Below are 144,179 nucleotides of genomic sequence, written 5' to 3'. Positions count from 1 at the left end.
TTTCAGTTTGGTGTTGCTGTGTCACCGGCCTGTACTCTGTGGGGACACCTGTACTAGAGATGGGGCTGCACATGGCATTGATGATCTATAGCAGACATAAGAAGAACAAAGAGGGTCATCACATACCAGTCACTCTATGATTCTCCTATTAGCTGGACAACCATTAACTCCTTTATGACCGCCCAACACATATGTGGGGTGACAGAGGGATGTCACATGTATGTGTCGCTGGGCCGCCATTGTTTATGTTCTATGATTGTGTTCCCAGCACAAAGACCGCGCTATCCGATACAACGCTCAGTCCGGGCTAAAGATCAGGAGGCAGCGGGACCGAATCCCCATCATGTGACCGCTATGACAGTCCTCACATAAGAGCTGAGCATTTCAAACTGTTTTAGGCTACGGTCACGCATGTGCTGTTCATATGTTTTTCATGTGTATATATATTTTTTTGTTTTGTAGGAGGAGGTGACTGGTTGTTAACTGCTTCCCACCCAGCCTTATAGACGAATAACGAGCGAACTGGAGCTCCCCCATCCTGGGTGGAAATCCTATGACACCCTCCCAGTCACTAGCATCGCAGGCACCCTTTAAAGCCGAACACTTATTAATTACACAGCTTCTGGGGATTATTAAAGAGGAAATGAACCCTGATGGTTTTTACTTCCTCTTTATTCCCCTGCAAAGTAAAAGCATAATAGGCTAGTATTGCATCGCATACTAGCCCATTATGTTGCATTTACCTACAAACTAAGCCCTCGAGGTCCCTGCTGGTGGCCGTGTCCATCTTCTCACCCCTCTTCCTTCCAGGGCCGTGGACTCCGCGTGACGAAAGATCGTGCCCCTTCTTCAGTGCGCATGCGCCGATGACGTCGGTGCCAGCGTATATGGTAAATATCTCCTAAACAGTGCAGGTTTAGGAGATATTTCCAGTACCTACAGGTTAGCCCTATTATAGGCTTACCTGTAGGTAAAAGTGGTGTGTAAGGGTTTACAACCACTTTATGTAAACAGCGTTCAAACCACACATGTGAGGTTTCGCCGTAAGCGAGAGCAATAATTCTAGAAACTAGATCTCCTCTGTAACTCTAAACCTGTAAAAAAATGTAAAGTGTCGCCTATGGAGATTGTTAGGTACCAAAGTTTGGCACCATTCCATGAGTGTGCGCAATTTTAAAGCATGACATGTTGGGTATCTATTTACTTGGCGTAACATTATCTTTCACATTATACAAAAAAATTGGGCTAACTTTACTGTTTTATTTTTTTAATTCATGAAACTTTTTTTTTTTTTTAAAAAAGACGTTTGAAAAATTGTTGTGTAAATACCGTGCGACCATAAAAAGTTCCAAATAACATTTTATTCCCTAGGGTGTCTGCTAAAAAAAAAACATATATAATGTTTTGTGGTTCTGAGTAATTTTCTAGCAAAAAAAATGATGATTTTTACATGTAGGAGAGAAGTGTCTGAATAGGCTCGGTATGGAAGTGGTTAAAGGATTTCCAATAAACTACAATTTTTTATGCTGGTAGTGCCACCACTCTTCATTTAATTGTTCATTCATGCTCTGGCTGTGGACCGAGGCTGGCACCCGGCATTTATTAAGGCAGGAAAGGTCTCATTCTCCTCCTGGAGTGGTGCAATCTTTGATATACCTTGTACGACTACCGATTTTAGGCTGGGTTCACACTATGTGCGGCCGCGGGGCACAGCAGGGTGTCTGGTGCATCCCAGTTCACCGTTTTCAGGTCCAAATTTTTGGCTGGATCCACACCTGAAATGGAGCCAAAGATGCGCAGGACTCTCCTGCAGTATGCTCCACGGCCGCCCGGGACATGTATGAACTGGCTCCATTGAGAGCCGGTCACAGTCTCCTGTCAAATTGTAGGTGCTTTGCAGGTGCTTTTAATCCTTTTTTGGCCTCTGGGGGGGGTTAAAAGCACCCCACTAGCGGCCAAAAAGCGCTGCAAAAACGACGATAAACCACCGTTAAAAGTAGCGGAGCTTTACCGCCGACACCAGTGTGAAAGTGCCCTTATTGAATTAACTGTCTCAGTTCCACATTGACTTGTCAGTTTGTGCATGGTATGTGAATATAAATAGGGGAATATAGCACTAGTGAGATTTTCTTCATTGCCATGTGTGATGTGCAGAGCTTCCATCTGATATCCTCCATAGTATGCTGTGTTGTGACTCCTTGGCACCTAGTCTAGAGGAACCTTCCATAAATTTCGGAGGAATGATTAGGCTGCATGTGGTGGTGGTTGTGGTAGTTCTCTTCTTTGTTTATGATGCTGAAGACTAGACAAGTGTGTTCCATTGAACTGTAGCTCTACTAGAAATACATTAACATTTATGGCATTTTGTTAAATCTGTGTTTCAGAATACAAAGGCACTTTCTTCTCAGCTCAAGGACAGTATCCCAATTACTGAACTGTCAACCCAGTATGGGGGCTATGGACTCCAGGATACTCTCCGAACAGGGTGCGTTTCTTTTTCCTTTCTTTATATTTTAATGAATTTCATCATTTATTCACTGAAAGAAAAAGTAAGGCAGACTTTTTCCACTTGTGTGTTAATAATTAATACACAATAGTATTATGAAAGGCAGGTTGTAACAAAACGAATACAGCTATAACTAGGCCCAGCATAACACAGAAAATCATCTGAAAGGTAAGGAGCTAGAATGAAGATTAGTGTGGCACTAATGCCAACTGCTTATACCTATATTCTATGAATGATCTAATTTATTCCATAATTATTCATATTTGTTTTTAACACGTTGTTGCAGGTTTACAAGTGCACAGACTGAGCTCTTACCAAGCCATCCTTTAGAACTGTCAGAAAATAATGTAAGTATTCATCCTTCTGCTTTTAAAAGACCCCTAATTGGAAAATCATTCTTATAACTGCATAGGGATAATACATATAATTGTAGCACTAAAGGCTTTTTTTTTCCTTTCTAAATTCCAGCACCCCTATGAATCAATATACAATGAATGTACCTCTGTTGCAGAAAAAATAAAAGCTTTTTTTTAATTTTTACAACAAGGCCTTACCTTAGCCCCTGGTGTGTTCCATAGAAAAGTTGTTCACTTTGGTATATAGATTTAGGACATAAAAGCCAGTAATACACAGGAAGCAGTTCACTAGCTGACCCCCCCCAGCATGTGCACCTTGCACCCATCAATTATGTTTATACAGCATCCCTCCAGATGTGCGTTTGCCTGGCTTGTCAATGTAGGCTGCCACAGCTGCTATGTTTACATCGCATCCCCAGTGTCTCTCCAGGTCGGCTCAGACGACATGCTAAACTCTTTTGGGTTGCATGAGGCCCCTGGGTTTGGCACCCCTGATGTAGTGCAAGGGCCTGCCTGATTGGATACTGAGTGAATGGATAGATAGGTGGGTCCTCCTATTCCATAGTTTGGTAAATCTAAAGGAAATTGTACATTCTGATTGTATAATTTATGGCCACCTTTGTACATAGGGTGGAAACAGTCAGCTGCCAGGCCCCATTCACATCTCTGTACATTTTTTGGGAGGGCATTTTGGAGTGTTTCTGCTCATAGCACATAGGGCAGCCAATTTGAGTGATATGGCTGCCCTATGTGTGATGCCGTGCAAACATAGCAGCTGTGGCAGTCCACATTGACAAGCCAGACAAACCCATACCTGGAGGGATGCCGTGAAAACATAGTTGATGGGTGCAGGGTGTATGTGCTAATGAGGTCAGCTAGTGATCTGCTTCCTGTGTCATAATGGTTTCTATGTCCTAAATCTACATACCAGTAAGTCATGAAGTCTAAGGAACACACCAGGGGCTAAAGTAAGCCTTGTTCTAAAAATCAAAGAAAGCTTTTATTTTTCTGCAACAGATGTACATTAATGGTATATTGGTACATAGGGAAGCTGGAATTTAGGGGAGAAAAAAGGTGAACTTAGCCGTTAAAAATATATGGGTTCTAGGAAAAAATGATAGTGGTTCGAAAATGGATATCACTGCTGGGGGGTGCTTGAGAAGTTGTAGCCACAGATTTTTGTTAAAAAGACCTAAAATAAACCAGTGCTTTGCCTGTGTAGGGCATAAGAAACTGGCTCTCTTTAACGTCAGTCCATCAGCATCACATACTCCTCTTCCCTTATGTGCCGGTTCACACAGGGGCGACTTGTCAGGCGACTTAGTCGCCTGACAAGTCGCCTCCCGTTCTGTACAATGGAACTGTTCTAATAGGAGCGACGCAAGTCGCTCCGACTTAGAAAAAGGTTCCTGTACTTCTTTTGGGGCGACTTGTGACGACTTGCATAGACTTCTATACAGAAGTCGTTTTGCAAGTTGCCCTGGATGTCGTGTGCAGGTCGCCTCGGTGAGGTGACCTGCAAGTCGTGCCGCCCCTGTGTGAACCGGGGCTTGCTCCACTAGGCCACCAAGAGCAAAGAAAAATAACTAGTAGTTTTGAGTATCGGGAGCATCTGACTTGCTCCCCTTTCTCCAATGTGACAGCACTGGTTCTTGGTGATTGGCCACTTAAGCCCCATACACACTATTAGATTTTCTGCAGATTTTTGTCTTCAGATTTACCAAAACCATATAATATGAGGTAAAACCTTAAGAGTTTCAAAATGTATGCAATCAGGCAGGCCCTTGCACTACATGGTTTTGGTAAACCTGAAGACAAAAATCTGCAGAAAATCTAATAGTGTGTATGGGGTCTTAGGCACCCAGTGTTAGCACAGAGGAGAGAGAGCTGTCATTTAGAACTTCTTCCACAGGGTTTACTTTGTTTTTGGTGGCTGAACAGAGCAATGGAAAGCAAAGGGATGGTATTTAAAAACAGCTAGTGGGGCCACCATTACAGTGTTTTTTTTTTTTTTTCCCACTTAAACACCATTACAGTTTACTTTAAATCATATGAATTAAAGGTAAGCTCTTCTGACAATGGTTGTCCCAACCCCTTTCACCGTTGCTTTTTGCTGGTTAGCTTGGCCTACATGTAAATATGGAGAAAAAAATAAAAGGCATGTGCAGTGAAAAAAAAGAGGTATTCAGATTACAATACAGAATAAAATATTTTGCAACCGCATACCTTTTAAAGGATCACTGAAATTCTTACACTGGCTCCCTCATTGGAATTGTAAAATACACAATCATTTGGTTTGAGTTTATATTTGAAATTCAGACATGAGTTTACAGGTCTTAAAGCAGAACTAAAGTTCCTCTGTCACAAAATGCAATTAGGCAGGTTCTTTATTGCAGAAGAGACATGCAATGTCTCTTCTGAAATAAAATATACCTTCCTGGCAGCTCGCAGAGTTCTCTGGCATGTAAACTGGCTTATATTGCTGTGACGTCACCCCAAGCTGGCCAGTGAAGACGGCCGAAGACCAGCACCCAGAAGAAGATGCCAGTGAGGGATGGGGATCCTAGAAGAAAATATATATTTAGCTCCACTTTAGCTGTTCACTATATTTGGACAGAACTTGATGCTATATGTACTTTAGAACTAGTACTGTCACTGAATATTTCTAACTGTATGCTTATTCATTTGTCAGCTGTATTGAATATAAAGTGATGACACTTTTTGCATATTATCGGTTTTATTTATATATACATTCATTTTTCAGTTTCAGCTCAATCAGGAGAAAGTCAGCTTTTCAACTTTAAGAAACATTCAAGGCTTGCATGCTCCTCTGAAACTACAGATGGAGTTCCAGGCAGTGAAACAGGTGAGCTGTTTAGAATTATGGAATCATCAAAATCAGGGCTGTCAGACTTCTGTCCTTGAGGACCACATGCATTCATTCTGACATTTCTCACATACATGTAAATGTCTGCATTTTTTGCTAGAAAATCACTTAAAGTGCATCCGGAAAGTATTCACAGCACTTCACTTTTTCCACCATTTTGATATATTACAGCCTTATTCCAAAATGAATTAAATTCATTATTTTCCTCAATTCTACAAACAACACCCCATAATGACAAAGTGAATGATGTTTGTTTGAAATCTTTGCAAATTTATGTGTGTGAGCACGGGGGGACAGGGCCAATTTTAAATTTTATTTAAATTAAATTTTATACACTGTTTCTTCCTTCCTCCCTTTTTTTTTTTTTTTTTTTTTTTATTCAACTTTATTGCTATCACAAGGGATGAACAACATCCCTTTTGATTGCTAGGCAGTGACAGGTATTCCTTACTGTGAGATCTGGGGTCTATTAGACCCCTGATCTCTCCTGCCTTCATAAGCTTCACTAGCAGGTAATGGCTAGTAAACAAACAGGCGACACCAAAATGGATGAAATCCTCATCTCTTCCATTTTCTTACATTACGGAGGTGGAACAGAATTTTGATTGGGTGGCTGTAGGGCTACCCTGATCACTTTTAAAGGAAAGTTTCTTCACCTGCTCTAAAAAATGATGCCAGGATTATGGCTGCAGCCATGATCCTGATATAATCACTTCCACCCGACGATGGGTAAATCCTAAGGGGCTTGAAGTGATTCAAAAGGGGGCAGTGCAATATCACTTTTTCAATGTTATTTATTGTCTTGTGTTCAGATAACTTGAGTACAGCTTATCATTTTGAGATTATATTTGATATTTTTTGCACTTACACTCTGCACGGTAAAAAAAATAAAAAAAAATATACTGTATTTATTGGCGTATAACATGCACCCTAGTTTTAAGAGGGAAGTTTCAGGAAAAAAAACTTTCCACAGACCCCCTGCACTCCCAGGAGACCCCCAGTCTCCTGGGACAGCACTGCCTGCATACTTTAATGTTAAGAAAAAAAATCACTGCCAGTCCCTCTCTTATACACTGCCCTCCTGTGTCATTGTAAATCAAAGCTTCAAAATACCTCATTAACGTTGTTCTTTCATGCTACCCGGTAGCTACTTGGTGACTGCTCTCCTTATGGACGTCATGTGACAGCTGAACTTGCACGATTTCAACCCGGCAATGCAGTCTGACTTCGGGGACAATTTGACAGACATCTGTGTTCCTACACAGATGTCTATACAAATCACCCCCTGAAGTCACCAAAAGTAGTACAGGACCTACTGTATTTATTGGCGTATAACACACACTTTTTCACCCTGAAAATCGGGTGCAAATAGCGTATGCGTGTTATATGCCGATACTATAATTTTGGCTGCCTCGGAGGGGACAGTGCCCATTTGCAGCCTCAGCATTGCCATTAATGCAGCCTCACGACAGATTACTGCTGCCTCGGATGGGACAGAGAGAAGGGCGGAACGAGCGCCGTCAGATTACATACAGTGAGAATTTCCTGTTTACTCGGCGGCCTCTGTAATAGGAAGTCTCCTGGGCCGGCATTGAAGGTGTGTGTTATACGCTGATAAATACGGTGCTTTTGGGAATCGGTGCATCCCTGCGTCGATTTGGACGGTGCCATTGCCGACAATAGCCGCCGATTTGGCATGCGATTTGGCATGACTGCATCAAAAACATGCATGCAGAAAAGCATCTGGAACGCATCCGGACTGTGTTTCTATGGTGTGAACCGGCCCTGAGACAAAATTTGTCTGAACTAAAGCACAGTCATTCTAAGCTTTGTGAAAAAACAGATTAATTGCTTTGGGCAACAACACCAATTGTGATAGAACTTATTTCAAATTTACAGTTTAACTTTTTCTTAAATCCGCCCTATATCTTTTACTTTGCTCTTTAAAGCTGATGTTTCATGTTTCCTTTTAACTTTAAATAGTTTGTTTGGGCCAAGCTGGTCCAAACAAACGGTTTCCTTCTCTAAGTGCTGTACTGGCTCTAAGCACTCTATGTACTGCATGTGAATGAACACAAAGCTTCCTGTAATTGACCGGGTCAAAGATCGTGACGTCATCAGCCTTCCTCAGCCAATATATATATATATATATATATATATATATATATATATATATATATATATATATATATATATATATATATATATATATATATATATATATATATATATAGCAGGTAAAATAAATCCGTCACCATTTTTCTAGGTAAATATATTTCTGAAGGTGAAGAAAATGTTAAAAATATTAAAATGTTATTAGCACTTTTTCTTAGCTAATTATTGCTATTGAGGTTTATGCACAAGATCAAATATAATTATTTATATACACTTCATTCACATTAGGTGATTAGTGATCACGTTAGATTTTGCAGCATTTTCACTCCTCTTATTTTATTTATTGGTTTATTTTTCTAATAGCGCAGAGGTCCTTAATCTTAATTTACATATTTCTAAAGGTGCTATTGACACCACATGTCGGTAACAAGCCATGCAATCCATACATACAGACACACCAAAACAAACAAGTTCAAGAGTAAAGTTATGTGTAATAAAATGGAATGACACAGGGAAAATTGATTGAACACGCTAACTGAAATTTATCTAATACTTCGTACAAAATCCTTTGTTGGTAATGACCGCTTCAAGATGCCTTCTGTATGGAGAAACTAGTCACATGCATTGCTCAGGTGTGATTTTGGCCCATTCTTCCACACAAACAGTCTTCAAATCTTGAAGGTTCCGTGGGCCTCTTCTATGAACTCTGAACTTTAGTTCTTTCCATAGATTTTCTATTGGATTCAAGTCAGGTGATTTGCTGGGCCATGCTGATAAACAGCCCCATGCCATGATGTTCCCAACAGGAAACTTCACTTTTGCTATGGGGGTGTTTTTGGGGTGATGTGCAGTACCATTTGACCTCCAAACGTGTGTATTATGGCATCAAAAGAGGTCAATTTTGGTCTCATCTGACCAGACTATATTCTCCCAGTATTTCACAGGCTTTCTAAATGTTGTGCAGCAAACTTTAAATGAGCTTCAACATGCTTTTTCTTCAGCAATGGAGTCTTGCGTGGAGAGCGTGCATACATTCCATGCCGGTTGAGTGCATTACTTAGTGTTTTCTTTAAAACAATTGTACCTGCTAATTCCAGGTCTTTCTGAAGCTCTCCACACATGGTCCTTGGCTCTTGGACAACTCTTCTGATAATTCTTTTCACTCCTCTGTCAAAAATTTTGCGAGAAGCACCTGGTTGTGGCTGGTTTATGGTGAAATTATGAACCTTTCACTTCCGGATTATGGCCCCAATAGTACTCAGTTGGAACATTGAGGTTTAGAAAACCTTCTGTAACCAATGCCATCAGTATGTTTTGTAACAATAAGGTTGTGAAGGACTTGAGAGAGCTCTTTACCCATCATTAGATGTTTCTTGTGTGACACCTTGGTAATGAGACACCTTTTTGTAGGCCATCGGTTGAGACTGAACAAGTTGTTATTTATTTGCACTGACAAGGGGCAGGATTGCTTTCTAGTTAGTAATTACCGACAGATTTCAGCTGGTGTCTTGGCTTTCCATGCTTTTTTTTTTTTTTTGCACCTCCCTTTCTTCATGTGTTCAATAGCTTTTCCCTGTGTCATTCCATTTTATTACACATAACATCTAATTTCTGAGCTTATTTGTTTTTAGTTCTTTGTATGGATTGCATGGGTTGTTACCGACGTGGTGAAAATGTCATGTCAATAGCACCTTATAGAAATATATTTACCTAGAAAAATGGTGATGTGTTCAATTCATATTTTTACCCGCTGTGTGTGTGTGTATATATATGCTGAGGCTGATGACATTGCAATCTCTGTCTCAGCCAATCAGGCCAAAATCTACATTACTGTACCTGCTGGGTACTGCACTGTAGAGTAAGGCGGGGCAGGGTCCGGACTCAGGAATCCACCTCCACTGCTCTTCACTTTACTGTCCTCATCAAGCTCCCACTGTTCCAAAGTACAGTTGGGCAGAGGGGGAGCTTGTTTTTAATGTGAATGCCTCTCTTAACCGGGATGCCATGGAACCCCTAATTACCTCAGGCAGCACCTCAGTCGAGATAGTCTGGTCTAATATATATATATATATATATAAGTTTTGTTGCCAGCAGAGGCCAAATGCTGATCTTCCACCGCAGGTCAAAAATTGAATGCAAAATCTGATCTTTCTTCATCGTGTCTGATCCAAAGATTTTAAAAACTGCTCTGGTATTGTGTATTCTTATATGGGCAGCTCAGTGGTTAGTAGTAATGACTTGTAGCTGAAAGGTCCTAATGCCACCAAACTGTATTACATGTAAAGATTTTGTGGGTTAGGAAGTAGTATAAATGGTTCTATGTACCCTTTTTAGGCACTGAATCATTTTGGTACTAAAAAAAAAAAAAATGGTAGTACAAAATGCAGTAGTTTTTAGGCCTGGTTCACATCTATGTGGCTCTCTGTGCTCCATTTGCATGGGCATTGTAGCCCATTTATTTGAATCGGCTGCTGTGCCTGCGTTTCTTGCATCAAAAGTCCCTGTGCCTTTTTAAAAAACGCGGTCGCACGGACATTGCATGCTTTCGCACCAAGCCATTTCCATCTGTGGAAAACCACACCGTGTTTTTCAGTGCGTGCGCAAGTTTCCTCTGCAGCACCACATTTTGTATTGGGCTGCGGGAATGCGTGCGAATTACACACACTCCCACACCTGCATTTATGTGAACGTAGCCTTTTCCTGTTATTGAAATTTGTGGATACCTCCCTAAACTATGTACATCTGTCTCCTGCAGGTTCAGCGTCTTCCTTTTCTACAGAGCTCTAACATTTCTCTGGACACCTTGAGAGGGAATGATGAATGTATTGGCTTTGAAGATATCCTCAATGGTAAGAAGTTAGACCCTACCTCATTATATTTGGGTTTTCATCTGTTATTTTGTATGCACCTGTTTATGTATTTGGGTCCCATCCAGAACTTGCAGTAACATGCACATGAATGGCACTCCAGAGCGCCTAAGCATTGCACCACCAAACACGTATATTTTCAACGCACGAGTTAAGCAAATATGGGTTATCCAGTTGACATTCGATAATTCAGCTATGAGTAAGCATCAGTCGATGTGAAATGCGTTAGCTATTCTTCTCTGTTTCATCCACCCCTGATGTGACTGTATTTTGGATTTTATTTATTTTCATCAATAAAGATGCCTTTTTTCATTGAGTGCGGCTGTCCAGGATCCCTTTCCTTTTCTACACACCAGTGCAGAGCCAGCACCTAAGAGGTTGAGTAGGGCGGGAGCATCTATTCAGGTGTGGAAGTCCTGGGAGCGTGCATTTCCTTTTGGACTTAATCTAAGGCTCGATTCACATCTCTGCATATTGCTTATGAGCGTTTCTGCAGTGCTTTCTGAGTGCTTTCTGCGTTTTTGTAACCGTGTTTTTACCGCGATTTGCATGGGGTGTGTGGTTTTTATTTATTATTTTTTTTCTTACATTCACTGTATATAGCTGGTTGCTGAGGAGCGGGTCGGGAAGCCGGTCACTGGGTCCTTAGCAACCTAAGAGTCATCCGCTATCAGCGGGCTTCCCCGCTGACAGCTGAATGTAAAAAATAAAAATAAAATTGGTGGCTAAAAAAAAATCATGAAAAAGATGGCATGGGTTCCCCCCCCCCCCCCCCCCCGGAAGACCATACCAGACTTTTTTATGTTTTATTTTATTTTTTTACATTTCACTGTTTTTTTTGGTGAATGGGTAGGGGTACGATGTACCCGATACCCATGCAAATGGGGGGGGCAGGATCTGGGGGGTCCCCTTGTTAAAGGGGGCTTCTAGATTCTGACAAGCCCCACCCTGCCCACAGACCCTGAAAACCACCGGCCAGGGTTGTAGGGAAGAGGCCCTTGTCCCCATCAACATGGGGGCAAGGTGCTTTGGGGTGGGGGCAGAGCCCCCTGCCCCAAAGCACCCCCCTTATGTTGATGGCATGTGGCCTGGTATGGTTCGGGGTGGGGGGGTGCTCGCTTGTCCCTTCCTTTCCTGACCTACCGGGCTGCATGGTCAGATAAGGGTCTGGTATGGATTTTGGGGGGGACCCCACGCCATTTATTATTTTTTTAAATTTTGGTGTTGGGGTGTCTCCTCCTAATCCATACCAAACCGAAGGGTCTGTTATGGTCTTTGGGGGGGACCCCACGCCGTTTTTTTTTTTTGTGAATTTATTTTAGCTGGCAATTTTTTATTTATTTATTTTTTACATACAGCTGCCAGTGGGGAAGCCCGCTGACAGCTGATGACTCATCAGTTGTTAAGGACGTGGTGGCCGGCTTCCCGGGCCGTTCCTTAGCAACCAGCTATATACAGTGAAAGTAAAAAAAAAAATCAAATTGCAGAAAGAAAATCGCGGTAAAAATGCAGTACTTGCATTTGAATGTGGAACCATTTCCCTGCATTTCTGCAAAATGCAAAAAGAATTAACAAAAAAATGCATTAGTGTGAATGGAGCCTAAGGCCTGATTCACACCTATGCATTTTTAGTGCATTTTGCAGATTTGCATTACAGTCCATTTAACATGGTTTCCTATGGGTTTTATATTTAGTGTTGGTGCCATTGTTCACGTCTGTGTGATTTCTTTCTGAGCCCTACTATGGGCACAAACCTCAAATAATGCACACATATCGGGTATCCCTATGCACATCAGGAATAGTTGAATTTATTTTGGTGGTGGGTCATGGTAATTGCAAGAAATATACAGCTAAAGTTTAAAAATATTTTTTTTACTGTTATGAGACAGATTTTATTTTTTTTATTTATTTTCATAAGAAGGAAAAGTCCAGAGATATGCTTTAACATTTACAACCAAACGAAGGCCCATTTTGTCCTGAACAAAACATGATATAATTCACATGATACTACACAAAGTAGTTGCACAGTTATGTAAAGTTTTACTAGCACATACCAAAGTTACAAAACTGGGTTCAGGTTTGTTTTACCTTATGTCAATAAGGGGTTAAAGCGTTACTAAACCCACAACAGTAAAATCTGTCTGTATTTGAAGAATAGCATGCTTGTTATACTCACTGTGGAACTTAGGGGTTAATCCTCTGCATTGTGTAAAAAGGATGTTTGATCCTATTGCTGGAGAGATCATTTCCTTGTTGAGCTGTTCAGGTCACATGGTATGACATCACACATGTGGGAGTACATACAGCTCCTAAATGACAGCCCAGTCCCTCCCTCCCCCTCAATGCCCAGTAACTAAAAAAGAACATAGTGGGTGGGATGTCACATCTTGATTCATGGATGATCTGCCTCCTATAACAGCATGAGGCTGTAGTGGAAATCTCCTCCTACCTGAACACTTAGCACTCGGGCAAACCCTGCAGTTTATCACATGAGCGTGGTATACAGATCAGCCAAAAAGGTGCGTTTGTGTGTGTGAAATATATATATGTATGTGTGATATATATATATTATGCAGGTGGGCGGATGAACTATTTTCATATTACTAGGTTTAGTAGCACTTTAAGCAAGGCGGTTCTAGTGAAATACAGAGCACCCTCTAATGCCTGATCCAAAATTCTCTCTACTGAATTCAAAAACACAATTGGGAAGGAGCAAGCTTACAAGAAAATCAGTACCCTTCCGATATAAACACTGCTCCAGAACTACACCACACTTTCCCTCCAGACAAAGCAGTTGTAGTCTGTAGCAGTTGAAGAGTCATGATGTGCTGCTCACACATGTATATTTTATTTTTCAGATCCTTCTCTGAGTGAGGTGATGGGAGAGCCACACGCGATGATGGAATACAGGCTGGGCTTGTAATATATGATTACAGTTACTTAAATATAAAATATGAATAATTGTTTTGTAAAAATGTCTCAGGACGCCATGTGTGTTGGATCTGGTCATCAAGACATCAACCCTGTCAGACTTCTTCAGTAAAGCAGAACGAAGTGTAGCAGTGATGTGCCTCTAGTAAACCATAACCATTAGATTTTACCTTGCTGGAGTCAGTCAAAGATAAATTCTGATTGGTTACTGTGGTTTAGCTGCAACTAGCACTTTGTGCTTTTGCCTTATTGAATAAGCCTGTGCAGGTCTTTTCCTGTATACTGTAATAATACATAAAACCATGAAACATCAGTACAAGATTCAGGCAAATGTAATAGTTCTGCAAAAAACATGACATTTGACATTTGTAAAAGTCTCAGGACGCCATTTTGTTGGATCTGATCATCAAGACATCAACCCTGTCAGACTTCTTCAGTAAAGCAGAACAAAGTGTAGCAGTGATGTGCATCTAGTAAACCATAACCCTTAGATTTTACCTTGCTGGAGTCAGTCAAAGATAAACTCTGATTGGTTACTGTGGTTTAGCTGCAACTAGCACTTTGTGCTTTTGCCTTATTGCATAAGACTGTGCAGGTCTTTTCCTGTACACTGTAATAATACATAAAACCATGAAACATCAGTACAAGATTCAGGCAAATGTAATAGTTCTGCAAAAAATATGACATTTAATAAGTGACAATAAACAATTTTTTTTTAATAGTCTTTATTATTCTGTGTTAATTTTTTATTATTTACTATGTTTCGTCTGCTCACCACCATTGGAAGAAATATACTTGCAGTCTGTTATTGGCTACTTCCACATTAGTGTTCCATTTTAACACTTGTGTGTTATTTAAAGCACTCAGAATATCTAGGCCAGGGATATGCAATTAGCGGACCTCCAGCTGTTGCAAAACTACAAGTCCCATCATGCCTCTGTCTCTGGGTGTCATGCTTTTGGCTGTCAGTCTTGCTATGCCTCATGGGACTTGTAGTTCTGCAACAGCTGGAGGTCCGCTAATTGCATATCCCTGATCTAGGCTATATGAGCAAAGCTTTGTGGACAATTAAAGTAGTTGTAAACCTCAGACGTGAGATATGAACAAAGCATATCCCATAGTATATTCCTGTCTCACTTATGAGCACTAAGTGTCACTTTTGCCTGCAGCTTCGTTTCTCTGCTGTCAGCAGGAATCAATTCTGACAAGTTTTCCTGACACCAAGAGAAAAATGGTGATGGAAGGGATCTCCAGGTGATTGACAACCTCATCACTGTTGCTGTGTGAAAGGGATAGCTTTCCAATCAGCTCTGAGTTCTCCTTACTGAGCTCTGCAGAGTGTAATTTCGGCTCTCCGCCCCCCTTTTTCTAAACTCAGACAAGCTTTAACATTCAGCACTTTAAATTGATGTTAATAAGAGAAGACTGCAGATAAACAGGTATAAACTTGTGTAGGAGTATTTGTTTAATCTCTGTGTATCACCTGAGACCAGTCACTTCACTGGGTATATGTGAGGGTTTGCAACCACTTTAATAATTTGGAGGTACGATCACATAGGTGTTGCTGTATAGCCAAGTGTAGACATACATTCATATTATTAAGTTCAGGTGTTAACAGTGAAGAGAACAGTTAATTCTACAGCATACAAAGATATTTTAAACATTTGTGCTTCCAAACCTGTGGCAATATATTGCAACAATCACTTATCTGTTTCAGCATTAGAGCGGAGTTCCACCCAAAAGTGGAACTTCCACTAATTTGTTTCCTCCCACCTCTGTCTGGTACCACATTTGGCATCTTTTGGAGGGGGGGAGCGGATACCTGTCTTGGACAGGTATTCTGTCCCCACTTGCAGGAGTCTGGGCCATGGCGAATTACGTCGTCTGCTCGACTCCCTCCCTCCCTCCTTCCCCCGCTTCCGAGCCAGCAGGAGAGTGCAGCGGGGCCTCGCGCATATGCAGTAGGGACCCGGCGTGAAGCCATAATGCTGCACTGCCAGATTCCCTTACTGGCAATGGCAGCGGCAGCACCCGACAGCTGTGGAGCCGACATCGCTGGACTCCAGGACAGGTAGGTACCCTATTAAAAGTCAGCAGCTTCAGTATGTGTAGCTGCTGGCTTTAATTTTTGCAGGGTGGGCGTGCAGGGTGCCCTGTACACAAAAACCCAAACTCAAGTGCAGCACTCATAAAACAAAGCAAAACTCATATCAGTTCAACATATGTGTCTCTATATTAACATGTCCATGCACGTGTCTCTATATTAGAATGTGCACGCTCCACCATGAATTGTAAATTACATAATCTTCAAATAATGTAAAAAAAAACTCCTCCTTCAGGTAAAAAAAGAAAACATGAACACACGCTCTTACTGTGTAGAAACCTTTCCATATTTGGAGAGGAAATCTGTATTACAGATACAGTCAGGTCCATAAATATTGGGACATTGACACAATTCTAATCTTTTTGGCTCTATATACCACCACAATGGATTTGAAATGAAACGAACAAGATGTGCTTTAACTGCAGACTTTTAGCTTTAATTTGAGGGTATTTACATCCAAATCAGGTGAACGGTGTAGAAATTACAACAGTTTGTATATGTGCCTCCCACTTTTTAAGGGACCAAAAGTAATGGGACAATTGGCTGCTCAGCTGTTCCATGGCCAGGTGTGTGTTATTCCCTCATTATCCCATTTACAAGGAGCAGATAAAAGGTCCAGAGTTCATTTCAAGTGTGCTATTTGCATTTGGAATCTGTGGCTGTCAACTCTCAATATGAGATCCAAAGAGCTGTCACTATCAGTGAAGCATGCCATCATTAGGCTGAAAAAAACAAAACAAACCCATCAGAGAGATAAAGAAGAAAAGGGCTTTAAGGCATAGGGACTCAGTGTTGGATGTCATTGTTCAGGAATTTAATCCAGATTTAAGAGATTTAATTAAAAAAGAAATTTTATTATGACAATTTAAAAAAAAAAAAGCCTAATAGAGGCCACGTACAATACAGAGATTTCCAAAATTTTATAAAATACAGTAGCAATTCATGATACAGCTACCACTTATGCTCAACATGTAAAATATAAGCTATTTTACAAATTTACAGGGTATTACATAAAGACATGTGAATCTATATATGTATTTTAATTGTTCATATTGATTTATTATTTTATGTGTAAGCTAGACTGTAGCAAAAGAAATGAATCTTACCCAAACAAAATTTATTTCAAACAGTTACACTTGGAGCTGGGAATCACCAGATGATAGAAAGGTTAGTCCATGGAATAGCCCTCTCCCACTATAATCCTGCCTCATAGATAAACTTGCAGAGATAATACATATAGAATTGGTAGTGTCCTTACTGAAAAAGACAGGACAAAATGATTGAAAGAATATATTTGCGTGGTTAGTAATATATAGTTGAATTTTCTCAATAGAGAAAATCATTATGTTATGAGTATTTAGTTTTACCTTTGGTATACTTTAACCACTAAGCCACCGCCCACCGTCATATGACGGCTGGACGAGGCTTCTGTTATTCTGGGAGGACGTCATATGACGTCCTCGCCTTCCCGAGCCACTAGGGGGCGCGCGCGCGCGCCCGCCGTGTCACTCGGGACCCGGTGCGCGTGCCCGGCGGCCGCGATGTCCGCCGGGCACCCGCGATTGCCGGGTAACACAGCAGGAGCGTGGATCTGTGCATGTAAACACAGATCCACGTCCTGTCAGAGAGGAGAGGAGACCGATGGCGTGTCCCTTGTACATAGGGACAGCGATCGGTCACCTCCCCCAGTCAGTCCCCTCCCCCCACAGTTAGAATCACCTCCTTAGGTAATACATTAACCCCTCGAGCGCCCCCTAGTGTTAACCCCTTCCCTGCCAGTCACATTTACACAGTAATCAATGCAATTTTATAGCATTGATCGCTGTATAAATGTGAATGGTCCCAAAAATGTGTCAAAAGTGTCCGATGTGTCCGCCGCAATATCGCAGTCACAATAAAAATTGCAGATCGCCGCCATTACTAGTAAAAAATAAATAAATAATAAAAATGCTATAAATCTATCCCGTATCTTGTAGACGCTATAACTTTTGCGCAAACCAATCAATATACGCTTATCGCAATTTTTTTTTACCAAAAATATGTAGAAGAATACGTATCGGCCTAAACTGAGGAAAAAATTTGTTAAAAAAAAAAAAAAAATGGATATTTATTATAGCAAAAAGTAAAAAATATTGTGTTTTTTCAAAATTGTCCCTCTTCTTTTGTTTATAGCGCAAGAAATAAAAACCGCAGAGGTGATCAAATACCACCAAAAGAAAGCTCTATTTGTGGGAAAAAAATGATAAAAATTTAATTAAGGTGCAGTGTAACACGACCGCGCAATTGTCATTCAAAGTGCGACAGCGCTGAAAACTGAAAAATGGCTTGGGCAGGAAGGGGGTGTACGTGCCCTGTATTGAGGTGGTTAAATGGTAGAATCAATATTGGTCACTAAGGACATATTGAGTGTTGAATTGGATAGGAACACTGCCGTAGGATGTATAGAGTGGAAAAAAAACCTTCAATATAGCAGAAATGCTGGGGGAGATCTGGTGAGGGTGGGATCGGCGTCCGCCTACACCCAGACCAAACCCTAAACCGCAAAGGTAACCAAATAAGTTTAAATTAGATTACTTTGGCCAGTATAACAAAAAGGGGGTGGTAGGAAAAGTCAGGAAGCTACCATACAGAATGCACCTACCTTCAAAAAGTATGACCAAAGATTGGATGACCTGGGAAGGAAGAATCCTTTTTAAGGGACCAAAAGTAATGGGACAATTGGCTGCTCAGCTGTTCCATGGCCAGGTGTGTGTTATTCCCTCATTATCCCATTTACAAGGAGCAGATAAAAGGTCCAGAGTTCATTTCAAGTGTGCTATTTGCATTTGGAATCTGTGGCTGTCAACTCTCAATATGAGATCCAAAGAGCTGTCACTATCAGTGAAGCATGCCATCATTAGGCTGAAAAAAACAAAACAAACCCTCCTTACACTGTGGTGTCCAGCAGAGAAATGACGGGGAGCAGAGAAAAAAGCACCCCATTTAAGTATTAATCTCCGGAGCGGCGGTGTCTGACATTACCGCCACTCCGCGGACGTACAAAGGATGTCACTGCGCATGCGCCTGCATTAGGGCGGCAGGTGCCAGGAACTGCCTAGACGTGCAGTCACTGATCGCCATGTTTGAAATCACTTTCCCCTCACATGATGGGAGGAGGGCTGAAAAACACTCAGGAGGAAGTAAACCAGACCAATGAAAGCATCAGTCATGGCTACAGTCCTAGAGGTAGCCCAGATGGGCTGAAAAAAGCTTGGAAAATCTAAAGCAAAACGCAGGGACAGCGAAGGCATTTGAGGAGGGGATCCTTGATTAGGATACACATCAGACAAATGCCTGGATGTCCGTGCAAGTTAAAAAAAACGAACCAGGATAAAGAGAGGGCTACACATGGAGTAAAAGAAGAACCAGCATAGTAATGTTTTCAGTTCATAGAAATGTCAGCTAATGATGACATAAATCAACACTAAATGCAATAATATTAAAAAATATATTTGACCCAAGTGAACAATAAAAATTAAATTATATAGTATACTTAATATACATAATTATGGCAAGGTTAAAAAAAAAGGGGGGGTGGGGTTTAAAAGAAAAGGCTTATAACTCAGGGCATCATTTAGGCCCGGGTCTTTAAGAGCATCTAGATTTGAGATCCATTTGGCCTCACACTGTAAAAGGATCTGGTCATAATTACCTCCCCTTTCACCTGGGGGAACATGTTCTAAGGCTACAAAGTGCATCATGGTATCATCAAATTGATGAAAAAGGCCCATATGGCAGCTAATAGGTGTCTCCATCCTTTTTTTTGCATACAAGGGAGACATGATCTCTTATTCGGTGAAAAAATGGGCGTTTTGTTTTCCCCACATAAAAAGCGTTACATCCGCAAGTCATTAAATAGACAATCCCAACTGATTGACACGTAACTGAGAATTTGGGGGAGTATAAACGGCCATTAGGAAGAGCAGTGGTGCGTGTTGCATGAATATACCTACAGAAACCACATTTATTACATGGTCTTGTACCTCTATTGGCATTGGTGGTAATAAGTGATGGATCATAGTGGCTGTGAACAATTTTGGCCTTTATAGATCGTGATCGTCTGAAAGTTATTTCGGGATAATTCTTTAGGTGGATTAGGAGGTACCAGTATCTCTGCATTAGTTCTCGTATTTGTTTGTGTTGTCCTGAGAACGTTGTAATCATTCTCAGTTCAGAAGAGGATTTGGGAGTTGAAGGACCATGAATAAGGTCCGATCTACTATGTTTTTTAGCCCTGGCGTAAGCCTTTTTCAGGCTTTTGTTGCTGTATCCACGTATCTTGAAGCGATGTTGTAGGGCCTTGGCTTCATTTTCAAAATGATTATTAGTGCTGCAGTTTCTTCTGAGGCGAAGATATTGCCCATAAGGTATATTCATTTTTAATGATGGAGGATGAGAACTGGTAGCATGGAGAAGGGAGTTACCAGATGTAAACCATTGGTGAGCCTCAAAAACAGGAAGGCCAGATTAGAGTTTGCCAAACAACTAAAAAGCCTTCACAGTTCTGGAACAACATCCTATGGACACATGAGACCAAGATCAAGTTGTACCAGAGTGATGGGAAGAGAAGAGTATGGAGAAGGAAAGGAACAGCTCATGATCCAAAGCATACTACCTCATCAGTGAAGCATGGTGGTGGTAGTGTCATGGCGTGGGCATGTATGGCTGCCAATGGAACTGGTTCTCTTGTATTTATTGATGATGTGACTACTGATAAAAGCAGCAGGATTAATTCTGAAGTGTTTCAGGCAATATTATCTGCTCATATTCAGCAAAATGCTTCAGAACTTATTGGACAGCGCCTCACAGTGCAGATGGACAATGACCCAAAGCATGCTGCAAAAGCAACCAAAGAGTTTTTAAGGGAAAGAAGTAGAATGTTATGCAATGGCCAAGTCAATCACCTGACCTGAATCCGATTTGAGCATGCATTTCACTTGCTGAAGACAAAACTGAAGGGAAAATGCCATAAGAACAAACATGAACTGAAGACAGTTGCAATAGAGGCCTGGCAGAGCATCACCAGGGATGAAACCCAGCGTCTGGTGATGTCTATGCGTTCCAGACTTCAGGCTGTAATAGACTGCAAAGGATTTGCAACAAAGTATTAAAATGTGAAAGTTTGATGGATGATTGTTAATCTGTCCCATTACTTTTGGTCCCTTAAAAAGTGGGAGGCACATATACAAACTGTTGTAATTCCTACACCGTTCACCTGATTTCGATGTAAATACCCTCTGATTAAAGCTGAAAGTCTGCAGTTAAAGCACATCTTGTTTGTTTCATTTCAAATCCATTGTGGTGGTGTATAGAGCCAAAAAGATTAGAATTGTGTCCATGTCCCAATATTTATGGACCTGACTGTATAAAGAGTGCCCCCTTGTCCTCTGTGATGACCTTAAAGTGAATAACTCAAGACCAAGTTCACTATGTGGACCACTTATATTCGTACATGTTGATCATATCCCCCTTAACCTTCTTTTCTCAAGAGAATAAATTCAGTTCCTCTAATCTTTCCTCATAGCTGAGCTCCTCCATGCCTATTATCGGTTTAATACTCTTCTCTACACTTTCTCCAGTTCCCAATATCTTTTTTGTGAACTGGTGCCCAAAACTGGACTTCATATTCCAATTAAACCGTGCATTGAGGTTGGCTTGTAAGTTGGAGACATTCTGTAAGGATGTTATTTCACTGCATCGCTTGGTGTCATTTGTAAACACTGAAATGTTACTTTTAATCCTATACCCTATATCATTTATAAATATATTAAAAAGTAAGGGTCCCAACATGGAAGCTTGGGGTATATAACTGATAACCTTAGACCATTCATATGTTGTGTATGCCAGTGTACTATATTTGGGATATTATTTTCAATTAAAGTTTTTAAGGATATTACCTATAGGCCAGATTAGCAAGTTTTCTTTTTTTGCGGTTCTTGGGCTCTGCTTGTGAATTGAAGGGTACTGCTGCTATGTCCTGAATTTGTCAGTTATAGCTGTCAAAGTTTGTACGTGTTGAAGTGAACTGAAATGTTGAAAAGGAAAAGATTGGTTAAAGATAAAAGTGAGTGTCATGTTTAACCACTTTCTGCCTGTCGTATAGCAAAATGACGGTGACAAAGTGGTTGTGTTATCCTGACCGGACGTGATGAGGATAACAGAGCCCTGGAAGGTGCACAGCGCGTCGGTCAGAGGTGCTGTGTGTCAGTCTGACACACCGCAACTCCGTGGTATGAGGCCTCTGACAGAGGCTTCATACCACGTGATCAGCTGTGACCAATCACAGCTGATCATGGCGTGAACCTGGAAGTGCCGGTAAAGGGATTTCCTCGGTTCACGCTGACGGGGAGAGCCGATCAGCGGCTCTCCCTGTCAAAGAGGGGGTCTGTGCTGATAATCAGCACAGTCCCCATCAAAAGGTGCCCATCACCTGCCAGCCTGTCCCTCTCTATAAACACCTGTCAGTGCCCAAAAAAGTGCCAATCATTGCCCCATCAAAGTGCCAATCAGTAGTGCCTGTCAGTAGCTCCTCATCAGTGCTGCTTTTCCAGTGCCCATCGTTTTTTGTTTTATTCGAAATTGTCGGTCTTTTTTCATTTATAGCACAAAAATTAAAAACCGCAGAGGTGATCAAATACCACCAAAAGAAAGCTCTATTTGTGGGAAGAAAATGAGAAAAATTCAGTTTGGGTACAGTGTTGCATGACCGCGCAATTGTCATTCAAAATGTGACAGCGATGAAAGCTAAAAATTGTCCTGGGCAGGAAGGGGGGAAAGTGCCTGGTATTGAAGTGGTTAAGGCTTCCTTTACTCCTGTGTGCCTCCATGCTAATTTGGTTACCATGGCAATGCAATGCAGAATGAATAGGTTTTAGAAGCATTATGTGTAACAAGCTCTACTGTCATCTCTTTCAACATGTTTGTTTTATTTGTTCCATCCGATTTACCAAAAAAAGTGTTACTCTAAGGCTGGATTCACACCTATGCAGTTTTAGTGCTTTTTGCATTTTGCAGATTTGCACTACAGTCCATATAACATGGTTTCCTATGGAACATGTTCTGTAGTGCAAATCTGCAAAATGCAAAAAGCACTAAAAATGCATAGGTGTGAATCCAGCCTAAGACCACATTCTGAACGGCACCCCAATGCTGCTTGCCCAACTGACGCGTAGAGCTGCACGATTCTGGCCAAAATGAGAATCACTATTTGTTTGCTTAGAATAAAGATCACAATTCTCTTGGTGTAACATCTTTCACATTATACAAAAATATTGGGCTAACTTTACTGTTTAGTTTTTTATTAATTCATTAACCGGTTCCCCGACCGGCTCACACAGATATACTGTGGCAGAATGGCTCCCCTGGGTGAAATCCTGTACGGCTACATCCTAGCCTTTTTCGGGCCACCAGAGGGCGCATGCTGCATGGCGGGGGACCCGATGCGCATGGCACGGCGGGCACGATCACCGCCGATCGCGTGCACGAGCGCCAGCACAGGATTTGTGTGTGTACACGCGCAAATCCCTGTGCTGTCAGGAAAGAGGAAACATAGTTTGTTCCTACTAAGTAGGAAAAACAATATGTCTCCTCTCCTAGTCACTCCCATCCCCACACAGTTAGAACACACTGAGGGAACATACAGTTAACCCCTTGATCACCCTCTAGTGTTAACCCCTTTCCCTGCAAGTGACATTTATACAGTAATCAGTGAATTTTTATAGCACTGATCGCTGTATAATTGTCAATGGTCCCTCAGAAGTGCCCGACCTGTCCGTCGCAATACCACTAAAAATCGCAGATCACTGCCATTACTAGTAAAAAAAAAAATAATAAAAATGCCATAAATCTTTCCCATAGTTTGCATAGTTTGTAGACGCTATAACTTTTGTGCAAACCAATCAATATACGCTTATTGCGATTTTTTTTTTTTTTGACCAAAAATATGTATCAGAATATATATTGGCCTAAACTGATGAAGAAATGTGTTTGTTTTTTTTTTTTTTTAATTTGGGGGATATTTATTATAGCAAAAAGTAAACAATAGTTTTTTTCTTGGTCGCTCTTTTTTTGTTTAAAGCACAAAAATAAAAACCGCAGAGGTGATCAAATACCACCAAAAGAAAGCTCTATTTGTGGGGGAAAAGAAGGATGCAAATTTCGTTTGGGTACAGCATTGCATGACTGCTCAATTGTCAGTTAAAGCGACGCAGTGCCAAATTGTAAAAAGTGCCCTGGTCAGAAGTATATTAAAGTTAAATTGTGTTTTTTTTCCAAATAAATTGCTTTTTGAAAGACCGCTGCGCAAATACAGTGTGGCATAAAATATTGCAACAAACGTCATTTTATTCTTTAGGGTCTCTGCTCAAAAAAAATATATATATATACTATTTGGGGTTTCTAAGTAGTTTTCTAGGAAAAAAATACTGATATTAACTTGTAAGCAACAAGTGTCAGAAAAAGGTTTAGTCTTTAAGTGGTTAAACTTCCCTAATTTACAGACCAAAGTTTATTCCTTTGATCTGAAAGGACTAATGCCGCGTACACACGAGCGGACTTTATGGCAGACTTTGCCCGGCGGACTGGATTTCGTCAGACAATTCGATCGTGTGTGGGCTCCAGCGGACTTTGTTTTCTCAAAAGTTGGACGGACTTAGATTTGAAACATGTTTTAAATGAATCCGTCGAAATAGAGTCCGGTAGAAAAGTCCACTCGTCTGTATGCTAGTTCGACGGACAAAAAGCCACGATAGGGCAGCTACTGGCTACTGGCTATGAACTTCCTTGTTTTAGTCCGGTCGTACGTCATCACGTACGAATTCGACAGACTTTGGTGGACTGTGTAGGCAAGTCCATCATTCAGAAAGTACGTTGAAAAGTCCGCCGGGCAAAGTCTGCCGTAAAGTCCGCTCGTGTGTACGCGGCATTAGTGTTACAATGTTTCTCTTTAGTTTGAGTTGGACAATGCTAAGGCAGTGGCATACATCAACTATCGTGGACGACTAAGATGTCTTGCTGTGGCAAGAGCAGGAAAAAAGAATTCTGTTCTGGGCTGAACTCCTCATTTCAGATGTGTCTGCCATTCACATTCGAAGCATAGACAATTGGCAGGCAGACTACCTCAGCAGGCAGCTCCTGGACCTGGGGAAATGGTCCCCACATCTGGTTCCAGAACTTATATCACAGGTGGGTGTGCCTAATGTGGACCTCCAGAATCCACAACAAACTACACAGATCATTTGGCAGGTGGATGCTCTGATGGCTCAATGGGATCAGAACAGCCTGATCTACGCCTTTCCTCCAAAAAAAGCTCCTTCCTTGTCTGCTTTACTAAGAGTCAGGGTATTTCCATGATACTCTTAGCTCTGGACTGGCTCAGGTGGATGTGGTACCTTGACCTGATCAGACTCCAGACAGATGCTTTGTGGGCTTCTAGATCAACTGGATCTTCTATCCCAAGGGAGGGTATGGCTTGAAGGACAGGGGCCTCTTTGACTCGGTAATCCAACAAATTTTTAAAGACAGAAAATCTACTTTCCACAAGGTTCCCGGATTGTACATGGAAGACATGCTTTGCTTGGTGCAAAGAAAGAAGCTTTTATCCCAGAAACTATTCCATGGGATATATCCTGACTTTTTTGCAATTAGGACTGGATCAACCGTTTTTCTTGAGTGCCATTAAGGGCTAGATTTCAGCACTTGTGATCTTGTTCCAGAGACCGCTACCCTCCCATTCGTTTAATAAGACCCTTGTACAGGGTGTTTCTTTTGCGCCCATTTTGGTATTTAAATTTGGTTCTTTCAGCACTTCAATAACTGCCTTTAAATCTATCAGGGATATTTTTTTTTTCTTTTTACCCATACTCACAAGGTAGTGTTCCTTGTTGCCGTCACCTCTGTGAGGCATGTGTCTGAGCTGGAGACTTTGTCATGTAAAGAACATTTTTGGTCTTGCACAAGGAAAATGTGGTATTAAGGGCTAGAGTCTGCTTACTTTCTAAGGTGATTTTGGCTTTTTACTTCAACCAGGACATTGTGCTTCCATCGCTGTCTATCTCCAGTAAATCTGAAGGTGATTTCCCTTCATTCCCTGGATGTACAGTAGTTTGTGTCTTCCTTGCAGCCACTGCTTCCATTGGAAGTATTTTACCCAGAAGCTGTGCTGTTTATGAGCACTAGAGGGAGTACTTATCAAAGAATTAAACCTATGGAAATGCTAGTTGCCTATCTTTTCCTGAAGTTCTTATCTGCAAACCTATTTGAGCCACTCAGTATTGGAACAAGGGGTCAACATGACAGCCAAGCAACTATCAGTTTCAGAAGAATGGGTCAGCTATGGCACTCTCCATGTTTCTCTCCTGACAGGTTACTGTAAAGGTTTATTTGTCTCAGCAATTGAGATGGAAATGCACACTAATTCTGTTTTGCATGGACATTCCAGCATGAAAAATTTCTAGACTGCAAATATATCTGCATTGAGCATTTTCATCTACAAAGGGGTTTCAACAAATTTTTTTTTTCTGTAAAAGCAATTTCCACCGCCACAAAGTGGCATTTCAGTTTTGTACACCTTATGGTCAACAGTTTGTGGACACCTGCTATCACATCTATTTAAGTTTGTTGGGACGTTCCATTCCAAAACCGTGGGCATTAAAGTGATTGTAAAGCTTAGTTTTTGTTTAAAAAAAAATTTCATAGTTACCTGCTCTGTGCAAGGGTTTTGCACAGAGCGGCCCCGATCCTCCTTTTCTGGGGTCCCACTGCAGCACTTCTGGCTCCTCCTCTTCTCGAGTGCCCCCACAGAGAGCCGCTTTCTATGGAGGCACTTGTGCAGGCGCGCTCCCGAATGCTGCTGCTGCGTCCATTTACGCAGACAGCAGGACTCAGCCATGACCCTCAGCTTCCGTGTCACTGGATATGACAGCAGGTAGAGCCAATGGCTCCTGCTGCTATCAATCTATCCAATGAGGACCTGAGACAGTGGCTGGAGCTGCTGTGTTTGTCCCCATTGCTGGAACAAACGGGTTCAGGAAAGTAAAAGGGTGGCTCTGGGGGGCTGCTGCATAGAATGCATTAAGGTGAAAAACTGTGAGGGTTTACAACCCTTTTAATAATGAGTTAGCCACAGCTCTTCTAGGAAGGCTTTCCACAAGATTTTGGAATGTGTTAACCACTTGCCCACTGGGCACTTAAACCCCCTTCCTAACTAGACCAATTTTCAGCTTTCAGTGCTCTCACATTTTGAATGGCAATTACTCAGTCATGCAACATTGTACCTATATGAAATGTTTGTCCTTTTTTATTCACACAAATAGAACTTTCTTTTGGTTGTATTTAATCACTGCTGAGTTTTTTTATTTTTTTACCCTATAAATGAAAAAAGAAAACATTTTGTAAAAAAAATGATTTTTCTTTTGTTTCTGTTACAAAATTTTGCAAAATAGTAATTTTTCTTCATAAATTTTAGCCAAAGTTTATACTGCTACATATCTTTGGTAAAATAACCCAAATTAGTGTATATTATTTGGTCTTTGTGAAAGTTACAGAGTCTACAAGCTGTGGTGCCAATCTCTGAAAATTGATCACACCTGATGCACTGATGACCACATTTCTTGAGACGCTAACAAGCCAGTTAAATACCAATACTCCCCAAATGACCCCCTTTTGGAAAGTAGACATTCCAAGATATTTAGTAAGAGGCATGGTGAGTTTTTTAAGTTGTAATTCTTTACCACAATTCTTTGCAAAATTACGATTTTTTTTCTTTTTTCACAAAATTTTCATAATAACAAGTTATTTCTCACACACAGCATATGCATACTCGCAACTACACCCCAAAATACATTCTGCTACTTCTCCTGCGTATGCCGATACCTCATGTGAGACTTTTTCACATCCTGGCCACATAGAGAGGCCCAACATGCAGGGAGCACCATCATTCTAGGAGCATAAATTACACATCTAATTTCTTGACTACCCCTTACACTTTTAAAGGTCCTGGAGTACCAGGACAATGAAAAACGCCCAACGGAGGCATAATGAGTTTTCTGAAACATGTCTTTTTTTTCCAGGTTTTTGGAAAATGTGGAAAGAAAAGGAAAACACTTTTTTTTTTTTTTTTTTTACACAGTTGGCCAGTTATAAGATATTTCTTGCACATAGCATTTACATAGCAAAAATTACATCCCAAAATATATTCTGCTACTCCTGTGTATAGTGATACCACATATGTGAGACTTTTACACAGCCTGGCCACATACAGAGGCCCAACATGCAGGGAGCACCATCAGGTGTTCTAGGGACATACATTTCACTAATTTGACTACCTATTACACTTTTGTGAGGCCCTGTAGTGGCACAGATGAGCACTGATGTGCTGGGCCGGATTAACATAGGGGCTGATGGAGCTGCAGCTCCAGGCCCCTGCCTTAAAATCGGCCCTCACAGCCAGCAATATAAGCCCGATTTTCTCCTGTCCATAAACTTCTATGGGACAGGAGAAGCTGTGTGTAAATGGAGGGGTGTCTGGCTGCATCTGTGTTGGCTCACTGTGTTTATTACAGTGTCACAGTGCACAGTTCCCCCCCTACACAAATGGCTCTGCCTTCCCCCTCCTCTCTCTCCTCTCTCTGTGTGCAGTGAAGGAGCCCTGTGGGCTGGGAAATTATGAACAGAGCAACTGCAGCCGGCAGATAGAAGGTGAACTGAACAGATATCTCAGTGATAAGCTTCCAACCATCTAAGTGTGAGCTCAGTGACTGGACTCTTATCTCCCTTCTCTCCCCCTCCTTTACCTTTATCTTCAGCAATGGCTCTTATAACTGCAGTCAATATGTAGATTTGGCTCCTTGTGCTTTTAGGTGGGTTCACACTCATTTGCTGTGTTTTGGCCTATTGCTGGTGTATCCGCAGTTTTCCTGCGTTTTACCCACAGTCCTATTGATTTCTATTAGGTTGCATGTTTTTTCTGAAAGCGCACCAAAATCAATAGGACTGCAAGCTAAAACTGCAGATACACAAGCTGTGCGCCCAAACTGCAGCAAACCAGTGTGAGCCCAAAGGCTGTACACACAACCCTCTATAGAACTTGGTCTGATCAATACTCCTGGCATTCATTTTACACACAGCCATACCATCCCAGATCAGGAGGGGTGGGGGCTTCAGGGATTTGTTTGACTATGCTGGCCCTGTCCCTTCTACCCATCCTGGAAGAGTCCTGGAGGGAGTGGCAGGCTGCTGGTGGCAAGTGACATGCTGTATCTGGTGACAGGCTGTCAGTGGCAAGTGGCACACTGTATCTGGTGGCAGGCTGCAGGTGACAAGTGGCACACTGTATCTGGTGGCAGGCTGCTAGTGGCAAGTGGCACACTGTATCTGGTGGCAGGGAGCTGGTGGCAAGTGGCACACTGTATCTGGTGGCAAGTGGCACAATGTATCTGGTGGCAGGCTGCTGGTGGCAAGTGACACACTGTATCTGGTGGCAGGCTGCTGGTGGCAAGTGGCACACTGTATCTGGTGGCAAGTGGCACAATATATCTGGTGGCAAGTGGCACACTGTATCTGGTGACAGGCTGTGGTTGGCAAGTGGCGCACTGTATCTGGTGAAAGGCTGCTGTTGGCAAGTGACACACTGTATCTGGTGGCTGGCTGCTAGTGGCAAGTGGCACAATGTATCTGGTGGCAAGTGGCACACTGTATCTAGTGGCAGGCTGCTGGTGGCAAGTGGCACACTGTATCTGGTGACAGGCTGTCGGTAGCAAGTGGCACACTGTATCTGGTGACAGGCTGTGGTTGGCAAGTGACGCGCTGTATCTGGTGAAAGGCTGCTGTTGGCAAGTGGCACACTGTATCTGGTGGCTGGCTGCTAGTGGCAAGTGGCACACTGTATCTGGTGGCAGGCTGCTGGTGGGAATTGGCACATTGTATCTGGTGGCAGGCTGTGGGTAGCAAGTGGCACACTGTATCTGGTGGCAGGCTGCTGGTGGCAAGTGACACACTGTATCTGGTGGCAGGCTGCTAGTGGCAAGTGGCACACTGTATCTGGTGGCAGGCTGCTAGTGGCACGTGGCACACTGTATCTGGTGGCAGGCTGCTAGTGGCAAGTGGCACACTGTATCTGGTGGCAGGGAGCTGGTGGCAAGTGGCACACTGTATCTGGTGGCAAGTGGCACAATGTGTCTGGTGGCAGGCTGCTGGTGGCAAGTGGTACACTGTATCTGGTGGCAAGTGGCACAATGTATCTGGTGACAGGCTGCTGGTGGCAAGTGACACACTGTATCTGGTGGCAGGCTGCTGGTGGCAAGTGGCACACTGTATCTGGTGACAAGTGGCACAATATATCTGGTGGCAAGTGGCACACTGTATCTGGTGACAGGCTGTCGGTAGCAAGTGGCACACTGTATCTGGTGACAGGCTGTGGTTGGCAAGTGGCGCACTGTATCTGGTGAAAGGCTGCTGTTGGCAAGTGACACACTGTATCTGGTGGCTGGCTGCTAGTGTCAAGTGGCACACTGTATCTGGTGGCAAGTGGCACAATGTATCTGGTGGAAAGTGGCACAATGTATCTAGTGGCAAGTGGCACAATGTATCTGGTGGCAGGCTGCTGGTGGCAAGTGGCACACTGTATCTGGTGACAGGCTGTCGGTAGCAAGTGGCACACTGTATCTGGTGACAGGCTGTGGTTGGCAAGTGGCGCACTGTATCTGGTGAAAGGCTGCTGTTGGCAAGTGGCACACTGTATCTGGTGGCTGGCTGCTAGTGGCAAGTGGCACATTGTATCTGGTGGCAGGCTGTGGGTAGCAAGTGGCACACTGTATCTGATGGCAGGCTGCTGGTGGCAAGTGACATGCTGCATCTAGCGGCAGGCAACTGTGGAAAGTGATACGCTACATCTGGTGGCTGGCTATGGGTGGCAAGTGACAAGCTGCATCTGGTGGCAAGTGACAAGCTCAGGTCCCACTGATTCTGCACGATGGTGAGTTGAACTATTTCACTATATATTACAATGTAGTAACTGAAATAATGGAATTTGATCATCCTGACACCATATCAAGCATGGTGTCAGGATGATTGATTTTAAGTACTTACACCAGCCATTTGCCTGACAAATCACCTCCACCGCCGATTTCCCCGCCAACCCCGAGACTACATCCCCCACCCTCATCTTTTTTTGGGAAGAGGGGGTTGTCTCTGAATGACAGTTTGGAAATGTGGTCTCCCTATGTTGCTGCTGGTGAGAGACCGCATAGCAGGTGGTATTGGTGGTGTTGCTGCTGCCCAGAGGCTGCAAGACTGGTATTACTGGTGAGAGTATATTTAATTCGTTTTAGCGAAAAAATTGTTTGCATTTTCATTTTGTTTCCATAAAAAGGCCCACCAAAATCCTCAGCACCAGGCCCATGATGCTCTTAATCTGGCCCTGCTGATGTGGCATAGATGTGGCACGGATAAGCACTGATGTGGCATGGATGAGCCATGGATGGGGATGGATGAGCGTGAATGAGGATGGATGGATGAGCCATGGATGGGTACAGATCAGCGCTGTGGGAACTTTACATCCAGCCCACAGCGCTGCTGCACCGGACATGCTCCGGTTTGTTGACATCTGAACGCTGTCATTGTACGGGGCGATATCTTGGTAAAGAGCCGCTATCATTGGCCCTTTACCCTGATCCGTGACGCGCTGGGTCTGGAAGACCCGATGGTCATGGACATTCCTGGGTGCATGCCCCCTGGGGCGCGCAGGAGTTCAATTCTGGGAGGATGTCATTGTAAGCCCTCCAAGAGTAATTCGGCTATGGCCCGGTCGATAGGTGGTTAATGGGAATTTTTGCTCATTCAGCCTAAAGATCATTTTTAAGGTAATGTATTACTGTTGAAGGAGAAGACCTGGCTCAGAATCGGCATTCCAAATTGTCCCAAGGGGGTTTAGTAGGGTTGAGTTTAGGGCTTTGTGCAGGCCACTAGAGTTCCTCCATGCCAAATGATGTCTTTATGGAGCAAAGTTCTGGAGTTGCACACCACTTCCAAAAGGGCAAAATCAACTTTCTTTCAGTACAAGCACACATACTCCACCCAGGATCCTCTATCTAACATGTTTCAACCCCTACTGGGCATTCATTGTGGAGCCCCAATAGGGGTAGAAATTTGCGGGTGGAGTGTCTGTGCCTTGTGCTGAACAATAAACGTGATTTTACCCTTTGGAAGTGGTGTGAGGCTCCAGCACCTTGCTGGTGTGTGGGGGGGAACGGATCCTGGAGATAAGTTTTACATCAGTGTTAGGAGCAGCTTCAGCTGTTTTGAGTAACATATGTGTTTATGGAGCTGCCTTTGTGCACAGGGCCAGTCATGCTGGAACAGGAAGGGCCTTTCCCAAACTGTTCTCACAAGATTAGTACACAATTGTCTAAAATGTCTTGGATTGCTGTATGAGTAATAGTACCCTTCACCAGAAACCTACAAGCTCAATATTTTGGAGGGGTGCCAAGCTACTGTATACTGTATGTGCATTGAGTTGCAATTTCATATGAATGACACTGCTTTTATAATGCAGATAGTATTCTACATTAACATGTGTTGGGATTAACACAGTGCCCAACTGTGAAGCCAGCCTTAAAGTGTCACTAAACCCACATCATAAAAAAAATTCTCAATAAATGCTGTATTACATGCTGTTCATACTCACTGTGATTCGTTTTCTTTATTCTGCAAAAACTCTGGTTGACCCTGCTGCTCTCTATCTCCACCTTCTGTTCATGTCCCCAATTTTTCAGCTGTGCTGGCAACTCTGCACATGCTCAGTGAGTTTCTATGCTGAGCATTTCCTCTCGATCACATATGAGCAGCCCATGTCAATATAGAGTCACACATGTGGGCATATACACAGTGATAAATGCCCACTCCCTCCCTCCCTCCTCCATGCGTACTAACCAGCTAAACACAATGGGGGCAGGATATTACATGTAGATTAATGGTGGCTTCACCTCCCTCATTTTCTAAGACACAGGCTGGAGGGGTATGATACAGCCTGTGACTGGCAGAAACATGCCCAAACTATGTTATTTCCACACAACAATAACAATTTGATTTCAAATATATATTTGTATGCCGATTTAAAACAGTTTATTGCTATTTTTTATTTATTTTTACTCTGTATTCCAAAGGCTGTTTTTTATTTTATTTTTTTTTTTTCAACATGTGACCAGCAGCAGAGGACTAGAAGCTCTTCTTGCTAATGTTTTCCTGCAGACAGGCTGGGAAAGATCTGGGTCATGTGACAGCTGTATATCTATTAGAAAAAGGGTACTTTTGATGGTTTTTTTTTAATTAAAATAATTGCAGTGCCATCATCCACATACATAAATAGATGGGACAATGTCAGATAAACTGTGTTTAGTATCGCTTTAATGAAAGCTGCAGATTTAAAATGATTTTTTGAAATGACAGTAACATGCGATAGATATGAGATTTTGGTAAATGGGTTTACATTTTTTTAAACTATGGTAATACTTGACTTGAGATTAGAATACGTAATAGAGGGTTAAATAATGTTGAGATATCAGACTGCTGATTACAGGTTCGCTTGCTGCCAAGTCACTGTTCAGCTCTCTTGTGATGCGAGTTCTGTTTACTCAGCAGTTTTTCTTTCAGCTCCGCAGCTCATTGTAATCCAGCAGTTCACATTTCTGCAAACTCTGGTACATTTTCAGGCTCAGAAGTGCTTAGTCACTAATGCAGCTGCTGTATAAGATGGCTGGAGAGCTTCGCTAATTGTGAGGAGGCAGACATATTTCTTCCCATGATTAATCATGGAGAAGGCTAACAAAATAAAAGTGTCTGTAAGCACAATTATTTCACTTCAGAGAGTAAACGTCATGTGACTGGAGATAGGTTTTAGGTTTCATGAATGCATTGTAAAGGGACAGCATCCCTTTTAGCGGCTGTTTTTTTAAAATATAAATGTATTATTATGGGGGTTGGTTTACTAAAACTGTAGAGTGCAAAATCTGTCACAGCTGTGCATGGTAGCCAATCAGCTTATAGCTTCAGCTTGTTCAATTAAGCTTTGACAATAAAACCTGGAAGCTGATTGGTTTCTATGCACAGCTGCACCAGATTTTGCACTCTTCAGTTTTAGGCTGGGTTCACACTGGTGCGACACGACAGCCGTCCTACTTTGGATCCGACTTTGCCCTGCGACATGAAGCCGGCATGTGTCCGACTTTCAATGAACGGGGATCCGACTTGGATCCCCGCCAATGCCGGCACTGTGTTTGGTATGAATCTTTAGGGGGGAACTCCGCGCCAAATTTTAAATAAAAAACCGGCATGGGTTCCCCCTCCAGAGGCATACCAGGCCCTTGGGTCTGGTATGGACCTTGAGGGGAACCCCCTACGCCGAAAAAACGGCGTGGGGGGGTCGCCCCCAATCCATACCAGACCCTTATCCGAGCACGCAGCCCGGCCGGACAGGAATGGGGGTGGGGACGAGCGAGCGCCCCCCCCCCCCCTCCTGAACCGTACCAGGCCGCATGCCCTCAACATGGGGGGTTGTTGCCTTGGGGGAGGGGGGCGCGCTGCGGCCCCCCCCACCCCAAAGCACCTTGTCCCCATGTTGATGAGGACAAGGGCCTCTTCCCGACAACCCTGGCCGTTGGTTGTCGGGGTCTGCGGGCGGGGGGCTTATCGGAATCCGGGAGCCCCCTTTAATAAGGGAGCCCCCAGATCCCGGCCCCCCACCCTATGTGAATGAGTATGGGGTACAGCGTACCCCTACCCATTCACCTAGGAAAAAAGTGTCAATTTAAAAAAAAACACTACACAGATTTTTAAAGCATTTTATTAGACAGCTCCGGGGGTCTTCTTCCGACTTCGGGGGTCTCTCCGGTTCTTCTCCACGCTCTCCGGATCTTCTGCCGGGCTCCTCCGCTCTCTTCTGCTCTTTTGCCGCTCTTTTGCTAAAGCGGAGGAGCCTGGTCTTCAATCTTCTGCCTTCTGCCTTCTGCCCTCTTCTCCTGATGTTGACACGACGCTCTCTGGGGCTAGAATGCTCTCTGTGCGCTCTGCTCTGACTTATATAGGCGGTGACCCCGCCCCCTTATGCCGTCACAGTCCCTGGGCATGCTGGGACTATGACGGCATAAGGGGGCGTGGTCATCGGGTGATGACCACGCCCCCTAAAACGTCACAGTCCCAGCATGCCCAGGGACTGTGACGGCTTTAAAAATCTGTGTAGTGTTTTTTTTTAAATTGACACTTTTTTCCTAGGTGAATGGGTAGGGGTACGCTGTACCCCATACTCATTCACATAGGGTGGGGGGCCGGGATCTGGGGGCTCCCTTATTAAAGGGGGCTCCCGGATTCCGATAAGCCCCCCGCCCGCAGACCCCGACAACCAACGGCCAGGGTTGTCGGGAAGAGGCCCTTGTCCTCATCAACATGGGGACAAGGTGCTTTGGGGTGGGGGGGCCGCAGCGCGCCCCCTCCCCCAAGGCACCACCCCCCATGTTGAGGGCATGCGGCCTGGTACGGTTCAGGAGGGGGGGGGGCGCTCGCTCGTCCCCACCCCCATTCCTGTCCGGCCGGGCTGCGTGCTCGGATAAGGGTCTGGTATGGATTGGGGGGACCCCCCACGCCGCTTTTTCGGCGTAGGGGGTTCCCCTCAAGTTCCATACCAGACCCAAGGGCCTGGTATGCTCTTGGAGGGGGAACCCATGCCGGATTTTTATCTAAAATTTGGCGCGGAGTTCCCCCTCAAGATCATCTGAGCACAAGTCGCGTGCCGAAGTCGGATCATGCGAGACGGCAATCCGACTTTGATCCGACTTCAATGATAGTCAATAGGCTGAAGTAGGATCAAAGTCGGACCAAAGTAGTACAGGGAGCATTTCTAAAGTCGGAACGACTTGTGTCGGACCAGTTAGGACGGCTCCCATAGGGAAACATTAAATTTCACACGTCATGCGACATGAGCTCCCAATGTCGGAGCGTTTGTCGGACCAGTGTGAACCCAGCCTTAGTAAATCAACCTCATGATTAGCTTACAGAAAACCTGTGCTTTACCCATTTTGACCCCAACTGGAAAGTCGCTTTAACCTCTCGCCTGCACTATAGACTAAAAAAGGCTACAGCGCGGGGTCACATTGCTGGGAGGGCATCTATGGACATCCTCCCATGATCACAGGATCCTCAGGACACAGCGATTCACAGATCAGGGTAAAGAGCCAATCACAGCAGCTATTTACCATGTGACCAGCTGTGTCCAATCACAGCTGATCACAGTGTAAACAGGATTTGCCCAGTATCGACAAATCCACACAGGGGACATCTACACTCATAATCAATGTCCTGATCATTGCAGCCTCCAACAGTGCCCACAAATGCTGCCTATCAGTTCACTCTCATCAGTGCATATCAGTGAAGGAGAAAAATTACTTCTTTAGGAAATGTTATAACAGAAACTAAGAAAAGCTTTTTAAAAAACAAATTCCAGTCTTTTTTCGTTTGTTTAGCAAAAAATAAAAAAACCCAGTGGTGATTAAATAACACCAAAAGAAAGCCCTATCTGTCTCAAAAAAATGATAACACTTTTGTTTGGGTATAGTGTTGCATGACAGCGCAATTGTCATTCAAAGTGCGACACCACTGGAAGCTGAAAATTGGCCTGGGCAGGATGGGGTTGAAAGTGTTCAGTAGGCAAGTGGTTAAAGGATCTAAATACATTCCAGGTACATCAAAAGAAAAGGTGTGCAAAGCCTTCAAGTTTGTTTTCTTTAAAAGTAGCCACAGCCTGGAGAGAAAAGCCAGTCCCCTACCCACAGCTGCACAGTGCGCATCTCTGTATGGAAGCAGAGAACTCTCTGCAGAAGTCCAAAATGCCCACTGTTGAGTAAGAGGCAGGGAGCATAAGGTTTGCTGATTTCAGAGCTATAGCTTTGAATTAGCAGGGTGTGTCAGACCTCTGCAGAGAGACCATTGCTTTTTCACAAAGAGCAAGGGTCCTTCTCTGCAGCATGCTGGCAGTGGGCAGACTTTTTTTGTTTTGATGCACCTGGAATGTATTTAGCTGGTTTAATTTGAAGGTTCAATTAGACTTTAATCCTCTCATCCCCGGTTTCATATTGAGGGTTGAGGTGCAGAAACACTGAGAAGTACATGTCACCAATAAGGCTCCATTCACACCATGATGCTCTGGATCAGCGACAGGCGTTCCGCGATTCTGTTTGTGCGATTTTACAGCAATTCGCCAGGCGACAATCGTGGCAAAATCTCGCTGCGATTTGGGTGCCATTGAAAGTAACGGGTCCCGCATTTTGCGGCAATTCAGAATCGTGGGCAGAATCGCAGGAATTCCGTCCACAATCCGGAGTGCCATGGTGTGAATGGAGCCTAACGCAAGCAGCCAGTGGGGAACAGAAATTAGCTCTCAATACTCTGCTAGGGCAAGATTAGTATATTTTTTCAAACGTAGAGTATAATAGTTATAATGGTTCTAAGGAAACGGTTCTCTTTATAAATGCATCAAAAGTAAGTTACCCACCTAGCTACACCATTCTGTTGCCACTTTTGTTCATTTGAGTTCAAGCTCCCAGCAGCTCATCTGATTCCCGCATTTGGTTTCTCAATATTTCAGCCTTACTGTGTTTTAGCAGAACAAATAAAAAAATGTGCAAGTCACAATTTGCTTTGTCAGCACATCTTTTATGAAGAAAAAAAATACAAATATTTTTGGTCATTTGAGTCTTGCGGATGTCCTCGGGATCCTAAGCAGAACAGGAGTTCTGATGTTGTAAGGTCAAGCTAAAGTATTAAAACATGAAGAACTAGCCAAAACTAACCAAGGGTAAAAGAAAAAAATGTCTCAAAACACACAATGTTTAGAAAAGTGAATTATACATTTTAACATCTCTAATGCATAAAAGGCTGTCAGAATAAAACAGCAGTTTTTGTTCATAGTCAGTATATCTTATGCAGAAAAAAATAAAAGCATTTTATTTTTAAATAGAAAACACCCAACAGTTTGCTAAGGAACATAAATTAATGTTTTGTAGAGTTCTGCCCCATTTTTTGGATTTGTACTAAAGTGATGAGATAAATACCTTCTGATTTAAACCTGAACTCGTGGAAAATAAATAAATACATCATTGGAAAATACATGGGCTCTGTTTTACATGTGAAAGGACATGGGGAGTGGGGAAAATTATTATTTCATCCCCTGCAGATTTTGTAAGTTTGCCCACTTACAAAGAAATGAAGGGTCTATATTTTTTTATCATAGGTGTATTTTAAATGATAGAGCCAGAATATCAACCAAACATCCAGAAAAAAACCACGATACAAATGTTATAAATTGAGTTGCAGTTCAGTGAGTTAAATAAGTATTTGATCCCCAAGCAAAACATGACTTAGTACTTGGTGGAGAAACCCTTGTTGGCAAGCACAGAGGTCAGATGTTTCTTGTAGTTGGTTAACAGGTTTGTACACATCTCAGGCGGGATTTTGGTCCACTCTTCTTTACAGATCTTCTCTTAGGCCCCTTTCACACTTGTGCTACTCCAAAGTCACGCGATTTTTCCGCGTCTTCGCGGCTGCAATTTTGACAAGACAGTCATACGACTGTGGATACGACTTTGCCCCACGACTTGAAGTACGACTTCAATGAGTAGGGACGCGACTTTGATTAGTAAATAATTAGGGGGAACTCCACGCCAATTTTTTTTTTTTTTTTAGACGGCATGGGTTCCCACTTCATGAGCATACCGGGCCCTTTGGTCTGGTCTGGTTTTTAAGGAAAACCCCCACACCGAAAAAAATGGCGTGGGGTCCCCCCAAAATCCATACCAGACCCTTATCCTAGGCACCAGCCTGGCCGGTCAGGAAAGGGGGTGGGGACGAGTGAGCCCCCCTCCTGAGCCATACCAGGCCGCATGCTCAACATGGGGGGTGGGTGCTTTGGGGCAGGGGGTCCTGCGCCCCCCACCCCAAAGCACCTTGTTCCCATGTTGATGAGGACAAGGGCCCCTTCCCGACAACCCTGGCCGTTGGTTGTTGGGGTCTGCGAGCGGGGGGCTTATCTTAATCTGGGAGCCCCCTTTAATAAGGGGCACCCAGATCCTGGTTCCCCAACCTATGTGAATGAGTATAGGGTACATCGTACCCCTACCCATTCACCTGGGGAAAAAAGTGTCAATAAAAAAAACACACTAGACAGGTTTTTAAAGTAATTTATTAGGCAGCTCCGGGGGTCTTCTTCCGACTAGGGGGGTCTCTTCCGACTTCTCCGCTCTCTTCTCCTGCTCTCCGGTGTCTTCTCCCGCCAACCAACGGCCAGGGTTGTCGGGAAGGGGCCCTTGTCCTCATCAACATGGGGGCAAGGTGCTTTAGGGTGGGGGGGCCGCAGGGCGCTCGCTCGTCCCCACCCCCTTTCCTGACCGGCCAGGCTGGTGCTCAGATAGATAGATAGATAGATATACTTTATTGTCATTGTATACATACAACAAAATTTTTTCGCATACTCTTTACAGCAGCAATAAAACATTTCTCAAGAAAACCACACATACATACTCCTAGCACATGCCCACATATCTATTTAAATATATCAAGATATAAAATGTTATTTAAAAATAAATAAATAAAAGAATGTTAAAATTCTACATAAAATTCCTAAAACATTGTACCTGATGGGATTATGGACAATATGGCCCTAGGAAAAAAACTATGCTTTAAGCGATTAGTGTGCGTTTTAAGTGTTCTATATCTTTTCCCTGATGGCAATGGGACAAACACACTGTAACCTGGGTGGGTTGGATCAATACTAATAGCTTTTGCCCGCTTTTTTAATCGGCTGGCATATGCTGTGTCCAAATTTGGTAGATCTGTTCCTATGATCCGCTGTGCTGTTTTCACCACACGAGACAGGCACTTCTTATCCTCCGCCCTGCAGCTGGCATACCACACTACAGCGCAGTAGAGAAGAATACTCTCAATGGTACAATGATAGAAATTGACCAGAAGCCTTAAGGGCAATCCAGCCTGCTTCAGTCTCCGAAGTAAAAACAGTCTCTGCTGCGCTTTTTTCACTAGAAAAAAGTATTTTGAGACCATGACAACTCCCTTGTAATATGCACTCCCAAAAATTTAATAGTGTCCACCCTTTCCACCTCCTCACCACCTATATGAACCGGGCAATGATTGATCTTTCTTGATCTCCTATAATCCACTATTATTTCTTTAGTTTTTGCCGTATTGAGTATTAAATCATTTTCTCTACACCACTCAACCAAATGTTGAAATTCCTATAAGCTGTCTCATCATTATCTTGTATGAGTCCCACTAAAGTGGTGTCATCAGCAAACTTCACTATAGTGTTAGACGCATGTATGGGAGTACAGTCATGCGTGAACAATGTAAACAAGGTATGGTCTGGTATGGATTTTGGGGGGGACCCCACGCCGCATTTTCGGCGTGGGTTTCCCCTTAGAATCCATACCAAACCAAAGGGCCCAGTATACTCATGAAAGGGGAACCCATGCCGGTTTTTTCTTTAACCACTTCAATACCAGACACTTAGACACCTTCCCGCCCAAGCCAATTTTCAGCTTTCAGCGCTGTCGCAATTTGAATGACAACTGCGCGGTCATGCTACACTGTACCCAAACAAATTTTTTATCATTTTGTTCCCACAAATAAAGCTTTCTTTTGGTGGTATTTGATCACCTCTGCGGTTTTTATCTTTTACAAATAAAAAAAGACCGAAAATTTTGAAGAAAAACAAGTTTTTCTTTGTTTCTGTTAAAATTTTTTGTAAATAAGTACGTTTTCTTCTTCAATGACGGGCACTGATATGGCTGTACTGACGGGCACTGATACGTCGGCACTGATGGGCACCGATGAGGTGGCACCAATGAGGTGGCTCTGATGGGCACTGATGATGGGCACTGATAGGCGGCACTGATGGGCACTGATAGGTGGCATTGATACTTGGCACTCATAGGTGGCACTGATGGGCACTCGTAGGTGGCATTGATGGGTACTTATGGGTGGCACTGATAGGTGGGCACTGATGGGCAATGACAGGTGGCACTGATGACACTGATTGGTGGCACTGATAAAATGTATTTGTGGCATTGCTGGGCATAACTGAAACATAATGGTGCCAATCAGTGCCCATTTGTGGGCACTGATTGGCACAGATTGGGCACATGTGGATGGCCATCCACATGTTGCCCCTTCCCTGGTGGTCCTGGGCGGCTTCCCTGGTGGTCCAGTGTGGTGATCTGAGGGGGGGCTGCGCTGATAAACAATCAGTGCATACTCCCCCTGTCAGGAGAGCCGCCGATCGGCTCTTCTCTACTCGCGTCTGTCAGACGCGAGTGAGGAAAAGCCGATCAACGGCTCTTCCTATTGACATTGTGATCAGCATGATCGTGATTGGACACGGCTGATCACGTGGTAAAGAGCCTCCGGCGGAGGCTCTTTACCAAGATCGGTGTAGCGGTGTGTCAGGCTGACACACCGCTCCACCGATCGCCGCGATGCGCACCCTCGCAGGCGCGTGGCGGCATGTTATCCTGCTGGACGTCATATGATGCCCAGTCAGGATAACGAAACCACTTACCGGACGTCAATCCGTTATAAGCCGGGTGGGAAGTGGTTAAAAAAATTTGGCGTGGAGTTCCCCTTTATGCACAAGGTCGGATCAGTTAATGCGGAATCCGACTTTGATCCGGTTTCAGAAAAAAAGTAGTGCAGGAACTACTTTGAAGTCGGCACGACTTAAAGTCGTGTCAATATGAATGGTAGTCATTCAAAATGATGGAGAATGACTTGTCATGCGATTTTGCAGTCCAAAATCGTGGGATAAGTCGTATAAGTGTGAAAGGGGGCTTAATCCTTAAGGTTTCTTGGCTGTCGCTTGGCAACTCGAAGTTTCAGCTCCCTCCATACATTTTCTACAGCATTAAGGTCTGGAGAGTGACTAGGCCACTCCATGACCTTAGTGTGCTGCTTCTTGAGCCACTCCTTTGTTGCCTTGGCGGTATGTTTTGGGTCATTGTCATGCTGGAAAACCCATCCTCAACCTTCAGTGGTCTGGAGGGAAGAAGGTTCTCATCTAAGATTTTACAATACATGGCTCCGTTCATTGGCCCCTCAATGCGGCAAAGTTGGCCTGTGCCTTTAGCAGAGAAACCGTCCCAAAGCAAAATGTTTCCTCCTCCGTGCTTGACTGTAGAAATGGTGTTCTTAGGGTCATAGTCGGTCAGCATTTTTCTTCCTCCAAATAGTTAACTCCTTGAGTTAATGCCAAAGAGCTAAATTTTGGTCTCATCTGACCACAGCACTTTCTCCCAATACTTCTCTAAATCATTTAGATGTTCACTGGAAAACTTCAGATGGGCCTGTGTATGTGCCTTCTTGAGGAGTTGGACCTTGCGGGCGTTGCAGTATTTCAATCCATGGCAGCGAATTGTGTTACTGGTGGTTTGTTTGGTGACCATGGTCCCAACTGCCTTGAGATCATTCACAAGCTCCTCCTGTGTAGTTCTAGGCTGATCCCTTACTTTTCTCATGATCATCCTTACCCCATGAGGCGAAATCTTGCATGGAGCTCCAGACCGAGGGTGTTTGATGGTTATTTTGTATTTCTTCAATTTGCGAATAATCTCTCCAACAGTTGTCTCCTCACAAAGCTTCTTGCTGATGGTCTTGTAGCCCATTCCAGCCTTGTGCAGGTCTACAATCTTGTCCCTGACATCCTTTGACAGTTCTTTGGTCTTGCCCATGATGGCGAGGTTTGAATGGAAGAAAGATTATGTGGACAGGTGTTTTGTATACACATAATGAGTTGTTGTTAGGATCACCTTCTTAAGCACATACTGTAGCCAGTCTGTGGGAGCCAGAATTATTGTTGGTTGGTAGGGGATCAAATACTTATTTTACGCACTAAACTGTAACTCAATTTATAACATTTGTATCATGTGTTTTTTCTGGATTTTTGTGGATATTCTGTCTCTTATCATTTAAAATACACCTATGATAACAAATATAGACCCTTCATTTCTTTGTAAGTAGGCAAACTTACAAAATCTGCAGGGGATCAAAGAATTATTTTCGCCACTGTACTTCCTGACACCAACATGGTAGCATACATATAATACATCTCCACCCACAGGACCTGTTTAAATCCATAAAAGGAAGTAAGGAAAGATCCGCCCCATTTACCATAAAGTTTGATTATCCACTTTCCTACCGCCTCATGGCAGATTTACTACTAAAGGCCAGCTGTTCTGTGCACAATCACGCGTATATATATCACAGCATATACAGTTAGGTCCATATACAGTGGGGACGGAAAGTATTCAGACCCCCTTAAATTTTTCACTCTTTGTTATATTGCAGCCATTTGCTAAAATCATTTAAGTTCATTTTTTTTCCTCATTAATGTACACACAGCACCCCATATTGACAGAAAAACACAGAATTGTTGACATTTTTGAAGATTTATTAAAAAAGAAAAACTTAAATATAACATGGTCCTAAGTATTCAGACCCTTTGCTGTGACACTCATATATTTAACTCAGGTGCTGTCCATTTCTTCTGATCATCCTTGAGATGGTTCTACACCTTCATTTGAGTCCAGCTGTGTTTGATTATACTGATTGGACTTGATTAGGAAAGCCACACACCTGTCTATTTATTTTTATTTTTTATTTATTTCAGGTACTTATATAGCGCCGTCAATTTACGCAGCGCTTTACATATACATTATACATTCACATCAGCCCCTACACCCTCAAGGAGCTTACAATCTAAGGTCCCTAACTTACATTTATACATACTAGGGCCAATTTAGACAGGATCCAATTAAGCTACCAGCATGTTTTTGGAGTGTGGGAGGAAACCGGAGTACCCGGAGGAAACCCACGCAGGCACAGAGAGAACATGCAAACTCCAGGCAGGTAGTGTCATGGTTGAGATTCGAAGCGACCCTTCTTACTGCTAGGTGAGAGTGCTACCCACTACACCACTGTGCCGCCTTGATAAAACCTTACAGCTCACATGTCAGTGCAAATGAGAATCATGAGGTCAAAGGAACTGCCTGAAGAGCTCAGAGACAGAATTGTGGCAAAGCACAGATCTGGCCAAGGTTACAAAAAAATTTCTGCTGCACTTAAGGTTCCTAAGAGCACAGTGGCCTCCATAATCCTTAAATGAAAGACGCTTGGGACGACCAGAACCCTTCCTGGAGCTGGCCGTCCAGCCAAACTGAGCTATCGGGGGAGAAGAGCCTTGGTGAGAGAAATAAAGAAGAACCCAAAGATCACTGTGGCTGAGCTCCAGAGATGCAGTCGGGGGATGGGAGAAAGTTGTAGAAAGTCAACCATCACTGCAGCCCTCCACCAGTCTGGGCTCTATGGCAGAGTGGCCCGACGGAAGCCTCTCCTCAGTGCAAGACACATGAAAGCCTGCATGGAGTTTGCTAAAAAACACCTGAAGGACTCCAAGATGGTGAGAAATAAGATTCTCTGGTTTGATGAGACCAAGATAGAACTTTTTGGCCTTAATTCTAAGCGGTATGTGTGGAGAAAACCAGGCACTGCTCATCACCTGTCCAATACAGTCCCAACAGTGAAGCATGGTGGTGGCAGCATCATGCTGTGGGGGTGTTATTCAGCTGCAGGGACAGGACGACTGGTTTCAATCGAGGGAAAGATGAATGCGACCAAGTACAGGGATATCCTGGACGAAAACCTTCTCCAGAGTGCTCAGGACCTCAGACTGGGCCGAAGGTTTACCTTCCAACAAGACAATGACCCTAAGCACACAGCTAAAATAAGGAAAGAGTGGATTCACAACAACTCTGTGACTGTTCTTGAACGGCCCAGCCAGAGCCCTGACTTAAACCCAATTGAGCATCTCTGGAGAGACCTAAAAATGGCTGTCCACCAACGTTTACCATCCAACCTGACAGAACTGGAGAGGATCCCCAAATCCAGGTGTGAAAAACTTGTTGCATCTTTCCCAAAAAGACTCATGGCTGTATTAGATCAAAAGGGTGCTTCTACTAAATACTGAGCGAAGGGTCTGAATACATAGGACCATGCGATATTTCAGTTTTTCTTTTTTAATAAATCTGCAAAAATGTCAACAATTGTGTGTTTTTCTGTCAATAATGAGGAGCTGTGTGTACATTAATGAGGAAAAAAATGAACATAAATGATTTTAGCAAATGGCTGCAATATAACAAAGAGTGAAAAATTTAAGGGGGTCTGAATGATTTCCGTCCCCACTGTATATTTGGACACAGTTAAAATTTTCATACTTTTGGCTCTGTATGCCACCAGAATAAAATTAAAACGAAACAATCCAACTGAATTTGAAGTGCAGACTTTCAGCTTTAATTCAAGGGGTTGAACATAAATATTAAGTACAAATTTTCGGAACTGCAACCATTTTTATACACTGTCCCCCCATTTTCAAGGGCTCAAATGTATTTGGACAAATTAATATAATCATAAATAAAATGTTCACTATTAATATTTTGTTGAGACTCCTTTACTGGCAATGACTGCCTTAAATCTGGAACCCATGGACATTACCAAAGACTGGGTTTCATCCTTTCTGATGCTTTAACAGGCTCTAACTGCAGCTGTCTTCAGTTGTTCTTTGTTTGTGGGTCTTTCTGCCTTTAGTTTTTGTCTTCAGCAAGTGAAAAGCATGCTCAATTGGGTCGTGATCAGGTGACTCGGCCATTGCAGAATATAACACTTATTTTCCTTCAAAAGCTCCTGGGTTACTTTTGCAGTGTGTTTTAGATCATTGTCCATCTGTACTGTGAAGTGCCGTCCAATCAACTTTGCTGCATCTGAATCTGAGCCAACAGTATATCTCTAAACACTGCAGAATTAATCGGGCTGCTTCTGTCACATGGTTGATAAACACCAATGACCCAGTGCCACTGGAAGCCATGCATGCCCATGCCATCACACTCCTTCCACCATGTTTTACAGATAACGTTGTGTGCTTTGGATCATGAGCTGTTCCTAACCTTCTTCACACTTTTTTCTTCCCGTCATTCTGGTACGGATTAATTTTAGTTTCATCCGTCCAAAAAATGCTTTTCCAGAACTGGTCTGGCTTTTTTAGATGTTTTTTGGCAAACTCTAATCTGGCTTTTCTATTCTTCAGGCTTATGAATGGTTTGCACCTTGTGGTGAACCCTCTGTATTTGCTCTCATGAAGCCTTCTCTTGCTTGTTGACTCTGACTTTGACAATGATACGGCCACCTCCTGGAGAGTGTCCTTTACTTGTCTGGATGTTGTGAATGGGTTTTTCTTTACCATAGAGAGGATCCTGCAATCGTCCACCACTGTTGTCTTCCGTGGACGTCCAGGCCTTTTTAGGTTGCTGAGCTCACCAGTGCGTTCTTCTTTCCTCAGAATGTATCAAACTGTTGATTTGGCCACTCCTAATGTTGCTGCTACCTTTCTGATGGATTTGTTTAGTTTTTAAAGCCTTACAATGGCCTGTTTGACTTGTATGGACAGGTCTTTTGAACGCCTGATGTAGGTTCACAGCGATAGGTTCCAAATACCACACTTAGAATCAACTCCAGACCTTTTACCTGTCTAATTGATGAGGAAATAATGAAGCAATAGCCCACACCTGGCCATGAAACAGCTTTTGATTCAATTGTCCAATTACTTTTATTCCCTTAAAAAGAGATGGCTATTTTTAAGAGCTGTAATTCCTAAACCCTTCCTACAATTTGGATGTACATACCCTCAAATTAAACCTGAGAGTGCTTGAATATGTTTTGGTAAATACCTGAAAAAAACTAAAATTGTGCCTATGTCCAAATATATATGGATCTAACTGTATCACAGCAAAAGCAATAGATGTCTGCCAGCACCTGCTGATCATCAAGGAGAGAGGTTGGACGGAGCTCTGCATATGTAGACAATGCAGAGCTCCGTTCAGTCAGTGGGGATGTGATAGATTTTCCTGCTACGGGGCGGATGTTCTGTGCACAATTACATATATATATATATATATATATATATATATATATATATATATATATATATATATATACAGTATACATAATTCTGCATTTCGCCTAGGGGTGTGCGCCACTTCTGCTGTGATTAGTCACAGCAAAAGCTGATCGTCGAGGAGAGAGGCTGGGTGGAGCTCTGCATATGTAGACAATGCGGAGCTCCGTTCTGTCAGTAAGGATGTGATTTTCTTACCTGGAAAGCCGCAATGAAATTAAAGCAAATGAAGATCGGTATCCAGAAGTTGACCATCGAAATAGGTCAGCAGCCAGTATGGGAGCTCTGGTACACCGCAGCTTGAAATGAAGGTCAGTATAGTTCCATTTTATTACACAGTTTTCTATAAAGTGCTGATATTGGTATGCTGGGAAACTACAGAGCAGCACAGAGCAGGGTATGAAAGTGTACCAGAATTTCTGTGTACTGATAGAACACAGATTAATGTAAACAACCCCAGAACAATCACTACTACACATTCAACAGATTGGAATTATCTTTTAATACACTCTTATATGTATAACAAAACTAGAAAACTTTAGTTACAAAATTTCAAAAATATATCTAGTATTAAGAACTTAATACGTGGCAATGGTAAGAATTTCCCTTTAATTTGTGTGGTTACAAAGAAAGCATACTGATCTTTTTCATACTGTAATTACTAGAATTCAAAAATCTGATCAGTAGATTCTGAAATCAAGTGCTATAGTACATTTATAGAATACTATATAAGTCTTTATCAACTCTTTTTTCAAAAAGTGCACACCCTGATTAGTCAATTTCATGTACCTGTTGCTATAAATAAACCATTAACAGTCCAGTCCAGCAATAAAGTCATCCTTGTAGTTTAAAATATGTAAATGACCAACAAGACTTGAAGGGCTGGCATCCACATACTGCAGAATGGTCTGAAATTTGTGAAGCTCTATTATGCAAATTGTAGATTCAGGCACTAAGTCAACCTTGGACCCACTCCTTGCCATCTCCCAGATTTTACTACTGGCCAAGCAGCTATGATAGGCATCCTTACTGATCAATAGTGAAATATAGGATCTGAAGCTGCTTTTTACCAGAGAGTACCTTGAGTTCTTGGACTATGCTGCAAACTGAGTTTATGCAAACTTAGTCACCTACTCTTTAGTTAAGCTGTTGGATAAACCTTTTAGGCTTGCAGAACTCCTAGTAGGACATATTAATGCAGAGTATTATTTGGACTTTTAGAAGCATTCTGCCTAACTTAAAAAAGGACATGAAGGTGCTCCATAGTCATATGTTTGGACACAGTAACACAATGTGATCTCTCTAACAGCTAAGTGTTGCTCATAGCAAGCTCTAAAGGCCCCTTTCACACGGACATTCCAATCCAGTCCGCCTGTCCATTTTTCAGGTGGACCCGATCGGAACCTCCATTCTTCTCTGTGGAGTGGCGTGTGTAAACGGACATACAGTATATCCGTTTACACCCGCCTACATCCAATCCAATCCACCAAAAAGACGGCTGGGGATCCGTTCCCCTTCCATCCAGCAGATCGGATCACATGTCGGGTATAAACAGACAGGCAGTCCATTTAAATTTGGCCGGCCATAGAGGACACGTCGGTGTCCGTGTCTGCATGAGCAGAGCAGACCTATCCGCCTGCCCAGCAGGGATCAGCTGAGATATCCCCTGCTGAGCTAGCGGATCGCAGCTGCAGTTCGCCCCATATGAGGGGCTTAAAACCTGACTCCATGAAAATGAAAAAAAAATCCACCATTGCAGTGGTGTTCCCCTGCACTGTAATTAAGGAGAAATAATTACCTTACCCCTTGCTCCAGCAAATTTACAAAATTTCAAAAATATAGTATCTGATATTATCAAGTCCTTTCAACCATGGGGTATTGTGGCTTAAATATTTGCTTTTACAACTAGCCAAATAAAATATTATCAATTTACTTTTGTTATTTTGACCATATGTTTCTGCCACTATTATGATCTGACCTTGGCTTAAAAAAACAAAACAAAACAAGCCTTACTCAAAAAACTGTGCAGAAGCTCTGTATCTAGGTAATAATGTATTAAAGCAGTCTGAAGGGTTTCAAAAACCTTAAGCTTTCATTCTTGAGTTAGCCAATAAATGGCATCATTCCAACCTCAAACTTCTGCTTTCATCAATGGCTAACATGGTACAATGTTCTGCTGCTTCCATAAAGTGCAAAGTAAAATTTCACTAATGGAAAAAGAAAACATCCTTTAACACATAGGTTTTCAAACAGTAACATGTAACTCAAACATACTCAGAGGACTAATTCCAAAAATGTTAGGGGGTGCTTCTGGCTTCTAAATTAAATGTATATATTGGACTGATCTGAGAAATTACAGTTTGGAAAATAAACATACATGGTTAGGGAGTACTGGTAATAAATTATATATGTCCTGAGGTACTAGGAAAAAGTCTGAATACCACCAGGGGGTACTCATTAAAGCGGAGTTCCACCCACCTTTATTACTTGGTCTTAAACGAAAGATCACCCCTCGTTTTTGGATATACATTATTTTTCTTGCCTTAGTAGTAAGAAGGTAAACTTCTGTCCTAGAGGACAGAAGCCAGTGTGCGTTCTAGAGGACAAATGGGTGACAGGCAATAGACTGGATATGGCGTACGCACTAAAAGCATAGAGGCTGAGCTGTGTCGTCATTTCGGTGGCCACAAGCGGCGGTGCAACTATACCGTAAGAGTACCTTACAGGCATCCGAACCATGTGAGTACCTTATTTTACCAACTTTGCACCTTGTTTTAATGAACACACTAAACTATGATCTATCTCTTGGATTTCTTATATAATCCATGACTGAATGAGAGTTATCACCAGAAGGATTTCCATGCTGGGGCTTATCAGGATCTTTTATGGTAAAGGTTGCTAAGAACAAGAAACACAGAGCTCTTCTTTAGAAGCACGTAGGCTGCTTTGTCAGCCACTTGTATCTGGTGAGTGCACACTTCACCTGGGCACGTGGAAAAAGCACTTATTCACTCAATGAGAAGAAATAGTCACCATACACGTTTTTACACGAGCACGGTGGATTGGGACTACTTATAATGATTTGGCATATTAAGCAATATAGACTTGTATTATTGTATATTATTATATTATTAATGTATAGTTGATCCTTTATTAATATAAATGTGGTAATTGGCTTTTTATAGTGAGAAACTAGCTCCTGCGTTTTGGTATATTTTGTGACACTGGTGTTTATACACTTTAAGGGGCAGCAGGTTCTATTAAAAACTGTATATTTAAATATTTGCAGCATCCAAGGAAGCGCCTTCACAGTGTTGGTTAAATGTGTAAGTTACACTTCTCTACATAGTGTCTGTTCCAAGAAGTGATGCTTTAAAACTCTCCTGCTGTCTGCAGGCTTCCTGCCCCTATGCTCTTGTTACAGCTCTGTCCAGCTCCGTTCAGGCAGTGCTCTTTTCCAGCTTTGTTCTAGCTCTCTCTAATGCTACAGCTTAGCATTTCCTTGCGACTCTTCTTACAGTTCAGTCATGGCTTTTGAACAGTCATTAAGCACACGCCAATGACGCGGGGAGCAGCCAGGAGTGTATTTAAGTAGCATTCTTTGAACAGGCTAGTGCCCTGTTTTCTTATCAGCTACCTGAACACTATAAATAATGAAGCCTGCTATTGCCCGGTTGCTGCTGACCCAACTTCTGCCCTGTCTACTTCTTATTCTTTGCAAACCCAGACTTCTTGTTTACCCTCTGCTTGCTACCTGCCTTCACCCCTGCTTCAAACTCACTACTGTTTTCCTTACAGCCTTGTCTATCGCCTACTCATTGCTGACCTGGACTGCATGTCTACCCTGTGTTTGTAATCTGGCAAGACCCCTGCTTGTATCTGACTGCTTTTTGCTAGCTGTTTGTCTTGATCCCTTCTACGATCAGACTAATCTTTAGTTTTCTGCCTTGCCCTCTCTCTGCACAGTAGCAGGACTTCCACCAGGGGCCTCGACCTGGGGCCAGTTTGTAGAAAACAAATCTAGGGCGACTAGGGTTCATGGCCATTATCCACTGCAGGGTGCTCTGGTGAAGACTGAATTGTATTCAGACCCCATGCTTTGGGTGAACCTGTATCACTTGCAAGGAGGCACCATGTCAGCTCTACTCATAGCAATCCTAGGGGCCGACCACTTCAAATTTAAGCTATAAAGAACATAACGGGGATCACAAATGTGTCGGCATCAAGTGCGTAAGGAGAGAGCTGCATTTTTAAAGCAGTTTACAGTATATAGTAAAGGATGCCACGAGACATACAGAACATACATACTACACTTTCCTTCACTTAATGTATTACATTATTTTTATGATCTTCTTCCTTAAGTTCAGTGTAAATTAGAAAACCAAAATCCACCTCATTACCAACTTGGTGAATGCTATATAGATCATGGGTCCTTATTTTAAGGAAAAAAAGACTAGTTTGACCAGCTACAGATGCTATATTATAGGGAAGTATTTAAAAGTAAGTGAAAATGGCAAGTGCTCTCAGGCTTAAAGTGCTTGTGTGTTATGATTTCTGTCATTCAAGATTCCTCTTCAGTGCTGCATTCTTCATTAACAAGAAGAATATGATCCCTTTCTTGATAGCCAAAACACAGCAAGAACCTGCAATGAAATGAACATTAAACATTAGTGACAATTGTTAGCAATGTTCTCTTCCTAAAGGGTACATGCACTTTAAAGTGAATTATCCCATCTGCTGCTGCCCCCCCGCTATCAAAAATAAATATGAGTTATACTTCTGTAGCTCTGCCCATATTTTCATTGTGTGGCCTACCGAGCACTACACATCCCCTCTTTATAGGAATGCACAGATTCCTGTTTTTTAAGAGCTAGTACAAGTACAGGTACTAGTGCTCAAGTACTCGCTGATACTAATTACCGATATTGTGCAGTGCGATTTGAGCCCATACAAAATTAATGGGCTCAAATTGTATGGCAAAGAATTGCATGTGATTTGAACAGGAATGCTGTGCGATTCCTGTCTTAATCACATATGGTTTCCCACACTGCAAGAGAAGAGAGGGAGGGGGAGAATGGCGCCAAGCCGACAATAGTGTAGCAATGTTTATTCAATAAAAGTATTGCACTCACAGACATCGCTGGTGACAGGCATAAAACATCCTCAGCGTGGAGCCCCCAGTCCAAAGTTCAGTCCCCGCTGGAGAAAGTGCTGTGATACCGAAGTAGGAATCCAGGCAAGCCACGGGGAGCTGCCGTGGAAGACTCAATCTATCCAAGCAACTGTCAGATGTCTAGGATGCTGTGGCCAATCAGAACGCGTTTTAGAGGCAAAACCACACCTCCTTCATCACCCTTGATACAGTGTAACAAATTGGGCTGCTCCAGGTAGATAGGCAAGTCTGTATTCAAGTGAAGGGTAATGAATGCGGTGCACGCCCTGTCACCACAGCAGAAGCATGTGTACGTAAACGAAGGATGGCCGCACTCCCATACACAATGCAATAAGATTTATTTTCAAAATATAAAAACAGCACTGGAATGGTACAAATAGGGGGAAGCAGGCTGTGACAAAACAGGCCCATCGTGTGAAATGCATTACCTGCTTCCCCCTGTTTGTACTATTCCAGTGCTGTTTTTATATTTTGAAAATAAACCTTGGTGTCGCGAGTACTCAAAGTATTGGTTTTAGATATAGGAGCATTTGCACGAGTACAAGTACTTGTGCAAATGCTTAGTATCTGCAAAGATACCGATATCGGTGCAACTCTACCTCTTTAGACATCTCCTCTGTCCTGAATCATTTCACGGACATATGCACAGCTCAGATTCCATTCTCTTCAATATAAGGCCCAGGAACCTATGGAAGTGAAAGGCCTGGTTGTATGCCAAGAAATTTTCCAAAAAGGGTCTGGGCAGCATTTTCTTGGCAGTGTCTACTCGTACACATAAATAAACATGGGACTGTGGCACCACCTTTTAAAAACAGCTGGATTGGACAATGCTGCCCAAGGTAAGCTTGCAATTAACATCCACTTTCCAAACACAGGAGGACACAGCTTGCCGATGTACAGGCACAAGTAAAAAAGATGAAGGCTGCACTCCCTTGCTCTTCAGTGCAACAATTTTTTTTAAAACAGTTCATAAAAGCAGCTCAATGGTACAAAAGTAAACACGGGGGAGAGAGAGACAGGGCAGTGCAGCCATCCGGATTTTTTACTTGTGTTGTGTAGATGGGCGATTAAGGGGCTTCCCAAACACCCCATTGGGCTTTACTTAGTAGAAACAAAGCAATTTAATTACTGTTGTTTATTGGAATTATTGGCCCTATAAGCAGTAGTCACACAGTGTGTGTAAGCCATTGGCTGCTCCACCTAACACAGTGCAAAACATCCTAATAGAATATACAGAACATCTCAGAGGGAACGTGTCCTACTGGAATGCTCTTCACTGCTTTTGGGAGTTCAGCAGCGGGTGTGTGACCATTAAAAAGGCCATCTACCCTAAGGCAGTAACAGAAAATGCTTGGTTATTCCAATACTCCTGATACAATTGTTCTTTGTTCTTGCTTCATTAACCACTTCAAGACCGCCGCACGATGATGTACGTCCAAACTTTGAACGGGGATATCGTTGTTATGGCAGCAGCTAGCTGCCATAACCCCGGTTTCCCCATTTTACGTGCGGCGGCCGGCTTTCAGATAAAAGTGGTCCCTGCAGCGGATGCGCCGCGAGATCACTTTTATCGGTGGCGGGAGAGGGGCCCCCCCCTCCCACCGCGATCCGGTGCCCTCCGCCGCTTACCGGAGCCGTCGGTAGCGGCGGAGGCGATCGTGTCCTGCTCCGTGGTTTGTCTGGAGATGAGTGAGGCCAAGATGGCGCTCACTCGTCTCCATGACACTGCTGGGCGGAAGCGACGTCAAAACGTCACTTCCGTCCACGCCTCTTAAAGGCACATTTTTTCAAATGTCATTTTTCTAAATGACTTTTTTTTTTAAATTGCATTTTAGTGTAAATATGAGATCTGAGGTCTTTTTGACCCCAGATCTCATATTTAAGAGGTCCTGCCATGCTTTTTTCTATTACAAGGGATGTTTACATTCCTTGTAATAGGAATAAAAGTGACACCATTTTTTTTTTTAAAAAAACAGTGTATAAATAAATAAAATATTGTAAAATAAATAATAAAAATAAAAAAAAAATTTTTAAAACCCCCCAGTCCCGACGAGCTCGCGCACAGAAGCGAACGCATAGGCGAGTAGCGCCCACATATGAAAACGGTGGTCAAACCACACATGTGAGGTATCGCAGCGACCGGTAGAGCGAGGGCAATAATTCTAGCCCTAGACCCCCTCTGTACCGCAAAATATGCAACCTGTAGAATTTTTTAAACGTCGCCTATGGAGATTTTTGAGGGTAAAAGTTTGACGCCATTCCACGAGCGGGCGCAATTTTCAAGCGTGACATGTTGGGTATCAATTTACTTGGCGTAACATTATATTTCACAATATAAAAAAAAATTGGGCTAACTTTACTGTTGTCTTATTTTTTTATTCAAAAAAGTGAATTTTTTCCAAAAAAAGTGCGCTTTTAAGACCGCTGCGCAAATACGGTGCAAAAAAAAGTATTGCAATGACCGCCATTTTATTCTCTAGGGTGTTAGAAGAAAAACCATATATAATGTTTGGGGGTTCTAAGTAATTTTCTAGCAGAAAAACCTGTTTTAAACATGTAAACACCTAAAATCCAAAACGAGGCTTATCCTTAAGTGGTTAAGGGAACGACTGTACCAAAATTAGACAAATCACGTCAGTATTTGTCCGTGTATTACAATCTTTACTGAAAGCAAGTAAAAGTCTATCTCAACGAGCAATAAATTCATAACCATACAGAACAGTATCCCCCCCCCCTAATCTAATTTAATCATTAACCAAATTCACAGCTTGTGTCCATCACAAGCTTATCCTGTTTAACAAAGAGGCCTTTAGAATCAGAATTACATAACGTCTAATTTTTACAAAAAATGTAATTGGTTGATGAGGTAAAGTATGTACTGTATATAAAATACTTTAACTAGAAAATTTGATATCTGTGTAAATACCACAAACATAGCTTCTTACCACACTACTCCTATCGGAATTAAGCAAAGCGCAGCTGACAACAGGAAACAAAAGCCAGGAAACCACAAGACAGTGGCTGCATAGATGCTGTTGTAAAAAGTGATGGTTAAGCTTCCAGTTAAATTCTCCAGACAGGCGATGCATGCAAACAGAGCTCCTGAAACAGACGAAATAAGGAAGCTGTGTTAAAAAAGACTGGGGGTCAAATGTATCAAGTAAAAGTGAAGTCTAACATTAATCAAGATAGCTACTAGTGAGCGGGATTTGCATACAAGGCTTGATTTGTATTTTGTACCTTGTAGACCAGGGGTCTCCAAACTGCAACCCGAGGTCCAAATGTGGCCCTTTGCCAGCCGTTATCTGGCCCTTGGGGCACTATTCCTCCCACTGACACCAACAATGGGGCACTATTTCTTCCACCAATACCAATGATGGGATACTATTCCTCCTACTAATATTGACCTCTAACCCTGAGGCCATATTTATTCTCACTCATGTTGAGCCCGTGACATTTTCTACCTCTGCTGGCCACAATCCGGCCCTCCTAAAGTCTGAGGGACAATAAACTGGCCCTTTGCTTGAAATGTTTGGTGACCCCTGTTGTAGACGGATAATAAGTGATAGAAGCCTTGTGTCAATATATAGTTATGGAACTTGGGTATTGTTATGTCATTCCCAGAGGACCCAGCATGAAAGAGCCTCCATTCCATGATCAATGTAATCACTAAATGAAAGGGCCTATCTACCCAAAACTATGGGATCCATAGGGAGCAGCATTATGATCTGACTGAGGGCATACTGCTGCTTTAAAGAAAAAAACACTGCCACATTTATAAAATACTGCGATATACAGTAATTTTATTACTAGATTTACATTATCTTTAACTTATACCTCCTCCAAATCTAATGCAAATGCCATTTTGTCCTTTTCTTGAGTGGTCTGGCGATGGGATTTTGCCTAAGTTAACAACTTCCTTCAAGCCCATGCTCACTTTCACATATTTTTTAAAGGGTTATAATTATTTGTATGTCTAAAAAAATTTATTTTACCTTTATTTGACACAGTGCTATTTGTAACAGACTCAAGGTTTTGCCCAGCTGTTTGGTGGGGGCTGGGCTCAAAGGTACAATTCGGAATTATTATTGTGGAGCTCCACCCAAAAGTGGAAGCTCAGCTTATCTGCCCCCCCAGTGTCACAATTGACACTTTTCAGGGGGAGTGGGTATCTGGTTTTGTCAGATCCCACTTCTAGGTGATCTCGCTGCAGCGAGATCACCAGGAAGTCCGGCCCCCCTCCTCCTTCCCCCACCGGGCCATTCAGAAAGTGCAGCACACTTTGTGCATGCGCAGTAGGGAACCAGCTGTGAAGCCACAAGGCTTCACTGCCAAACTCCCCTACAAGCAATGGCAGCGGCAGCAACCAAGAGACAAAGGAAAAAAATTGCATGGGGATGCTGGATTCCTGGACAGGTAAGTGTACCAAAATTAAAAGTCAGCAGCTACAGTATTTGTACCTGCTGACTTTTAATTTTTTTCTGCAGGAGCCTGGACCTCCTCTTTGAGGAAAGGGGAAGGCTACGAGGTTAACAAATGATTGTTCATTACAGATCGGGGGTAAATGAGCAAGGGAGCATGTACTGTATAACCAAAGTCCCGCTACAAAATTACAAAACCCTCTAAGTCAGGAACATAACTTTTGATCATAGGGTCCCACAGCAGAATTCTGATGGGGCCATTAGCTAATTCTCAGCTGGCAGTGTCAACTGTGACAATATGGGGGAGATTTACTAAAACTGGTGCACACAGAATATGGAGTAACCAATCAGCTTCTAAATTCAGCATGTTCAATTAAGCTTTGATAATAAAACATAGAAGCTGATTGGTAACTATGCACAGCTGCACCAGATTCAGTGCAGTTTTGATAAATTTACCCCTATGTGTCATTTTTTTTTTAATATAACGTATGCCTTAGGCTAGGTTCACACTTCTTCAGTTGCGGGACTGTGTGTAAACTGCAGGTTTTCCTGTATCCACAGCAAAAAACGCACTGCTGTCTGAAGGCACCCCCACACACTGAAAACCGCAGCGCCTTTTTCCATGCTGGGAACCACAAAGCATTATGTGGTTTCCCTGTGGCTGCGATTTTGTAAAAGGTGCAAGGACATTTTCCCTGCATTTTTCATAAGTACAGCAGGCCATGCAATGAACGGGCTGCTGTGTCCATGTAAATGCGGCCGTACGGAAAGCGCAGTAGTGTGAACCTGGCCTAAATCAAAAAAGGGCAGCAAGAAAGTTGTCAGCATAGTCAGGGAACAGTCCTTTGGATAAAAATTATAGTTGAAGTAGTAGTAATAATAATAATAATAGTTTTTACTGCACAAAGGGGATCTGTGACCAACATAGACCCTAAAGTCTGCCTTTTGTTCTTATACAATGGATTGGGGGTCAGCAACCTGTATATGGCAGACAGGTGACTGGTACATTGCGGTCCGAGCTTGCTGACCCACCATTCCAGAGCATCAAACAAAATGCAGAGGGACTACTTGTAAAGTTGGAGCTGTAGTAGGGAGCAAGAGCTGCATAATCTGATGCCTCCTCTGTAGTGCTGGCTCCTGTCACATGCGGAGTGATACCAACTGTACTTCATCTCTTATCCTGGCTAGCAGTTTCCAAGTGCCCTGCAACCTTGTACACTACAGCACAGCAAATAAGGGGTGAAAGCAGGCAGCGTTGTGTTGCTTTCTTACCACCTGCTTTAACCCCTTGGACCCCGCAGAAGCATGCAGTTTATTTGAATGGGTCATGATTGACAGGTTGTTGCACCCACCAAAAACAACAGGGAGCCCAATTCCTGCTGCAACATGTGTATACCTTTGGCTGCTGCCTCAGCAGCTACAGGGGGTAGAGATTGGGGTGGTAAAACCGTGACTCAACTGCGACTGCCACACGGTAGTACGGCAATTGGAGGTTTAAATCAGGTATGAGGAGGCGAAACTGTGCCTGGTGATCTTTGCCTTCTCCCATGTTGTTCATAGATAGATCCGATTTGGACTGCAAGCAATACACAGGGTGCCATGAAGAGGCCTTGCAGCTTATGCATGCGTTTGCAAATGCGTGCTAACTAAACCCCTGTTTTTAACGCAGACTGTTGGACAGGTTAATTCAGTTGGTCAGCAGACTGGTTGGTGAGTTGAGCTGGGAATGTTCTCTGGTTTTGTCTTTCATGCGTTTGCCCCTCTATGTGCTCCTTGCTGTGAAGGCCAGTTATAGGTGGGGGCAGGGGCCTTTGTTTCAGATAGATCTCCACCTCTTTAATGTTGCCTAACCCTGCTTCACAGTTTAGTTTTCCTAAACAGAGGCTCAGCTTCTATCCTAGGCCCCATAGCAGCTGCGTGGCCAGCATATATTGAGAACCACTGTTCTCAATATATGTTCTGCCTTTCAGTACCTATTTTAATTTTTGATACTTTCTCTAAATACATAATCATTAAGCTGATGAAAAGACGTCAACTTTTTAAATAGCAACTCTACCCAAAGCTGATTATTCAGTTTTGGGTTGAATTATAGGTTTTACTCCTGTAGTCCTAGGTTATCACCTCTTGCATTCATAACTTTGGGCCATCCACAGTAGAGGGTGGTTGAAAACATCAGACACGAGACATGTCACATCTGCAGTGCTGTAGCATTGCTGGTCCTTCAAAGCGGAAACTTCCTCTTTAAGGGCCTATTTCAAGGAATTAACGTGGTATCAAACCAACCAGAATCAACCGATTTTTAAAAAATGTATTTATGGGTAGACTTATTCTTTCATTTCACTTTGTATATATTCTGATTGTGCTCACAGAGTGTGTATAACATTTTACCTTGTTCATTATCCAAAACTATTTTGGACATCATTGATCTCAGCACTGGAAGAGGCATGGCAGAAAACAGAAGAGGGACTCTCACTGTAAAAAAAAGTTTAACATATCAGACATTAATTATTAAAACACCTATAAGGAATAAAAACATTATTACACATTTCATCTGTTATTGTTATTAACACAGTTTTAGAAATTCTCCTTGTGTGACATATTAAGAGAAAATATGGATTGCCAATAAAGCTGACTATACACTAGAAGCATTGACCAAATGCCTGACCATATATCAGTTTTAAAGGATAAGTTCACCTTTTCCCAAAAAAATAAATAAACACACATTTTTTTGCAGGTAAAAAAATGTGCATTTATTATTTTTTGTTGCAGGAGCCTGTAAAGCATTGCACCAGTGATCAGCAGATTGCTGGTGCCCCTCAGGTCTTCTGGAGATCTGTCACTGTATCGGCTTCCTCATACCCCATATGAGGAAGCCAATACATGCCGACAAGAAGAATAAATCAACTATCACAACGCTCACAGCACTGCGGTAGTTCATGGAAAACTACAAGCCAACAGCCGCAAAGGCTGCCGGACCTTGTTGTTTTCTATTCACAGAGAGCTGTGTATGTGCGGCCGGGTGGGCAGTGCCCCCCACGGCTGCATTTTTTAAAAATTCTGACAGCTGGAGGGGAGAAGATTCCTCGCTAGCTGTCACAGCAGGGGAGCGGGAGGTGTGGGGGTCGGTGCATTCATAACATGTTACACCCCGATTATGGGTGTAACATGTTATGAAAGGTGAACTTATCCTTTAACTTTGTTGCTAAAAAAGCCTTTATTGTTGCGGGGGACTGTACCAAAATTTCCCCACATACACTGCTGTGGAAAAATCCTCAGTTGCCACAATTTTTCACTTACCAAGACCTGGTCATATGGACCAAATCTGGCATAAAAAAAGTGAGAGATATTCAGGTCAATTTACTAAAACCTGGAGAGTGCAAAATCTAGTGCAGCTGTGCATGGTAGCCAATCAGCTTCTAACTTTAGCTTGTTCAATTACCTTTGATAATAAAACCTGGAAGTTAATTGGTTTCTATGCAGAGCCACACCAGATTATGCACTCTCCAGCTTCAGTAAATCAACCCCATTGTGTGTAATGGAAAGCTCCTCCAGATTGATGCCTTGAAAACTAAATTTCATCTACCCAATACTCATTTGTTTTGCTATTTACAACTTAGGCATGCATATACCACTCAATTTAGTGCGTCGCCTCTTCAGGTTCAAGCGAGTGTCTGGAAACATTGCTTAGAGATGACTCTTTAGATAAGGCCCTCTCCATTACTTACAAGCAATTGTGAGGTTTTATGGGAGAAAAAAACGCGCTTAAAATGAAAGCAGCATTGAAGCTACACGGACAGCTGCGACTCAAATGTGTGATATCACAAAAACAGCATAATATGGAACAGAGTCATGCTTAACACATACAGCATAAAACATCTAATCGTGAACAGTCCTCCTTATTGGAAAGGTGATGTAAAGAGCAGGGTGATAGGTAGACAGCAGTGCCAAAATCTTGAAATTAGTGGTCCACGTTTAGACTTTCAGACACAGTACAGTCCCCTCCAATCCCCTGTGTAATGAACACCATACGAGACCACCACCGATGATAAGAAATGTCTGCTTACCAGATGTACTGGACCTTTAAAAAGGCCAGTAACGCTTGTGGCTGATTACCCTGCCAGGGCCTTTGGATTGCAATCTGACCAAGGATCAATAGTCCTGCAGGCAATCCCTCTCTCTCCAGATGTTAGGAACGTCCCACTCGAAAATAATAGAAGAGACTCCACATGGGGCACCAGGACGACGTCAATCTCTGACTAAACGCTTAGGGAGGATGATGTGTTGACATCATCGCGACTTACAAGTCCCAGAAGCGCGGGGGCGCTCGTTGTATGTTTTTACCGGCCTGTGTTTTTACTATTCCTCTGTGTGTGGGAGGTGCTTTTAACCAATAAATCGTTGGATTTACATGATGTGGAGTCTCTTCTATTATTTTCAAGTGGGACGTTCCTAACATCTGGAAAGAGAGGGATCGCCCGCAGGACTACTGATCCTTGGTCAGACTGCAATCCAAAGTCCCTGGCGGGATAATCAGCCACAAGCGTTACTGGCCTTTTTAAATGTCCAGTACATCTGGTAAGCAGATATTATCATCGGTGGTGGTCTTGTATGGTGTCCATTACACAGGGGATTGGAAAGGACTGTACTGTGTCTGAAAGTGTACACATAGACTACCAGTTTCAAGATTTTGGCACTGCTGTCTACCTATCACCCTGCTCTTTATATCACTTTTCCAATAAGGAGGACTGTTCACTATTAGATGTTTTATGCTATATATGTTTAGTGAGGTTGACAAGCTACTTGCACGCTGTAGAGCTGCTTGGGAGGCGGTGTTCCCCCAGATGGACGGGGGTGACTGGGATGATGTTTGGGAGATTAATTTCTCCAGATTAGTGTCGGCCAGAGATCATCTTATCCAATATAAATTTCTACACCGTATATACCGGACCCTGGCCAGATTGACTAAAATTTTTCCTACCCAGTCGCCCAGTTGCTGGTGATGCACGTCAAACAGTGCAGACTTCCTCCACATCCTTTGGGAGTGTGCAGCTATCAAATGTTTTTGGTGTGGAGTTACTGAATGTATAGGGGAGATTACAACACTGTGTGTGCGGTTGGAAGTGGAGACCTGCCTTTTGGGTTTCGTTGATGCCCTAGCCCCCAGAAATGTGACACGTACGCTATTGACTTTATTGTTTTATTATGCTAGGAAATTATTAGTACTTTCCTGGAAAAAGCCTAATCCCCTGACTGTTCCAGCATGGAAGGCACTCATTAATAAAGCCATCCCTCTATATAAAGCCACGTATACCAGTAGAGGTATACCTCATAAGTTTGATAAAGTGTGGAGTGGATGGATGCATAGTGCATCCACGGTGTCTGATTAAATGGATGTATTCTATTACCGGTGGGAATTTAATTTTATGTCCGGTATGCAGATGGGTGGTTATTGATCATCGTTCGTTAAATATTATTGATATGGAGATGTGGACCTGAGCATTACATCTGTGGTTCAAGTGTCAATGGGTGATGGCGGGTCATATGCCATAGATTTGTGGAGCTAAAATAATGACATTGTATGATGCTGAATTTAAGTACATATAATACATACTGGTATTATGGTCTTATTTCAAGCCTCAGAGTTATACTGCGGGCCCAATTCTGAGACGTGTTCTGAGTTTTAATTTTTGAATGTTGTTGGAGAGTGAGGTCTGGTGTCAGACTGACTCTCACTTGTTATGTGTTTGTTTCTTGTATGTTATCTGAAAATTACAATAAAAATAATTTTTAAAAAAAGCCTTTATTAGTGGTACCCAATGCAGTCACAGAACACAATTATGGTTAAAACCCTCTAAAGGTGGCCATAAGCTCTACCACTGGTGTCCAACTTGGGCCAGAAGACCATATGTGGCACTTTGGTACTTGCTGCATGGCTCTTTGCAGACCCTAGCAGTCAGTAATGAGGCTTTATCTGACTTACTGCAGATTCTAATTCGAAGCTCACCGTGTGCAGTGAAATAAGAGTAAGCAATTTCAGTACAGAAGAGAGGTCTGTACAATTGTGCAAGACTGATGGATGGAGTTCAGCTTTAACTCTTTGAAGGCAATACCATCATGGCTGAGATAGAAGCCGTGGAATGTTAACTTGCTAGTTTCCTGTGTAGATGGTAGGCTTCTGAATTAAACTAGTGACCCGAATAATGCAATAAGTGTTCAACAACATATAGAGAAAGGCTGATGTCTGAAGATTATAGTACTGCTGTATAACCAAAAAGCAGTAATATATATAACTTTGATAAGAGGGAATGAGTCAGCACTTATCAAATTATTAAAGGTTTGCTAATGAAACGGACTTCTGGTTTTATGGTATCACTTAATACCTTTCCTTTACTACAGGCTTTTAAAGTGGATTTCCAACCAAAAAGATGTTGGTTTTTTTTTTTGCATAATGATTATTATTCATTTTTTGGCATATGGTACCCACAGTATAGACTACAAAATACAAACGGTAGATTCTGAGTTAAAGTGTTACTAAACCCAGGACCCTGCATTCACTATATCTGGTCCCCCACAATACACAGAACATGGAAATGCAATAGTTTTAGTAAATACAAACTGCTAAATACCTTTTCTCATCAGCAGTTAGAACAGTCTTGTGACTTCTATCAGTGTCTGGTAAAAGCTTGTAGGAGGAGTTTTCATACTGCATTGACTGTCCTATCAGGATCCAGGACCCCTGACCCTCTGTATGGACAGTGCTGATAGGCCCTGTGCTGATCACATGCACTCAACCAAGGGAAAAAAAACTCTCTAGCAATACATACCAAACTGAGCGTGTGAAGCCTGACTCCAGTAACTCTGTCTTATCTGGACCTGTTCTGGAGTCAGTGGAAGAAGAGGAGGATCTATGCATACAGGATCACACAGCCTTTTTACACAATGTGGAGGATTAACCCCTTAGGTACCACAGTAAATATAACAAGCATGCTTTACTGCATATACAGACTGATTTTAATGTTGTGGGTTTAGTAACACTTTAAAGGAGTGAAATTCAGAAGTTGGGTGAGCCAACAATTATACTACAAACAGTATAACCTGAAAAAGGAAAAAAAAAAAGGTGAGGGGAGGAGTGGAGAGGAAGGGGAAAAAGGTAATAGGTAAAGGATCCCTTAGTTAAGTACTACGTTGTTAAGAAGTCCACCAAATACAGCTCTAGAGCAGCTTATCTGAAGTGGACAGTTGTACCTAGCAAGGGTAGGGGTATAAAAGGATTTATAAAGGTGGTGTTCAGGGGACAAAGGGGCAGGAAAGAAAGAAAGCAAGGAAAGATAAAAAAAAAAGGGGGGGGGGTAAGAGCAGGGGTGGATGAAGGGCTTCAGGGGGGCCTGGATAACTTGTCTGTTTTTCCCTTACCCTGCCAGCCTGCCAAGGCCTCCAGAGTCAGACCAGGGTCAAGGGTGAACCTGCCATATGTAATCATTCCAATTATATAATGTTTGTGTACTTTGTACTGAGTTGAGTATTTTTAATTTTAGGATAAGGCTTGTTTACCTTTTTAGACCTGTAATGTTTAATTTAGAAATCTGCTGAAAAGACAAAAACCATCCTACTGTTTATTTAGAAGGATTGAAGGAAGTGACAAAGTTCAGCAGGGTGTTTGGGGACACAGCTGACAATTTAAATAGAAATTGATTACAACAGAAAAAATATGGGAGAGTGTCAGGTAGTCAGAAAAAATGATCCTTCTAACACGTAGAATGAAGAGATGTGAGTATTCTCGTAAAACCAAACATTGGAAAGGATCATTGCTGGGGACTTCTGTCTGAGTTTTCTTTTTTTGAGGGATGAGATGTGCAAAAGGACAAGCAAGAACTGAGCCATTACCTCTAGTAGATGTTTTTAAGAGAATGCCGAAAACAAAAAAGTGACCCCCACCCCCACCCCCCCGAGAATGCACAAAATCACATATATGATATTTTTCTTTTCCCAAAGCTGAACTCTGGACATTACCCCCCCCCCCCCCCCCCCATCTAATTGCTATTTACTAGGGTTGCACCAATACTGATACTGGTATCAGTGCAGATACTAAGCATTTGCACAAGTATCAATACTTGTGCAAATGCTCTGATACCTGAAACTGATACTTTCAAGCTCAGTTCTTTCAGCTGTCAGCGGGATTCCCCCACTGACAGCTGAAATGTAAAAAAAAATGGCAATTACTGGTTGTTAAGGAGCGGGGCCACCACGTCTTCCTGGCGGTATGATTATGTCAGATTTTTGCGTCTCAAAGCAGTACAATTATTATTCTTAGCAATAACACACTTAAAGCTGTCCACCAAGAGTCTAGTAGATATCCCGGATATGATGAAGTTTGAAACACAAAATCATAAATTATAATATAATATAAATAAATATAAATAATTATAAAAAAATAATAATATAATAATAATAAAATTAATTTCCCCACGATTCACTATCGCGCAATTCTGCAAGTGTTCTAATATACTATCACTGTTTTCTAGCTGGTCTAAAACCACTTTTGACATAAAGGGACACTTTTTGGTTGCTATGGACAATCTCCAGTTTCCAGGCAGAAAGAACAGTATATATAATATAAAACTGCATGCAGGGCACTAGACAAAGCACTGGGGACAAAAGGGATGTGAAATAATTTCATACGGTAATGTAATCTGTAAGATTACAATGTACTGTATGTGTTATGATTTTTCACTGTTTTGAATTTGCCGCCAGGCTCAGCTCCCATGCGTCACGACGCTCGCAGGGAACGGAGCCCGGCACACAGAGGCATCGGGCGGAGGACAGAGCCCGCAGACACAGCGGGGGGACATTGCAGGATCCTGGTGACAAGGTAAGTATACCACACCAGGATCCTGCAATGCAATCCCGAGTGTGGCTCGGGGTTACCGCTAATGGTGCTGAAATTTAACTCTCACACTCGGGAAAACCGTCAGGGAGGTTAACAACCAAAGACTCATTCAGCTGTCAAACTGTGTAAACAAAGTCCCGGTAATTGGAGCTGTCAAAAAAAAAACAGTCTGACAATGTTTATCAACAACATTGCTCAGCCGCTAAAACAGAAAGATAAAAAGAAACATTGTTTAATTTTGTAGATTTCTGTTTATTCATCTACAGATCAAAAGGGGTGAACTTTGATCTGCCTATGAAGTCAGTTTAAAGTGGGTGTCAGCAACCTGTAGATCGGGATCTACCAGTAGATCCTGGCTAGGTGACTGGTAGATCGCGGTCTGGGCTTGCTGACCCGCCATTCCAGAGCATCAAAGAGAGTGCGATGCAGAGGGACTGCATGTAAAGTTGGAGCTGTAGTAGAGAGCAAGAGCCGCATAAGCCGATGCCTCCTCTGTAGTGCTGGCTCCTTTCCCATGCGGGGTTATACCAACTGAACTCCACCTCTTATCCCTCTTAGCGGTCTCCAGAGTGGTGCCAGCAGCAGGAAAGAAGAGATCTTCAGGTCAGTACAAAGCAATACACTGGGCATAATAGTATAGGGCTGCTTTCACACTGATATGCTGCGGTCTACCCACACCACGGGTGCAGTTCAGTGGACCTACAGCTTTCCTGCAGGTTTGCTGTGCTTAGCCATAGACTTCTATTATATCCTGCGGGCTTGATGCACTTTGTGAAAGCACTCCAAAACTCCTGAATGCATAACAGAAGTCTATGGCAAAGTGCAGCTAACCCAGGAAAGTTGCAGATGCCCTGCGCTTCACCCGTGGTGCAGGTAAACCACAGCACATCTGTGCGAAAGCAACCTTATAGGAGGCTCAGAAAAGTAAGGGTTAATTTACATTTGCAGTTTGGGGGGGTGGTGAAAGCACATAGTTAAGTTAAGACGTGCTTTTACCAGCTCTGCTCCTACCGAACCCCCTTTAGCTGCAGTAGCCAAGGGTGTACACATGTCACAGCTGCAGCAAGAGTTATATGCCCTGTCACAGTTGGTGGATTAAGCACCTGCTAAGCATGACTCAAGTGAATGAGGCCACTCTGCAACCTTGTACAGTATAGCAAACAAGGGAAACACTGTGCCCAGTGATCTTTGACTTCTCCCTTATTGTTCAGGTAGATCTCCACCTCTTGAAGGTTAGTGAAAAAATATAAAAAAGATTCCGCGCCAAAATGTGTTGATAAATTAAAGTGTAATAATAGCAGCTACACCCTAACTAGATGAGGAAGTCATCAGTGCATAAGTGAGAAAAAGAGAATAGTAGGGAGCGCTGAATATATATAAAAAAGAAGAAATTTAAATATATATCCAGTGTTGAACACAAATAATACATTTCTTATATATAATTGGGTTTATATTTAAATTTCTTTTTTTTTATATATATTCAGCGCTCCCTACTATTCTCTTTTTCTCACTTATGCACTGATGACTTCCTCATCTAGTTAGGGTGTAGCTGCTATTATTACACTTTAATTTATCAACACATTTTGGCGCGGAATCTTTTTTATATTTTTTCACTGGTCTAGTTCCAATTTGGAATTTTTATTCACGCAGCCATGGATGTCTTTAACTTTATGAAGGGACGCCAGATTAATATTGAGGACATTTTTCAACAAGCACCCAGCCCCAATTTAGATATTTAATATTCTACGTTTTGGTGGCCCCCCCACCCTATGTGAATGAGTATGGGGTACATCGTACCCCTACCCATTCACAAGGGGGAAAAAGTGTCAATAAAAAAAACACACTACACAGGTTTTTAAAGTAATTTATTAGGTAGCTCCGGGGGTCTCTTCCGACTTCTCCACTGTCTCCGGCCTCTTCTCCGCGTTCTCCGGTATCTTCTGCCAGGCTCTTCTGCTATCTTCTGCTCTTTTGCTAGCGGTTGCCCGGTCTTCTCCGTTGTCTTCTTCCCTCTTCTCTTCTTCCGATGTTGACTCAACGCTCTCTCCCGCTGTAATGCCGTGTGCGCGGTGCGCAACGACTTATATAGGCATGGGGCGGAGTCCCCGGATGATGTCATCCGGGGACCCTGCCCCTTATGACGTCACAGTCCAGGGACAAGATGGGACTGTGATGTCATAAGGGGCGGGGTAACCAGATGACATCACCCGGTGACCCTGCAGCACTGCGCACTAATAATGCTCCTCCCGCTGATAATATCAACAAGCCGCTCCTTAACGCGGTGTGCTGACAGCTTTCCTCCACAGAGCACTGTTTTGCTTTCTGCCTTTAGGAGGGAGGGAGGGGAGGAGAGAAGAGAGAGGACTGGACGGGGCGCTCAAGGACGACACCCCCGTACTGGGCGGCACCAGGGGCGGGGCCCCACCCCATTTTCGGCTCTATTATCGGAGTGTTTTCTCTTTTGGCAAAGTGCCGAAAAATCAATTTTCGGCCAATATGTTTCGGCGGCCGAAATTTCGGTGCATCCCTAGCAAATATTAAAGATTCTAACTACCAGCAAGAATGAGTCCTTACATTTAAAGAGCACCTGTCAGCACAGATCCATCATGGCAGCGCCTGTTAGCGGGCATCCACTCACCTGCTGCCGCCATGTCTCTTGCCGTGTCACTGCCGCATCACCAGCCATCCCATTAAAGTGAATGGGATTGTCGGTGAGTCAATAGCGGGTCAGAAGAGGAGCAGCTGGGGGAGAGAGATGACAGTTGCTGTTTAAAAATTATGATTTAAAATCAAGTTGATTTAAATCAAGTCTTTTTACTAGTGATTTAAAATCAACTTTATTTAAATCAAATCCACCCTGCCACACACTGATTGAAATTTGGCAGGTCCCTGCTGGATTGGCCGAATTTTGATCAGTGCATCGCCCACAATGTACATTTATAGCGATCACAAGGTAAGAGGCTACAGTTGAGGCTGATCTGTATCAGACATTTGTAAACAAAGCTTTGAACAGAACAGCACAGGTTCGAGGATTACATGTCACCTCCATCTGGGAAGTAGATGGCAATTACGTTTGTGACCGATACCAATGCTTCAAAAAAAGTGAATATTGACCGACGATAATCAGCCGTACCGATAATCGGTCGACCCCTAGTCAGTAGGCAAGAGGCTACCCTGCAGTCCCCTCCAAAAGCCCTGCCCTAGTTGGGTCTGTCACACTGCCAATCTAGAGAGATAAGAAGATAAAGACAATGGGGACGATTTACAAAAACTGGTGCACGCGGAATCTGGTACAGCTGTGCATAGTAACCAATCAGCTTCTAGGTTTTATTTTTAAAGTTTAATAGGACAAGCTGAAGTTAAAAGCTGATTGGTTACAATGATAGCTGCACCAGATTCTATATAATCATAAATAGTATTGTGATCTGTGTGAGCGGTCACGTTGTTGTTCCAGGCTAGTGACTGACTGGGTAGTAAAGCCAGCATTGGGATGACCACCTGGGAACTTGCACTTTTATAAAATAAACTGAGAAATGGCAGCCTCCATTTTTCTTTCAACACAGGTTTACCTTTTACATAGCTTGGCCAAGCTGCCCTGAGCAAGCCAAAGAGGTTTTGTTAGAAACTCACAACCTATGTGCTAAAAAGATCTGCACAAACCACATGCACATCTAAGGCCTTGTGCATACTGGGTGTTTACCCCAATCAGTGGTGGCCCGTTCATACGGGGCGTAGGGGTGCCGCCCCCCTAATCCATGCGCCTCCTGGCCCCTAATTTACATGCAGGGCGCCGGACGCATGGATTTCAATGGGTTTTTTTTTTTTTTTTTTTTTTTAGAAGCATATGATTAGAGCCTGAGGCTCCAATTGGCTTCAATTAGTTTGCCCCTTCCCCCTAAAAAATGTTTCTCCAGCCGCCACTGGTTATAAGGTCCCCTCCTTTTGTTACCTGGGGATTGCATTGCAATGGGCCTCATTTATTAACGTGTCTGAATTAAGAAAAATCTGTGTAGCCCTGTAACAATGTCTTTTAATTTTTCCACTGTTATTTTTGTTGGCAAGTTAGAATTTATTTGGTTGTTGTAGGGTACAAGGGATTCCATGTCTACACGGATTTACCCCAGGCACTCTGTTTATTGTAAATGGACTACCTTCTGTTTGGAGTCTGTAACTTGGTCTTTCTCAATCTTTTTATTCAAAAGGAATCCCTAAAATAATTTTCAGGTCTCAGGGAACCCTTACTAAAACCAACTCACTGTGGGTCAATGTAAGAAACGCAGTGGCGGCGCGTTCATAAAGGGAGCAGGAGCACCAACCCCCCCCCCCCCCCCTCTAATCACCATAGATAGATTCATGCATTGCATGAATCTATTTATGGTCGCTGCTGACACCCCCTATTCAGGTGTCCAACCCCTTTTCGGTCACCGGGCACCTGAATAACAGCGGTGGGGGTGTTTTTTGGAAGCACCTGATTAGAGCCAGAGGCTCTAATAGGCGTCAAAAAAAGTGAGAAGCAGGCGCAACGCTGTGCGTTCACTTCTCACTCAGCTGTATGTTAGCAAAGCGAAGGAATTCGCTTTGCTAACATTGTACCGCCCCTCAGCCAATCAGGTGCACGGGTCTGTGTTACGTGTGCACTGATTGGTTGAAACGACAGGCGCTGTGACTGGAAGTCTATCAGGCGTCCAATCATAGCAGAGGATGAGAGGAGGAGCGGGCGGGAGAAAACATCGGGGAAGAAATGTAGGACACCGCTGCCGTTGTCACCCGAGACAAGGTAAGTGCCGGGGGAAGGGGGGCACAGTGGCAGCACTTGGGGCACAGAGATCAGCAGAATGTGCAGTAGGAGATGTATTTATGGTCTTCCTTGCAGGGACAGCTTTATTTTGAAGAAACTGAGTCACAAGGAAATCTTGCTCTCAGGCTCTATGCAGTTGATGGTTTTCACTTTATTTTAAAATATTTAGAACGCAACATGAACACACAAAGTGAGTGGTACAACATTTACTGAGAAACATATAAAGAAGGTAAAATGCAATGTACCTGTATCTGCTTTACACTGTATCTGTGCAATTTGGAGCACTTAAAAAAAGGGCAACAACTCACACTTTTTTCTGTTTTTTTTTTTCTATTTTAATTTATAAATAGCCCCATTCAGAGCTTTTTTTTCTCAGGGAATAGGTGCAGGAACTCCCACCTTCCGAGTCAGCCTTTGATCTGCCCCCTACCCCCCTCTGTGCACTGTCCCTTGGTTCCACCTCGTACCTACCTCCCAGTACCACCCCTTTTTGAGAATACATAACCAAGTATCATTTTGTGCTACTAAGTGATTTGCACAGTTGTTAATGATAACAAGAAAGACAGAAAAATAGATCCCCTGCTGTGAGCAACAATAGACCCTACCCCAGCAACCATAGACCCCCCAGAAACAATAGACCTCCCTCGGCAACAATAGATTCCCCTATGCAACAACAGACTTCCCCCACAACAAAATACCACCCCAGCAACCCCCAGCAGCTACAACAGATATCCCAGCAGCAATAGACCCTCCAGCAGCCAGCAACAATAGATCCCTCCCAGCAACAATTGACCCTCCACCAGCAACTATAGACCTACCCAGCAACAATAGACCCCCCATGCAAAAATAGATTCCCACCAGGGACAACAGATTCCCCCAGCAGCCAGCACCAATAGACCCTCCAGCACACCCCAGCACTCCTTTCCATTACATACATTAATTGCTGTAGGTGCCGGAACTGTGTTCCCCCCCGCGTTCCTGCTGAGAAAAAGTCCTGGCCCCATTACATTTTAAGGTCTCTGTTGGTTACAGGAAATAAAGCTTGCCTCATACTGCGTATAACTTATATGTCTTATTATACTTACTTTGTATGGGCAAAGTGGCTGCGTTTGATGGGCACAGTGGCTGCGTCTAATGGGCAAAGTGGCTGCGTTTGATGGGCAAAGTTGCTGCATTTGATGGGCAAAGTGGCTGCGTTTGATGGGGTTGTTTTTTAGAATCCTTCAGTTTGTTTGCGCCCCCCAAAAATTTTGAGCACCAGCCTCCACTGAAGAAACGCCCCTGGTTAATAGGAAAAACGTTCCTTACATTGGTTCTCAGTGGGAAGAATGCTCCTTACATTGGTGGTCATTGGGAAGAATGCGCTCCCACCCCCACCCCCCCTGCACAGACAGGAAAACTCACTGACATGCTGATTGCTTTCCCAAGTGATGTTGGCCCTGGAATTATGCAGACACCATTTAATTGAAGTTCAAACCCCAAGCAACCTTTGGAGGAACCCTGGTTGGGAATGACTGATATAACTGATTAACCGCTTGACGACCAGCCGCCGTCATTATACGGCGGCAGGTCGGCTCGTTTCCGCAAATCGCTGTAGCTGTACGTCGGTCCCTTTAAGTGCTATAGCAGGCGCATGGTTTTCCGTTTTCATCCAATCTCCATAGAGGAGAGCAGGGCTCTGACAAGTCTGTCTCCGCACAGTGAGCGGAGACAGACATGTCATCCACCTGCTCAGCGGGGATCAGCGGATCGATCCTTGCTGAGCTAAGCAGAGTCCGTACACGGACAAGCCCTTTGTTAAAGGGGCCTAAGGTGCATTTTTGCCATTAATACATATATAGATGAAAACTAGTCAATCAGACTGGTGTCTTTAATGAAGATATTCCGTCACTCTAATGCCGCGTACACACGATCGGAAATTCCGCCAGCAAAACTCTGATGAGAGCTTTTTGTCGGAAAATGCGACCGCGTGTATGCTCCACCGGTCTTTTGCTGGCGGAATTCAAGCCAGCAAAAGATTGAGAGCATGTTCTCTATTTTTCGGTCGGGAAAAGTTCCTATCCGAAAATGCGATCGTCAGTACAAATTCCGACGCGCAAAATTCCTACGCATGCTCGGAAGCATTGACCGTGTGTATGCAAGGCAAGCTTGAGCGGAATTCCGTCGAAAAGACCATCCAAGTTTTTTCAGACAGAAAATCCACTTGTGTGTGCGGGGCATTACAGTTTAGTGCCATTTTCATTTTTTGACCTTATTGCTGGGTACTAGCTCTGATGAGTGTATTATAACTACTTTCAGAGGCCTACTTACCACTGTCTGTAGTTCACATGGGAGGGTGACAAGAATACAGTAGCAAAGTTCCATAGATAATGTAAAAAGTGGCAGGTATAAATTAGGTTCCCCCATCATACTGCCCCATAAAGTATATCAGCTGCCCCATCAGAGTGCCCCCTTACATATGGTGGCCCCATACATCAGGATTCCCCATCATTGTGCCCAGTGCGGATCTGGACCACGGTCCGCCATTTAGCGAAGGGTGATGTAGATTAAGGCTGGCACTATAACACGCAGCGGCTCACAGCAGGAGTCCGGTGCATCTCCATTCACAGTTTCTTGGCTGAATTCGGACCAAAAGACGGTTGTAAAGGCTCAAGGTTTTTCACCTTTATGCATTTTATGCATGAAGGTAAAAACCTTCTCTGTGCAGCAGCCCCCCTAATACCTGAGCTCGATCTTCCTCCAGCACTTTGCACGAGGGCCTTGGCTCTCTGGGGACTGTCCCTCCTCATTGGCTGAGATACCAGCAGGAGTCATTGGCTCCCGCTGCTGTCAATCATAACCAGTGAGCCAATGAGGAGAGAGAGGCGGGGCCAAGCCTTGACTGTGTGTGTGAATAGACACACAGAGCAGCGGCTCGGGATCGAGCCTGCCTGGGTGCCCCATAGCAAGCTGTTTGCTGTGGGGGCACTCGGTAAGAGGGAGGGGCCAAGAGTGCCAGCGGGGGACCCGAGAAGAGAAGGATCGGAGCTACTCTGTACAAAACCACTACACAGAGCAGGTAAGTCTAACATGTTTATTATTTTATTGTAAAAAATCCAGAGCTTTAATATCACTTTAAATATGTCCATACATGCAGCAAGTAAAGCTGTAGATGGAGCCATTTTACTACCAATCTGCAGATTGCTCCCTACATGTACGTTCCAATGTGCATTGTACAATAATGCCAAATCTATAGATCTGCAGATATAGGTATTATCGGAGATCATTCATAAATCCTAAGTATTGGATAATCCCAATTCATCTGTACAAAGTACAATGCAAACCCAATCTGTAGGAAGTGCCGATTGTGTCTGACTGATAATAGATGGTTCTGCTTTTCCACACCAGTGTTTTCTCTATCTGTATTATACACAATAATAATCTTTTGCCTCTTTGTTTAGATTGGGAATATCGACCTGATATCAAGAATATGCCAGGCTCTTCCAGGCATCCACCAGCGGCCTCAGCCTATTCAATGCCACAAAATTGGCCATCACATTCAGGGATGGTTCTTCAACCCAACCCGCCAACAGGTAAGTCTTAAATGTGTACTGAGCGAATGGAGCCTGACACTACACAATCGTATCATACTATACCAGCAATTAAAGAGAACCTATCCTAGTTCAAAAGTGCCTAGGATAACAATGCTGAAGTGCAGACAATCTGCGATAGTTGCAGGCAGTTGTGTTGATCTTTAAATTGGTTCCTTAACCAGGCTTTAGTTCGCCATACATTACAGTAAAGTTCTAACTAAACCTAAACCCACTTCCACCCCCATTCTAAGATTATTCTTTCTACCATATGAAAGAAAAGAGGTCTATACTTACCTATTCTGAAGTCCCCCCGGTCCGGTCACATGATCAGGTCCCAGCATGGGCTTCAGTGTATAGAGGTAGAGACAATGGCTGCAGAGCCTGCATGATGACGTCACCCAAAGGCTTACTATGGGGCATCCATTGTCAGCTGTCCCTCCTCTACAAATAAGCCAGCGATGGGACCCAATCATAGCGGCTTCAGAATAGGTAAGTATAGACATCTTATACTTTACAGGGTGGATAGAATTGTCTTAGAATGGGGGTGGGTGTAGGTTTAGGCTTAAGCCTGGTACACACTAAAAATGTTTTCGTGCTGTTGTGTTCTTACAGGGGGACGCCCCCAGACCCCCCCAGCCAGAACACTCTTGCTAAAAGTGCTGATTGGGAGTCAGTCAGCTGCTGGTTTTCCAGCATGCATGTCCGACAGACTGTCATACACATGGGCCGAGCGCTGGACGTTTTGTTTTTGAACCGGTCGATGTCTCCCGACATACGGCCCATGTGTACCCGGCTTAAGTTAGAAATTGACTGGAATTCCACTTTAAAGGCCGGCTTTGGGCGCTTTTTCTAATAAAGGCCCCATCCAGTTAAAGAAAATCAAAATGTTAAAATGCTTGCCTTTAACATGAGGTATTTTCCCTACAGTACTTCTTTTTCGCCAAAAGATGTCTAGTTGAGCTGAATTCTTACTGCAGAGGCAGAAGACAGAGGTATACACATCCTGGTGGTGTCAGTATTTTAGGGGCTTAAACAGGTGGTGGGGAGGCAACTAAATGCTTCCTCACCTTCTATCAAACGTTCTCTGAAAAGTGATCCACCTGGGATTGCACTTCAGTGGGCAAAACCCATTTAAAAGAGCACTAACATTTGCTGCTAGCTTTTTAGTTCATACTCATAGTCATGAGTATTGGATAATCCCAATTCCTCTGTGCAAAGTACAATGCAAACCCAATCTGTAGGGTGTTTTGATTGTGTCTGAATGATAATAGATTGTGCTTTTCCACACCGGTGTTTTCTCCATCTGTATTATACATGATAATAATACTTTGCCTCTTTGTTTAGATTGGAAATATGGACCTGAAACTAAGAGAAGGAAGACCTCTTCTTCGGCATATGACACCATGCCAGGCTCTTCTAGGAATCCACCAGCAGCCTAATTCTAATCAATGTCGCAAAATTACTCATCATATTCAGGTATGGGTCCCCAACCCATCCAACCAACAGGTAAGTCATAAGTGTGTATGGAGTGAAAGGGGCAACTACACAATTGTATCATACTATGAAAGCAATTAAAGAGAATCTATCCTAGTTCATTTGGTCAGTTCACTTCAATTGGTTCCTTAACCAGGCAGATCAACATTAAAGGCCAGCTTTGGGCATTTTCTTTTTAAGGGCCCCAGCCAGGTAAAAAGAAAATCAAAAGGCTGCAATGTTTGCCTTTAACATGAAGCATTTTCCCTGTAGTACCTCTTGTCCTGGATATTTTACAGATAGGCAACTCCTATACTCATATTGATTAGTGGTTCCAAATTATTCATAACTACAGACTGTAGGGAACAGACACAAAAATAAACACTCAGCATCTTTCCAAAAATAACTGTTCTGCTTTATTTTGACGCAATTGAAGGTTTTTATACACATGATTATGTAGGCATCACATTAATATTACAATTGTACTTTTATGGTAACAATGGGCGTAACATAGGCAGGCTAATGCCGCGTACACACGATCGGACTTTCTGGCATACTTGGTCCGGCAGACTTTCCGACGGACTTTGTCCGCCTGATGCGCCGGACTTAGAAACGGACGGACTTGAGCACACACGACCGGACTTTCTGGCGGGCTAGGTCCGAGCTACGGCGGACTTTCATAATGAACGGACTTGCCCACACACGGACAAGTCCATTCATTTTGAACGTGACTCAGGTACGACGGGACTAGAAAAGGAAGTCAATCTTGCCGCTTTTATTCGGCGAGATTGACACCTTGCGAGCCCCGTCGCGGGTCATACCAGGCCCTTAGGTCTGGTATGGATTATAAAGGGAACCCCCTACGCCGAAAAAACGGCGTGGGGTCCCCCCTAAGATCCATACCAGACCCCGATCCGAGCACGCAGCCCGGCCGGTTAGGAAAGGGGGTGGGGACGAGCGAGCGCCCCCCCTCCTGAGCCGTACCAGGCCGCATGCCCTCAATATGGGGGGTGGGTGCTTTGGGGGAGGGGGCGCCCTGCGGGGCCCCCCCCCAAAGCACCTTGTCCCCATGTTGATGAGGACAAGGGCCTCTTCCCGACAACCCTGGCCGTTGGTTGTCAGGGTCTGCGGGCGGGGGGCTTATCGGAATCCGGGAGCCCCCTATAATAAGAGGGCCCCCAGATCCCGGCCCCCCACCCTATGTGAATGAGTATGGGGTACATGGTACCCCTACACATTCACCTAGGGAAAAAGTGTCAATAATAAAACACACTACACAGGTTTTTAAAATAATTTATTAAACAGCTCCGGGGGGGGTCTTCCTCCGGCTTCGGGGGTCTTCTTCCGGCTTCGGAGGTCCCTCTGCTTCCTCTTCTCCCGGCGTCCGGTTGGTTCTTCGCCGCTCTCTCCGGCCTCTTCTCCCAGTGTTCCAGTTCTTCGGCCGGCTCCTCCGCTGTCTTCAGGCCGCTCTTTTGCCAGTGGAGGTCCGGACTTCTGGGCTTCTTGTCTTCTTCCCTCTTCTCTTCTCCAGATGTTGACACGATGCTCTCTCCGGCTGGACTGCTCTCTAAACGCTCCGTTGTGACTTATATAGGCGGAGACCCTGCCCCCTTATGCCATCACAGTCCCTGGGCATGCTGGGACTGTGACGTTTTAGGGGGCGTGGTCAACATCACCCGTTGACCACGGTCCGGAAGTGATTAATATTTTGCAGGCACACCTGGACATCCCAGCATTCCTTAGCTCCATAGGAGCAAGAAGCATTCAAGTTTTGTACCGTTATGCAGATTTTTTTATAGAAACCATCAAGCCTGTTACCCTGCTCCCCAGAGACTTTTTATAGAAACCAATAATGTCAAGCATGTTATCCTGCTCTGCAGAGAATTTTTATAGAGACTGCTAACATCAAGCCAGTTAACCTGCTTCGCAGAGAATTTTTATAGAAATAACCAACATCATGCCCGTTACCCATGTAAACACGGCAGATCGCAGTTCTGACAGGGGAGGATATAGAGATCTTCTGTCCCTAGGAGGAGTATGCACCTCCTAGGGACACACTTAAGCAGAGTTCCACACAAAAGTGGAACTTCTGCTTATCTGTCTCCTCCCCCCCTCTGGTGCCACAGCGGCAGCACCCGACGAAAACATCAGCTGCAGTGCCGACATCGCTGGACTTCAGGACAGGTAAATGTCCTAATACTAAAAGTCAGCAGCTACAGTATGTGTTTTGAGGGGGAAGGCGGAACTCCGCTTTAACCCCTTGATCGCCCCTTGTGTTAACCCCTTCCCTGCTAGTGTCACTAGTACAGTAATGCCCCGTACACACGATCGGACATTCCGACAACAAAATCCATGGATTTTTTTTGACGGATGTTGGCTCAAACTTGTCTTGCATACACACGGTCACACAATTTTATCGGAAATTCCGAACATCAAGAACGTGGCGACGTACAACGCGTACGACGAGCCAAGAAAAATTTTCAATAGCCAGTGCGGCTCTTCTGCTTGATTCCGAGCATGCGTGGAACTTTGTGCGTCGGAACTGTGTACACACAATCGAACAGATTTTGTTGTCAGAAAATTTGAGATCCAGATCTCAAATTTTGTGTGACGGAAATTCCGATGGAAAATGTCCGATGGAGCCTACACACGGTCGGAATTTCCGACAACAAGCACCCATCAAACATTTTCTGTCGGAAAATCCGACCGTGTGTACAGGGCATTACAGTGCATATTTTTTAGCACTGATCACTGTAATAATGTCACTGGTTCCCAAAAAAGTGTCAATTAGGTGTCCTATTTGTCCACCGCAATGTCGCAGTCCCGCTAAAAATTGCTGATCGCCGCCATTACTAGTAAAAAAAATAATAATAATAAAATTGTCATAAAATAATCCCATATTTTGTAGGCGCTATAACCTTTGCGCAAACCAATCAATATACCTTTATTGGAATTTTTTTTTACCAAAAATATGTAGCAGAATACATATTGGCCTAAATTGATGAAGAAATTAGATTTTTTTACATTTTTTTATTGGGTATGTTTTGTGGCAGAAAGTAAAAAATATTGTTTATTTTTCAAAATTATCACTATTTTTTTGTTTATAGCGCAAATAAAAACCGTAGAGGTGATCAAATACCACCAAAAGCAAGCTCTATTTGTGGGGAAAAAAGGGACATCAATTTTATTTGGGTACAGCACATTGGTCAGTTAAAATAAGGCAGTGCCATATTGCAAAAAATGGCCTATTCATTAAGGAGGTAAAACCTTCCGGAACTGAAGTGGTAAAGTAGAGCTGTCAGACATTTTTAAAAATGAAATGTCTTGTCTAAGGGCCGGGACCTAAAGATGCCTGCTATCCCCTTTGTTAGCAAAAAAAAAATATATAAAAGCCATTTCCGTTTAAAGGTTTAAAATAGCTGACAGCTTCACTTTAAACATTTTAGTACAAAATATAGTTCTTCTTATCAACAGTAATAAAAAATATGACAATGACGTTTCTTTAAAAGATTTGTCCGAAGACAATACTGATGCAAATCTCCCTACTGTGAGTAATTACAAATACCGGCAATATATAGAATTAAAAGTGCCAAAGCATAACTACCATTATGCCCTGCTTGTGCGATAAGTGATTTCCTTCTGTATTTTTCATTTATTTTCAGTGTTAATGGAAAGTCACCTGCAGTTTCTGAAGTTTTCTCGATTCATTAGCCCACCGGTAATGACATGGCATCAGCTAATTTTCCATATCATAAATATACCGTGTAACAAAAGCTGAAACCCACTGGTCTGAAACATATGACAAATTGTGTATGAAAACAAATTTGAACCTCCAATGCAATACTCCCAACGCACACGTTCCTGCACAAACGGCTGTATCTTAGATTGGGTGCTGAAATGACCATCGGCTGGAACCGACTGCAATCATGAGAAGGAAGTGTCACCAGCACACCAGGATCTCCAAAATTGGGTCCAAAACTTTAATCACATAGTATCAAAAAATAAAAGCAAAACAAATCTAAAATTGTTGATACATTACAACCATAAGCAACATCACAATCCAAATTATCTGTCTTTAAGAAAACACAGATAGGATAGAGTGGTATTAAGACCCCCTGGCTGGACTGTGATCACGGTCTCCCCCCCCCCCACTGGTCGTGATATTTGTTCAATGACCATACCCATTAATTTGTGTACTTGATGCTTCTTAGTGACAAAGTGTATTGCTACAGGTTTGTTTAAACCGGGGGGCTTCACCTTTCAGGGTCCTCTCCAGTGCTACTCTTATATCACTCCTAAGTTTCTGGAATCGTCATTTAAAAGGGCCAACTGTTTTCCCTACATACACCAATGAGCAGGGATATTTCAAAATGTAGACACAAAACTCTGTGTTGCAGTTCATATATCCTTGTATGCGATATTGTCTGCCATTATGTAGGTGGGTGAAATGCTCACCACATGTCATAGAGTTGCAAATGTTACAATTATAACATCAGTAACAACCGCTTTTTTGTGAGATTCCAACCTTTGGTTTAACATATTTAGATCTCGGGGTCTGCCGTACCAATATGTCGCGCAAGGACCTACTTAGTTTGTGGACTAGTAATGGTGGATTCTTGATACTGGCGGTCAACGTACCGTCAGCTCTCAAAATGTTAATGTTGCGTGTGGTCGCCTGCTTAATACGATCTGATTCCTGGTTAGAACCATGTATAAACAAAGGCCTATTGGCTGTTTTGTTAGTTTTAACCAAGTTTGAAGTGGCTCTGCTAAGCGATTTGTCAAGTATCGTGATGCGATACCCTCGCTCAATGAATTTCCCGTACATGACCTCTAGTTGTAAATTCCTCTCACTTTCACCAGAGCAGATATGCATTACCCTTTTAAACTGAGAAATGGGTAGGTTATCACGGAGATGTTTTTGGGTGTGCACTCTGGTAGTGTAGCAATGTGTTCCTGTCAGTTGGTTTTGCAAATAATGATGTATGTTATGTACCCTGCTCATTGATAATTCTGACGTAGGTCCCACATGCACGCAAACAGTGATCGTCCCACGCATGTGAGGTATCGCCATAAATGTCAGATCATAGGCAGTAATTTTAGCATCAGACCCCCTGTGTAAATCTAAAGTGGTAACCTGTAAAGGCTTTTAAAGGGTCACCTATTCATAAAAAATGTACATAGTTTGTCGCCATAGCACATTTATGCGCAACTTTAACGTTTGATATCTATTTACTCAGCATAACATCTTCTTTTTTATTTTACCATAAAAATGGGTTATGTATTGTGTTTTTTGCATTAAAATTAGAAAAAGTGCGCAAATACTGTGTGACATAAAAAAAAATGCAAAACCCACCACCAATTCATTCTCAGCCTCTGCTAAAATTTATATATATATATATATATATATATATATATATATATATATATATATATATATATAGGGCAGCACAGTGATGTAGTGGTTAGCACTGTCACCTAGCAGCAGAAATCGAACCACTACACACTACACCATCTGCCTGGAGTTTGCATGTTCTCCCTGTGCCTGCGTGGGCTTCCTCTGGGTACTCCAGTTTTCTTCCACACTCTAAAGACATGCTGCTAGATTAATCGGATCCTGTCTAAATTGGCCCTAGTATGTGTGCGTTAGGGACCTTGGGTTGTAAGCTCCTTGAGGGCAGGGACTGATGTAAATGTACAATGTATATGTAAAGTGCTGCGTAAATTCACGGCAATATGTAAGTACCTGCAATAAATAAAATAAATAGATAGATATAGATATAGATAGAGATATAATATATATACAGTGGGGACGGAAAGTATTCAGACCCCCTTAATTTTTTCACTCTTTGTTATATTCAGCCATTTGCTAAAATAATTTAAATTCATTTTTTTCCTCATTAATGTACACACAGCACCCCATATTGACAGAATTGTTGACATTTTTGCAGATTTTTTAAAAAAGAAAAACTGAAATATCACATGGTCCTAAGTATTTAGACCCTTTGCTGTGACACTTATATATTTAACTCAGGTGCTGTCCATTTCTTCTGATCATCCTTGAGATGGTTCTACACCTTCATTTGAGTCCACCTGTGTTTGATTATACTGATTGGACTTGATTAGGAAAGCCACACACCTGTCAATATAAGACCTTACAGCTCACAGTGCATGTCGGAGCAAATGAGAATCATGAGGTCAGAGGAACTGCCTGAAGAGCTCAGAGACAGAATTGTGGCAAGGCACAGACCTGGCCAAGGTAACAAAAAAATTTCTGCTGCACTTAAAGGTTCCTAAGAGTACAGTGGCCTCCATAACCCTTAAATGGAAGATGTTTGGGATGACCACAACCCTTCCTAGAGCTGGCCGTCTGGCCAAACTGAGCTATTGGTGGAGAAGAGCCTTGGTGAGAGAGGTAAAGAAGAACACAAAGATCACTGTGGCTGAGCTCCAGAGATGCAGTCGGGAGATGGGAGAAAGTTGTAGAAAGTCAACCATCACTGCAGCCCTCCACCAGTCGGGGCTTTATGGCAGAGTGGCCCGACGGAAGCCTCTCCTCAGTGCAAGACACATGAAAGCCTGCATAGAGTTTTATAAGAAAACACCTGAAGGACTCCAAGATGGTGAGAAATAAGATTCTTTGGTCTGATGAGACCAAGATAGAACTTTTTGGCCTTAATTCTAAGCGGTATGTGTGGAGAAAACCAGGCACTGCTCATCACCTGTCCAATACAGTCCCAACAGTGAAGCATGGTGGTGGCAGCATCATGCTGTGGGGGTGTTTTTCAGCTGCAGGGACAGGATGACTGGTTTCAATCGAGGGAAAGATGAATGCGGCCAAGTACAGGGATATCCTGGACGAAAACCTTCTCCAGAGTGCTCAGGCCCTCAGACGGGGCCGAAGGTTTACCTTCCAACAAGACAATGACCCTAAGCACAGAGCTAAAATACTGAAGGAGTGGCTTCACAACAACTCCGTGACTGAATGGCCCAGCCAGAGCCCTGACTTAAACTCAATTGAGCATCTCTGGAGAGACCTAAAAATGGCTGTCCACCAACGTTTACCATCCAACCTGACAGAACTGGAGAGGATCTGCAAGGAGGAATGGCAGAGGATCCCCAAATCCGGGTGTGCAAAACTTGTTGCATCTTTCCCAAAAAGACTCATGGCTGTATTAGATCAAAGGGGTGCTTCTACTAAATACTGAGCAAAATGACTGAATACTTAGGACCATGTGATATTTCAGTTTTTCTTTTTTAATAAATCTGCAAAAATGTCAACAATTCTGTGTTTTTCTGTCAATATGGGGTGCTGTGTGTACATTAATGAGGAAAAAAAAAAAATGAACTTAAATGATTTTAGCAAATGGCTGCAATATAACAAAGAGTGAAAAATTTAAGGGGGTCTGAATACTTTCCGTCCTATACTTTCCAATATATATATATATATATATATATATATATATATATATATATATATATATATATATATATATATATATAGTGGAAAGTAAAGGACGTATACTTTCCTATATATATATATATATATATATATATATATATATATATATATATATATATATATATATATATATATATATATATATATATATATATATATATAAATAATGTTTGTGGTTTCTAAGAAATCTTCTAAGCAAAAAATGTTTTTTTTTCCCCTAAATTCCAGGTACTTAGTTATCACCTACTGGCAAAGCCTACATCGCTTATGCCCAGCAGGTCCTCTGTAACATACTGTAAAGTAGGCCTCCTCTCTCCTGCTTCCTCCCTATAACACAATTGCAAAAAAAAAATAAAAATTAATAAATATGTTTTTTTCCCCTAAATTCCAGGTACTTAACTCTCACCTACTGGCAAAGCCTACATCGCTTCTGTGAATGAGCAGGATCTGTCATGTCTACACATGTGATGAATCTCATTTAAAAATGCAGGGCCAGAGAGGAGCAGTGCAGAAAACGCTGGACACCATAAACTAGTAAGTATGTTTTTTTCTTGCTTTTATACAGAGGCAAGTTTTAGGAAATAAAATAAATGTGTATATACATAACCTCAGATGAACTATGTCCACTAAAAGGATTAAAAATGGGGATAGGTTATGAAATATTTACTAAAACTAGGGATAGGCGCTTGGAATTGTTTGTTTCTACCATAATTTACTCTGATAAGATCAAAGATAATAACTTGTCTAACTGAGATGAGAAATCATAAACCCATATGACACCAAGGACAAAAACCAGATTATGCAAATGGTACTTAAAGTTAACCTTCACTCCCAAATACCCATATTCATTACAGTAATCCTCCTTAACCCCAAATTGCCTTTTTTTTAATTCTTGGTCTGGCCTACTTTCTCTCCCTATGCTTGCCAAGGTGTGAATTATATCAGCGATCTCCTGGGACCTCTATGCCAGTTATCCCAGGAGGCATCAGTTTCTGTATGTGTATGTGTCTTTTACTTCTGTGCATTCTTGAATACATCATTAAATTTATTTTTTTAGCAAGCAGTGAATGTCCCTGAATTAGAAAACAGTGATGGAGAATAAACAAAAATTTATCCAGCCGCAAGAGAGCATTGCCTTTTTATGGCCTTGTAATAGTGAACATAGACAGTAATTACTGCCAGGAAATGTTGCCATTGGAATCTCTGAAATTGGTGGATAATCCTGACTACAGTACAGATGGCCAGAAATCTGAATTACTGGTGGAAAAGACTTTTAAGCACTAAGAGGCAATTGATGACAGCTTACACTTCTTGCTTCTTTTAATGTTCCAATAGTTGTAAACTGGCGAACATGCATTTCTAAGAAATGCAGCTTCATAACAAGGTATAACCATATGGAAAAAATTGAACTGGCTTATCACAGTGAACCTTACCTAACATCATGGTTACGGTTGTTGTGGCAAATGCAGCCATAACGATCCCTGCAATCCACGATGCCATTCCAATGAGGCAGATATAGGAGTCCTTCATACAGCGTGTGAAGAGGAAAATGCCCAGGAAACTGCCTATGAAGCAAAATGTAGACAGAGCCGATCCCCATCCGATGAGTACCGGGTCCCAGCACAGAGGCGAGTCCAGCTCATATAAGGTGAACAGGTTTATAGCTCCAAAATTGGCAAACAAAAAGAACATAAAAGCAAACAACAGGAGACTGATTGACAGTCGTTTCTTGCAGGATGCATGTTTGAACAATAAAAAGACTCCGGAGAAGAGTTCCTTAATGCCTTCTTTGCTCAGGACAGGTTGATAAAATTCTGACCTTTTTACAGTTTCTTCCAGTATAAAAATTATGTATAAAATATTTAAAATGTGCAAAATTGCTGGTATGAAAAATGACCATTTAAATCCCAGTGCATTAATGATGTACCCAGATGTGATCCCTGAAATCCCACTTGACACCCCAAAAATCATATCAATAAAAGCTATGCGAATATTCTTCTTTCGGACATCCTTTGCTATGTCTGCTATGTAAGAAAAACATCCCCCCAAAAATGTAGCAAATCCACCCAGGAATCCACTGAGTACTGAAGAGAGATACAAGACTTCAAGCGGCCACTCAAAGAAAGACACTGAACAATAAGCAGTGACGGTGATTAAGCCACCTATAGAGGGCAGTAGTAAAGATGCCTTCCTCCCATGATTATCACCATAAGAAACCAGTATTAAGGTCACTACAAGACTTGGGATGAGGGAAATTAAATCCAACTTTGTAGAGAACATAGAAGCTCGCTTCTGGACCTCCTGCAAGTAAGAACAGAAAAAGTTTAATGATGTAATTACTTTAATGATAACAGAAAAATAACTTTAATTTGGTAGCAAATTTCAATATAAAAAAAATGTGCACCTATATTGTAATTATCCATGTGCGTTGAATATACTGACTTCCTCAGTAAAACATTTCAAAATGTATCATTTGAAGCATCTTACAAAAATTCTCTTGACTTTTAGGTCCCATACCTTCCAATAGGGCATGTTGCGATTACTCTTGGAAAACTCAGCAAGGTTCCCAGCAAGGCAATGGAAGCCTGACAGCACCAACAGTTACTCGTGGCCATTCGCATGTAATCATTCATGCAGCGATTACCTGCAGATGATTGGTTCTAGACACAGACTGTCAACTGAGCGATTACACGCAAACGGTCGCAAATATCTGCAGGTGCTGTCAGGCTCCCACTGCTTTCTGCACACAGCTAATTGCAGGAAACCCGCTAAGGGGGAAATGAAAATGGTCCCATTTGCATGTGTAAATGGGGCCTTAATCTGTGATAAAACAAATCTGGCTTTATTCAAAAGTATGCTATGAACTACACCGAGTTCAACATTTGGTGAATGCAGTTCAGTGTAAAACAACCACTTGGTAGCTTAATTTTTAAAGCGTATCTAAACTATATAAAAAAAAAAATTATACATATATAAATAAATAAATATAAAATATACTGAAGCTTAGCTTATTGAGGCTGAAGTTCTTAGATGTAGTGGTTGAATTAGTTTTCTTTTTTGAGTCCTTTCCCTTTATTTTCACCTGGTAATCCTGCAAACACACTTCCTATGCCTACATGACTATGCTTTTTTTTTCTCCATTGTATCAAAGTGGGCAGCCATGGTTGTCATACATGCTGGACTTCAAACATGTCTGCCTTTGCTCCATTACAGGTTGGAATGATGGGACTAGTAGTTTAAACAATGGCGATAAGGATCTTTGCTACTTCTCACAACAAAGTGACAAAAGGGTAAGTTCAACAGGTTTTCTGTACTTGCTGAAAAGTGAAAACGAATCACTACATCAAGGACTGTGTCATGGTCTGGGGTCAGGCTCAGAGACCAGTAGTCATAGCAGTAGAAAGGCTCCCACTGACTAGCAGGATAAGTAGAAAAGCAGGTCACCCTGACAGATGACTCTGGGTCTAAGCACTAACCGATATTTACCACAGCTCCTGATGATGGAGATGGGTTTTGTGTGTTAGTACCATGTCATGGCCCTCAGGATCACGCCACCAGGCAGTGAGCAAGCCGGGGTCCAGCAGCATATATAGCAATAGGGTAGTCAGTAAACAAGCCAAAGGTTGGTAACAAGTGGTTGCAGGTTGGGATCAAGCAGAAGCTTAGTCAAAGAACAAGCCAAAGATCGGCAACAAGTGGTTTCAGGTTGGGATCAAGCAGAAGTGTAGACAAGGAACAAGCCACAGGTCGGTAACAAATGGTAGCGAAGATATGGATGACAGCAGGCGTGACAAGAGTGAGATATTGGCCGGAGAAAGCACAATAATCTGGCAAACAAGAAATGTCAAGGTATGGCTTGAATAGGAAATTCATGGGAGAGGGAAAGAGTTCAAGGTTCACCTGAAACAATACCATTGCACAGAGCAGGTAAGTAATGACCCCTAAATACTTTCCTGAACCCGATCGAGCCCTGTGCCCAACAGCAGCGCTGCTTTTTCTCTCTCCTTACAGGACATGGAGACAAACGCTGAGGAGGGAGCGGGGGGGGGGGGGGGTGTCTGTGTCTGTTACCACTGTGTGTTTAACAGACACATAGCCTGGCTCAGGATCAAGCCTGCACAAGTGGCTTGCTATGGGGGCTGTCGGAAGGGAGGAGGAGCAGAAAGAACTGGTGGGAGTCACCAGAAGACAAGGTTTGGGACTATTCTGTGCAATACCATTGCACAGAGCAGGTAAGTATGACATGTTTGTTATTTAAAAAAATATATACCTTTACAATCACTTTAAATGATTTAGCCACATAGATATCAAATATTCAAGCCAATTGTGGTTGCTTTAGGAAAACCACATTGCCAAATTGTATTTCCTGTTTAATTTTTACCCACAAATGCAAAGGACTCGTGTGCTATGGTCATAGTAATGGTTTTCTTGCAATGAGAAGTCATCTGATTGGTTGTTATAGTAGAACTCCAGGCAAAGACAACAAGATAAAAAGGAACAGCCCAGAAAAAAATCTAATAAAACCAGCTTTTTCTGCGATATTCACATTCATTCCAGATATTTCCCATGCAACACTTTTTTTCTACCACAGTCTCAGTCTGATGGCCAGCATCATTCAACCCATTTTCTCTGAGACCTGTTTGTCGTTCCCTGTGACTGGACATCTGCTTTCTCTTCTTATCCGCATGTACCACTTCTCAGTACTTTTTGTTTCCCCACTAGGAAAATTTACCCTAGGTTTTTGTCCAGGAAAATTAAATTATAGGAGGTGCATTTTCACATACATCGCTTCTTTTTAAATAGCTTAATTAGAAAAAAAAAAAAAAGGGGGGGGGGCATGAAACAGACAGGCAAGTTTTCATCATACTCTGATACTATGATAAAGTCCTTAAAGTGTTACTAAACCCACAACAGTAAAAACAGTCTGTATACACAGTAAATCATGCTTGTTATACTCACTGTGGAACCTAAGAGGTTAATCCTCTGCATTGTGTAAAAAGGCTGTTTGATCCTCTCTTCTCTGATCCTTGACTCCTAATAATACAGAGTCTATGGAGTCAGGCTGCACATGCTCAGTTTGGTGTGTTCTGCTAGTTTTTTTTTCTTGGGGGAGTGCGTATGATCAGCACATATGTCAGTCAGAAAACTCCTCCTACAAGCTTTAACCAGTGCTTGGCTAGACACTGATGGAAGTCACATGACTAACTGCTGATGGAAAGGTATTTAGCAGTTTATATTTACTAAAAAAATGGCATTCCCATGTTCTGTGTGCTGTGGGAGACCAGATATTGTAAATGCAGGGTCCTGGGTTCAGGTTTACCTGAAAAACTGACAGGTGGATCTGATCAGGAAAACCGTGCAAAAGGGCACTAAGCCCCGGTTCACACTGCCACGACTTGTCATGCGACTTGAGTTGAAAGTCGCATGCCAAGTCGCACCCCATTAACGGCAATGGAACCGTTCTAATCAGTACAAATCAAGTCCCTCCAACTTAGAAAAAGGTTCCTGCGCTACTTTTGGTGTGACTTCAACACGACTTGCATTGACTTCTGTTAGAGAAGTCGTATACAAGCCGCGCCTAAGTCGCGCAGGGATGCCAGATTCAAAGTTGCGTGACTTTGAAGCCGCAGCAGTGCGAACAAGGGCTTAGACTTGAAATCTGAACTTTGAAGCCGCAGCAGTGCGAACAAGGGCTTAGACTTGAAATCCGAACTGGCAGAAAATGTAAAAGTCCAGTACAGCTCTTAGGGGACAGAAGAAGAAAAGGAAAAAAAGTTGAACAATTAAATGTTACATTTTGTTTGATTTTAACCCAATGGGGTAAACAGGGATTTTACTATACTGTTTATGTTTTATTTGATCATTTGTATGACTACTGTCCATTACTTTGATTGAGATTTGTATGTAAATGTTTTACTGCTATACCTGATTGTTATATACCAGAACCAGCTGCCTTTAACTTTTCTGTTATTTGTATGGAAATTTCAATAAAAATTCTTTAAATCTTTACTTTAAATGACATTGTACATATCCAAGTTTACCCAGCTTCACGTCATCGTCTAAAAAGCATGAAAGAGTCGCTTGTGATTAGATTTCAGATGGATATGTAAAAACATAATACATCTACCAGAAGCAGGAAACTCCCTACTCAACACCACTTTACAACACCTGAGATAAATGTTTTTATTTTATTTTTTGCTTCCTCTATCAGCTTTAGTTATCACCGCTGAAGTAATAATTAAAAATGTATTAGAATCAAAGCATTTTTATTATATCTGAAATTGTATGTAAGATAACTGGACAGCATTTATAGAACACCATCATATTTTGTATTTGGGCTCATGCACACAGTTGTTATGAGATCTGAAATGCATATTTACAGACCTGAATGCAGCTTTATATTATGCAATGGAGCCCATGCTCACAAACTCTAAAGCTGTGTTCAACTGCATACAAAAACCATAAATAAATAAAATAATCTGTGTTTGCGAACCTGCTTATGGATTGTATTTAATGGTGTAGGCGTGTAATGATTTGTGCTAACATTTACATGCATACACCATTTATTGTAATTTAGAAAGGTGGCTGTCTGCCTCCTAGCAACCAAGGATGCTGGTGGGCACAAGCTGCCTACATCCTAGCTGCCTGCTGACTCTTTGTTAGGACACAGGTGTTTCCTGCCACGTAGCATCTTAGGTTGCTAGAACAGAGGCAGCTCCTGCTGCTTAGTGTCCCAGGATGGCTTCTGTTGCCTAGCTTCCTCAGTTGCTAGGACGGAGGATACTTCTGCCACTTATGGTCCTGGTTTGCTAGGACGAGGGCTACCTCCGCCAACTAGTGTCCTAGAAAAAAAACTTAGAACGGGTGCACCAGCCTAGTGCGTGATCTCTAAAATCATTTGTTAAACAAAAACATAAATACATTTGCTGACAGATGTCCAGACTGTCAAAGCATATCAAAGTATTAAAAGTATTAAAATTCAAGATCCTGATCTTAAATGATGTCCTCCCAAGCCTAGGAGCAAGCTGAGTGGAAGAACTGATTTTAATACTTTGATATGCTTTACCAGTCTGGACATCTGAGAGTACATTTATTTATGTTTTTGTTTAATAAATGGTTTTAGAGATGATGCACTAGGCTGATGCGCCCTTTCACTTTGTTTTTTTAGTTGTTTTTAGGGCATCCCTGGTACAGAGAAGGAGGCAAGGCATGGTGTGTTTAGATTTCCTTTCTTATAATGGATGTGTTATAAGCTCTTGAATCAGATAACTACACTCATGCGCAGGAGGTGATAAGTTTCATTTTGTAACCTAATGTCCTAGATTGCAGGTAACATTCGCCACCTTGAAACCAAGGATGCTAGATGGCAGAAGCTCCCTGATTTCATTTGCACTCAATTACATTTTATACAGTACTAGTACTGTATACACATAAAAGAACAGCTGAGCTTTAATGCAGAACTAAAGGAAACTTTACTTACCTTCCTCGCCAACGATCTGGGTCCCTTGCCAGCGCCGGCATTGTCTTCCTGGGTGCCGGTCTCTGGGCATCTCTTGCGCATGTGCAGGAGTAAATCCTCCTGGCACACAGGGACCAGGCTGGCAATGCAAGCTGAGCTGTGCATATGCAGCTCAGTTTACATGCTACAGAAGACTGTGACCAGGTAGGTAGGTGTACTTTATTGCAGAAGTGACATTGCATTTTTCTTCTGCGATAATAGCCTCCCTGCTGCAGTCTTTTGTAAAACGCATTCAGTTCCACTTTAAGCTGGACATAGACTGTTGAAACTGAATTTTTGCTTATTGGGTGGACCTGTCGGCCCCCTCCCACCCGACATCCTTTGTTTAAAAAGATCAAAAAGCTGGGCAGAAAATGGTCAGCCAAACAGTGGCTGAATCCAACCAGATGCAGACACTGTTCAGGTATTTTTTTTTCTTTAAAAATTCTTTATTTATATTTAACAAAGAATACAGTAGGTTACACAGCCATGTAAGGCAGAGTAATCATACAAGTAGACCGAACCCTCAGACCAAACCGAGGGAAGCAGTATACAGTTTGACATAAACAATATAGAGAAATCATCAGAGTTTGTGACAAGACTGTATGGACTAATCAAGAGACATATTGGTGTTGACATGGTTTGGGTATTCTGACAGCTGCTGGTGCCAGCTGTCAGAATACAAGAGCCTCAGTGTGAGATTCATCCATCCACGCTGTATAGCAGGGGTAGAGGAATCTATTAGATCCTTTTTATTCAGCCTATGGGCTAAATGAAAAAAGATCGAATAGTGTATGTATGCATACCTCACAACTTTTTGAGACGGGAACGAGGGACATTCATTAGCAAAAGTATGTAGACAGAGGACACACCCCCTGCCACACCCCTTAACCAATTCCCGACCGCCTGCCGCATATATACTGCAGCAAGGAGGCTTTATTGCGCGAAATCAGGTACCTGTAAGTAGCCACTGGGGGAGCACGCCCATGCCGCCAGGGGTGCAATCGCGCACTGATTGGTCACAGGGGGAGCCAATTAGCGGGCCCATTAAAAAAACGTCCTGCAAGCAGCATCTTTGGGGCAGTGAAGGAGCGATGTATACACCGCTCTTGCCCATTGAAATGAATGGGAACCGCCGCTCAAAGTGCCTTGGCAGCGGCGCTACACGGGCCCATTTAACCCTTTATTTGCCCGCTAGGGGGGTTAAAAGCGCCCCGCCAGCGGCCAAATAGCGCCGCTATAATGACGGTAAAGTGCCACTAAAACTAGCAGCGTTTTACTGTCAACGCCAGCCCGCCTCAGTGTGAAAGCAGCCCAATAATGACACTGGTTCCCAAAAAAGTGTCAGCTAGGTGTCTGATCTGTTTGCCGCAATGTCGCAGTCCCACAAAAAATAAATAAATAAATAATAAAAATTTTTTAAAAAACACCATTACAAGTAAAAAATAAATAGAAATGCCATAAATATATCCCCTATTTTGTAGACGCTATCACTTTTGCGCAAACCAATCAATATAAGCTTATTTGGATTTTTTTTACCAAAAATATGTAGCAGAATACATATTGGCCTAAACTGATGAAGAAATTGGATTTTTTACATTTTTTATTGGATAGGTTTTATAGCAGAAAGTAAAAAATGAGTTTTTTGTTTTTTCAAAATTGTCGTTCTTTTTTTGTTTATAGCGCAAAAAATAAAAACCGCGGAGATGATTAAATACGACTAAAAGAAAGTTCTATTTGGGGGGGGGACATCAATTTTATTTGGTTACAACGTCGCACGACCATGCAATTGTCAGTTAAAATAACCCAGTGCCGTATCGCAAAAAATGATCTTGTCATTAAGGGGGTAAAACCTTCCGGGGCTGAAGTGGTTAAAGGAGAATACAAAAAAAAAAAAAAGGGATTAGTTAAACCCAGAAGTGCTTTTTTTTACCACTACTGTTCCTTTATAATGGCTTTTAGCATTAACAAAATGCAGCAATTTAGAATTCGGATGAGAGGTTTAGCACTGGGAAACACTTACTGAAAGAGAAAAAGTGCATTTTATATACTATATAGATCTGATCCAAAATGAGGGACAAATGAGGAAGACATTGTTCCAAATCAGGGACAGTCCCTTAAAATCAGGGACAGTTGGGAGCTATGTGTATGGCCAGCTTTAGATTCTCTCAGGCAACATTCACTTTCTTTGTTTAACAGACAGTGCATTAGGTTTTATCCCAATATTATAAATAGGGCTGTACACATATATGTGTTAGTACAGGTCAGCCCATGTTGTAGCGCACAAACTGGACATAAATGTCTGTGCACTTGTGAACAGGGAAGATATGTTCAGTTTTTGTGGCTGAGGAATCCATTTGCAGTATTAATGTATGCTGAATATACTGTGACAGTTCTGTACCCTGCCACTGTGCACAAAGGAGTATATGTCACACAGGGTTATCACTGATGCAGGTTGAGGGGCTCCAGAATGTCTATCCTGAATGGAGAAAACTTTTACAGGATTTGTAATGCCCTGATTGGGTTCTGGAGTTTGGAGGCTTTGAAGAGTCTTGAGGTGGCCAGATCTGACCAGGCCATCACCTGTGAGGCATTAGGAGATTGTGCATGTTTAGGCAGGGGGCCTGTGTAGCCCAGGTGGACATTTTGTGTCAGAAAGCTGAATGAGCCAAAGTGGCGAATCTGTGCGGAGGTAGGCTCAGGGACTATGAAGTCTGGATAGGCGGGAAGATTTAGGTTTTGATGCTGGAAAGCCTTGCAAGGGTAACCGTGTGTTATTTTGTAACTGTTTCATTTAAATAAAAGTGGACCACAAGCCCTGAAACTTGCTGATCTATAATGAATGGAAAGCACTACACTGGGCACAACCCCCCCACAAAATCACAAAATAAATATAAGATTTTTTTTTTTCATATGCAATGCTGTTTATGCTAAAAGAGTGATTTTTTTTTATTTCATTTAAATAATCAAATAGAGTAGGCATTTTAACAAACGGTGAAAAATTTCCTTGACTTATTTTCACAGAAAATGGTGTTATCTGTATCTACCCTCTGCAGAAATCTGAGGCCCAGTTACAGGCCGAAATAACTTCTTCACCTCAGGCCATAATCTTGAGGCAGCATTCAAAATGGCTTAAACTCTCTTATCAGTATACACCAGTGAAGCTTCCAGTCAGATAGCCCACAGTAACTTTTATGACTTCTATGGCTCATGACTCCCCTGAGTTCTTCACTATGAACACAACATATCACTGGGTGATGTTATCCTACAAAAAAAATCAGCTTTATTAATGCAATTTACATACATCGGGTGGTTTATGAGAATTGAAGCAACAAAATAACAGGACTGGTGCCCACAGCAACAACTGACAGTAAACAACTGTTCAGATTTTACATCTACAGCGCCACTTTACTTTTCTCCGGGTCTAAAAATGAATAATTTGGTGAAAAAAAAAATATATGTATTTCATATCTAATAGGCATGGTTCACCTTTACCAAAAAACTGCTAATAAAGCTAAGGAGCACCTGTACATAAAAACAAACTGCGACTTTGACCAAAGTTGAATAATACTCTTATAATGTTATAAATGCACAGTCATTTTAATATGCGCTTACCTTTTGATGGATATAGCCGGGGTTACTCTGATTGGTTTCACAGTGTGATACATTGTCATTGAAGGTAAGAGTAGTATTAAATTCATCCTGCCACATCCTGTGATAGATGTACTGCCCTATTATTGGAAAACTGACTAAAGTTGCAAAGCAGTAGATGGCCATCACTGGCTCCACCATCTGGAGCTGCTTCATGGTGGCACCTTGTCAGGTCCTCTACGCCATGGACACATCCACGATCCTCTTCACTCCTTTATCCCTGTTAGCAACATAGACAGACTTATTCAAATATTTAAATAACACCAGAAATACCAAAACTATGGGAAATATTTAATCTCTGGATATCAATGGTGAAAGAGACAGGTGTCACCATAACTCTCAAAAAAAAAAAAAAAAAAAAAAAAAGGTACAAACCCTTCCCCAATCTACTAAATACAAGTGTTTTCGTCACTGCTGGTGTTGATTACCACTCACTTCCTGTCCAGTTGACAACATATCACCAGGACATAAAGTGAAGAGAAATCTCCCCAATGGGGACACAGGAATGAAAAACATACAAAACATGCATGAAAAATATACAAAAAAAAAAAATCGAAATTGTTTAGAATATAAAAACAGAAGTTCACCTTTAGGCTCGGTTCACACTGCTGCTCTGTGAATTTGTTCCGTTTTTTGTCCTGTGTGAGGTGCGAATTTACCGCAAATTTACCACAATTTTATTGCAAATTTCAGGAGTTGGACAAAGCTGCGATTGATGTTCTGGCCAATGGAATCATAATGTAAAAAAAAAAAAAAAAAAGTGTTAACTTCCTGTGTACTTCCTGGTTTTTGTGGAGAGTAGTGTGGTGGAATTCGCACATATAGGAACCATCAATGCGATTCAAGAACGATTTACATTGATGTCTATGGAGACTAAATTTGCAACACAATGCAGTAAACTCGCACAAGACCCTTTTTTTAATCGCATTCGTAGAGGAATTGCAACGCATGTATGTGAACGACCGTCATTGAAAACAATGACTTTAGGGATGACATGCGAATTTAAAGTGTTTTTGAAGCATCACATTCGTTATGAACTCGCATCAGTGTGAACCGGGCCTTAGCCTAATAATACTTTATCTGCATTGCTGGTGATGTAGTGTGCAAAACTGAATGCTACAAGGAATTGCTTCATATAATACCAGGGCGATGTCAGTCTGTGACTCATTGTGTCATACCGGTATATAATGAGAGTAGTCACACCAGTCTACGTAGTTTATTATTACATGTGACAAAGTGCTCCCAACCCAAAGCAAATTATGCGAGGTAGAGCCAAGGTTAGGCAAACATTTCAGTCAGTTCATCTGAAATCAATAAGAGATACAAGACTACAGGCAGTCCCCAGGTTATGAACAAGGTTCTGTAGGTTTGTTCTTAAGTTGAATTTGTATTTAAGACCCCTCTAACACTGGGGCGTTTTTCAGGCACTTTTGGGCTAAAAATAGCGACTGTAAAGGCCCTTTCACACTGGGGCGGTTTGCAGGCGCTATTGCGTTAATAATAGCGCCTGCAAACCGACCCAAAAGTGCCGCTGCTTTGTATCCAGTGTGAAAGCCCGAGGGCTTTCACATTGGAGCGGTGCGCTGGCAGGATAGGAAAAAAAGCCCTGTCAGAACCACCCAGCTTGAAGAAAGTCCATTTTTCAATTGGCTTTTGTGGAAGGAGCTGGGTGGAAAATTGCTTTGTGACCCATCTTGACTCTCCCCCAGCTTCTTATTTACTGTGGCTCCATCCCCTTGCCAGCTCCCAAGACCCACCTCTGTGTGCGTACTCCTGGCTGCAAGTTCAGCCAGATACATGCGTGCACACATTCAGTACAACCAGAAGCCTATATCAGCAAGCCACTCTTTTTCTCTAGATGGAGCCTGCGCTGTTCAAGCAAATAGTTCCATGCTGACATGTTCAGTGCAACACTCTGGAGCCAGCGGCAGAGCTCATTTCAAAAAGTGGTGACCAAACCTAAAAATAGAAACCTGATGCAGAATGATTGTCACATTACGAGAAATGGATACCATTAAAAAATGTCAGCGTTTAAAGCGGAGGTCCGCCCCCCCCCCAAAAAAATAAAAAATTAAAAGCCAGCAGTCACACATACTGCAGCTGTTGGCTTTTAATAATAGGACACTCACCTGTCCTGGAGTCCAGCGAAATCGGCACTGCAACATCGCTGGACTCCAGGACAGGTAAGTGTCTTATTATTAAAAGCCAGCAGCTGCAATGGCGGCGGCATCTGTGCTGCCACCGCCATTGCCGGTAAGATAACCCGGCAGTGTAGCCTTACGGCTTCACACCAGGAACCCTACGTGAGGCTCCACTCCTCTCTCCTACTGGCCCGGCGCCAGGAGGAGGGAGCCCCGTGGTGACGTCATGGGCCGCAGCACGGACTCCCAAAAGTGGGAACAGGACTTTCTTCAAGCTGGGTGGTTCTGACAGGGCTAATGCCGCGTACACACGGTCGGACTTTCCGGTGTAAAATGTGCGATCGGAGCTAATTTCGGAAATTCCGACCGTGTGTATGCTGCATCGGACAGTTTCCATTGGAATTTTCGTTGCACAAAATTTGAGATCTGGTTCTTAAATTTTCCGACAACAAAATCCGTTTGCGTAAATTCCGATCGTGTGTACGCAATCCCGACGCACAAAGTGCCATGCATGCTCAGAATCAAGCAGAAGAGCTGGCTATTGAACTTCATTTTTCTCGGCTCGTCGTACGTGTTGTCTGTCACCGCGTTCTTGATGTTCGGAATTTCCGACAACTTTGTGTGACCGTGTGTATGCAAGACAAGTTTGAGCCAACATCCGTGGATTTTGTTGTCGGAATGTCCGATCGTGTGTACGGGGCATTAGATCCCTTTCACACTGGGACTGCCGCTGCTTTGGCGGCATTTAAGCAGCGCTTTTCAGCCACTAGCGGGGTGCTTTTAACCCCAAAGAAGGTGTTAAATACTCCCGTGTTGCGCACTTCCGAATCACTTTTAAGTTGCTTTGAAAGCACTGCCTATTCATTTCAATAGACAGGGCATTTTGGGAGCGCTAAATACAGCACTTCCAAACTGCCCCAAAGATGCTGCTTGCAGGACTTTTCAGAATGTCCCACAAGCGCACCACCCCAGTGTGAGAAGTTGAATGAACGGGAGGTGCTTTTCAGGTGCTTAGCAGAGGCTATTTAAATTGCTAAAGCGCCTGAAAACTGCTCCAGTGTGAAAGGGGTCCAACTGCTAAAAGTATTTGAGCAGATTCAGCAGAAATTGGGCAATTAGATTTGTGTATGGCCAGCTTTAGGCTCCATTCCCACTAGTGCGACTCCAAAGTCACACAATTTCCAGTACGACTTTGGAGCGCGACTTTGATCCAACTTTAGATTCAATGGACCCAAGTCGCAATCAAAAGTAGCACCAAAGTAGTGCCAGGCACCCTTTCAAAATCGGTGCGACTGTTGCGCTGATCTGAACGGGTGCCATTACAAAGAATGGGTTGTGACTTGCCATGTTTAAAGTCGCATGACAAGTCACACAAGTGCAAATGGAGCCTTATGCAGTGTACACATGGTTGGACTTTTCGACCGGACTGGTCCGACGGACCGAGTACGGCGGACAATCCGATCGTGTGTGGGCTTCATCGGACCTTCAGAGGACTTTTCCAGTCGAAAATCTGACAAACTTTAGATTTGGAACATGCTTCAAATCTTTACGTCGCAACTCCGCCGGACCCAGAAATCCGCTCGTCTGTATGCTAGCCGGACGTAAAACCGACACTAGGGCAGCTATTGCCTACTGGCTATCAACTTCCTTATTTTAGTCCAGTGTACGTCATCACGTACGAATCCGTCAGACTTTGGTGTGATCGTGTGTAGGCAAGTCCGTTCGTTAAAAAGTCCGTCGGAAGTCCGTCAAAAGTCCGTTGAAAGTCCGTCGGACCAGTCCCGTCGAAAAGTTTGCCCGTGTGTACGCGGCTTTAGACTGACACTGAAAAGAACAAACCATTTCAACTAGCCTGAATATGCACACATCCGATTATCATGCAAAAAAAAAAAAAAAGCATACTGAGCACAGCACGGCTAATTAACTGACTTGCTGGCTAATGATTTAGGTACATTATTATTAGACACTAATCTATATGGAACTCCATTACTTTTAAATATCTTCAATTAAAGTGGTGATAGCATAGGACGCCACGCCAAGCTGGCTCTCCCTCCACAAGCCGCTATCACTTTCTGCTGGCATGGGAAATTTTATTTACACTGTATGAAAAGCCAAAACATTTCCTTCTACTTTTGGAAAGAATAAGCGTGAAAAGGGACACTAAACCCTAGTTTACAAAGTGTTCTATTCAAGTATTTATTCCAATTCCAAGCAGTATTAAACCCAAAAGCAAACCTTTTTTATATTGCAGCTTACCAATTCTTAGATGTGATGGCTGCATTAGTTTTATTTTTAGACTTTCTTTCTACTATTTGCATCTGGTGATCCAGCAAGTAAGTCTGTTGTTGTTCAATGGAACAAGCTCCCTTTCAGATGTATCAGTTTACACAGAGATGAGGCTAACTATTTACCACTGACAGGAGTACTTACAATAATCAGCTTTTAATTATTCATATAAAATCTTTATCCCCAAAAGAAAAAAAAAAAAACTGGTTGCTGTAACGGATTACAAAAATTGGAGCAGGAGTTTGGCTTCAATTTGATAGTATATTTAAATCTGCTAGTACATTTAACACTCTTCCACCGCCAGACTGAGAATGTTGCTGTCTGCTGTGCCCTCCCCATCCAGAGTGTACACACTCTAATACACGAGGTGTGTTACTGGCCAGATCACCAGGTGAAAACAGAAGGGGAAAAAGTCTAAAAAAAGAAAACTAATGCAGCCACCACATCTGATTGGTAAGCTGCAGTATATGACATTTTTGGTTTTGGGTTTATTACCGCTTCCATTATAGGGCCATTAAGTCGTGGATGTGTATAGATTATTTTGGAGAATAAGGATATTGTTTAGTATCACTTTTAAAAAAACCCCATCAGGTTCTATTCTGCTGCCCGTGTCCTGTTCTATTCACACCTATGTTGGCTTTTGAGCATTTCTGCAGCGCTTCTTGCGGTTTTTAAAACGATTTGCTTTTTTTTTTTGGCAAATTTGTTCTTCGGCAGAATAAAAAACGCAAATTACTGCAAAATCGCGGTAAAAGCACACTCCATGCTTTTCTGCAGCTTCTCCATTGAAGTTTATTGAACCAAAAAAATCCAATATATATATATATATATATATATATATATATATATATATATATATATATATATAGGATTTTTTTGATTTTTATCAAATTTATTTTAATAAAATGCTTTTGGAGTAAAAATCTATCCAAAGATAGTTTTCTATTTAAATATATATTAATAATTTTGTTTATTCAGCACAAAATGGAGCTTACCGTAGTTATGTAGCATGAGGCTGTATATTCTGCAATATTTCCATTCTTGGTAAACTCATTCAATGAATCCAAGCTCTGCAAGTTGACATAACATGCACTGCATTGATGCAGTCGCACAATTTCACAGTAACCATGAAATAAACCAAAGTTCAGGAGTATTCCTTTATCCCATTGTTTTGCAAATCTATGTACACTACAAACTGTATGATTGAATCAGTTCTGATATTGCTGTTTTACTAACCTGACAGCTTATTATTCTAAATAGGAAACCTTCTTTTTGTTTGCAAATATTAAAGATTCTAACTACCAGCAAGAATGAGTCCTTACATTTAAAGAGCACTTGTCATTTCAGATCCATCATGGCAGCGCCTGTTAGCGGCAGAAGGTGAGTGGATGCCCGCCTTGTCCCTCACCTTGTTGTGTCACTGCCGCATCACCAGCCGTCCCATTAAAGTGAATAGGACTGTCGGTGAGTCAACAGCGGGTCAGAGGAGGAGCCACTGCGGGACAGAGATGACAGTTGCTCTTTAAAAGTTATGATTTAAATTGAGTTGTTTTTAATCAAGCCTTTTTACTAGTGATTTCAATCAAATTCACCCCGCTCAACCTATTTTTTTCTCCCCCCTTTCCACTCATGTGAACAAACTTTTATTGGCTTAAAAACGAACATGTAAAAAAAAAATGTAACAGGACCCTACTTGTTTTAGAGGAAGTGATAAATCCTGTACAAAAAAAGTCTGCAAACATTCTGTAAACAATACTGAAACTCTGACATTATTATACTGATGAGACAATCTTTGTCCATTGGAAGTATAGAAGGCAATTCCACTTGTGTTGCTCTGTGAAGAGCAATCTGCGTTTGGTTCGCTCTTCATAAAGCATTTGACAGGTGCTGAGGAGGCGTTGTACCACCTCCTCACCACCTGTTTTAACGCCTAAATGCCAGACTACCGTGTGGTTGTAGCGCGGCCCTACTCACTTGAATGGGTTGCGTTCAACATGTAATTCCTGCCGCGGCCATGAAGCAAAGCATCGTGACATGTATACACCCCCCAGCTGCAGTCTTTCCATGTAAGGGGAAGCAGTTGAGGGGCACTATTTTGGCGCGATTTGCAGTTTCTATGCTTTTTTTGGCCAATTTGTTGTTAGGCAGATTAACCACTTAAAGCGGAGCGCCGCCGAAAAAATTTTTTTTAAAAGTCAGCAGCTACAAATACTGCAGCTGCTGACTTTTAAAACATGGACACTTACCTGTCCAGGGCGCCCGCGATGTCGGCACCCGAGGCCGAAGCGTCTCTCCGTCCTCGGGTGCTGCCGCCTCCATCTTCGGTAAGGGAATCAGGAAGTGAAGCCGTGCGGCTTCACTTCCCAGTTCCCTACTGCGCATGCGCGAGTCGCGCCGCGCAATACGAATGCTCCCTGCTGCCTCTGGGACCCGTGTGTTTCCCAGCAGGCAGCGGGGAGGGAGCAGGAAGTGGCGTAAATAACCGCAGATTCTGCGGCTATCTACGCCGGAAGTGGGTACAGATACCTGTAATATACAGGTATCTGTACCCCCCTCCCCCCTGAAAGGTGCCAACTGTGTCACCGGAGGGGGGGAGGAATCTGATGAGTGGAAGTTCCACTTTTGGGTGGAACTCCACTTTAAGGACTGGAAGGATTTGCCCCCTGACCAGGCCATTTTTTGTGATACGGCACTGCATCGCTTTAATTGACAATTGCGCGGTCGTGCGACGTGGCTCCCAAACAAAATTGACGTCCTTTTTTTCCTCACAAATAGAGTTTTCTTTTGGTGGTATCGATCACCTCTGCGGTTTTTATTTTTTGAGCTTTTTAAAAAAATAAAAAGAACAACAATTTTGAAAAGAAAAACAATATTTTTTACTTTTTGCTATAATGAATAACCAAAAAAACAAAACAACTTCTTCATCAGTTTAGGCCAATATGTATTCTTTTACATAATTTTTTTTTTTTTTAAATAACGCAGTATTTTATCAAACGTATATCGATTGGTTTGTGCAAAAGTTATAGCATTAACAAAATAGGTGATATATTTATGGCGTTTTTCTTACTGGTAATGGCGGTGATCAGCGATTTTTAGCGAGACATTTTAGGCTGCGACATTGCGGCGGACAGATCCGTCACTTTTGACACTTTTTGGGGACCACTGACACAGCATACACACACACACACACACACACACACACATATATATATATATATATATATATAATACATACATACATACACACACATCATCAATAACATTATGGCCACTGACAGATAACATGAATAACATTGATTATCCCGTTACAATGGCATCTGAAAGCGGGTGGAATATATGCCTTATCAATATCTTGCACACTGAAGCTTAAAAAAGCCCTGTTTATTTTTGTTTTTTTTTTGTTTTTTTTTAACCGATCTAAAATGCAGCCCATTGTTTACAATGTGCCTGTACACACGCCATCCACATGATGTAAAACAAAATGCAATCCATCAGATCAGACCACCTTCTTCCCTTGCTCATGTGGCCATTGTAGGTTCTTCTGGCTGTGGACATGGGTCAGCATGGGGACCCGGACCAGCCTGCAGCTACACAACCAACTGTGATGTCCTGTGTGCTCTGACATCTATAAGAACCGCCATTAACTCTCTCAGCAATTTGAAGTACAGTAGGTCTCCTATTGGATGGGACTACACAGAGCAGCCTTTGCTTCCCACGTGCATCAATGAGCCTTGGCCGCTCATCACCCTGTTGTCGGGTTCACTGGTTTCCTTCCTTGGACCAAATTTGGTCCTGATCACTGCAGACCGGGAGCTTCCCACAAGCTGCAGTATTGAAGTTGCCTCGACCCAATTGTCTAGAAATTACAATTAAGCCATTGTAATGAGATCATCAACTTTACCTGGCAGTGGTCATAATGTTATGGCTGATCGGTGTATAGTGCCAATTTGGGGCAAGCAGACACAGCTGGAGGTGACATGTGCTGTACAGCAACATCCAGCGACGCACATCCACAATGGGAACATACACAAAGTCTAGGAGGGTGGACTGTGCTGTATATATGTGGAAACGATGTGGGATCTGAACACACATCTCCAGATCTACTGCACAGTGCAGGATATACTGTATTCTCTGATATTATACCTTCACTGTCCTGTAACCTCCCTTGTATGACATACATCTATATATATATATATATATATATATATATACACACACACACACACACATCTACCTTTATAGATACACATGCACACATATCAAGAGGAATTTAGCAGACCGAATCTGGGCCAGCTGTTCATGGCAACCAATCAGCTTCTATCTTTCATTTTCTAAGTGTAACTGAATAAACTGAAGCTAGAAGCTGATTGGTTTCCATGGCTTCTGCGGGTTGGATAAGCCCCCCATCCCATGTATATATATATATATATATATATATATATATATATATATATATATATATATATATATGATAGATCTATAGAGAATAGAAGTTAGTGATTTGCACTGACCTCAGCCATGAGCGGTGTGCGGCGTCCTGTATCCCCCCCGTCGCCCGCTGTCACACATGTCACCCCGGACCCCTCCGCATCTCCCTCCCACTGTCACCCGGCACAGTGCTTGTTGTCCTCGGAGACCCCGCCCATCTCCGGTGCTCATTGGTGAGATGGACAGCCCGCCCCTCTGCTCTGGCTGTGTCCAGCGTCCTATGGCGGAAGCGCCTGTCAGTAGGCGCAGCCCCGCCCCCCCCGGTGGTGTGTTGTAATGTGTGCTTATATATCCTGCCATCGCTGATCTCACCGGAGAGGAACCCGCATAGAGAGGAAGCGGTGCGGAAATGATGAGGAGGAGGGGGTGTAATGATCATCAGTCACGTGGTTGACAGGAGATCAGGTGTATGGGCACATCAATGGTGGGCACTGGAGAGCACGTGTGCGCATTGTACAGTTATGTGTTTTTTTTAGTGCAGTTTGCAGAATCGCACTACAGTCCATTTAACATGGTTTCCTATGGTACGCGTTCACATCTATGCGTTTTTGGAAAAGGGTCGGGGACTTTTTCCCCACGTTTTGCGTGTAATAGACTCCAATGGAATAGAGCTAGAAACGCAAGTGTTGTGTTTGTAATGCAATTTTTGATGCGCTTTGTGGTTTTTACTGTATATAGCTGGTTGCCAAGCAGAGAGCCGGAAAGCCGGGCCGCCACATCCTTAACAACCGATGAGTCATCAGCTGTCAGCGGACTTCCCCGCGAAAAGCTGAATGTACGGGGAAAAATTGCCGGCAAAAAAATGCCCCCCCCCCCCCTCAGGTCCTTTGGGTCTAGTATGGATTAGAAGGGAACCCCCCACGCCAAAATTAAAAAAACTAATTCCCCTTTCCTGACCTGCCAGGCTGCGTGCTCGGATAAGGGTCTGGTATGGATTTTGGGGGGGATCTCACACCAATTAAAAAAAAACATTTTGGTGTGATCGGTTCCCTCCGATCCCTTACTAGACCCAAAGGGCCTGTTATAACCCTGGGAGGGGGTGGGGGGGGGCTGTTTTCTTCACAATTTTTTATTTTTTTACATTCAGCTGACAGCTGGTGACTCATCGGTTGTTAAGAACGCGGTGACCGGCTTCCCAGCCCCCTCCTTAGCAACATGCAGTATACAGTGTGCTTACAGTGCTTCTAACCGGTACAGACCAGAAGATTTTCCCCCTTAATGACCAGGTCATTTTTTGCGGCACTGCGTCGCTTTAACTGACAATTGCGCGGTCGTGCGATGCTGTACCCAAACAAAATTGACGTCTTTTTTTTTCCCCACAAATAGAGCTTTCTTTTGGTGGTATTTGATCAACTCTGCGGTTTTTATTTTTTGCGCTATAAACAAAAAAAGAGCGACAATTTTGAAAAAAAACAATATTTTTTACTTTTTTTGCTATAACAAATATCCCCAAAAAAATGTCAAAAAAGAAATGTCTTCATCAGTTTAGGCCAATATGTATTCTTCTACATATTTTTGGTAAAAAAAAATCGTAATAAGTGTATATTGATTGGTTTGCACAAAAGTTATAGCGTCTACAAAATATGGAATAATTTTATGGCATTTTTATTTATTCTTTTTTTTTTTTACTAGTAATCAGCGATCTGCGATTTTTAGCGGTACTGCCACATTGCACTGAGTCCTGTGTAAATGTCACTGGCAGGGAAGGGGTTAACACTAGGGGGCGATCAAGGGGTTAAATGTGTTCCCTGAGTGGTGTTTCTAACTGTGGAGGGAGGGGACTGACTGGAGGAGGAGAGAGATCGGCGTTTCTAATCACTAGGAACAGCAGATCTCTCTCTACTCCCCTGTCAGAACGGGGATCTGTCTGTTTACATTGACAGATCCCCGTTCTGACTCTCGTGGCCATGGGCATCGAGTCCCCCGCCATGCAGCGTGCCTGCTAACGCTCTTAAAGGTGCCGACGTACACCTACGGCTAGGGCTTTTTTTCAGGGGGAACTTGGTTCCACCACCTCTGGCTCAGACCCTTTGGTGCCTGCTCACCACAATCACTTGTAAACACAGAAGTCTGGTTTCTGTATTTACAAGTGACAGCTCTGCACTCTGTATGTAATGCAATCCTGATATTTAATGCCCCTTTAAGACCCTCCTACTGTTAACACCCACTATTTGATGTGATTTGGAGGGTGTGTGTAGGGGAGGGGTTTTGTGGGGCCGTGGTTAAGTTCCAGCACCTATTGTTTGAGAAAAAAAGCCCTGCCTACGGCTATTTGCGGGAATGAGTCGACCTGCCGCAGTATAGTGACGGCGGCTGGTCGGCAAGTAGTCAAAGAGAAAAAGAAAACGTAAAACACAAAATGCATGAAAACTGCATGCAAAAACGCATAAAAAACAAGGGTTTCAAAACGCACTGCAAAACGTGCCTGAAAAACACAAGCCCCATAGATGCAAACCTAGACTCAGTTCTTTTCTGCGGTTTACAGTCAGTTATCCGAGACAAGGGGAGGCTGCAGTCACTGACCTCCTGGTGACAGTCGCCAGCTACAGCTATACAGATGTAATCAGACCTCATCTGCGAGGGTGATTGTGACCAGTCTGCTTTGGGTTTAAAGTATAACCAAGGGCAAAACTTCTTTTTTAGTTTTGGATAGCGTGGGTATAGATTAGAGCCTGTCAGTTTTTATAGCAGTGGCGGCTGGTGGTATATTTTTCGACCACCCACTGGGGTTCAGGGCTGGTCCCAATGTGGGCCGGTAATCACGCAGGATGGCACTCACGGTTGCAATGGCAGTGTAGAGTCACTGGAGAGTGCTGGACCATCCCAGTCGGTTCCCTGAACATGCACTCTGCCAGTTCGCTGTTTAGTTCAGCTGGCTCAAAGTGCAGCTGCCAATGGCATCAGTGGGTCCTATGCTCAGTCAGAGCCCTTTCCGGCGCTCATATTCTTCCTGTCACCTAGGCGAGCAGAGGGTCAGTTGATGGATGACGGGGTTTTAGTAGCCTCGGGTGGACCGGTGGGAGCCTCAATACTCCCTGGCTCAATATTCAGTCTTGTGCTTCCTATTACTGTGCGGCGGCCTCAGCGGCCAGTGGAGAGGGATCAGCTGGTTTGACTGTAAGCCATGGCGTGCAGGAACACACGCACCATGCATCTCCTCCTCTTTGGCAGCCAATAGGATCGCTTCTCCTCTCAGCCAATCGGGTGACGTTCTCAGGACCCGCGAGGAGAATCAAGAAGACAATAGCGAATATTCATTCACTATTGTCACACAACTGGGTGGGCTCAGGGTGCAGCGCTCTGCGCCCCGAGCCCACCTTTTTTTTAAGCCAATTAGAGCCTCAGGCTCTAATCATGTGCTTCTAAAAAAAAAAAAAAAAAAAAAACCCCTATTGAAATCCATGCGGCGCCATGCATGTAGATTAGGGGGAATGAAATTACCACTTGACCTCCAGAAGATTTACCCCACTTCATGACCAGGCCATTTTTTGCGATACGGCACTGCGTTACTTTAACTGACATTTGAAAACTGAGAGGGAATATGGAATAGCCATTTTATTTATCAAATTTTTTTTTGAGATTATCAAACATTTCTTTCTGATTAAGCAGATATATTGGATGTGGAGTTTTTCCGAGGTCGTATTTTGTAATGGCTGTATTGCTTGTGTTAAAATGCTTCTGTATTTACACCTCCACCTGTGAAGATTGCTATGTTGGCCTTTTACCCCAAAGAGCCACTGGAAGTGACAAGCCTATGTGAATGACCCTCCGCATCTCAATCAGTTTCACCAGAGACACAGATTTGACTTCAAAGAAAGTTTAGATAGCTAGGTGCCAACCATCTTATGCCATATAAATTATATTGGATCTCCCAGCCAGTTAGAGCAATACCTTTGAGACCAACACTATGGGGGTTATTTACTAAAGGAAAATCCACTTTGCACTGCAAGTGCACTGGGAAGTGCAGTCGCTGATGATTCGAGGGGGACATGCAAGGAGAATAAAAAACAGCATTTTAGCTTGCACATGATTGGATGAGAAAATCAGCAGAGCTTCCCCTCATTTCAGATCTTCCCCTTAGATTTAGAGCGACTGCACTTTCAAGTACACTTGCAGTACAAAGTGGATTTGCCTTTCATAAATAACCCCTTTTGCAATGTGCTGCTCTCCTTGCATGTAGGTCTATCTACATGCATGTATAATAAATACATCTACTTTTCAGTCTGGCTTCAGCAGTTAAAATGTTACTGAAACCCATTGAGTTTTGGGGTTTCCCCTACAACGCTGTACCCAAATAAAATAGAGCTTTCTTTTGGTGGTATTTGATCACCTCTGCAATTTTTATTTTTTGCGCTATAAACAAAAAATGCCCAAAAATTTGGAAAAAAAAAAATATATTTTTTACTTTCTGCTATAAAAACATATCCAGTAAAAAAATCGAACAAATTACATTTCTTCATAAATTTAGGCCAATATGTATTCTGCTACATATTTTTGGTAATCAAAAATCCCCAATAAGCGTATATTGATTGGTTTACATGAAAGTTATAGCGTCTACAAGCTATGGAATATTTTTTTTTACTAGTAATGGCTGTGATCAGCAACTTATAGCGGGACTGCGATATTACGGCAGACAAATTGTACATTAACTGACACATTTTCGGGACAAGTGACACTAATACAGTGATCAGTACTAAAAATATGCACTGTCACTCTACTAATGACACTGGCTGGGAAAGGGTTAAACAAGGGGAGCGATCAAAGAGTTAACTGTGTGCCTAGCCTGTGCTTTCGCACTGTGTGGGAGGTGCTTTTACTATGGGAAGGCATTGATCCACGTTCCTGCTTTGCAGGAAAATGGGCTCAATACCTTAGCTACTGACAGAACAATAATCTGCCTTTTGCCGTTCTGCCTGTGTACTGTACAATCGGTGGGCGCCGTCGGACATTGACATGTCCACGGTACCCGCTGCTGAGCTCCCAGGTGGCAGGCGGCACACATGCGTGCACCAGACCTGGAAGTGTCAGGTCACGTACTAGGTACGTGATCTGGCACAGAGCGCCTGCCCTGCTGCAGTATATCTACAAAGGGCAGTCGGGAAGTGGTTAAAAGAACATTTTTGGGGGGTTGTCCCCAAAACAGTGATAATAGGGAAATCTTCCATTAGGAATAATAGTTCTGGAAATATTCCCAGGATTCCCTCAGTTTGCAGGGATTTCCTCTCACTTTCTGTCTTGACAATGGGACAGGAAGTGAAGAAAAATGTCTCCAGTGGGACACAGGTGGCAAGAAAATCCTGACAGGGGTTATTCCCTCCCTTACTCCATCAACAATGAAAAAAAAGTTTTGCTTTTAGTGTACTTTAAAATTATATCCATGAAGTCTGAAGGTTTTTCACCTTCATGCATTCTATGGGCACTGATGAGGAGGCACTGTTGGACAACGATAGGCCGCACTGGTGAGGCTGAGCTGATGGGCACTGATGAGACTGCATTGATGGGCACTGATGAGACTGCATTAATAGGCACAGGTGAGGCTGCATCGATGGGCACAGGTGAGGCTGTATTGATAGGCACAGGTGAGGCTACATTGAGGAGCACCAATGAGACTGCATTAATGGGCACAGGTGAGGCTGCATTGATGGGCACAGGTGAGGCTGCATTGATGGGCACAGGTGAGGCTGCATTGATGGGCACAGGTGAGGCTGCATTGATGGGCACAGACGAGACTGCACTAATGGGCACAGATGAGACTGCACTGATGGGCACTGATGAGACTGCACTAATAGGCACAGATGAGGCTGCACTGATGAGCACTGGTGAGGCTGAGCTGATGGACACTGGTGAGGCTGAGTTGATGGGCACTGATCAGGCTGCATTGATGGCCTGGTGAGGCTGCACTGATGGGCACTGGTGAGGCTGAGCTGATGGGCACTGATCAGGCTGCATTGCTGGGCACTGGTGAGGCTGCATTGCTGGGCACTGGTGAGGCTGCATTTGATGGACACTGGTAAAGCTGCATTTGATGGACACTGGTGAGGCTGCATTGATGGGCAATGGTATGGTTGCAATGGTAAGGCTGCATTGATGGGCAATGGTGAGGCTGCATTGATGGGCCATGGTGAGGCTGCATTGATGGACAATGGTTAGGCTGCAATGGTGAGGCTGCATTGATGGGCACTGATCAGGCTGCATTGATGGACACTGGTGAGGCTGCATTCATTGATGGACACTGGTGAGGCTGCATTGATGGGCACTGGTGAGGCTGCATTCATGGGCACTGGTGAGGCTGTATTGATGGGCACTGGTGAGGCTGCATTTGATGATGATTTTGCACACAAACAAAAACCATCACAAACACACACAGAAATCATCACAAACACATACTGACATTACACACACACAGAAACTATGGCACCCAAACAATAGAAGATACTTTTTCGAGACAGGGGTACTTAGGAAGTGTTTTTAGATCGGCAGGGGTACTTCACCGTAAAAGGTTGAGAAACACTGGTCTATAGGAGCCTGGGTGTAGGGGGTCTTTCCCTTTCTTGGATATAAGCTTAATATATGCCAGAGTTCCTGTGGGGAGGTAGGATCCACCTTCCCACATAGAACTAAAAACATGTTTTAGAATATCGGGGATAAAATCCTTGGTGAGTTTGTAAAATTCGGCAGTGTACCCATCAGGGCCTGGGGCCTTAGCTGAGGCTACAGACTTGATAGTCAGTTGGATATCATCTAGGGAGATGGGGGCATTAAGAACCTCTAGATGGGTTGAGGTAAGTTGTACTTTGGCTAGCAGAGCCTCCGCTACTTTCTGATCTATCGGATTCTCAGAATAGAGGGATGTGTAATAGTCAGCAAGGAGTTTAATAATCTCCTTACGTGAGGTAACAAGAGAGCCCGCAGCATTTTTCAGAGCTGAAATATAAGTAGGCGGTCTAGGACCAGAGCACTGTTTGGTTAAGAGCTTGCCCGCTTTATTACCAAATTTATGGAAGCGCAAAGTAGTGTAAGACATCTTGGCTGCTTCTTGCTGTTCTGCCCACAGATCAAAATTATGTTTGGCTAGCTGCCAGGCTTTGATGTTAGCCAAAGTGCGAGTTTGTGTAATGCCGCATACACACGGTCGGATTTTCCGACGGGAAATGTTGGATGTGAGCTTGTTGTCGGAAAGTCCGACCGTGTGTATGATTTGCTGACGGACTTTCCGCCAACAAATGTTTGCTAGCAGGTTCTCAAATTTTCCGCTAACAAAACTTTGTTGTTGGAAATTCCAATCGTGTGTACACAAGTCCACGCACAAAAGTTCACGCATGCTAGGAATCAAGTACGAGCTGGAAGCACTCGGTCTTTTAAAACCAGTGCTCGGAATGGAGATATCACATTCGTCACGCAGCAAATTATGAAATCTCTCAATGCAGCGCATTCTCTTCTTCTTTATAATGCTAGAATAATGAAGTTGCTTTGCTGCTGAGTTCTGACAAACATATTTTTTATTATTTCTCGTGATCTCCTGAATAATATTTATTTTTGTTGGTTTTTTATCTTGTGATCTCCAGAATAATCTTTTTTTTTCTTTTTTTTTCTAGTGATCATCTCCATATTTTTTTTTGTTTGATCTTGTGATCTCCAGAATAATCTTTTTTTTTTTTTTTTTTGTTTTTTTCTCTTGATCTTCAGAATAATTTTTTTTCTAGTGATCTCCATATTTTTTTTTATCTCATGATCTTCAGAATAATCTTTTTTTTTTTTCCTAGTGCTCTCCATATTTTTTTTCTAGTGATCTCCAGAATTATTTTTTTTCTTTTTGATCTCGTGATCTCCAGAAGAATCTTTTTTTTTTTTTTTTTTTTTTTTTTTGCTAGTGATCTCCATATTTTTTTATTTTTGTTTTTTTTTCACTTCAGCAGTGCAAGTCCTTATCAGTGAGTTCATGGTGTGCAATCGGGATTTGGAAAAGCTGAAGCAAAATATCAATGATGTTCAAAAAAGACTGAGCAACATCATTGATGTTTTGTGCAAAATCTAAACCCCAAAAAATGTAAATTTTGTCGTTATTGTTGTACGTTAATGCAAAGCCAAATTTTGAAGATGCACACAGCGTGTTAACATCTGCCATCATGGGATAGCAATGTACGCATTTTGGGGGTGCAACCCCTTCCTCGAAACTAAAGTAGCTGAGAGGAAGGGGTTGCACCCCCCAAACACGTCCATTGATCCCCATGATGGGAGCTAGCACATGTTGACACACTGTGGCTTAGTTCAAAAAAGAAAAAACACTTTGCACTACAAGTGCAATGCAAGTGCACTTATAGAGCAAAGTGGATTATCCTTTCTGAAATAAGAACCAGTATGTCAACATGTGCTAGCTCCCATCATGGGGGATCAATGGACGTGTTTCAGGGGTGCAACCCCTTCCTCTCACATACTTTAGTTTTGAGGAAGAGGTTGCACCCACAAAACACGTACATTGATATCCCATGATGGCAGATAGCACATGTTGACACACTGTATGTTTTGTGGCTTTAGCAAAATAGATGTAGGGAAAAGACACACATTTTAGGCACGGGATCATGAGGGAAATGTAAATTTTGAGTCCCAATTTGTGTGCATCTTCAAAATTTGGCTTTTACAGGGTTGAGATCACCCCATCTGATGAAGGCAAAATCAACACAGTTTTGACATACTAATGTCTCATATGGCCTTCAGTTTATCAAAGTTGAACTTTGTAAGTTCCTGAGTTGGGGATGTGTATGTTATGGTTTTAAACATGCCTGTTTAGCCACAAAAAAGGCTATATACTGTCAAACATACATGTTATACACCAACGATGTTGGTTTGTTAAAAACCCTTTTATAATGCACATGCAGTGCACTTGTAGTGCAAAGTGGATTTGCTTTCAGTAAATAACCCTCACCGTGCTGTTAAATTTTGCTTAAATCAGGCCATTTTAGGGACTACAAGCAATTAATTCATGGAGTTGAAAAGGATGTTTATTTTTATCATTAATGCATTATATACATTAACAACAAAAACATTGTGTGTGTTTAGCAGACCCATAGCACAACAGAACACATTAGTTAGCTGAAGAAGAGATTGTCACCTCATGTATCAAATAAGTTACTTTTGCACTATTGAAGAAAATGGACAAAAATAAAAGGCCATTGGAGAACCTAGGAAACAGATAAGAAACACAAGCAGTAAATCAAATGAAATATATAGTTTAGTTTTTCACAAAAAAATGTATTTGAAAGAGCTTACAGATTCTTTGGCATATCAATTGCCCGCCTACCCATGAAGTACTCCGCATAGTTTTGCTGTACTTCGCGGGCGCTTTGGGGGGGCAAGCCAGGGCTGCCAGCTTCTAAACACCGTCATTGTTTCTGCCGGTGAGTCGGCCTCAGTCGCAACTGAGGCCAGATAGTTGGCTGCATTCTTACGCAGAAAATTATGTAGAATGCTGCAGCTTAAAATTATGTGGTTGAGTTTGTATTCGGCCATATTTATGGCTGTTTGGAAAAGACCGAACCGACTGGCCATTATGCCAAAGGCATTCTCGACCACTCTTCTGGCATGTCCCAGCCAGTAATTAAAAACCCTCTGGTCTGGGGTCAGGGTTCTCATGGCGAACGGCCTCATCAAATGCTCCCCCAGCACAAAGGCCTCATCCGCCACAAAGACAAAAGGGAGACCCGCCACGTTATCCGCTGGAGGTTGCAACCCCAAGCTGCCATTCTGGAGATGCCTGTAAAATTCAGTCTGGGCGATGACTCCTCCATCCGACATACGGCCATTCTTCCCCACATCCAGATAAGTTGCCGACACCACCGCCAACAACACAATACTACTGTACCCCTTGTAGTTGTAGTAGTATGACCCCAAGTTGGGGGGTGGGACGATCTGGACGTGCTTCCCATCTATCGCACCACCGCAGTTGGGAAAGTCCCATTGCTGGTCGAATTGGGAGGCCACAGTCTGCCATTCCTGTGGGTTGGAAGGAAACTGTGGAGTCAAACAAGAAAATAAAAATTTGTACTTTTGCATATAACATTGCAAGCAGATTAGACACAAACATTCTTGGCCAACATAAGTAGAACATTTATTGAAATGAGTATTTAAAGACAAAAGTATAATTTTCAGATTCCCCCTCCCCCCCTCTGATGGCCCATTGGAAAACTTTTATGGTGGGGAGGAGATGTTTTGGACAGGTAATCGTCTCCACTTCATTGAGAGCTGAATGCATAAATAATGTGTGTTACTTTGTCCAGCCCCTCCTTACTAACACTATTGGCAGCCCACTGGACAGTTAAGAAGTGTCATAATCCAAAAATATGTATACACACTGTCCAAATTGAAGCACATTTTTACATTCTGCAATTACCTATGAAGATAATAGGAGAACAAAACTTTAAACAGTACCATTTGAAACTATTCAGGCAGGCACTTGCACTACATGCTTTGGTGAATTTATTCATAAATATGAACACAAAAGAGGTAGGTATAGTGTGTATGGGTTTGGCAAAGTCAGCAGATAGAGTATTGGTATTGGTTGACTTAGCAGTTGGGGGGAGGGAGGGTTCCAAATGAGTTTTGGCCCCCCCAAAAAAACCTCTTGCACTATGCCTGAATTTAAGGACAACAATAACATTTGTACACAATTTAGGGGGTGTTTAGGGTAAGCACTACAATGGAGCTGACAACATACATTGTTAATTGACTAGGCTAGGTGTGTATGGGCCCAGGATAGCATGCTGGGGAGGTTAGTGAAGGCGAATATGCATGAAGGACAAAAAAGGAGCATTAAAAGCTTACAGCATGCATGAGGACAAAGAGGACATTCACAGCGTATTACAATCATGGTAATTATGGAATGATGAAATAAATACAATACAACAAAACATTAAATACATAGAATTTGATGCTAAAGGATAAAACTTACCTTAATATAGTCCTTCTGCAGGACCTGAATGATGGTAGAACAGGTCTCTGGAATAATGATTCTCAGAGCCTGGGGGAAGATCCCAGTCGTGAACTTGATATCCTGGAGACTTCTCCCCGTGGCCAAGTACCACAAGGTGGCGACAAGCGTTTGCTCGGGAGTGATGGCTTTCTGCATGCAGGTGTCCTGCTTGGTAATATAGGGGGACAGCAAAGCAACAGACGGTGAAAAACGGGGTCCGTCATCTGGAGATAGTTCCTGGAATCGTCAGCAAAGGCATATGAGAGAATTGGTCACGATTAAGTAACCAATTCTTGGTCCATGAACTCCTCCTCCCCCTGTCCATGGACTGGACTTGGGTCAAAGCAAGAACTCCAACACCAAGCCCAACAACGACACAAGCTCTACCACGAGTACATAACCGCAACATGGCTAGAAAACGGTCGGCTTCTCAGAACGAACTGACAGAACGCACTGAAAATCAGAAAGGACCTGAGAAGAACGAGCTGAAAATCAGAAGCAAACTATAAATAGAATGCACTGAAAGACAGGAACGAACTGACAACATGCACTGAAGAACAGATACGAACTGACAAGCACAAACTGAAAAGCAGAAACGAACTGAAAAGCACGAGGTTGAAAAGAGCGAATCGTCTCTCACCAAACTTCTACTAACACGAGATAAACACGAGATTAGCAGAAGGAGCCCAAAGGGTGGCGCACTGTCTATTGAACTTCCTTTTTATTGGCTCATCGTACATCTTGTACGTCACCGCGTTCCCACGTTCAGAATTGTTGGCCAACATTTGTGTGACCGTGTGTATGCAAGACAAGTTTGAGCCAACAACCTTTGAACAAAAATCCACGTTTTTTTTGGCGGAAAGTCCGATCATGTGTATGCGGCATTAGGGTTTTGTGTGCCAAGCGGAGAGCTTCACTAGCCTGCCGGTATTGTTTTAGCCCCAAGGGCTAGATGAGTGAAGTGATACATATAGGTATACATTTTCCAGTATCAATAGAGCTGGATGAGCTCCTAAGCCAACCAGAGCTATGAGTACCATGCCAGAAAAGGATATTATTACAGGAATCATCTCCAACTTATAGGAAATAAAGGGTACTAGAGGTGTTGGAGGTCCAACTGGCTAATCTGAGTTTATAAACAGTTTAACCACTATTTACAACACACAATCCCCATCCCCTCAAGGTCATACTTCAGAGTGTTACCCTACATTGGTGGAGGAATCCAACCAAGCCTGCCAAACCACCTTAGTGAATTTCTTTTCCCATCCCGGGGATAGATATGTGGCTTTATAGAAGGGGATCATGTCGTTTACCAGGCCCTTCCAAAAGGACACAGTCGGGGCCGCAGATTTCTTTCACTGGAAAAAAATGGCCTCACGTGCAGTGGCAGCTGGTGCTCAAAATTTTTAGGGGGGGGCGCAAACAAACTGAAAAGTTCTGAAAAAAAAACCCATCGATCGCAGTCACTGTGCCCATCAAACACAGCCACTGTGCCCATCAAACGCAGCCACTGTGCCCATCAATTTCCACCACTGTGCCCATCAAATGCAGCCACTGTGCCCATCAAATGCAGCCACTGTGTCATATCAAATGCTCCTACTGTCCCATCAAATGCTGCCACTGTGCCCATCTTATGCAGCCACTGTGCCCATCTTATGCAGCCACTGTGCCCCATCAAATGCAGCCTCACTGTGTCCCATCAAATGCAGCCTCACTGTGTCCCATCAAATGCAGCCTCACTGTCCCATCAAATGCAGCCTCACTGTCCCATCAAATGCAGCCTCACTGTCCCATAACATGCAGCCTCACTGTGTCCCATCAAATGAAGCCTCACTGTCCCATCAAATGCAGCCTCACTGTGTCCCATCAAATGCAGCCTGTGTCCCATCAAATGCAGTCTCACTGTGTCCCATTAAACGCAGCCTCACCGTCACATCAAATGCAGCCTCACTGTCTCATCAAATGCAGCCTCACTGTCTCATCAAATACAGCCTGTGTCCCATCAAATACAGCCTGTGTCCCATCAAATACAGCCTGTGTCCCATCAAACCACCAACCCCCACCCCACCCCACCCCCTCATACTTCCGTTTTTTTTTTTTTTTTAACATTTGATATTGCCTTTAATATGCAATTATGGTAATTTATACAACCAGTCCTGATACTAACTTTTCTGCCTTTTCTGCAGTGCTACATTTCTACAAACAGTGACATTATAATGTGTATGCAGATTCCCAGCTTAGAGTTGAGATAATATGTTTCCTGCCAGACTGCAGGTCAGACCGGTCCCATCTTCCTCCACATTAATGGCTTTCACCTTCCCACCTTCAACTATCAGAGAAAAGTTTTTAAAAAAATGTATTTATTTATTTATTTTTTTGTGAATGCCTGGAGGGGGGGCGGCGCCCGTGCGCCCCCTATGGACGGGCTGCCACTGCTCACGTGTGTAAAACAGTAAAACATTAAGCAAGGTTCTATGGGCATTGGATGGGACCACAGCCTCCACTAAACCAAATACATATACTGAGATAGACACAGGGATAGGTATGGAAAGGACTTCCGCTATGCAGTCCGTAACCGCCAGCCAGAAATCCTGGACTGGTTGACATGTCCAGAATGTATTCTAAGATTTAATGTTAGATTTGTAATATAATTCTGCATATGGATTAATACATTTATTTGATTTACCTTAGTATTATTCTTTTTAAGTATATGCCACGTGGCTTCTTAAAGAATGGTCACTACTAGGGCTGTGGTGTCTTTGCCACAGTCCATTCTTCTTTTTTTGATTGGTGAGTTTCATTAAGACCACTGAGACCACACTATAAATTAGTGAGTTGGGATATATATTTACCCCTGAGTAGTATTTTAATATATTATTAATGGTCCTGCGAGATCCATGCTGTAAGGCCCATGGGGAGCCACACATCTGCCGCTACAATTTCTCTGGCTGATCCCACATTTTTTCTGCCCAGATCTTATTTAAGCATGTGAACAAGTTGTACTTTGGGCGCAGAATAGAGGTCTTCCCCATAAGTATAGTGGGTTTTTCTCCACAACTGTACAGGATAAATTGCTGGAAGGACCAGCCAGAGAGTTTGTAGCAGCAGCTCTGTGTTCCTCCATGACCTTAGCATGGATTTTGCAGATGCACAGAGAGGCTAGTGTAAGATCTAGGGGGACGTTGTTGGTCACCAACTTAAAAAAAAAAACTGCTGGTAAAAGCACAGAAATTCAAGTATTTTAAATACTTACTTGCTGTATTTTTCCTTTCCATCATTTATTTTGTATTCACTTGCATTGTGCCTTTGTACTTGCTAGAAAATTTGACTTCAGGAAAGTAATTTCTCTAGCACAGCCCCGTCCCTTTTTGCACATCATAGTCCCCTCCTCTTCTGGGAGTTTCTAACTACTCTTTGCGCTGGGCAGGTTCCTCCTCTCCTCCCTTCAGCTTCCTTCATAACCTTTCATGAAGCTGGCTGGGGGAATAGCAAAGGGAATTATAGAGTGTCACTCTATTCTGATTCTGAGCCTGCTGGGACTACTGACATTACATCCAAGATGGCAGTTCTTGGCAGCATTCTTGAGGCTTTTGGAAGTCTACAAAAAAAGGCTCTTACTGGTAAATAATATGTATCAAATACAGTACACGCACATAATATCTTCTGGGAAGATTGATGTTAGAATAAATGGTCTGGTGACAGGGTCTCTTTAAAGAATAACTATCCAAAAGTAAAGTTATCCTTTAGGCAGCATGGTTAAATAGTAACATCTAAAAATACATGTCAAATACTTCTGCTAAGTGCATAGGGTAACACACACATAGGTCACATACACAATAGGGTTTCTACTTACAGTAACATTAATGTGTTTTACTACAGTGTGAATAAGCCCTTACACAGTTGCAAAAATAAAACCATTCTTGTGAATATTGCCCAAAAGATTCAGAGCTCTGGTCCGTGTTGACAAACTTCAACAGTATGTGAGTAATGAGTAATGCCGCGTACACACGAGTGGAATTTCCGTCAGAAAAAACTTGGATGGTTTTTCCGACAAGCTTGCCTTGCATACACACGATCACACAAAAGTTCTCTGAACTTTCGACTGTCAAGAACGCGGTGACGTACAACACTATGACGAGCCGAGAAAATGAAGTTCAATGCTTCCAAGCATGCGTCGAATTGTTTCCGAGCATGCGTGATTTTTTGTGTGTCCGAATTGCATACAGACGAACGCATTTTCGGATAGGAACTTTTTCCGACCGAAAAATAGAGAACCTGCTCTCAATCTTTTGCTGGCTGGAATTCTGCCAGCAAAAGTCCGATGGAGCATTCACACGGTCGAAATTTCTGACCAAAAGCTCACATCCAACTTTTCCTCGCAGAATTTCTGATCGTGTGTACGCGGCATTAGTCAATGGTAGGCAAAGAGCTAATGAGTTTTGAGTTGCCAAGTCTGGTGATATAGAAATATAAAAAAAATTTCTATGACCTGCATTTAGCATGTTGACTATTAGAAAGCTGTTGTTTTTGAAACCTCGCACTAAAGGAGACTCATCATTCAGGTGATTGTTGACCTTCTTTTTAGTTAAAGGGATCATGGCTATTTAGTGAGTGGCATTTCAGTAGAGCACTATCGGGTGAACAAGTAAGTGTTTGTGGTGGTTTAATATGTCACATTGAAGAACCAAGAAGTTTATTGTTTCAGGAGAGCATATATGAACTTTATCTAAAAGCTTGTACTATTTTCACACTTTATATTGAATTATTGGGTTATAGTACTTTATTCATTATCAAGCTTTTATTAACAAATATTATATTATTTGGTAATTTTTACACAAATGAATTAATTGTAGCACCTCCTCACTTCATTATCACCTTCCCATATTGATCTTTATAAATGCATCCATGATGTTTACAATATGGAGTATATGAGGGCTCACCTTTATAAAAAGATATTAAGGTTCAATAAATTCTGGCATCTTTGGCACCTCTTAGAACCATTACACCCATGGTGCTCCGATAGGGTCAGGGTTGTGTGGGGGTGTCCGGTGGGGTGGGTTTTGTCCTCTACAGATCCTTTTCCCTTCCCTTCTTCCTTTCCTCCTTTTTTTTCTTTTCTGTCTCTTTAGAGTGGTCGTACCATTTATGATACAGCAGATTCCCCTAATTTACATTGTATTGTATATCTACAATATATCATGAAAGCTATGGTCGGATACCTCATCTAGAATCTATAGTATTCATGATAAAATGTTGATGTCTTTATACTTAATTCCCTTGTTGGATAGTTGTTGGTCACCTTGATGGATATTTCTTGGAACACTGCTATATGACATGTATTATGGTTATTGTACTTGTCCTATTTTACTTTTGATGTTTCATCCTACCATATGTTGTCATTGTATAGGTATTTTCTCTGTCTTTTTTCTCCAAAAAAGATTAATGAAAAGAATGTTAACCTCTTAGCGCTGACAGTATGCAAATAAGTGGCCTTTCGGCGTGTGGGTCTTGACACCATGAGGCCACATATTTGCGTGCCAAAATGTAGACAAACATGTTCCGAGAGTGCAACGCCCCACGCTACTTGCGATCGGGAGCTTTCCGATCGTGACAGCTGTGCTAGCCAATCACGGCGGTCATATGATCATAAACCTCGCCTCCCGGCATCAGAAACCCCTTAAAGGGTCAGGGAAGCATTAGGGGTTAAAAAAAGAAAGCTGGGAGTCCTGAGTAGACAGGTTGCAAAGGCTTTGTCATCTATTTCAGACAGCAGAGCCAGAGATTACTACAGACATGTGTGCTGCAAGAGTCAAAAACATGTATGACATCAAGGTGACTAAGTAAGTTTAGTACTCTACAGCTTCTTCCTGTAAACCCTAAAATCGGACACATTACACAATTTTAATTCCCAGACACCAGGTACAGAACATTTATATAAGAAAGTGGTATTAGGAAAGAACATTTGATAAAAGGTTTCATAAAAGCCCTTAAAAGCTACACCATATGTGGGTTCCACTCAATGTAAAGTGGCACTTGTATCCCATTCTTACTCTCTGTGGTCTATAGCATGACTTTGTTCTGCTCTTCAGGCCACTCTATAGAACTGACTTCACTAACTGTCAAGATGAAAAGCTTATATAATGTTCTTGTGCTTCATTTTTTTGCTTATCAAGAGGCACTTTTGTAGAAAAGTGTTTAAATTAAAGAATGTGAGAAAGTAATCTGAACTGTGAAAGGCTGACAGGTAATTGCAGTCATGTCTGAGTTATGCAAAGTTCACCTATTTCCTCAGATATCTCTGTTTAAAATGTATGCAATTCATTTAAACTACCACAAAAGAGTTAGAATTATTGCAGCTAACTTCATCAAAAGATTTAATGTATGCTACCCTCTTCTGTAGGGACTGTATATGCTACAATTATTTTAGATTATGGCCAGTGGCGGCTGGTGAAGTTCTAGGATGGGGGGGGGGGCAGACCCCACCATTCTTTTTGACTCCTCCCACCTCTCATAAGCCCCACTCCTTATATAATCCACCCACTCCGTCCCCTGTATTCCACTTGCTTCCACCCATAGTGCCAGGAGTATACAGCTCAGCATTACAGAACAGAGTATACAGCCCCAGAATCACAGCACAGAGTATACAGCTCAGCATAACAGGACAGAGTATATAGATCAGCCTCACAGATCAGGGTATATAGCTCAGCATCACAGTTCAGAGTATATAGCTCAGCCTCACAGAGCAGGGTATATAGCTCAGCATTACAGATAGGGTATATAGCCCAGCATTACAGATAGGGTATATAGCCCAGCATTACAGATAGGGTATATAGCCCAGTATTACAGATAGGGTATATAGCCCAGCATTACAGATAGTGTATATAGCCCAGCAATACAGGTAGGGTAAGTAGCCCAACAATACAGATAGGGTAAGTAGCCCAGCAATACAGCTAGTGCGGCACTGACAGCATACCCCCCTGGCACGAGGCTCACGACACTGAATGCAAAAAAAACCTGCGCGGGGCTCGCGGCACTGACAGCATTCCCCTAGGTCCAGCACTTACCGGGCTGGGGAGAGGATGCTCCTGTGCCTCCACTCTCCTTCATTCCTCCACAATGTGGGCAGCAGCGGCGGCAGAGCTGTCTGCTACTCATGCTTGCTTCACTTGCCAAAGTGTCGTTAGGCATCCAATAGGATCACCTGGCGCTTTGGCTAATAGGGAAATAGGTCTCACTGTCCTGCCTCCTGATTGGCGGGGAGGCACTGCAGTGTGAAAATAGCGAAAATTCATTCGCTATGGTCAGACAATTAGGTGGGATCAGGGCACAGTCTCTGCGCCCCAAGCCCACCCTTATTTAAAGCCTATAAAAAAAACCACCCTGCCCACCCCCACTATAGGAATCCATGCATCCGGCATCCTGAAAGGGGTCGGGCGCATGGATAGGAAGGCGGCGGCAGGGATAGGAGGGCAGCGCCGGTGTGCCCACAATGCACGGGCCGCCACTGATTGTGGCCATACTGTATTCACTGTCTGCTCCCTTTACGTAACCCAGCTTACTTTTACAAGGCTTTCCTGTTTAATAAAACCGATTGAAAAGTTCCAGGTGTGCTGGTGTCACTCAGGTCCAGGTAAAAGGCAGGTCAACATTAGTGCAGGCCAGAAGAACCCAAACAATCTGCCGTCTACTCTGATGGCATTTTGTGTTTATCATTTGGTCTTAGAATAAGCATGCACCTTTCAATTAGTAGAGTTTATTTGCACGTTTAGGCCTTTAACATACATGGAAAGGCAGTATAATGGAAAAACACCATCCATTCTGCTAAATGCCCTGCATTTACAGTAGAGGACACCTAAAAATACAATTGATTCTGCCTAGTGATCTCTATTTACAGTAAAGGTTGCATACATATGTGTATCAAATAAATATCTGCGCTAACTCAAATAAAACATATGAATGTGAAAAAGGTGCTGCTGCTTAAAAATAGCCTGATTACTCAGCTAATAATGTATGTATATATTGAATAAGCATGCATCCAATAATGAATAAACTCAAATTAAGTGATTTATGAATTCCAAAATCAATAAATTATCATCGTAAAAAACACTAATAAAATTCATATTAATTCATATAAATTGTAACAAAATTGAGATCCAACTGTTCTGGTAAGCAGCGCTGATTGATTTCTTTGTGATTAGGAGCACCAGATGAACACATTGGGGGTTATTTACGAAAGGCAAATCCACTTTTCACTACAAGTGCACTTGGAAGTGCAGTTGCTGTAGATCTGAGGGGTAGATCTGAAATGAGGGGAAGGTCTGCTGATTTTGTCATCCAATCATGTCCAAGCTCATGTCCATGCTGTTTTTTTATTTTCCTTGCATGTCCCCCTCAGATCTACAGCGACTGCACTTCAAAGTGCACTTGTAGTGCAAAGTGGATTTGCCTTTCGTAAATAACCCCCATTGTGTCTTTTTATCACTCTGCACTTTTTGGAGCACCATACATACAATTGTCTATAACTAATAACAGTTATGTACTTTTACATTATACTTTTTATTTAATTATTCTTTTTTTTTTTCTTTGACATTTTTTCATTTAACATGGCCATTGTAGAATGTTGTAAGCCATATTTGCCATGTGCAGACCCAGACACCTGATCAGGCCCAAAAGTGATAGAGCACATTTTGGTTTTCCAGGGGGCATTTTTCATAGCTGGCATTCTGATTCTATGCTGTATTTTGAGGAGCTATGAAGTGCCCGAAGATTAAAAAAATCCTAAATGTATTCCAAATAGAAAAATAGATCACCTAAGCTATAAGCCTTTGGTGATTTACTTTTCTAGTTGGAATAATTTTCTGGCTTTTTGAAAGATAAGGTCACAGCCGGGTTTCTGGTTTTGTGACAGGCCAAAGGCGTACGTGTAAAACTGTGTTTCCTGCCAAATATCTCAACATAATATGCAGATACAGCTAAATATCTGCTGGCTCTGCTTTTTTTATTATTTCTTTTAATTTTCTGTAAAGTTCACTTCTTAATGTAGAGGATATTTTTAATATTTTAAATGGGTAAATGGTTGATTTTCATAATTGATTTACTAATGAAAATAACCCCAAAAATCTGTTAAAATTTGATCATTTGAAATTAAGCACAATACATTTCAGCAACTTATCTCTAAGCATAACATGTTAGACTCTTGAGCTCAATCCAGCCCATAAACGCTTTACATATTACTCCCATCCACACAAATCATTTTCTAGGATTGATCATATCTTTCTAAGTGTTGGCATGCCCCCAGAAATCCTATCATCCGTTATTACGCTCTTTACTTGGTCCGATCATAGTGCAGTTTGTACTACCATATCCTCCCCATCCCGAGATCCCAGGATTTGCTTAGTGCATTAATGATTAATGATTCCACTCTAACTCACCTGTCCCATTGTCTAGATATTAAACATGCTCCCAGCTCTCATCAATAACACTTCTGCAGATATTTCCCCTCTCACTCTTTGGGAAGCCCATAAACCTGTAATTCGAGGTACGCTTATCCGGCAAACATCATATCTCAAACGCGAGCATAAGTTCCTTCACCAAAAATTTGAAAATTACTTCAATCTGTGTCACAATGCATTCCAAAATTCTCCCTCCCCTTCTACTAAAGCTAAACTTGATAGAGCCTGCTTAGAATTAGACCTGTTTCTCACTGACTCTGCAGATAAATGAATATGTAAATCACAACACCTTTATTACCTCAAAGACCAAAAATTGGGCCTTAGGCACTGGTGCTGGTGCCACAACACTGCACCCCTTACAGATACTCTAGTTGGAGCGCAGGAATGAGCCCTGCTGCAAAGTATTGCATCAAAAATTGTAATTACATGCCCCTGTTAAACAGGGGCTGAAAAATTGGGCCTTAGGCACTGGTGCTGGTGCCACAACACTGCAACCCCTCACAGATACTCTAGTTGAGCACAGCAACGAACCCTCCTGCAAAATATTGCATCAAAAATTGTAATTACAAGCCCCTGTTAAACAGGGGCTGAAAAATTGGGCCTTAGCCACTGGTGGCGTCGCACAGAACCAAAAATGTTCTTACAAGCTATCAGCATGATCATTGAGGAGGAAGAGGATAATTACTCAGCATAACAGGATAGTCACTCAGCATCAGCATAGGCAGTCTTGAAGGGATCGGACATTTCAAAAATAAATTTTTCGGTTACATCAGCATCAGGTGCTTGGTAGCTGGTGGTTATCCAAGACTGATTAATTTTTATGAAGGTCAGTTGATCGACCGAGTCGGAGGACAGACGCACCCTGTGATCAGTTACAAAGCCTCCAGCAGTACTGAATGTGCGTTCCGAAAGAACGCTGGATGCAGGACAGGCCAGTAGCTCAATTGCATACTGTGCAAGCTCTGGCCAGTGATCCATCCTCAAGACCCAGTAACCCAGAGGATTTTCGGTGGGAAAGGTGTCCAAGTCAGATCTTGCCCCTAGGTATTCCTGCACCATGTAAAACAGACGCTGGCGATGGTTGCTGGAACCGATCATACCTTGGGGCTGCGGACTAAAAAAATTGTCTGAACACATCGGTCAGATGGCCACCTTCTCCACCGCTCCTTCTTTGACTGACCGAAGCCTCAGCAACATGTTGTCCAGGAACAGGAGTTTGTAACCCCCCAGTCTCTGGGAACGCATTGCACAGACCTTTCTGCAAGGCCTCCCGAAGATGTTTTATCCTATGCTCCCTCTGCGACGGCAAGATAAGGTCCGCAACCTTACCCTTGTAAAGTGGATCAAGGAGGGTTGCCAGCCGGTATTGATCCCTCTCCTTGATACCACGAATACGAGGATCCTTCTGCAGGCTTTGCAGGATCAGGGAGGCTATGCGGTGTAAGTTTGCTGAGGCATTCGGTCCGGAGTCCTCTGGATCACTAAGGATGACATGATCCGCAGCCACCTCCTCCCAGCCACGTACAAATCCATGGGTTTTTTTGGGAATGTAAATGATACCTTATAGACTGCTGCTGATGCTGAGTGCCAGGCTCCACTTCCATGCTGACACAATCCTCCTCCTCCTCTTCCTATGTGATCGGCGGGCACGCAGGAACACTGTCTAGATAAAGGGGGCCTTGAGAGCTAAGGAAGTCCTCCTCTTTCTGCCTCTGTTCTGCCTCAAGTGCTCTGTCCATTATTCCACGCAGTGTGTGCTCCAACAGGTGGACAAGAGGGACAGTGTCACTGATGCATGCACTGTCACTGCTCACTATCCTCGTGGCCTCCTAAAATGGTGACAGGACAGTGCATGCATCCCTGATCATGGCCCACTGGCGTGGGAAAAAAAACAAGCTCCCCTGACCCTGTCCTGGTGCCATAGTCGCACAGGTACTCATTGATGGCCCTCTGCTGCGTGTGCAGCCGTTGCAGCATGGCCAACGTTGAGTTCCACCTGGTGGGCATGTCACAGATTAGGCGGTTCTTGGGCAGGTTAAATTCCTTTTGGAGGTCTGCCAGCCGAGCACTGGCATTATATGACCGGCGGAAATGCACACAGACTTTCCTGGCCTGCCTCAGGACATCCTGTAAGCCCGGGTACCTGCCCAAGAACCGCTGCACCACCAAGTTAAGGACATGAGCCAAACAGGGCACATGGGTTAGTTGTCCCTATCGGAAGACGGAGAGGAGGTTGGTGCCATTGTCGCAAACCACCATTCCTGTCTTAAGTTGGCATGGCGTCAACCACCTCTGAACCTGCCCCTACAGAATCTCTGCCCCAGTGTGGCTCCTGTCCCCCAAGCACACCAGCTCAAGCACCACATGGCATCTTTTGGCCTGCGTACTTGCGTAGCCCCTTGAACACCTACGGAGCACCGCTGGTTCAGAGGACAAAGCACAGGAAGAGGCAATGGAGGAAGAAGAAGAGGAGGGGGTGGAGGAGAGAGGTGTGTCAGAATCACCAGTACTGGCATTTTGGAGGCGTGGTGGCGGAACAACCTCCAACACTAATGCACCTTGTCCTGCATCCTTCCCAGCTGCCAGCAGAGTCACCCAATGCGCCGTGAAACTTAGGTAACGTCCCTGTCCATGCCTGCTGGACCATGAGTCAGCGGTAATATGCATCTTACCGCTGACTGCCCTGTCCAGCAAGTCCAAGACATTGCCTTCCACATGCCGGTAGAGAGCCGGAATCGCCTTCCATGAGAAAAAGTGGCGTTTGGGAACCTGCCACTGAGGAACCGCACATTCCACAAACTCATGGAAGGGGGCAGAGTCTACCAACTGAAAAGGTAGCAGTTGAAGTGCTAGCAATTTTGCCAAGCTAGCATTCAACCGCTGGGCATGTGGATGGTTGGGAGCGAACTTCTTTCTGCGGTGCAGCAGCTGGGGCAGGGAAATTTGCCTGGTACAATCTGACATCGGTGTACCAATAGTAGATTGCCCGCAAGTACTTGGCTGTGACACACCTAATTCTACACCTTCATTCCTCTCAGTGCAGGTCTCAGAGAGGACTGAAGGTATAGCGGGGTTGGAGATCCCAGCTGATGAGGAGCAAGGAGAGGTCCTCTTTGTTCTTTGGTGTGGGTCTTTTAGGTACACTTGCCAACGAACTGCATGGCAGGTCAACATATGCCTGGTCAAGCATGTGGTGCCCAAGCAGGAGATGTTTTGGCCACGCGAGATACGCTTGAGACATATGTTGCAAATAGCAGTGGTGGGATCTGATGCACTCATCTCAAAAAAGGCCCACACTAAAGAACTTTTGGAATAACGCGCAGAGACAGCAGCGCCCTGCACATGTGGTGCTTTGCGGTGTGATGCAGTCAGTGTGCTGCCCTTAGGCTGGCCCCTGGAGGGCATCCTGCCTTGTTGGTGATGTGCCTCCTCCTCCTCCTCTCTCCTATCAGGCACCCACGTGGAGTCAGTGACCTCATCATCCCCTCCCTCCTCATCACTGGAGCAAACCTGGAAGTATGCTGCAGCAGGGGGAACATGACTGCCAGATTGCTGTCTTTCTTGGGCACCCCCTCTGTCTGGGCTCACGTTACTGCCTTCCTCTAGCTGAGTACCATCATCGAAGCCTTCAAAACGCTGGGCATCCTCCTGGAGCATGTACCTAACACTGTGGTCAAACAGTTCGAGGGACTCCTCAGGAGGACATGGTGGGGCTAGGGAAGCAGTCACTGATGCCATTGAGCCGAGGGAAGAGGCCGCGTTGGCAGCTGCTTTGCCAGACAAAGTACCCTGAGTCTGGATGAGAGAGGATGAGGACGGCTTGGTCATCCACTCAACCAAGTCTTCTGCATGTTGCAGCTCAATGCGGCCAGCTGCCGAAAAAAAGGCCAAGCGTGTCCCACGTGCTGATGAGGATGCACCGTGTCCATGACCAGCATTGTTGCCTCTAGACACAGAGTCTGCTTGCCCTCTTTTATTGGCTTGTGACTGTCTGCCTCTCCTTGTTGGCCTTCCAGACATACTATTGGCCTGCAGTGAGCTGCACAAAACTGGAATGTATATATATGTACCGATTATACTGCAGCTAGCAGAATCAACTGCCTGCCTGTAGTATTATTAGTATGATAACACCTGCACTTGTCTTCAGGTAGCTATACTGTAGGTGCAACTGTGCAGGGTACACAGTACAGTAACTGGAAATACTTCAAGAGCCTACACAAGCACCTGGCTGCAGGTAGCTATACTGTAGGTGCAACGGTACAGGGTACACAGTACAGTAACTGGAAATACTTCAAGAGCCTACACAAGCACCTGGCTGCAGGTAGCTATACTGTAGGTGCAACTGTGCGGGGTACATAGTACAGTAACTGGAAATACTTCAAAGAGCCTACACAAGCACCTGGCTGCAGGTAGCTATACTGTAGGTACAACTGTGCGGGGTACACAGTACAGTAACTGGAAATACTTCAAGAGCCTACACAAGCACCTGGCTGCAGGTAGCTATACTGTAGGTGCAACTGTGCAGGGTACACAGTACAGTAACTGGAAATACTTCAAAGAGCCTATACAAGCACCTGGCTGCAGGTAGCTATACTGTATGTGCAACTGTGCGGGGTACACAGTACAGTAACTGGAAATACTTCAAAGAGCCTACACAAGCACCTGGCTGCAGGTAGCTATACTGTAGGTGCAACTGTGCGGGGTACACAGTACAGTAACTGGAAATACTTCAAGAGCCTACACAAGCACCTGGCTGCAGGTAGCTATACTGTAGGCGCAACTGCCTTTCACAATTTCGCCCCAGCTACATCACTAGCTTAGTCTCTAAATACCAACCTACTCGCTCTCTTTGTTCCTCTCAAGACCTCCTGTTGCTCTCTAGCTCCCTTGTCACCTCCTCCCATGCTCGCCTCCAGGCCTTTTCCAAAGCCTCTCCAATCCTATGGAATGCCCTACCCCAATCTGTCCGCTTATCTCCTACTTTATTAGCTTTCAGACGATCCCTAAAAACCCTTCTCTTCAGAGAAGCCTATCCTACCCACACTAACAACTGTATTTTCATTTTTTCCATCAGCTCATCCCCCACAGTTATTACCTTTTGCTTCCACTTGACCCTCCCTTCTAGATTGTAAGCTCTAACAAGCAGGGCCCTCTGATCCCTCCTGTATTGATTTGTATTGTAAGTGTACTGTCTGCCCCCATGTTGTAAAGCGCTGCGCAAACTGTTGGCGCTATATAAATCCTGTATAATAATAATAATAACCATGCGGGGTACACAGTACAGTAACTGGAAATACTTCAAGAGCCTACACAAGCACCTGGCTGCAGGTATCTATACTGTAGATGCAACTGTGCGGGGTACACAGTACAGTAACTGGAAATACTTCAAAAAGCCTACACAAGCACCTGGCTGCAGGTAGCTATACTGTAGGTGCAACTGTGCAGGGTACACAGTACAGTAACTGGAAATACTTCAAAGAACCTACACAAGCACCTGGATGCAGGTAGCTATACTGTAGGTGCAACTGTGTGGGGTACACAGTACAGTAATTGGAAATACTTCAAGAGCCTACACAAGCACCTGGCTGCAGGTAGCTATACTGTAGGCGCAACTGCCTTTCACAATTTCGCCCCCAGCTACATCACTAGCTTAGTCTCTAAATACCAACCTACTCGCTCTCTTTGTTCCTCTCAAGACCTCCTGTTGCTCTCTAGCTCCCTTGTCACCTCCTCTAAAGAACCTACACAAGCACCTGGCTGCAGGTAGCTATTCCGTAGGTGCAACTGTGCAGGGTACACAGTACAGTAACTGGAAATACTTCAAAGAGCCTACACAAGCACCTGGCTGCAGGTAGCTATACTGTAGGTGCAACTGTGCAGGGTACACAGTTCAGTAACTGGAAATACTTCAAAGAGCCTACACAAGCACCTGGCTGCAGGTAGCTATACTGTAGGTGCAACTGTGCAGGGTACACAGTACAGTAACTGGAAATACTGTAAAAACACCTGCCTGTCTGTCAGTATATTAGGAAGAGAAGAACAGGATCTAGCTAAACTGAATACAGTATATATATATATATATATATATATATATATATATATACAACACCTGGGATGCATATATATACACATTACACTGTAAGTGCAGCTAACTGACTCGACCTGCCTACTCTATCTAACTTAAATCAAATGACACTGTCTCTCTCTCTGTCTATCTCTCTCTCAAGCTGGAGCACACTACACAGGGCCGACGTGCAGGCGGCCTTATATAGTGTGAGGCATGTACTAAACCCCCTGAGCCATAATTGGCCAAAGCCTCCTTGGCTTTGGCCAATTACGGCTCTCTGTACACACAGCGCTGTGATTGGCTATGTATGCGGGTCATAGTGCATGCTTGGCCAATCATCAGCCAGCAATGCACTGCGATGCCGCAGTGAATTATGGGCCGTGACGCGCCACTCGAATTTGGCGCGAACAGCCCATATCGTTCGTAATTCGGTGAACGACCGAACACACGATGTTCGAGTCGAACACAGGTTCGACTCGAACACGAAGCTCATCCCTATTCATAATCAAGTTACCCTGTCTGGTGAGTAAACCAACGATTGTGAACATATATCTAAACATGATAACATAATATCCAATCATAGTAAAATAGGAAAGCTTTATTCCATAACATAGTACATAGTGACATGATAGGGTAATGGCATAGTAACACAATAGTAGCATAATAAAAAACACACCAGACTAATTGCTGCATATCTCAACAATAGAACATAATATAAATTGGTATGATCCAATGAAGCATAGCGATGGTAGCAATTGTAATTTGTATAGCAGAGGGGAGCATCTAATAGCTCAACGCGTTTTGTGGCTATAATGCCACTCTTCAGGAGAAGATGCAGGAGAGATGTCTATAAATGTTATAAAGGATATTAAATTGGGTAATTCTATAGAGAAATTATTGATATAGAGGAATGAGTCTCTCACTCATACTTACAGAACAAATATGAGTCTGGGCATGGAGAAATGAGGGTACACTACTTGGACCACACTGTCCACATTAGGCAACTACAGGTACTAGTTTGATACAATTTTTACTTTTCATCACTCCTTGGTCCTTTCCCTTGCACTCTTGCTTGGTTGGCTTGGTTCCCTCTACTTCACCTACTGGTAGTCCTCTTTTTGATCTATCTACACTAGTATACTTTTGTCACTTTGGTCCCTATGTAGGCTCAGTCACACTATCTATCACTTAGGTGGACACATAACTATATACAATTTATTATATTATCAGTCACCATTCTGTACCTTATGCTATAATACCTTATATTCCCAATTCTATTATTTCTTATAGATGGGCTATTTTTATGTGATTCACACCACCTCTTCTTATACATGAGGATATTGTCCCTGGATTGTCCCTTCCCAGGGGTTATTCCATCGTTGTTGTGGGGATTGCCGCCTCAGTTCCCGGAGCTGATGATCTTCCCGGCTGACCCTCATTTCTCCATGCCTATGCCCAGACTCATATTTGTTCTGTAAGTATGAGTGAGAGACTCATTCCTCTATATCAACAATTTCTCTATAGAATTACCCAATTGAATATCCTTTTTAACATTTATAGACATCTCTCCTGCATCTGCTCCTGAAGAGTGGCATTATAGCCACGAAACGCGTTGAGCTATTAGATGCTCCCCTCTGCTATACAATTTACAATTGCTACTATCACTATGCTTCATTGGATCATACCAATTTATATTATGTTCTATTGTGGAGATATGCAGCTATTAGGCTGGTGTGTTTTTATTATGCTACTATTGTGTTACTATGCCATTATCCTATCATGTTACTATGTACTATGTTATGGAATAAAGCTTTCCTATTTTACTATGATTGGTCATTATGTTATCATGTTTAGATATATGGTCACAATTGTTGGTTTACTCACCAGACACTATTACAGTAATATGCTGAGATGTCTCCCTGGCTGCATGTTTCATATAAAGTCCCAATCTTGTTCTTTTATATGCCAACCATAATTTTGACCATGCTGCTGCTGATTCCCTTTTTTCACAAATTACCCTTCCAACACTCTCACCAACCCCCTGTGAACGACTCCATTGTCCCATCTCTGTAACAGAAGAAGGCTTTAAAACCTAATAAACGTCCCGGCCCAGATGGATTTTCTGCTTCCTACTACAATACATTTTCTGATATATTATCTCCTATCTGAACTGAAGCCTTCAATACATTGTTGAGGGGACACTCTTTTAGTTTAGTAATAGAAAGAGAGTATGCCACAGCTAGCTGAGTGTACTGTTTGCGGACCACATCCCAGAACGTATAGTATAAAACAAGTCCCTCAAGTTGGGATTTTAAATGGACCACAAACAGTAATCGTAAAAAAATACCAATTTATTAATATATTTGACAATAGACAATGTTCAAAGATAATAAAAACAAACACATGTGTTTGGGCAGATATGGAAACAGCTGAGAGGGAAGCCCAAAACTGTCAAACAGACAGAGATTCGGACCCCCTTTTTTCCACCCTCTTCTCTCTTTCTACTCCTATTTTTTGTTTTCTACATTTTAATATTGTGTGGTACTTATAAATAGATTATCTCTTCTGTTTTTAATATATACATATTACACTGATCTTATTACTGTTCTTGAAAAATTAACCAATAGTCACTAGCTTACTTTTTTTCCTTCTGATGGAATTTTCGAAGGCTTTCGATGTAATACTTTATTGGTTTATTCGTTGCTCTACTCGTTACAGTTTTGCATTGTCATGTACTTATCCTGTTCATAAATTGATATGTTTAGCTTTATTGCTATTTGAATATTGTACCACCATCCTTGTATGTACTCAATTTGTCAATCTTTGTTATATTTAAAAAATAATAAACAAATTTGACAAGGAAATTAAGCACAATATACAATATGTATTTCATTTACTATTCCGGACAAAAACAAACACAATATTGGCAGTTTTAACACTATCCCATTAACAGGCCAAACATTGGAGGTTTCCCTCACACAGCAAAGACATCTTTTTCCTTGTCAAAAGAAGTTTATTGAGTATACAATGTTATAAAGATACATAAAGATACATAAAGTAAGTTTACAAGGATCTATAACGTAAGCTCATTGTTTTACAGTAGGGTTTTATATAGGTAAATATCATGAAATTTCAAATATTAAACATTGGGTTCACGTAAACCTAAATTAAAGATATATATCATTTCCTTAGTTACTTTTGTAGGTATTTAAATGATTTATACCTACTATACATATTGTTTACAAGTAGAGTGTATATAGGTCAAATAAATTCTGATAATGAGCTTTAATCGTAAGGTGGAGAAAAGGAAAGAGAAAGAAGAAAAAGGGTTGAAAGGTAGAGGTATGGTCCACAAGGTTGTCCCGCTCGTCAGTTTATTATTCTTTTTAGTTCTCTTTGAAGCCTTAGAATGGGTGTCTCTGTAAGTCATTTAATCTGTTACCATGGCAACAGGACAGAGTCATTGAAATTTGACAGGAACTGTTGTTTTATCCAAGGATGCCAAAGTTTTTCAAATTTTGGAATTTGATTTTGATCGATGGCTACCATCTTAGCATGGGACATTGTATTATTCATTCTGTGAATTGTTTCTGCTAGTACCAATGTAGGAGATTTCCATGCCTTGGCCACTGTTTGTTTTGCAGCCATTATTAGTTGGATCATAAGTTTGAATTGAGAGAGTGTTAACCATTCCGGTTTTAGATTAAGTAAAGTTAAATATGGATCTGGTTGTATTATTTTTTTAAATATTTTAGATGCAATCACGAAGACTTCCTTCCAGAAGGTTTGGATTACTGGGCACGTCCACCATATGTGTAAATATGTGCCTATTTCTGGGCATCCTCGAAAACAAAGAGTTGAGGTATTAGGTGAATATTTTGCCACTCTAGCGGGTACAAGGTACCAGCGAGTTAGGACTTTATAATATGTCTCCAGTGCCAAGATGTTGGGTGAAGATGACTTAGATGTGAGCCATATATTAGACCAGTCCGTGTCTTCTAAAGTTCGTCCCAGGTCCTCCTCCCACCTCTGAACGTAAGAGGGTCTATTAAGATTTGCTACTCCATATAATTGATTATAAAGTGATGAAATTGTACCTTTAGCAAATGGATCTTTTGTACAGATTGATTCAAAAATGGATAATTGGGATAATGGTGTATCCCCTTTTAGGAATGGTGTATAGAAATTTTTGATTTGGAGATATCTAAATATCTCAGAGTTTGGTAGATCATATTTTTCTCTAAGCGATGGGAATGAAAGGAATGATTTAGATGCTATGAAGTCATTTAGTGTCTGAATGCCTGATGTTGTCCAAGCTTTAAAAGAATTTGGGTAGATCCATGCTGGATAAAAGGCCGGATTTCTGATAAAAGAAAGGAGAGGATTGTGTGGAGATTGTAACTGATATTTGGTTTTTAGTTTATCCCAGAGAGATAAGAAGTGTTTAGTTATGGGATTATGAATTTTAAAGCGGTCTTTAGGATCAAGCCATAATAAATTTGATATTAATAGAGGGTCATTTTCTGAAGCCTCTATAAATACCCATAATGGGATTTCCTGTTTTGCATGGTATTTGGACAGACTGGCCAAATGTGCTGCTCTGTAGTAGTTAGTAAAATTAGGGTATCCCAGGCCTCCTTTATTTTTGGGAAGATGTAGTGTGTGTATAGGTATACGTGGTTTAGAAGAGCCCCATATAAACGAAGTTGCTCTTTTTTGTACTATTCTCAAAAAATAGGAAGGAATTGGAATAGGGAGGACTCTGAATAGATAAAGCAATTTGGGTAGAATAGTCATTTTGATTGCATTAATCTTCCCTATCAGGATAAAGGAAGTTGCGACCATTGTTTTATTAGATTTGTGATCTGTCTTAATGCAGGAGGATAATTGGTTGAGAATAAGTCAGAGTGAGATGCTGTTAAATGAATTCCAAGATATGGGATTGATTTTTCTGCCCATGTGAATGGGAGTGCAGCCCTAGCCGGGATCAATTCCATGTTTGTGAGTGAAATATTAAGCACTAGGCATTTCTTAGGATTAATCATAAGGCCGGATAGGGCTGCAAATCCATCAAGAGCTGGTATTAAGTTAGGACCAGAGACCTGTGGTGATGATAGAAAAAGTAATATATCGTCTGCAAATATACATAATTTGTGTGTAGAACCTCCTACTTCAATGCCAGTTATAGTTTGGTTTGTTCTGATGTATTGGGCCATGGGTTCGAGTATAAGGGCAAATAATAAGGGAGATAATGGGCAACCCTGTCGGGTACCTCTTTCGATATTAAAGGCTTCAGATTTGTATCCAGCATATTTTATATAGGCTTTGGGTTTATTATATAATGCTTTGATCCATGTTAAAAAGTGGGGTCCAAAACCCCATTTTTGTAATGAATATTGCATATATTGCCAGGATACTGTGTCAAATGCCCTCTTAATATCGAGAGATAGAAAACATAAAGGGATTTTCCGTTTTTTAGCAATATGTGCCAATAACACTGCCCTGCGTATATTATCGCCTGCCTGTCTATTTGGCATGAAGCCTACTTGATCTCTATGTATTAATTTTCCTATAATGCTATTGAGGCGTTTTGCTATTATTTTTGCTAATAATTTAATATCGAGGTTTAACAGAGAGATAGGCCGATAATTCACACAGGAAGTATCATCAGAAAGGGGTTTTGGGATCATACAAACAATTGCCATTAGTGTTTCTTGCCGAAAAGAATGTCCATCTAGAAGTTTGTTAAAAGTTTCAGTGAGAATGGGAGAGAGTATTTCTGAGAATGTTTTATAGTATAAAGCCGAGTAGCCGTCTGGGCCTGGTCTTTTGTTAAGTTTTAGGTCTTTTATGGCGTTAGCAACTTCATCTATAGTTATAGGCTCATCCAAACTGCTTTTTTGATTCTGAGATAACTCAGGTAAGGTTATTTTTGAGAAGAAGGATTCAGCTTCTGTAGGATTAAATTCATTGTTTGTCTTGTATAAAGTTGCGAGATGTGAGTGAAATTTATGGACTATTTTAACTGGATTACAAGTGTAAACATTTTTTGATAATTTCAAACGTATTGGTTTGAAAGATTTGTTAGTTGAATTTAATGCCCGAGCCAAATATGTACCTGGTTTGTTTGTATTCATGTAGAAATTGTGTTTGGAGCGTTTGAGGGATTTATCAACTGACTCAGTGAGAAATAGATCGTATTCCAATCTAGATTTTTCCAGATGAGATTTTGTGCTCTGAGATGGATTATCTTGAAATGATATGTAGGCTGCATTAAAATTGAGTTCTAGTTTTTTTGCTAGATTTTTGCATTCCCGTTTAAATAGTGCCATTTGTCTTTGTATTGTACCACGCAAGACAGGCTTATGAGCTTCCCACAGTGTTATTGGGGAGATGTCTGTTGTATTATTAATTGATATGTATTCCTTTAAAGCTTGTTCAATGGCCATCTGATGTAGTGGGTGTTTGAGCATTATGTCCGGTAAGTACCACGTTGGGTCATGCGCTTTTGGTATGGCTGAGGCTATAGTAGTGTATACTGCATTATGGTCAGACCACGGAATCGGAATTATATCTGATGCAATAATTTCTGGTATCATTCCTATTGTTAGAAAAATATGATCTATTCTGGTGAAGGTTTGATGAGGGTGCGAGAAATAAGTGAATTTCTTTTTCATTGGGTTACTTTCTCTCCATGAATCTACCAGATTGTATTTGGAAAGAAGTTGAGAAAAAGGTAATCTAGAGGTTATTTTGGATGGTGTAAAAGGTGATTTATCTAGAAATGGGAGGAGGACCTGGTTCGAATCCCCACACATTATCACTGTTCCTATTTTGTGTGTATTAATCACTTGTAATATATGTGAGAGGAATGGTGTAGGTTGTTTGTTAGGAGCGTAGTAGGAAATCACCGTGATTGCTGTATCCATTATATAACCCATGAGTATCAGGTATCTACCTTCTGGGTCTTTAATTTCTGATGATAAGGTGAATGGTGTGGATCGGTGAAATGCAATTAGAGTTCCCCTTTGCTTGGTACAGGCAGAAGCCGTGTAAATTTGTTGATAAAAAGGAGAAATATATTTTGGAGTAGAATCTTTGGTGAAGTGTGTTTCTTGGAGGCATACTATGTGAGCCTTCTTGTTATGGAAAGTACGGAAGGCTTTGGTCCTTTTTTGAGGGACATTTATTCCCTGAACATTCAGGGAAAGTATATTCAGTGGTGCCATGGCAATAGATCAAATAGTTTTGACTTACTTTTTGTTATGCAGAGCTGACTGCGCAGATCAACCTGTGTGGACTGAAGAGATGAATAGATAGAAAAGAAACCAGTGAATTTTGGAGTAAAGAGTAAACAAAAAATGAGATTAGATGATACATTGTATAAATTATTTTTTGCAAGTAATCACAATTTACCCGTGAAAGAGAATAAATATCTCTCTCAGGGGAATAGGTGCCTTCGTCACACTCCCACATAATATGGTTGGGAGAATGAGGAGGGCTAATGGGGGTACACGGATCTTCCGCTTACAGGAGAGAAGTGCTATGTCAAAAGACATCAAAATGATGTTTCATTAATTGGAGTGCAGAATATAGTTTTTGTTGAAATTATTTATTCCAGGGTGGTTGTATATGGTTAGTCTTGCCCTAGGCTAAATAATTCAGTTAGAAAGGTACTGTTAATAACTTTGGCATTGATGAAGATAGTTTGAATTATTTTGGGATTTTAACCCTTTTAGAGTAAACAATTACATATTTTATTCATATGTAACTGTTTAGATATGTTAACTCATAAAATTGAGGTTGTATTGCTTCAGATTAGAATAAACAAAAACATAATTCTAGGAACTAGTTAGGTAATAATATATTTGTTTTAAGAAAAGAAAGAAAAAGCTTCCATTACTTCTGGATTATTGAACATATTTGTCCTAAAAAGTAATAAAAAGTAATAAATCTATTGTTATTACCTGATAATATATAACTGAACAAGAATTTCCTTATTTCACTTATATATTCTAAGGCTATATGAATCAGAAGTAATAAGAAATATAACTGGAATGTAACATGATCCCACACAGTGTGTGACTATCAGAATGCAGTTACATTCAGTTATAAATATAGGTTTTTTACAGAGAACCATCTCTTAGTATAATAAATGAAGAGATATCAGGAATTAGGATGTCAGTCCATTGAATCTTCTTGGTCCATGGATGATGTGGCATAACGTCCTCTTTTGTGAGAATGATGATTCCCATTTTGTTCTGAAATTTTTTGGGTGCTGCCTGAAGGTGAAGATGACGCCATTCTTCTGCGTGTGGGAGTGTTGCTGCTTGTGGATTCTGTCAGATTTAATTTTAAAAGGGTTTGTTGTAGTTCATCTGCTGATCTGCTTCTGTAAATTGTACCTTGGTAGTTAAATCTGACTGAAAAGGGGAAGCCCCATTGATACATAATGTTGTGGCGTTGCAGTTCCATTAGTTGGGGTTTCATGGATCGTCTTTTAGTAATAGTAAGTTGGGATAGGTCAGCAAAAATTTGATAATTGTGTCCTTGAAAATTAAGTTCCTTTTTTTCTCTTGCAGCAATTAGTATTTGTTCTTTCGTTCTGTAATAATGAAATTTTGTGATTATATCACGTGGGGGTCCATCTTTCTTTTTGACTGTGAGGGCTCTGTGTACTCTGTCCAGTTCTAAACGTTCAATAGGGATATCTGGCTTTAGTTCTTGTAATAGAGCAGTAATAGTAGATTGCAGGTCTGTCACAGTTTCAGGTATTCCCCTTATGCGCAAGTTTGAACGTCTGGCTCTATTTTCGTAATCTTCGAGCTTAGTTTGAAGTATTAAATTCTCTTTTTTTAATTGTTCCAATTCTGTTATATTTTCTTGGGTTGTAATTTCAATTTCATCCATTTTTATTTCTAAGGCTGCGGTGCGGTTTCCCAGCTCTCTTATTTCTTTGGTTAGGCTTTTTGTTATTTGGTCTGAGGTTTGTTTTAAAGCCTTATGAAGCATCTTTTCAAATTGTAATAATATTACTGGGGATACTGAGGAGGCTTGTGGAGAAGTTTGTGAGAGGATTTGTTCTGTATCTGACTCAAATTGAGAGTCTTGCTGTGACATTTTCTGTCTGTGAGAGCGCCCTGGTGCTGTATCTTGTGAGGTGACTGGAGCTGCTTCAGCTGCAGTGAGTGCCTGTGAGCTCTTTGTGAGGTGATTTTTATTTCTGCCACGGTTTCCTCCCAGTACCATATTTCCTTCCCAAACTTTCACAGTTTGTTCCCAGGGGCAAAAAGGTTCAAATGGATACCTTTTGAGCCTGCAGGCTCCGCTTTGTCCTTCTCTTCTCTCCTCAGCGGTGTGGAGCTCTAACAATGCATGTCTGCTCTGCTAGGCTCTGCCTCCTGCCCTTCGCAAAGACATCTTTTTCAGCCCCTTGGCTTAGCCCATTGAATCCAGATTTCATCCCAAGCATAAAAGACAACTTTCTCTCACTGATTTGGCTTCATAAGGATGTCTTAGCTTCACACTTCTTTTGGAGGGGCACACTGTTACCTTTTAATGCAGATCTTTCACCACATATGTCCCGTACTGAACATACTGGACATACATAAAGCATTTTCTAACCAGACATGAGACATCATACTTATGGATAAGACCTCTCACAGTTCTAGAAGCTCTTTGTTGCAAGAAAAACCCTCAGAGACATCTTATCTCTTTATTATACTCATTATTTGGGGATCTTTCAGCTTATGCTAGTACCACATGCCTGGCAGCTCTCAGATTCTGATTTGAAATATATCTGTTCTTTAATACATAATGGTTCCATGAATGTTGTAACCCAGGAATGTGGATTTAAAATAACGACTAGCTGGTACAGGACTCCTGCCCTCCTATACAGAGTCTCAACGATAATCTCTACAATGTTGGTGATGTGGTGAAGTTGAAAGAACGATGCTCCATGTATGGTGGACATGCTCCAAAATTCAACCATTTTGCAAGACAGGACAAGAGACTATCTTAGTAGTCACTTCAGAAGATGTTGATTTCTTTCCTGCGCAATACCTTCTCCATCACACCTCCATTACTAAGGCACGCAACCTTAAATCTCTAGCGATGTTTACAATAAATGCTGCCAGGCACTGTATTCCCTGGTGTTCGACTATAGTTCTAATGAGAGAGGAATGGTTTTATAGACTCAATAAAATGGAATAAATAGAAGAACTAGAATAGAAAAGTATCTCTCTGGAATGACTTTCTAAATCCACGTCTACCTGGTACAGCTGGACAGGGCAGCTGATAAGCCAGTGCAACTGGCCCTGTTGTACCGGGCCCGGCATTCTCAGCTCAGCAGGGGGGCCCAGGCAATCTCAAAGACAGTCAGCGTAGAATAAGAAACTGCCTTTCTAAATTACACCCCCACTCGACCGCACCTACTACCTTAAGGGGGTGTATTATCTCTGTTTTCTGGGCCCTTCTCTGAAGATGTTCTAGTGGGAGTGGAGGGACTTTTCTTTCATTTTCAGGTGCATGTCTATTCCACACCCCGCCCGCTTAACATGTTCTGGTGGCTTGCTTGGTTCAAGTCTTGGCTGCCTGCCTATTTCCTTCCCTGGCGGAGTGATCTTTCTCCACTCCCCACTCAGTAGGCCTGAGACAGAGAGTGAGAGGCTGTGAGGTGGGTGGTGGTGGTAGGCAGAGGCAGCTGACACAGGGTCCAGGACCAGAGGGGAAGCAGAGTGTGGCAGCTTCAGCACAGGGTTACTTTGGGTGATTCGGGTGAATATTAAACTGTATATACTGCATTGCAGTCTGCAGCACATGGATGGCATCTATATCATATAATACGCAGGCAGCAGAGCACTCAGCAAGTTCTCTGTCACAGTGTGTCACACATGATATGGTTGTTGGGTTCTGATTTTGTTAACTTATTGGTCATAGGTCAGCACCCAACAGCCATGTCATGTGTGACACACTGTGACAGAGCCATTAATGAGCGGTGTGGGCAAATGACATGTCCATGTCCGCTCAACTTATCCAAAGTGGACATGGACACAGCCCACTCTGCTGTAAGGATGGCTGGTATAAACAAACTGGCTGGTTTATCCCTGACTGCCCTCCAATCTGATCCAGACAGAGGGGAACGGATCCCTTTCCATTTTGTTTAGGTAGGCGGGTGTAAATAAACAGAAGTCTGTTTACATCCATTGCTCTATAGAAGTGAATGGAGGGTCAGATCAGGTCCGCCTAAAAAATGTACAGGCAGACCTGATCAGACCTGTCATGTGAACCCACCCCTAACCTTTTCCCTTTAACAGCTTGCCGCCCGCCTTCAGTACATTTACTGCAGCAGGGTGACATGTGCAGGCAAGGGGCGGTGCCAGGGGTGGGGCTGAAGGGGTCCCACATCAGTTATGCTGTACGGGGGCCCATGCTTTCTATCAGCGGCCCTGCAGTTGGATGTGCTTTAAGACAACTACAGCATATACAGATTGATGCTAGATATTCTTTTCAAAATGGAAGTAGTTAGATGCTTTATCTCTCAGGTATTCTGCCTCCCATTTCTCTTTTTCCCTAAAAATGATTAGTAATTTAACAGAAATGTTCCTGGTGCACTACTAAGAGGTCCTCCATTTTCCTTGCTGCTTTGCCAACCAATCTATTTACAGAGCGGGAGTGGGAAAATAAACACATTCTCTTAGCTATTATACCCCCACCCACCCTTTTTTTTTTCAAAGATAGACAAAAAAGGCTATTCAATATGACTACATTTACTTCATTGATAAGACCACAACTTTTTTCATCTGTGTAGACCAGGTTTTTTTTTTCTTGGACTTTGGACTGGATATGATTATTTTTATTTCTTGAAATTGTGTGACTTTTGCTTTTTCAATAAAAATCTATGAAACAAAAAATATTAACAGTTTGTTAAATTTTGCACACGTTTTAGGTTTTATTCACGTGGGCAAGTGTGTATTTTCTGCACAGAATACAGGTTCTTGCTGGCAGAGAAATACATGCCTAAAGTACTAGTATTTTGATGCATTTAGACGCATACAGCATGTATGTAGGCTATAATTCTTCTAAATATGCAGATACATATGGCCCTGGATGCAGCTGTGTCCCACTTTTTTGTACACCGCTAAACACAGTGCATATTTCTGTGCAGCTGTACAGTACAGTATGTACGGCCCCATTGATTCCTACAGTGCTACATTTAGATGTGTACAAAATGTTACACTGTACGCATCTTATCACAGTGTTTTAGATCTCCATGTAATAAACCCTTAAATGCAATCTTTTCAGAGTCGAAAAAGTTACAAAACAAAAGCGAAACATGCAAGAATTTACATTGAGAAGAAAACTCTGAAAAAGTGAACAATTAACTAGAACAGGGGTCTCCAAACTTTTTAAACAAAGGGGTAGTTTACTGTCCTTCAAACTTTAGGGGGGCCAGACTGTGGCCAGTGGGAGAGAGGTGAGTCGGGAGGAAATAGCGAGGAGACGTTGCTGGAAGTGGCAGTAGAGGAGCTATCTCTCTGTCCATGCCAACAACACCACACTGAGAGCCTGACTTCCCACTGATCCATCCATCCCCATCAAGGCCCCTGACGTTCCATCCCAGTGCCAAATCTCGGTCTTTCGGTGGTGGTCTGGAGCAATCAGATCTAACAGCTCATTTAGACCCTCTGTAATGGGGGGTCATGAGTTTCTGGTAAACGGCCAGTCACTCTGTATGTGGTGGTGGACCTAAGCACCTTGTCCTCACTCAGCAGGACCTCAACTGTATTCTAACGAACACGTGGGTGATTCATCTTGTTGTTTCATATGGACTCACAAAAGTATTTCTTTCACCGTTGCACATCAAGATTGCACTTTTGATGATTTATATATCTGTCATTTTATTTATATATTGTCAATTTATATAATTTATATATCTACACATTTATTTGGAATTCACCCCAAAGGGGAACCGATCGTCACTTGTATGCACACTAGTTTTTTATTAGCGCAATTCAATATTTTTCATATTTTTTATGATTTTACTTTGTGTTTGTGTTACATATAGGAATCCGCAGCTTTTTAATCTTCTTATTGTTCACATGATTTCACTTATGCGCAGTTAATCCTCCTCTTTTTTCTGATTCCCCATCGTTGATATCAGTGAAAGATATAGTGCCCCATCGTTGGTGTCAGTGGGAGGAATAGTGCCTCATATTGGTATCAGTGGAAGATATAGTGCCCCATCGTTGGTGTCAGTGGGAGAAATAGTGCCCCATCATTGGTATCAGTGGGAGGAATAGTGCCCCATCATTGGTGTCATTAGGAGTAATATTACCCCATCATTGGAAGGAAAAGTGCCCCGTCACTTGTGTCAGTGGGAGAAATAATGCCTCATTCTAGTATCAGTAGGGGGAATAGTGCCCCATCACTGGTGTTAGTGGGAGGAATAGAAGTGTAACACTTCTAACTCATTTAATAAATCTATTTCTGTTTTTTCTGTGTCTGTTCCTCTTTTCACACACTGCTAAAAGGTTAAACCCTTTACATACTATTACAGTTAAGTACTTCTCTAAACATTTTATAAAGGAAACATTGAAGGTGAACTGTACACTTCCACTACTTTTGTTTTTCACACCTGTAAAAAATACAGCCACAGGGCATAAAAAACAATCTTCTATATAGTATGGCATTGCAGCATCTGAGCTCATATAACAAAAGCAACACCTCATGGCAGTGACTGTACAATTGACTACATAACTGTCTGGTAATATTCAAGTGTAAATTCTGGCTATGTAGATTTCAGTTTGTCAATCAGCAGTGCAAGGTTGATGTGTGGAATCCCCCTTCATATGCTGCATTTGAGTTTTTGCCAAAAGGATTATACCATACCTAAGTCTATCATTGTGGTGGCTCAGACTAGACAACTGTTACCAACAGTTCGGTGCTGATCTTCCCTTGAAAATTCAAAATTTTTGGTGGTTTACAATGGAAAAGAGAGGACCGCCATGGTCATCTGATGTTACGACCAAGAGTGCAATGCACTGACCCCTCAAATATTGGATGTTGTACTCAAACTTATATTGTAATCTTAAAGTATAACTAAAGGCAAAACTTTTTTTTTTTTTTTTAGTTTTGGATAGAGTGTAGAGGGATTAGATTTGTATTGCTGTCTGTGCCCCCATTAGGAAGATTCACCCTCTCTATTTGGCATGTTTACGGTTGCATCAAAAGTAAAAGAAAATCCTAAATTTTAGGTTGTATCCAGAACAGTAATAGAGGGGAAATCTTCTGGGGACATTAATTCTGGTGACCCTGGTGACAACACTTCCTGTTTTGGCTATGGGACAGGAAGTCAAGGGAAATCTCCCCAATCGGACAAAGATGCCAAAAAACTGAAATCCACCAAGAGATGCTTTCCACTCAGTGGACATTTTAATAGTGTATCCTGTGTTCTTGTCTGTTTGTGCCAGCTTTAAGCTCAACGCAATCTTACTCTTACCGATGCTCAAACACATCATTTGAGCACCAAAAATCAAGCCTTTTGAAAACCCTTTTGGGTCACATTGCTGATTTCTTTGCTGCTTGACCTCGTTTATAAAGCTACATAAATGCAAATGCCACTTCAGTAGCAGGGGGTGGATTTTCATATTCCTCCATAAATCTGAAAAGAAATAGCAAATTATTAGTGTAAGTACATGGAAAAAGTGGGCACATGCTAACAGTTATGGTAAACCTTGCAGAACCTTGCAGAGAGGGGAGCCCGTGCCACTGTTTATTTTAGCAGTTTAACCACTTCAGCCCCCGAAGGTTTCACCCCCTTCATCACTATGCCATTTTTTGCGATACGGCACTGCGTTGCCGTATCGCAAAACCCAAAACGTAATTTATGTCCTTTTCTTCCCCACAAATAGAGCTTTCTTTTGGTGGTATTTGATCACCTCTGCGGTTTTTATTTTTTGCGCTATCAACAAAAAAAGACAGACAATT

General features: G+C 42.5%; 2 protein-coding genes across 2 annotated transcripts in view; one reads left to right on the top strand and one right to left on the bottom strand.

Moving 5' to 3' along the window:
* Positions 1-14,381, top strand: part of POMP (proteasome maturation protein) — a 14,624-nt gene extending 243 nt beyond the window's left edge. The window contains exons 2-6 of the mRNA XM_073613371.1: positions 2,385-2,485; positions 2,793-2,853; positions 5,627-5,728; positions 10,620-10,713; positions 13,590-14,381. Of these exons, the coding sequence (XP_073469472.1) occupies positions 2,385-2,485; positions 2,793-2,853; positions 5,627-5,728; positions 10,620-10,713; positions 13,590-13,654 (423 nt within the window). The 3' untranslated portion in view covers positions 13,655-14,381. The remainder of the gene's footprint in view (positions 1-2,384; positions 2,486-2,792; positions 2,854-5,626; positions 5,729-10,619; positions 10,714-13,589) is intronic.
* A 32,953-nt stretch (positions 14,382-47,334) lies between these two features.
* Positions 47,335-102,869, bottom strand: SLC46A3 (solute carrier family 46 member 3). Its single transcript, XM_073613370.1, has 6 exons — positions 102,730-102,869; positions 93,756-94,011; positions 84,076-84,943; positions 58,839-58,922; positions 54,975-55,131; positions 47,335-51,499 (listed from the first exon to the last, which is right to left on the bottom strand). The coding sequence occupies exons 2-6, from the start codon at positions 93,945-93,947 to the stop codon at positions 51,418-51,420; spliced, it is 1,383 nt and encodes a 460-aa protein (XP_073469471.1). The 5' UTR covers positions 93,948-94,011; positions 102,730-102,869; the 3' UTR covers positions 47,335-51,417.
* Between the last annotated feature and the right edge of the window lie 41,310 nt (positions 102,870-144,179).

The sequence above is a fragment of the Aquarana catesbeiana genome, linkage group LG02, assembly GCF_042186555.1.
Source record: "Aquarana catesbeiana isolate 2022-GZ linkage group LG02, ASM4218655v1, whole genome shotgun sequence".
NCBI lineage: Eukaryota > Metazoa > Chordata > Amphibia > Anura > Ranidae > Aquarana > Aquarana catesbeiana.
This window is presented reverse-complemented; position numbering and strand designations above follow the sequence as displayed.

What these genes read in the sequence shown, in the direction of transcription:
- SLC46A3 (XM_073613370.1), bottom strand. Translation starts at nt 93,947, where the DNA reads ATGAAGCAGCTCCAGATGGTGGAGCCAGTGATGGCCATCTACTGCTTT. An exon ending in AACCGTAACCATGATGTTAG is followed by an intron (nt 58,923 to 84,075) that starts GTAAGGTTCACT and finishes TTTTTTTTACAG; the next exon opens with TGAGAGTCCCTCTTCTGTTT. An exon ending in AGTTTTGGATAATGAACAAG is followed by an intron (nt 55,132 to 58,838) that starts GTAAAATGTTAT and finishes CGTCTGTTTCAG; the next exon opens with GAGCTCTGTTTGCATGCATC.